Source organism: Salmo salar, chromosome 01 (genome assembly GCF_965601325.2).
Source record: "Salmo salar chromosome 01, fSalSal1, whole genome shotgun sequence".
Classification (NCBI taxonomy): Eukaryota; Metazoa; Chordata; class Actinopteri; order Salmoniformes; family Salmonidae; genus Salmo; species Salmo salar.
This window is the reverse complement of record NC_138291.1, coordinates 68,065,262-68,209,440: the sequence shown is the minus strand read 5'-3', so window position 1 is coordinate 68,209,440 and position 144,179 is coordinate 68,065,262. Positions and strand designations below refer to the sequence as shown.

At 42.1% G+C, this 144,179-nt stretch overlaps 3 protein-coding genes across 10 annotated transcripts; all 3 read right to left on the bottom strand.

Moving 5' to 3' along the window:
- Positions 1-6,696: 6,696 nt before the first annotated feature.
- LOC106607591 (wings apart-like protein homolog) lies at positions 6,697-38,562 on the bottom strand. Its single transcript, XM_014204678.3, has 20 exons — positions 38,263-38,562; positions 34,489-34,883; positions 28,594-29,329; positions 27,959-28,260; positions 27,628-27,749; positions 21,672-21,767; positions 17,103-17,267; positions 15,452-15,588; positions 15,135-15,246; positions 14,642-14,875; positions 14,422-14,533; positions 12,041-12,138; positions 11,799-11,875; positions 11,384-11,556; positions 11,024-11,139; positions 10,435-10,689; positions 10,099-10,312; positions 9,907-9,995; positions 8,818-8,913; positions 6,697-8,705 (listed from the first exon to the last, which is right to left on the bottom strand). The coding sequence occupies exons 2-20, from the start codon at positions 34,859-34,861 to the stop codon at positions 8,640-8,642; spliced, it is 3,573 nt and encodes a 1,190-aa protein (XP_014060153.1). The 5' UTR covers positions 34,862-34,883; positions 38,263-38,562; the 3' UTR covers positions 6,697-8,639.
- Positions 38,563-46,665: 8,103 nt separating this feature from the next.
- LOC106607527 (serine protease HTRA1A) lies at positions 46,666-85,245 on the bottom strand. Its single transcript, XM_014204562.3, has 9 exons — positions 84,617-85,245; positions 64,764-64,863; positions 64,067-64,271; positions 54,589-54,783; positions 54,476-54,508; positions 54,131-54,245; positions 48,810-48,867; positions 48,461-48,556; positions 46,666-47,304 (listed from the first exon to the last, which is right to left on the bottom strand). The coding sequence occupies exons 1-9, from the start codon at positions 85,074-85,076 to the stop codon at positions 47,136-47,138; spliced, it is 1,431 nt and encodes a 476-aa protein (XP_014060037.1). The 5' UTR covers positions 85,077-85,245; the 3' UTR covers positions 46,666-47,135.
- LOC106607536 (pleckstrin homology domain-containing family A member 1) lies at positions 64,774-142,055 on the bottom strand. 8 transcript variants are annotated; one of them, XM_014204651.3, is made up of 14 exons: positions 141,918-142,055; positions 124,850-125,061; positions 111,950-112,006; positions 111,644-111,689; positions 105,491-105,588; positions 104,942-105,073; positions 104,546-104,686; positions 104,362-104,430; positions 103,733-103,797; positions 103,560-103,623; positions 101,865-101,954; positions 98,824-98,894; positions 98,126-98,200; positions 96,957-97,495 (listed from the first exon to the last, which is right to left on the bottom strand). In XM_014204651.3, exons 2-14 carry the CDS (start codon positions 124,988-124,990, stop codon positions 97,489-97,491), a joined length of 1,056 nt encoding a protein of 351 aa, XP_014060126.2. In that variant the 5' UTR covers positions 124,991-125,061; positions 141,918-142,055; the 3' UTR covers positions 96,957-97,488. The 8 variants fall into 8 exon arrangements, with proteins under 8 accessions (XP_045577276.2, XP_014060085.2, XP_014060094.2 ...); XM_014204610.3 differs by lacking the exon at positions 98,126-98,200 and having other exon boundaries at positions 94,132-97,226; XM_014204619.3 differs by lacking the exon at positions 98,126-98,200 and having other exon boundaries at positions 94,132-97,223.
- Positions 142,056-144,179: the final 2,124 nt, after the last annotated feature.

The window sequence follows — 144,179 nt, the reverse complement described above, 5'->3', positions numbered from 1 at the left end:
GCCAATGAAATCATCACAAAAACAGCCCAGGACGACTAGCGCACAGCCACTATTGTGATGCCCTCACATCGCAGCAGGCCTAAAATTAGATGCCACATCCACCCAGGAGGGTTGTAGAGTCCCAGGACCATGTGGTCCAGGCTGGGCCGGCACTACTATGATGAAGGTAAGTAAACATGGAGAGAGAGAGCTTCATTAATAGTGTATGAGGAATAAAATCTGAATCTGAATGCCCAGTGTTAAGCACAGTTCCCTCTGTCGTCCCCAGCTGACTACACACTCAGGGGACCAGGCAGCTGTATACAAACACAACCACGCACGCACACAAGGCCAAATGAGTTGTTCTGCATAAACACACGCATGCAGACACAAACACATGTATGCACCCACACACGCACATCAGCTTTTAATATTACAGATAGATTGTTGCTTCTATCAATATAATTGTTTGCATCACACCTTGAGTAACATTCTCCACAACATTCCAATGAATAAAACAGATAAATAAGCAATTCTTTGTTCCCATTTCTATTTGCCCATCTACATTCCGTTTGTGTCTGAGATGGAGAGAATGAGAGGAATTGAATATGTGAGCAGGGGTGAAGGGGGAATAGATAGACATGACAGGAGAGAAGCAGAGATATCTGCTCCTCTTGATGGTTAATGTGTTCCATGTGAGAGACTTATTTGTGGTTCAGGTGTAGTTGTACCTGAAGGGGTTGTTAAATTGGACTAGACAGAATGAAGAAACTCTAAGTGAACTTTCCATACTCTACCGAGCATTCTTAATAGAACCAACAGCTTAGCAAAAAATGGAGAGGCACGCATTGTTTTTGGATTTCCGAGCAAAGGTTTAAGTCTCATATGACTCCAGGAGCACAATAGTTTATTGTTGACGTGTGCTACAAAGTCCCTTTTATGCCAAATAAATTCACATAATATTCCTTAAGGTACGCTGTAAAATATCAGTATATTCACTTCCATCTTTACTTTAATTCATTAAGGGCAGGGAGAATAGCTCCACAATGGGCAACATTAAGGATCTCAATCTGATGGATGTCTCAGTCCCCCTACGTGACCTCCATACCAAATACAGTACTAGCTACCACCCAGAGGGTGGCTTACCCTGCACTGGAAAGCCTCTGGGTATGAACGCTTTTGCTCCAGCACTGCACAGAATGTGTGTTAGAGCAGGGTTGGAGGAAAATCCTGCACGCCAGTAGCTCTCCAGGAGGAAGGTTGGAGGAAAGTTGTCCACCCCCTGCTAGTTAAGATGGAAAGAAACTTCCGTTGGCCTCCCCATGTGTGGTTGTCTCCTCTCCCCCAGGCAGCGCAGCTTCACAGGGCACCAGGCAGAGGGGAGGATTAATATGAATTTCCTTTTGAATAACTCAGATTCAATTATGCAAGATAATGCAAATACAAGGCCTTTCAGGTCTGTTTTTCTTCTCAGAAATACGCATCTTTAAATAGCCTCCCCTGGATAACTGACACAGCTGCTCATCCTTTAGTTCCACACTTCTCTCTTTGTACTTCCAGTGTGACATGGGAACGAATGGGCTTCTCTGTGAAGTGTCTCACTAAAGGGGGGCTAGCATCTTAGTGGTATTACCAGTGCTAATGCTACATAATACAACTCATATCTGGCACTGGCTTCTAACAGAACTCGATATCAAACATTCTGCTGCCATCAAGGCTCGTCCCACTGAATGTCCTGTTCAGATCAGTCCGCTTCCCTGTTTATTACTTCTGAGACTCGAGTGCCCCGAGATATTTCTGACTGTCAGACCCTCTGAAGTCAGTAGAACCTCAGCTATTTCATACAGTCAAGCTAGTAGCTGGGCCTTCAGATGTGGTGTACTGGCAGTCAATCAGAAACATCTCCAAAACATGCAGGGGAAATTAAACAGACAGTAGAACATGGAGGAGAGAGGACAGAGTTGAGAAGGGATCAAGAGACAGAAAGCTAACAGAGAGACAGACATTGATTTAGAAATGGAGACAGAGGGAAACAAATAGCATAAGCAAAGAGTAAAATAATACTGGGTAGAGAGAGAGAGAAAAATATATAGACTACTTAGACTACAGTCTGCACTCTCTGGTCCTTGTATGATATTGTTCAGTACATGAGGCTTTATGTCTAAGATTATTCCATGTTCCCACACATACTCTCAAGAATAATAAAGTCTCTCACCTCCCTTAAGATCCTATTCACACGCTTAACCTCTGTTCAGGGAGACGAGTGTCAGGGTCAACTAGGATTATATCACAGAGGAATGGAAAGTCTGTATTTAACATGTACAGTGCATTCGGAAAGTATTCAGACCCCTTGACTTTTTCCACATTTTGTTACATTACAGCCTTATTCTAAAATATATATATATTTTAAACGAATCTTATCAATATTCACACAATAACCCATAATGACAAAGCAAAAATAGGTTTAAGAAATGTTTGCTAATTTATTTTAAAAAGAATAATAATAATAATAACAACATTTATCTAAGTACTCAGTCCATTTACTCAGTACTTTGTTGAAGCACCTTTTGCAGCAATTACAGGCTCAAGTTTTCTTGGGTATTATGCTACAAGCTTGGCACATCTGCATTTGGGGAGTTTCTCCCATTCTTCTCTGCAGATCCTCTCAAGCTCTGTCAGGTTGGATGGGGAGCGTTGCTGCACAGCTATCTTGGCTGTGTCTTTGTCCTGTTGGAAGGTGAAACTTTGCCCCAGTCTGAGGTCCTGAGCACTCTGGAGCAGATTTTTATCAAGGATCTCTCTGTACTTTGCTCCGTTCATCTTTTCCTCGATCCTGACTAGTTTCCCAGTCCCTGCTGCTGAAAAACATCCCCACAGAATGATGCTGACACCACCATGCTTCACCTTAGGGATGGTGCCAGATTTCCTCCAGACGTGACGCTTGGCATTCAGGCCAAAGAGTTCAATCTTGGTTTCATCAGACCAGACAATGTTGTTTCTCATGGTCTGAGAGTCTGTAGGTGCCTTTTGGCAAACTCCAAGCGGGTTGTCATGTGCCTTTTACTGAGGAGTGACCTCCGTCTGCCCACTCTACCATAAAGGCCTGATTGGTGGAGTGCTACAGAGATGGTTGTCCTTCTGGAAGGTTCTCCCATCTCCACAAAGGAACTCTAGAGCACTGTCAGAGTGACCATCGGGTTCTTGATGACCTCCCTGACCAAGGCCATTCTTCCCCGATTGTTCAGTTTGGCCGGAGGCCACTGTGTTCTTGGAGACCTTCAATGCTGCTGACATTTTTTAATACCCTTCTCCAGATCTGTGCCTCGACACAATCCTGTCTCGGAGCTCTACGGACAATTCCCTTCGACCTTATGGTTTGGTTTTTGCTCTGACATGCACTGTCAACTGTGGGACCTTATATAGACATGTGTGTGCCTTTCTAAATCATGTCCAATCAATTGAGTTTAACTCAGGTGGACTCCAATCAAGTTATAGAAACATCTCAAGTATGATCAATGAAAATAGAATGCACCTGAGCTCTATTTCGAGTCTCATAGCAAACGGTCTGAACACTTATGTAATTATTTTTATTTTTAATACATTTACTAAAATTTAAAAAAATCTGTTTTCGCTTTGTCGTTATGGGGTATTGTATGTAGATTGATGAGAGAATTCTTTTTTAATCATTTTTAGAATAAGGCTGTAACGTCACAAAATGTGGGAAAAAATTGTGGTCTGAATACTTTCTGAAGGCTCTGAATGTACAGGTTTGTAAGTGTTCCTTTTTACTAGGCATTTAAATTACGTGTGTTCAATCCCACAGGTAATCTGCTGAGGCTGAACCAAGACACTCCATTGGGGTCAGTTAGAGCATGGGTTGTCCATCTCACATCAACACTCTTATACTGTACATGAACGCAAACACACATGCATGCACATCCCTCTTCTTCTCCTCCCCACTCAATTAAGACTGACTCACCTCTGGCGTGAGAAATGTGTTAACTAACCTCCAGACAAGCTTCAATTCCAACTGCTCTTAAATGTAAGTAAAACTAAATGCATGCTCTTCAACCGATCGCTGCCCGCCCGTCCAGCATCACTACTCTTGACGGTTCTGACTTAGAATATGTGGACAACTACAAATACCTAGGTGTCTGGTTAGACTGGAAACTCTCCTTCCAGACTCACATTAAGCAACTCCAATCCAAAATTAAATCTAGAATCGGCTTCCTATTCACATCAAAGCATCCTTCACTCATGCTGCCAAACATACCCTTGTAAAACTGACTATCTTACCGATCCTTGACTTCGGCGATATCATTTACAAAATAGCCTCCAACACTCTACTCAGACTGCATACAATTTGCTATCACAGTGCCATCCGTTTTGTCACCAAAGCCCCAAATACTACCCTCCACTAAGACCTGTATGCTCTCGTTGGCTGGCCCTCGCTTCATATTCGTCGCCAAACCCACTGGCTCCAGGTCATCTTTAAGTCTTTGCTAGGTAAAGTACCGCCTTATCTCAGCTCACTGGTCACCATAGCAGCACCCACCCGTAGCACATGCTCCAGCAGGTATATTTCACTGGTCACCCCCAAGCCAATTCCACCTTTGGCTGCCTTTCCCTCCAGTTCTCTGCTGCAAATGACTGGAACAAATTGCAAAAGTCACTGAAGCTGGAGACTCATCTCCCTCACTAACTTTAAGCATCAGCTGTCAGAGCAGCTTACAGATCATTGCACCTGTACATAGCCCATCTGTAAATAGCCCATCCAACTACCTCATTATTTTATTTTGCTCCTTTGCACCCCAGTATCTCTACTTGCACATTCATCTTCTGCACACCTATCACTCCAGTGTTTAATGGCTAAATTGTAATTATTTCACCACTACGGCCTATTTACTGCCTTACCTCCCTAATCTTACCTCATTTGCACACACTGTATGTAGACTTTTCTATTGTGTTATTGACTGAACGTTTGTTTGTGTAACTCTGTGTTGTTGTTTGTGTCGCACTGCTTTGCTTAGTCTTGTAAATGAGAACTTGTTCTCAACCGGCCTACCTGGTTAAATGAAGGTGAAATTAAAAAAAATTCAATAGAAAAGTAGAAACAACCCTAGCCTTCAAATAGTCATCTGGCTGGTCTGAAGACATGAAAGCCATCCATTACAGTGCAGGTCATACACACTCAGGAATACAGATGGGCTATTGACTCTTTCTGCTGTGCCAGTCAATAATTTAAGGTACAAGATTACAGAGCCCCCAAGTGTGTGTGTTTGTGCATTGATGATGGTCATGGGAAAGTATATACTTCTGCGTGGGTATATGTCTTCTTCATTTGGTGTTTTCGGCCTGTGAGAGAAAAGGCAGGTAGCACCACTGATGAGGCTCCTGCGTGCGTGAAGACACGAATGAGAAACTCAAGTCTTCCAGTGTGAGATCAATTCTAGAGGGTCTCTCTCTACCTGTTCACCATTATATTGAGCCACATATGGTCAGTGCTTTAGTGCTCTCGCCACCTGGTGGCCATTCTGCCCAATTGAAAAGCACTCGGAGAGAGATGAACGGAGAAAGACTGTCAGATCGGCTGACTGCCAGGAGAGAGGAGGATGATATTCCCTTCTCCCAGCAGGATCTCCATGCTCATTGAGGGAATTAACATCAATCCAATTAGCCTCTGGGTAAAACCAGAGACAGAAGAGGAAGCGAGACATCTTACTCGCTCCTTATTTTCTGGATCATATACAGTCACTGAACTAACCAGGCCAGACCCAGCTGCAATCACATGGGTATCTATGGTTAACAGCCTGAGTAAGACATCTTCATTTATCCATCTTTGGTAATACTACCTCTCCATTCATATTCATCCACATTTTCTACACTTAAGTATCCAGCATCCATGACTTCTGATATTAGTTACATTTGAATTGAGAATAGATCTCTTGCCTGCCTGGAATTCAAACACAATAATGAGCTATAAAAAAATAAAATAAAGACAACACTTGGAACTCCTGTCTATCCCTTCCATTGACATACTGTCGCCATCTTGACGTTGCACTGCAACCATGATCTCACATTGGCCTCGTACATTAAGTTAAGGTAGTTGTGCTACATGGCTACATTTTCACAGCTTATGTTGCCATGTCTTGTCAGGTTCAGACATAACCATGTGTATTTGTCTCCCAGATAGACACCCCTGTCAGGTTACCAGATATTCAAATCATTCCCAGAAGGCTTCCTTTAGCATTTTGTTGGTTTAAGAGAATGGGGTATTAACACAAAGCATATTTGTCTCTATTAAACAGCTGCCAGTCAAGCAGAAGGCCAACTGTCAATATGTGGTGCTTTGTTAAGTATAAAACGCTTGTTTCTATTGTGTAACTCACTCGGTCTGTGTACAGTCGAAATCAGCTCTGTGAGTCAGTCAGGGTGAATGAACACACACAGAGAGACACAAAGAGAGAGGGCGAGTGAGAAGATAAGCATCACACACGCACACTGCCAAAAAACACAGTCATGGCCTCATAGGGGTGAGAAAATAAGGATAAACAAGATTGTATGCATGACTGTATTCTGTCTCTTCACGCAAATACCAATATCGAGTTCTATTACATATAAAAAGTGTCTGCCTCCTGAGGCTAAGCACATCAGTATGATAACGGCAGAATGCATACACAAGTATTTCTCAAACAATACATGAGAAAGATACAGTAGTATACTGAAAGTAGCAACTTTTTATTTGAGTTACAATTCTTTACATGTAGCCAAAGAATGTCCTCAAAACCAGTACAAACATTTTTTTGCCCTGCAGTTGTCTTTTTTTATACATTTTTTGTTTTTACTTCAAATGACAACTCAGAAATGTATAAAATAAAAATATCAGCTTCAGAAAAGTAGTCTAGCATTCTAACATCCATTAACCACTATTTACAGATGTTTTTTATTTACATTCTGAAATTTCATCCACAACCAGATTTGCAAATCAACTCGCAAGAAACATGTCTGTTCAACTGCAGCTCTACAAATCAGAGGGAAATGACATGAAACAGCTATCAGTATAGCTGTCAGTCAAACACTATCTTCTTGGAGGACAGGACTAGTTATAGTGTAGCTGGAAGGATGTTAAGGGGATTCACCGCTCAGAGTAGGAAGGTCAGGTCCAACTTGACATAAGACACAAGGGCGGGTAAAGAAACACTACAGCCTGTCCAGAGCCAACCACTACCCCCACAAACACTTGTGTAGAGCCGAAAGGATAGGTATAAATAATATGGTAGCAACTTCACTTTTCCCTCTGTTAGGCTAGGTAGAATTTTACCATCCAGTCCTCTCAGACCTCCACAAGTACCTAGGGGGTTAGGGCTAGGACAGGGGTCACCAACACAGGGTAGTAGGTATGTAGGCTTGCCTTGCAGTAACAATTGATTAGATTTGATCTTTATTATATATTAAATCAGGTGTGTTATTGCAGGACTGGATGGACCCGGCAGCTCTCCAGGACCAGAGGTGAACCCTGGGCTAGGCGTTCGTTCTGGATAGGCACTACTTGAAGTGGTTAGACACAATGCCCACAGAACAAATGTTACAATATAATAGGCAAGGAACAATCCTTTTCAGTGAGGATCATGCCAGTTGGCTGAGGTTTGGTTATTATTAATGTCAGGCCGGTTAACCAAGGACTCTCTGAGTCTAATGAAAACCGTATATACAGCAGTTATTAGACCCAGCCACTTCAAGTGACATGTTCAGTGGAACATGTAAAAGGTAAGGAAGTGCACAGAAACATCTTAAGCAGCATCAGATCTGGATCATTAAATGGTAAAATAAATATATGAAAGCCACAATCATTAAAATCATCTGAACTGCTATTTTAAAACAAACAAAACTCAATTTCTTTACTGTAAAGTCAAATTGGGAAAGGCAGGAAGGAAAACAATGCCAAGTGGCATTATTTAAAAACAAAGATTTAAATAACATTAACAGTCATCCAGACCTGCTGATCTCTTAAATCAATTTAGATTGTTAAATGACATGACATTCTAAGAACTTAAACAAGCATGATGCACTGAAGAAAAATAATATTTCAACAGAGGTGAATTTCGACTTGACAGTAAGCTTATACAGATAATGGGCATATTCAGAGCTGAAACTTAGCTTAGAGAGAACTACAGGGGCCTTTCACATTGACCTTCCCTTTTCTACAACCATCAGAGGCAAACATGTAAATGGCTAAACTGATCTTTTGCATTGAACCATTCCACACAACTTAACAGACATTGTTGATACGTCCTTGAGTGCTATTTTCAAGCTAATCAATGATTACATCCTTGATTCAATATATTAAAAAAACTATAAAAAACCTCACTCCACATGCCAGCAGTCTCAAGCTGTCCTCTGCAACTAGGAATCTTACCAGTAGTTGGATGGTATGTGAAGATTTAAAACAGCATTGATTAAAATCAATGGTACATGTTAACGTGGCTTTGGTTCAGAAAGTGCTGAGTTTGTGTGTCTTGCTCTTCAGAATGAGGACGCAGGTTGAAGCGTTGCCGGGGAACACTGTTGACCTCTGGTGGATTCTCTGTACAGCCCCTCCTGCTGGGGTTGCCAGATCGAGCAGGACCGTTATGTGCAGTCAGAGTGCAAAGAAGGATTAGCTAACAGTGCTCCAGGTAGTCTATGACACGAGAGATGGATTTATGCCCTGTGGTTCCAAATGCACACTGTTGAAAAAGAAAACGTAAAAAGCAAGTTAGCTTGTATTGTGTGTCTGGTATATATTTGTTAAGTAATGTGAGATGCTAAGCCATTATCAAAAGACATTTCCCCACTTACAGTGAGGTTCATGAAATTCAAGAACTTCTTCAGCATTTCCGTCATGATGGAGAAATCTCCCTCGGGTAGGTTTTCCCGCACATTAACCACATTAACCTGAGGAGAGATGAGCAAATACACATCAAGTGGCAATCTGCAACATTTCCCTCTCGCGAAAATATATGTGCAACCAGCTACAAAACCTGAGCAATAACAAGTTTGGTTTTTGGAGTCTGCACAGCTCTTGGTCAAATCTGCACGGATGTAGGTGGAGAAGAAAATCAGTGTCACAATGAGATGTTTAGGGGAGTAGGATACTAGCTTTTCCCACAGATCCACATATTTCCATTTAGCAATAGGCTACAACGAGACACTTAAGCTTCAAACTAGGTTTTTTTTTTTTATACCAAAAATAGGTTGTTTTAATGCATTGTGAATGTATTGTTTCATTATGTTCTGTTTAATAGCTAACTATTAACACAAGTGAATTCTGATACAGCATTATGCATCAGTGATCAGGTTCACTTTAATTTTGTGATTATTTTTTAAGTCCCACTCCTCTTGTATTTATGTTTGTTCATTGGATAGGACAGAGGTAAAGAGGAAAGATAAGAGGAGAGAGTTGCTGAAATAAAAGTGGGCCGTATCCGAACACATGGTGCAGCGGTATATGGAGGCAGCGTCTTAGACCACAGCTAGACCTCGATCATGTCCTCTTTTACTCACCATGAACAAAGTACAGCACTGCAGCTGCCTTACCTTAGTTGTTAATATGTCAACTTTATTTATTTTGTATCTAATATTGTAATAGCCTTTCGCTACACCCGCAATAACGTCTGCTAAACACGTGTACGTACGTGACCAATACATTTGATTTGACAAGCTTCAACTTCACGTACAAGTGTGAAGGACCCTAAGAGATCATCTGCCATCAAGACAGAAGAATGGCACTGGTTTGCAGTAGCCTATACTTCAATCCTGCAAGCTCAGCAATCAAGCCCTTAATTGATTCATTGAATCAGGTGTGTGGGTACTGAGATGGAACAAAAGCCTGCACCCCCAATGGCAGGATCGAGGAACAGGGTTATAGCTAATTTGCTGGAAGCTTACCTGACTGCCCTGACACAGACAGCCCAGGAGCAGAGCTGTGTAGGAGGCCACGATGCTGTCCTCCATGTGCTTCCCAGCATGCTGTAGAGCTACAACACCACAGAGTGAGAAAAACACTCAACATGGAGCAATGATAGCATTGAAAACTGCTGTTGCAAAAATAGGATTTTACACACAGACACACATCTTTACCTTTGTTGAGGTCCAGCTCCTCCTCTTCCTCCTCTTTCTTTGTGTCCTTCTCCTTGTCATTTTCGCTGTCGTTGGTTTCTGTGGCGACCCACTGGATCTCGCCCGACGTCTCCTGCCACTCCCCGCTCTGGTCCTGGGGTTTGGGCGCCTCGCTGATGAGGTCATCAGTCTGCGCCTCGGCCAATATGGCCGCTCGCTCCCGCTCCAGGAAGAACTGTGGACGGAGGAAAAGACAGACAAAAATCACAAGAGTAACTCAATTTCCTGTGATATTTGGCCTCATTTTTCTATAAGTTATTCTGAAGTCGTGATGTAGTTATAACAAAAAACTCTTACCTGCACCAGAGCAGCCAGGGCACCTGAAGAAGAGTCCTTGGTCTTCTCCTCAGCACCCTCTGAAGGGGCTGCTGTAGGTGGCTCTGCCCCGTTCTCGATCTCTGTGGAGGCTGGGACTGGTTCAGGGGTCTGGGTCTCATCTCCACCTGCCTCTCCCTGGCTGCATTCAGGGCTGGTTGTGTTGAACTCCATGTCCACCAGACCGTGGCGGTTCCTTGCACTGTACTCCACCAGGTTAATCAGCAGCCCCAAGCCCTGTACCAGCACACACACCGGACGAGAGATGCTGTTAAAAAAGCTCTCAAGGACATACACTTCATTAAGATCCATAACAAAACATTGTGATACAAACAACCCTGAAATTACTACATTGAAGCTTCGGTTTTAATAACTATTTAGTCATTCATTAAGATTAGAGGACAGACAAAATATTTGGCATTCAAGCTATTGTCAGCGTTCAAGGTCTCCTCAACCTGTGGGCACTTCAAATAAAGTGGGTACAAAGGACCCACATTTTTCAGAGATCATACAGGTAATTGGATTTGTGTAATCATATACATAAAGGCCTCTCACACAAACACACGCTCACCAGGACTCGGATGTCAAAGCGTTGTTCCTGAGGTATGTAGCGTGGGACCCGTAAGACGCAGTTGAGTGCTGTGATGATTAGCTGGTCCTGCTCTCCAGTCTTAGTGCTTCCCCACTCTAAAAACCACAGTACAGTCCATAGTTACCACACTCACTCCACCCTGCAGTAGTCAGCTGTGGCCTGAGACCAGTCAGGCTTAAGTACTACAGCCCCAACATACCAAGAAGGTGCGTGTTATGGGGACTCTAGCTGTGATGAGGTCCGTGGGACAACGAAGAGCACAAGGCACTAGCTAGGGACCGCAATGCGCTAGCTACAATGTTGCCGAATGTAGAAGTCTTGCTGATGCAGTGATATTACCATTGTCGTGGGTGAGGTTGAGCAGCACCCCTATGACGGCCCTCATGCAGTCCTCCACGGCCTTGCCCACGTTGCTAAAGCTGGAGTGGGGCAGCACCGTGCCTGACGAACACAGTGAGCTGTTCACCTCCCGGCTGTAGCACTGGATCATGTCCACACAGTACCGCAAACCTCTGTGTGAGAGAGAGAAATGAGATCATACAAATTAGATGGGACTTCCTCGGCCAACTAACGGTGTCAAAGCCTCTGAGTCCCAGGAAAACTGAGGGCACAGAGATTTAACATGGAGTCCTTTACAGGGACTGGTCCCTATACTAGTATACTAGAGGCGGGGACTGGGCAGAGGGAGTAGAGGCGGAGTGAAAGATCAGGGCTCTGTCACCAAAAGATTAGCATGTGATCCAGTCGCTCTCACCTGGCAGAGGACATTATGAGCTGAGAGTCCTTGTAGGCAATCAGGTAGCCCTGGTTCTCTGGGTTCTGGACAGTCACCTGCAATGAAAGGACAGGAAGACATTGAAATGCCTTTTAAAATTGTCAAATAAAAAAGGTGGTTAGATGAGGCTGAGAGTGCAGTCTATTTACTTTCCCATTTTGTATTCAATGAATGGATTTAAAACATCTGCGCCTGCTAACACTCCTTGATGTTGTACTTACACTCTCTAGTACTCTTAGACACCTCTCTGCCCCCCATAGCGACGACACCAGCTTCTCCTTGTCATCCTCTTGGCTCAGGTTCTGGACACATTCTTTTACTGCAGGAGACACACAATGAATGAATGAATGAACATACATACAGTTGAAGTCAGAAGTTTACATACAGTGAAATAATCTGACTCCAACCTAAGTGTATCACAATTCCAGTGGGTCAGAAGTTGACTGTGCCTTTAAACAGCTTGAAAATTCCTCAGAAAAAAAAAAATTGTAGACCTCCACAAGTCTGGTTCATCCTTGGGAGCAATTTCCAAACGCCTGAAGGTACCACGTTCATCTGTACAAACAATAGTACGCAAGTATAAACACCATGGTACCACACAGTCGTCATATCGCTCAGGAAGGAGACGCGTTCTGTCTCCTAGAGATGAACGTACTTTGGTGTGAAAAGTGTTAATCAATCCCAGAACAACAGCAAAGGACCTTGTGAAGATGCTGGAGGAAATGGGTACAAAAGTATCGATATCCACAGTAAAACAAGTCCTATATTGACATAAGTTGAAAGGCCGCACAGCAAGGAAGAAGCCACTGCTCCAAAACCGCCATAAAAAAGCCAGACTACGGTTTCCAACTGCACATGGGGACAAAGATCGTACTTGTTGGAGAAATGTCCTCTGGTTTGTTGAAACAAAAATAGAATGTTTTGGCTATAATGACCATTGTTATGTTTGGAGGAAAAAGGGTGAGGCTTGCAAGCCGAAGAACACCATCCATCCAATCGTGAAGCACGGGGGTGGAGACATGTTGTGGGGGTGCTTTGCTGCAGGAGGGACTGGTGCACTTCACAAAATAGATGGCATCATGAGGGAGGAAAATGATGTGGATATATTGAAGCAACATCTCAAGACATCAGTCAGGAAGTTAAAGCTTGGTCGCAAATGGGTCTTCCAAATGGACAATGACCCCAAACATACTTCCAAAGTTGTGGCAAAATGGCTTAAGGACAGCAAAGTCAAGGTATTGGATTGGCCATCACAAAGCCCTGACCTCAATCCTATAGAGAGTTTGTGGGCAATACTGGAAAAGCGTGTGTGAGCAAGGAGGCCTACAAACCTGACTCAGTTACACCAGATCTGTCAGGAGGGATGGGCCAAAATTCACCCAACTTATTGTGGGAGGCTTGTGGGATTGATTTGCACTTTTCACACCAAAGTACGTTCATCTCTAGGAGAAAGAACGCGTCTCCTTCCTGAGCGGTATGACAGCTGCGGGTCCCATGGTGTTTATACTTGCGTACTACTGTTTGTACAGATGAACGTGGTACCTTCAGGTGTTTCGAAATTGCTCCCAAGGATGAACCAGATTTCTGGAGGTCTACAATTATTTTTCTGAGGTCTTGGCTGATTTCTTTTGATTTTCCCATGATGTCAAGCAAAGAGGAACTGAGTTTGAAGATCGGCCTTGAAATACATCCACAGGTACACCTCCAATTGACTCAAATTATGAAAATTAGCCTATCAGAAGCATCTAAAGCCATGACATAATTTTCTGGAATTTTCCAAGCTGTTTGAAGGCACAGTCAACTTAGTATATGTAAACTTCTGACCCACTGGAATTGTCTGTAAACAATTGTTGGAAAAATTACTTGTGTCATGCACAAAGTAGATGTCCTAACTGACTTGCCAATACTATAGTTTGTTAACAAGACATTTGTGGAGTGGTTGAAAAACAAGTTTTAATGACTCCAACCTAAGTGTATGTAAACTTCCGACTTCAACTGTACATATACACACCTATTCCTACAAGGATTTTTCTTTATTTTTACTATTTTCTACATTGTATAATAATAGTGAAGACATCAAAACTATGAAATAACACATATGGAATCATGAAGTAACCAACAACAACAAAAAAGTGTTAAATCAAAATATATTTGAGATTCTTCAACGAGCCACCCTTTGCCACTCTTGGCATTCTCTCAAACAGCTTCACCTGGAATGCTTTTCCAACAGTCTTGAAGGAGTTCCCACATATGCTGAGCACTTCTTGGCTGCTTTTTAAAATTATAAACTTGGATTAGCTAACACAACGTGCCATTGGAACACAGGAGTGATGGTTGCTGATAATGGGCCTCTGTAGATATTGCATACATAAAAATAAAAAACAATAAGTGATTTTCTTTCAAAAACAAGGGCATTTCCAAGTGACCCCAAACTTTTGAACGGTAGTGTATATGCCAATGAATATAGCCTAACAAAGTGAGTTGACCTTGATAAAATGCAACTGTCAAATATAGGAACAAGGACAACTAAAAAAAAGTATGCTTCTGGCGCAGAAAGGTGCTCCGATAGTTCAACAGAACATGCACCCACACAAACACCCACCTTTGTCTACAATGTGGTCCAAGCCTCCCAGTAAGCGCAGCTCCTCTTTGAACCAGTCGCCGGCTCTCTTTGAGGTCAGCGACAACAGGGTCTCCATGGCCAAATGACACGACTGCAAAACAAACAAAATAAAGTGCTGTAGAACTCCAACCCACAATCATCATCAATATAAATATTATAATTATTAAACATAATCATTATTCTGATTGTCCCTGCATACCGTGATGTTCTCCAGGTCCAGGTGCTTGTTGTGGACCGTCTCACACAGCTTGCGGATCTTCTCCTTGACCTTGGTCATCTCCTTGGCAGTCAGTTGGTCCTGGTGGTGGCCCGAGTGGTCGTGCTCCAGCTCCAACAGTCTGATCATCAGCTCCAGACTGGCCCGGTCCAGGTCCATGTTCAACCTGTCTCTGCTTAGGATGTACATCAGAGAGGCCGTACACAGGGCCAGGTTCTGGAGACGAGTAAAGGGAGAGCGGGGAGGGGCAACAATAAGTTCAGAAGCAACTGGTGGCAGGGAAAGTCCTTGAATCTTTTCCTTTTATATTCAAATAGCGAACTTTGAAGTATCTACAGGACAAATAGTAAGTCATGCTGCCACCACAAATAAGCAGAGGGAGGTTAATTGTAACCCTACTGAAGCCCTTTATTTTGGGTCCGTTACTGTTGTTAGTTTGGGTCAGTTGTTGTTGTAGATTAGAACAGATTCCTACCGGATGCTGCGGGGCATCATTCAACATCTTGAAGACCTGAGCCACCTTCCCTCTGGCCCGTAGGTGCATCCGGAAACTGGGCATTGCACACCTTGCAGCTAGACTGATTATACTAGACAGAGAGCAAGAGAGGGGGAGGTTGTTTAAAGAAGTTCCGAAGAGAAGAGTACATAGAAGATTGAGTGGACAAGTATAAATAATTCTAAATCTGCTCATGTCTTCTAGACTTGAGCATATAGCTGGAAATGTATTGAAGGGATGTTAAATCAGGTAAGATCCTTCACCGAGGTGGACAATTTTGAGTGGATTTGTCTTACCTAAGGCACCGTGTGTTGAGTGGCTGGCTGCTCTTCAGGCCAGTCTCCAGGTACTCAAAGTCATCAGTAAACTCCTGGTTCTCACCAAACTCTACCACATCGTTGAAGTGCTTCACATTATGCACAACCGTGTACAGCTGCAAGGGGGAGAGATAATGACATTATGAGTGACATTTACATAAGCAAATGGTATCGAGCAACAATAATCGCCTATTTATTTATTTATTTTCAGGCTGCCTATGTCCAAACAGTAAAATATTTTATTTTTTTACATTTCAGGGATGGAAAAATGTTTGGTGTAAACTTGAACTAAAACAAGATAAAGTATGAAGAAAAGATAATCAACCTATATATTTAGAAAAAAAAACATCCTATTTGAGAATTAAAAATCCCCAAAATAAAAGATTTTAGTCAGTAAGAATCTAAAATCCAAAAATGATGCATTCAGGAGTATTTTTGCCATGGCATGGGCTCCCATTGATTTAGTTATAATGTTTGAGTCACTTAGACAGCATAAGTTATGGCAAAATCCGTAGAATTGCAGGAAATTAGCTTAAAAACGGCTATATTTTGTCATTGGGCCAACAGGAGGGCCTCTAAAATGTTCGGTCGGCGATGCCCCCTCATGCATTCTGCCACGTCCAACCACCTAAGACTCGTTTTGATCCAGAAAAAACCCCGATATTTAAAATAGAAGGAATATTATCCAATGCAAGTTCCAAAATGTTGCTCTGTGTATTTGTGTGTGTCCAGAGAAGGGAAAAAAAGTCACCCAGCATGCAAAGCAGCCCCACTCCATCAGTTCTATTAGCTGACTGGGATAATACCCCCTCATCAAGAACACTGCTGGGAGTGGAAGTGTCTGATCAGCTGTGTGTGTTTGCTTGCTAGAGATTAGACCATGTCTGTGTTTGCTGGCTAGTGATTGGACCTAGGCACGCGATTGTGTGTGTGGCCAAGGCACTGCCCAACGAGATAGCTTCAGTCCCTATTGGCAAGTGGGATGTGCAGCTAACCGTCTGGTCAAGAACCAGAATGCAGATCTGCTAGCTATAGCTAGGCCTTAAAGGGGGGCTGAACTTCCGGATTCGGCTTGGTCATTAAGAAATGCAGCCGCTTGATTAATACTTAGGTGATGTGGTCCCCAATCCTGTGGTCAGGATTGAAATAAACCCAACCCAAGGAAAACTGTTACGGTACCCTTCATTTCGTAACATACATTTTTTTCCTATTATCTCGCAAATCTCTGTTCAGGACGAGATTGACTTCATGACCAAAGTTATCCTATTTACACTTTGTAGTCAATTTTGACACTAGAATAAATGTTTGACTCATAACGATGCCACATAGGATTTGTTAAAGGAGAAGTTGCTTTGTAGGGGCAGTGGCGCTTTAATAAAACAAGATGCTCCACAGGCCCTGACCAGCCCATGCTGTGTTTTAAATGAACAAAGACGAGCTTTACACTGCGCTCCAAATGGACATTAACAGGCTACACTGTGTCTGAAATAAATAAAGAGACTAATAAATCCCTAACAGCATGCAAACAAGTTGTGAAAATAGCAGATGAGCGTTTGGGGGATGTTTACAGTGAAAAGATAATGTTGACAGTCTTGAGGGCGTGAAATATCCCCCAGCATGGCCGGCTCACCTCCTTGTGTTCTTTTCTGCATTTGAGAGCCGTGACGATGTCCTGGTAAGGCTGAGTGGGGATGGTCACAGACTTGATGACTTTGGGCGGTGGGGGAGGAGCTTTGAACAGACCGTCATCCTTGTGGGAGTTGGTGTCCTTGCTGCTTCCGCTCGATACGCTGGCCTGGAGAGTCAAAAAGCAGAAAACATTTGAAAAAGTTAGAGACATACAACTTTCATTCCAGTTGCCCTTATCTGAATTGTTTCCTATAGGGACATTTTCAAGTCTTGACTAAACAGAATACGGTTAATATTTAGATTTCCTCCTCTGAAATGTAATTTAGGTGAGGCTGCTATTGGGTTAATGTAGAGCTGCACGATTATTCCAATTTTAATACAAATTGCAATATTGACATGTGCAATATCCATATCGCAAGAGGCTGTGATATTTTGAAGGGAGTGGCTCCTAATCAGTGACCAGATTTTATACACATGAGCACGCAAATTCTCACAGTATCTCGTGGGAATTTGGGACTTCAAAATGAGATGCAAGGTTCTAATAAGTGCCATCGTGTAGAAATAGCAAAGAAAATACTGTTTGATGAGCTAAGTTAGCTAGCAAGGTATACCAGTTATCAAAGAGGTTCTAGCTAGCTTTGCATGCATGGCAGGACCAGTGTTGTCAAAGAAGTTAGACCGTCTCTGGTGTCGTGTCAACATTACAACCAGGATGGACTGTCCAATGGGACGCTAAAACGCCGGCACAGACACAGCTCTCATGCAATGCAACGATCTTTTATTATCTGTAGTTAATAATAGTCAGTACACATAAATTCACATAGCCATGAGCGAGCATGTCGTAAACTGTAAAGTAGCTAGCTAGATGTGTCATCTCCATTAGCTATACATCTTGCCATCACATAAAAAAATGCATACAACAAAATGTCTCAATACACAACATATTTAGTCCACAATCTCTCAGACATTTGGCTCGTAGTTCTTGCACAAGAAAGAGGTGGACAGTTTGCCGGGGCCCAACAGAACACAACAAACAGTAAACAGCGTGGGGAGATAAAAATGGTTAGGGAGAAATCAACCATACGACCACTACAAAGTGTCATCGTATACCTACAGATCAAATTGATTTTAACAGTATTGATAGAGTCCACTAGCTTAATGCACTAGTGTAAAATGTCACTATTGCATATGACTTGTATATATTAACATATCTGAGAAATCTTTGGGGAACACCTATGAATCTGTTAGTTACACACACACACACACACACACACACACACACACACACACACACACACTCACACATACTTTACGTCATTTAGCAGACGCTCTTATCCAGAGCGACTTACAAATTGGTGCATTCACCATATGATACATACTCTGTAAACTGATTTGACAACCGATTTGCATTTATGCACTAGCATGCAATGAGATATAGTTGAAGCGGGTATTTACTTTGCAACATATATTGTCATTGACAAACAAAATATAATTGTATGAGCTATACATCTGTGTACCGCCGTTTTTGTACCCCGCTACTAGCTAGCTAGATGGGGAGGTCCAGTTCCAGAGGCTGTCCGTTCTGCATACCTTCTTGACTTCGATACAATGTGTCGTCGCGTTTGTGCAAGCACACTGGTAGCTAACTGTCATAGCCATCTTTCTAACCAACTTAGCTCATCAACCAGTATTTTTTGCACGATGGCACTTATTAAAGCCTTGAATCTCATATGGACCTCACTGTCACCACTGGCCATCTAGCTAGCCACGTAGCCAGCAGGGTTGCACCGGTTTCCATTGGAGTAGAGCTTGCTAGGCTGGCTAGCTAACCAAGCTGATGATTATGTAGAAGCCTATGATGATTAGCATCGCTAGCTAGCTAATGTCGATGCACCATAGTCATGGATCTGCAAAAATCAAGCAACTGGTACTGAACGCATGTCAAAAATCAAGGTTCTTGCTTAGTGACATTGTGAATATCATATTTTTGGCATTTAACTACCGGTATGTATCTAATCCGGTTTGGGCATGAGGAAATGAGTAAATTTCCAAATTCCCCACTTGGTACTGCGAGAATTTGCGCACTTGGATACGGAGCCTCAGAAATATAAGATCTGGACATGGACTATGAGTCCCTCCCTATTTTGAAATGCCACTTAGCTGTCTAACACCCGTTTGTTTTGTTTTACTTTTGATTTATTGCTCGAGTTCCCACTCATTGTTCCTCTTTTTTTCTGCTTCCCAGACCCACACACCAAGCCCCACCCACTGTCACTCAAGCAGGCAGTTCCTTGTGCTCAAGATTCACTCCGCATGCATTGAGCAAAATTACGCATGCAGTCAAGATTTTTTCAAACCAAATAAAGTTTGCTTATTCTGCAAAATGCTAGTTAGTTGATTTTAGCAAGCTGCAAATGTTGCCAAAAATTGTGATAGCTAACGATTAGTTTTAGGGGCTAACTAGCTGGCTCGCTAAATCCAATGAGAAACTTTTGCTCTAATACATGCCAGTATCTGTGGGAGTACATCAGCATTGTTTGTGCAACAACTTGTTCTTATCAGAGAGGAAAAGGCAAAGAATATTCAAAAATCTGTCTGAATGTACCTACTTAAATCTAATTAGGATCCCCTGGGAAACACTGACCAACACTTTGGTTCCTACTCTGTCACAACTATAGAATTAAAATACTAGAATGGACATGAACCTTCTTATGATAGTCTAAAGGTCATCCATTTGGTCAACCATAGTTTTCCAGTGCTGTGAGAAGTGTAAAGTAACATGTCGTTCTGGTAGTTTCGGGTACAATCATCAACACTACTCTTGTTATCAAGTGTCCATTTTTCAGGAGGTCAGCCAGATAGCTTGTTTGCTTCGTTCAGGGAGGAAATGCTAGCTAGCCACATTGCAGCTGACCTGTATGCTAGCCAGAGCCATGTGCAGAGCCAGAGCCAGAGCCATATGCATACATTTTTTTAAATAATAAATAAACAAACACATAGCCAGCTCTAATTACAATGTTGGATAGATAGCTAAAATCGGTTCCATCTATGAAAAAAATAACAATTATCTAACCATATTTTAACTTATCCAATCTTCAGCCCCCGGCACTTTGCAGCATCCATTACTCAAAAACAGTAGCTAGTTAATGTTAGCTAGCCCATCTGTCGCCCCCCCATCTGTAGCCCCCAACTACCTAGCTAGTTAGCAAGCTAGCCGAGTTCCAGTTATTGTCGTTATTTTTCAGCTATCTTGTTGGAACACCGAATGACCACAAGCTGCCTGCCAGTGGGTGCAGTAGCTAGCTAGTCCTGCCTTGCATTGGCTATCTTGCCAGCACGCATGGATGAACGCAGATGTTAGTCATGTAAAGTTAGCAAGCAAAGACAACCCTCGTTTTCAATTAATAAGATGGCTTGGTAGCCACATCAGCACATAAATATTTCCTTACCCGGTGCTGATGATGGTTCCATAGCCTGCCATTCACTGAGCTGGGGCTACGAGGTTATCAGGAAGTGTACTAGCTAGCTACTTGTCTGGCATAAGCCTACATGTTGACCTGTAATCATTGCAATTTGACTGTTTTCCTCTGCTAGCCATCTAGCTACCAGGTTTGGACTAGTTGCCTGCTTGCTTGCTAGTAACTGAATGTTATACACAGAAAATAACCTCTGTTTAAAATATTATATTATTTCTTGACTGTGATATCCATCTATGAATGAGTGAACAGGACGGGCCATCATTGTTCGTTGTTTATTGAAAACAAGCAGGTTTTGGACTTAGCCAACTAATGTGAGGCTATGTGTCCCGAGTGGCGCAGTGGTCTAAGGCACTGCATTTCAGTGCTTGAGGTGTCACTACAGACCCTGGTTCGATTCCAGGCTGTATCACAGCCGGATGTGATTGGGAGTCCCATAGGTCGGTGCACAATTGGCCCTGCGTCGTCTGGGTTAGGCCGAGGTAGGCAGTCATTGTAAAATAAGAATTTGTTCTTAACTGACTTGCCTAGATAAACAAAGGTTCAATAAATAAAAAAATAACTATCATCTGCTGGATAATTTCAAGATTACACCATGAAATAGCACTGCGACATTGACAATGGTTTATGTTATTGCAGAGTCGATTTTGCCGGCTCCTTACCTACGTGATTACTCATTTGTAAATACAGAGCACAACCATACAGAGAACCATGCACAGAATGCAACTTTCTCCACGCGGAACTACAGCCGTTGTGAGACATTGTGATCTTTCATATAGGATCTCTATGGTCAGAACCATCTCCTCCATGCGTTGTAATGCCAAACAAAAACGGCATTCCAAGCGCACACTTGTCCAACCACACAATTTGAATGACCATTCTATTTCTATTTCAGCTTACCCAAGCTTTTTTTTATCTAAAATTGCAAGTAAAAATGTAATTACCTTCCAATATCGTGCAGCCCTAGGTCAATGCATTATTCTAGGACAACACATTGTTATCTTCGTGCTAGAGATAGCAAATTCAATAGAGAGAGGATGTGTGTGCGACCAGTGTTAGGCAGAGCCTTGGTAGTGTCCTGGAGTAGTTCTCACCGGAGCAGTGTGTGCGCGGGCCAGGGGAGGCATGGGCATCTCTTCAGGCTCAGGCTGGTTCCAGTGGCGGGCATTGTACACAGCTTTAGCAGGGGACTGCACACAACAAAAACAACCACAGATCCAGGGTAAATACAGTAGCAGTAGGAATGATAACAGTAGAGGTTTCAGTAGCAGTGGATATGATTCAACATGAATGCCTAAAACCAAGACATACCTTGCCTTGTATCCTCAGTTTTGGGAACAGTGAGTAATAGATACATCTGACGTGTTATTATTAGCATCATAATCACCATACGAGCGAAATGGTGGAGACTGCTGAACGCAACTTCATAACGTCTACACTTATGACCCTGCATGGCTCGTTTCATCAACAAGTTGCTTTCAGAATCAGACTCCAGGACAAAAACAGTCAACTAGACCTAGGTCACTTCTTTTAACATTTACCAGAAACTAGACTACTTCCAACACAAATACATATATCCCCTACATTTCCATTCTGAGACATTTATGTTAAGCCTATCCAGGTCTGAGGAAGCTCAGTTCGTCATTATCAAACCATTTGATCTGATAGAGTGGTGAGTTGGTGATGGAAGGAATACAAAATCTGAGATAATTTAGACTTAAAAGTATATTAATTTCCTAGGTAGACCATTCATTATGTTCCAACATAGCATTTTAATGAAAAACCATAACTTGTTGAAGTAGTCCAGAGCATGTCTTTAATATGAATGGCCTATATTGAGAGGATGTTATGATTATATAACCCATAAACCATGCTTCCATCCAACAATGCGAGTTAAGTACACGTCAGAAACTCATGACAGGCCTGATGGAAACAGCAAATATCTGTAAACTTTCCAAATGTCGACAAAACAAAATACACTACACGGGGGTGGATAATATTTTGTCTGTTAAATAGATAATGTGATAAATGGCATTGGAAATGCTTTTTTGCACAATTGTTGATAGAATAACAGAGTCGGGACCATACCAGTATTGCAATACTCGTTAGTATCGTGGCAAGGAAACAAAACATAAAGTAGATTTACATTTTTGGGAAAACAGCCCTAATGTTTCAAACAAACATCTGTTGTCATTCAGAGTCACATTTATTTTCCAAGCTATAGCACAATATTTTACATACAGCAGGTTTTTAAAGAACCAAATAGTTTGGTGTGCTTCGTGTTTCCATGGAAAGAAATATTGCGATACTGGTTTCGACCCGGCCCTAGAACAACCCTAACGTCGAAGTAAACTGCAGTCACGCGATGCTATGTTGTGTGGTCCACTAGGACATGGAAAAGCATGAACAGTTAATTATTTAGGCTACATATGAAATAAATGGATGTTGAACTTCACAGGGTGGTAAAAATGCACAGCAATGAACTTTGTGCTCATTTCCCAGAAATATAATTATGTATAAAAGTCTTAATTTGTATGCTACTGACATGATTATCGGTGCTTGGCTGCCAAATAAAATTATTGCGCTCTGATCCATAGTCTCATCATGTACAGTTGAAGTCGGAAGTTTACATACACCTTAGCCAAATACATTTTAACTCAGTTTTTTACCAATCCTGACATTTACTCCTTGTAAAAATTCCCTGCCTTAGGTCAGTTAGGATCACCGCTTTATTTTAAGAATGTGAAGTGTCAGAATAATTACATTTACATTTAAGTCATTTAGCAGACGCTCTTATCCAGAGCGACTTACAAAATGGTGCATTCACCTTATGATATCCAGTGGAACAACCACTTTACAATAGTGCATCTAAATCTTTTAAGGGGGGGGGGGGGGTTAGAAGGATTACTTTATCCTATCCTAGGTATTCCTTAAAGAGGTGGGGTTTCAGGTGTCTCCGGAAGGTGGTGATTGACTCCGCTGTCCTGGCGTCGTGAGGGAGCTTGTTCCACCATTGGGGTGCCAGAGAAGCGAACAGTTTTGACTGGGCTGAGCGGGAACTGTGCTTCCTCAGAGGTAGGGGGGCCAGCAGGCCAGTGGTGGATGAACGCAGTGCCCTTGTTTGGGTGTAGGGCCTGATCAGAGCCTGAAGGTATGGAGGTGCCGTTCCCTTCACAGCTCCGTAGGCAATCACCATGGTCTTGTAGCGGATGCGAGCTTCAACTGGAAGCCAGTGGAGAGAGCGGAGGAGCGGGGTGACGTGAGATAATAGTAGAGAGAATGATTTATTTCATATTTTACTTCTTTCATCACATTCCCAGTGGGTCAGAAGTGTATATACACTCAATTAGTATTTGGTAGCCTTCCACGAGCTTCCCACAATAAGTTGGGTGAATTTGGCCCATTCCTCCTGACAGAGCTGGTGTAACTGAGTCAGGTTTGTAGGCCTCCTTGCTTGCACACGCTTTTTCAGTTCTGCCCACAAATGTTCTATAGGATTGAGGTCAGGGCTTTGTGATGGCCAATCCAATACCATGACTGTTGTCCTTAGGCCGTTTTGCCACAACTTTGGAAGTATGCTTGGGGTCATTGTCCATTTGGAAGACCCATTTGCTACTTCCTGACTGATGTCTTGAGATGTTCAATATATCCACATAATTTTCTTTCCTCATGATGCCATCTATTTTGTGAAGTGCACCAGTCCCTCCTACAGCAAAGCACCCCCACAACATGATGCTGCCACCCCCGTGCTTCATGGTTGGGATGTTCTTTGGCTTGCAAGCATCCCTCCTTTTTCCTGCAAACATAACGATGGTCAATATGGCCAAACAGTTCCATTTTTGTTTCATAAGACCAGAGGACATTTTTCCAAAAAGTACGATCTTTGTCCCCATATGCAGTTGCAAACCGTAGTCTGGTTTTTTTATGGCGGTTTGGGAGCAGTGGCTTCTACCTTGCCGAGTGGCCTTTCAGGTTATATCGATATAGGACTTGTTTTACTGTGGATATAAATACTTTTGTACCCGTTTCTTCTAGCATCTTCACAAGGTCCTTTGCTGTTGTTCTGGGATTGATTTGCACACCAAAGTACGTTCATCTCTAGGAGACAGAACGCGTCTCCTTCCTGAGCGGTATGACGGCTGCGTGGACCCATGGTGTTTATACTTGCGCACTATTGTTTGTACAGATGAACGTGGTACCTTCAGGCGTTTGGACATTTCTCCCAAGGATGAACCAGACTTCTGGAGGTCTACAATTTCTTTTTTCTGAGGTCTTGGCTGATTTCTTTAGATTTTCCAATGATGTCAAGCAAAGACGCACTGAGTTTGAAGGTAGTCCTTGAAATACATCCAATTGACTCAAATTAGGTTAATTAGCCTATCAGAAGCTTCTAAAGCCATGACATCATTTTCTGGAATTTTCCAAGCTGTTTAAAAAGGCACAGTCAACTTAGTGTACGTAAACTTCTGACCCACTGGAATTGTGATACAGTGAATTATAAGTGAAATAATCTGTCTGTAAACTATTGTTAGAAAAATGACTTGTGTCATACACAAAGTAAATGTCCTAACCGACTTGCCAAAACTATAGTTTATTAACAAGAAATGTGTGGAGTGGTTGAAAAACGAGTTTTAATGACTCCATCCTAAGTGTATGTAAACTCCCGACTTCAACTGTAGCCCATATCTGCACTGCATTTGCGAGCTGTTGGCTAGAGTGCACTGCCAAGACCAGAGTGGACACATTTACTGTGTTTGTGTGTGTGTGTGCCAAAACCATTGACAAAGTTGTAAGTGGAATGGAAAGATGTGGAACTTCTTTTTTTAGCTATACAGTCTTAAAGGCCAGGATTCAAACAAACGCAGATAAACGACCTTTGTGAAGTGCGATTTACTTTTAAAAGGAGATTGATGCTTAACCTGTTGGGGATAGGGGGCAGTATTTGCACGGCCGGATAAAAAAACGTACCCGATTTAATCTGGTTACTACTCCTGCCCAGTAACTAGAATATGCATATAATTATTAGCTTTGGATAGAAAACACCCTAAAGTTTCTAAAACTGTTTGAATGGTGTCTGTGAGTATAACAGAACTCATTTGGCAAGCCAAAACCTGAGAAGATTCCAAACAGGAAGCGCCCTCTCTGACCATTTCTTGATCTTCTTGATCATCTCTATCCAAAACAGGTGATCTCTGGCATAACATGACATTTTCTAATGCTCCCATAGGCTCTCAGAAGGCGCCAGAACGTTGAATGATGACTTTGCAGGCCAGTAGCGCGTTTGGTAAGTGGTCGATCTGAGAACAATGAGACTGGGGCGCGCGTGCACGAGACTCCACCATGTTTACATTTTCAGTCTTTGAACGAAAACAGGGTTTCCCGGTCGGAATATTATCGCTTTTTTACGAGAAAAATCGCATCAAAATTGATTTTAAACAGCGTTTGACATGCTTCGAAGTACGGTAATGGAATATTTTGAAATTTTTTGTCACGAAACGCGCCGGGCACGTCACCCTTCTTTACCCTTCGGATAGTGTCTTGAACGCACGAACAAAACGCAGCTATTTGGATATAACTATGGATTATTTGGAACCAAACCAACATTTGTTATTGAAGTAGAAGTCCTGGGAGTGCATTCTGACGAAGAACAGCAAAGGTAATCCAATTTTTCTTATAGTAAATCTGAGTTTGGTGAGGGCCAAACTTGGTGGGTGTCAAAATAGCTAGCCTGTGATGGCCGGGCTATTGCAAAATGTGCTTTCACCGAAAAGCTATTTTAAAATCGGACATAGCGATTGTATAAAGGAGTTCTGTATCTATAATTCTTAAAATAATTGTTATGTATTTTGTGAACGTTTATCGTGAGTAATTTAGTAAATTCACCGGAAGTGTTTGGTGGGAATGCTAGTCACATGCTAATGTAAAAAGCTGGTTTTTGATATAAATATGAACTTGATTGAACAAAACATGCATGTATTGTATAACATAATGTCCTAGGAGTGTCATCTGATGAAGATCAAAGGTTAGTGCTGCATTTAGCTGTGGTTTTGTTTTTTGTGACATTATATGCTAGCTTGAAAAATGGGTGTCTGATTATTTCTGGCTGGGTACTCTGCTGACATAATCTAATGTTTTGCTTTCGTTGTAAAGCCTTTTTGAAATCGGACAGTGTGGTTAGATTAACGAGAGTCTTGTCTTTAAAATGGTGTAAAATAGTCATATGTTTGAGAAATTGAAGTAATAGCATTTCTAAGGTATTTGAATATCGCGCCACGGGATTCCACTGGCTGTTGAGTAGGTGGGACGCAAGCGAGGTTAAGATGATGTCTGTAGCATTTACAGTGAATATCAGAGAAACAGCCTTTAAAAGTCTATAGCAGTGTGCAGGTCATTCATCTGAGTTGGTTTGAATCTCGGCCCAAGAGTAAAGGGTCTTCAAATCAAAGTTTATTCGTCACAGGCACAGAATACAGCAGGTGTAAACAGTAGTGAAAAGCTTACTTTAAGCTCTTCCTTAACAGTGCTGAATAAACGGTTCCTGAAAAGCTCAGCTACTATGGGGGGTGCAGTTAATACTTATTATTGGAATTAAAACAATCTAGTGGTCCTCTTTCAAGGCTTAAATCACTCATTTTGATGGTCAGTCTAGACATGTGTGCTATGACAATAGTGTGACTTTGCGCTTGATCTGGTCAAATGCTTGAGTTGAGGCGAGAGGTTCTTGTGATGTTTCTGAAGAGTCATGTAATTAGGCCTAACCCATTCATCTGCCTTGCAAAAAAAGCAGTGTTCGATATCCAGAGAGGCAAAGCAGACGGAATCAATAACAATATCACAGCACAAAAATCCCTTTACTGGGAACGTTCTCCCACTGCTCACCCGTGACTGCTTGAAACATTATTGAACATTTACTCCCCTTAGTGACAGCAATTCTATCTGGGTTACCTCATGAGCACCGCTACAAATACACTGTGAATCAAACAACTCTTTCCATACACACTCTCCATCTCACACACACACATTCAAAATCAGACTTCATCGGTCCCTCACCTTTTTGGGCCCACTGAAGATCTTCCTGCCAATCTCCATGGATTTGTCCCCCTGTTTTCCTGAGCGACCCTTCTGCCCTTCAGACCCACCAGGGATCGAGTCATCAGAAAACTCCAGAATATCTGAGAGGGGGGGGAAACAGCACAATAAGGTGGAATCAACATGATGGAAATACACGTACAATAGAAATCCTGTTACATGTTGTAGGAAAACTGACTAAGCAACGCATCCTATTTTGACTGTATATGATAAAGCTTATCAAATCACCTGTGTTTTTCCATACAGCTAACCTCTTTATTGCCTTTAGACAAACATCAACAGTATATGTCACCTGTACTGCTGCTGCCCTGGCTGTCCTGAGAGTCGCTGGGCTGGGGGCTGTCCACAATAGCTGCCATTGCAGCTGCTGCCACTGCTGCAGCCTTCTTGGCCTTCCTCTTCTCTTTGGCCTGGGAGCCCTCCTCGTCATCACTGTCGCTCTCGCTGAGGTCGTCAAAGCCAAAGTACTTGATCTTGTAGCTGCTGCTTCCGCCGGCCGCGTGGTCCGCTCCCTCCTCCTGGTCACCTTTGTCCTCGAAGCCAAAGAACTCCAGCTTGGTCTCCTTCTTGGTCTTACTCTGGGTGGTTCGGGACCTGACGGTTACAAGAGGAGAATGGATTCATTTCAAAATCAGCAGCTGACATTAAAAACACAAAAACAATAGTCAAAGGTTAAGTGTCTTCTTAAACAGAAGAGGTGCTTAAATCAAGAAAACAGATTCACCTAGGTTTAGGTGTAGTGGAAACATTTGGTAAACCACGAGGGTGAGCTGAGTGGGTATAAGAAGGGACGTTATGCGCTTACCTGTAAATATACAGTTGTACAATATTAAGCAGTATCAAGCATGTCATGAAGGACCAGTGGGAGGCAACTCAGGCAAGAGTCTTGTGTGTACTGTCTGGGCCACAGCCAGTGGAGTCGTTTACCTGGTGGGTTTGGCTGGAGGTATGTCTGCCTTCTTCCTCAGACGTCCCGCCTCCCCCAGGTCAGCAGGGGGTGCGCTGGTGATGAGTTCGTCCATGTTGCGCTCTATGGAGTCCTGGATGGTGACGTTACACACCGACAGGCAGGATGGGTGCAGCACCGTATAGTCCCGTACCCGACCCCTGCCAGCAGGTTTAGTCGCCGGTTTGGCCACTGTTGTGATAGCATTAGTGCCACCGCAACTGCTGGCAGTGGACACACTTTTGGGCATCAGTGCAGCCGGACTGCTGGCGGCTACGGGCAGTTTACTGTCGCTAGTAGCAGAAGCATCTGGAACATCGGAGGCCTTGTTTGGTTTGGGCCGGATGTATTTCCTAGTATTGGACGGCCTGAGGAGGAATGGGGAGGGAGGGATGTTGTCAACAACAGGCTCGGCCGGGGACTCGTGTTCAGCACTTTTCATCCCACCTGAGGAGAGCCCATCCTTTGAAGATGAGGACTGGGAGTCCCCACTAAACCCTGGTGCCTCAGCTGAGTCTTTTTCCTGGAGAGGATCCATGCTAGGGGAGGAGGTAGAAAACTCCTGGGTTCCTATTAGGCTCCATTCCACATAGGGGTCCTTGGGCACAGTCTTTGAAACAGAGGACTGAGCAATAGGCTTCTGGTTACTCTCTGATGTATTTCTGAACAAGGACTGGCTACTCTTTTCTGCACCCTCATTGGACAATGTTTGCTTGCCTGTGAGCACAAAGGAGACAAAAAGAGCATGTTAACAAAAAGGAAGCATTATATTATAAATTACGTTTCAGATTTTATTCAACACGGTTGTTTGGTTTGTGTCATTTCTAATCAGTAATCTAATTCTAAATGAAAGGGGTACAGGCCTATTGAGACAACGGCGTTGCAGTAAAGCCTGATTTATCTTTAGTGAGCCATCAGGGACAGATAGAGACGAGATAAGCTGACACAGAAGCTGGCAGCAGAGACTAAAAGCCCACAAGGGAGCCCATCACTTTATCTTCTCCGGAAACATCTACACACCACAGCTATCATCACCATTATCACAGACAGTTTCCCTTCCATAATAAAAAAAAAAAATGCTATAAATAAAGTGAAATACAAGAGACAGGCAGGTGTTCTTTAGCTACTGTATACACACAGACACACACAATTATTCTACAAGCACCTGTGGAAACAAAACCAGGTTTCCATCCAACCTTTTAATTCAAGTACAGTGAAGGAAAAAAGTATTTGATCCCCTGCTGATTTTGTACGTTTGCCCACTGACAAAGAATTGATCAGTCTATAATTTTAATGGTAGGTTTATTTGAACAGTGAGAGACAGAATAACAACAAAAAAATCCTGAAAAACACATGTCAAAAATGTTATAAATTGATTTGCATTTTAATGAGGGAAATAAGTATTTGACCCCCTCTCAATCAGAAAGATTTCTGGCTCCCAGGTGTCTTTTATACAGGTAACAAGCTGAGATTAGGAGAACACTCTTAAAAAGGGAGTGCTCCTTATCTCAGTTTGTTACCTGTATAAAAGACCTGTCCACAGAAGCAATCAATCAATCAGATTCCAAACTCTCCACCATGGCCAAGACCAAAGAGCTCTCCAAGGATGTCAGGGACAAGATTGTAGACCTACACAAGCCTGGAATGGGCTACAAGACCATCGCCAAGCAGCTTGGTGAGAAGGTGACAACAGTTGGTGCGATTATTCGCAAATGGAAGAAACACAAAAGAACTGTCAATCTCCCTCGGCCTGGAGCCCCATGCAAGATCTCACCTCGTGGAGTTGCAATGATCATGAGAACAGTGAGAAATCAGCCCAGAACTACACGGGAGGATCTTATCAATGATCTCAAGGCAGCTGGGACCATAGTCACCAATAAAACAATTGGTAACACACTACGCCGTGAAGGACTGAAATCCTGCAGCGCCCGCAAGGTCCCCTGCTCAAGAAAGCACAATATACATGCCCGTCTGAAGTTTGCCAATGAACATCTGAATGATTCAGAGGACAACTGGGTGAAAGTGTTGTGGTCAGATGGGACCAAAATGGAGCTCCTTGGCATCAACTCAACTCGCCGTGTTTGGAGGAGGAATGCTGACTATGATCCCAAGAAAACCACCCCCACCGTCAAACATGGAGGTGGAAACATTATGCTTTGGGGGTGTTTTTCTGCTAAGGGGACAGGACAATTTCACCGCATCAAAGGGACGATGGACGGGGCCATGTACCATAAAATCTTGGGTGAGAACCTCCTTCCCTCAGCCAGGGCATTGAAAATGGGTCGTGGATGGGTATTCCAGCATGACAATGACCCAAAACACACGGCCAAGGCAACAAAGAAGTGGCTCAAGAAGAATCACATTAAGGTCCTGGAGTGGCCTAGCCAGTCTCCAGACCTTAATCCTATAGAAAATCTGTGGAGGGAGCTGAAGGTTCGAGTTGCCAAACGTCAGCCTCAAAACCTTAATGACTTGGAGAAGATCTGCAAAGAGGAGCGGAACAAAATCCGTCCTGAGATGTGTGCAAACCTGGTGGCCAACTACAAGAAACGTCTGACCTCTGATTGCTAAGAAGGGTTTTGCCACCAAGTACTAAGTCATGTTTTGCAGAGGAGTCAAATACTTATTTCCCTCATTAAAATGCAAATCATTTTATAACATTTGACATGCGTTTTTCAGGATTTTTTTGTTGTGATTCTGTCTCTCACTGTTCAAATAAACCTACCATTAAAATTAGACTGATCATTTCTTTGTCAGTGGGCAAACGTACAAAATCAGCAGGGGTTCAAATACTTTTTTCCCCCTCACTGTATAGCACATGTCGGATAATTATTTTTTCTTCACAACAGGCCTGATGGAAACACCAAATGTGTCAGTAAACTGATCCTTGCTAGACATCCATGTTCAGGTCTTACCATACAAGTCAAAACTAACTCAGCCACTGGAACATTCACTGTCTTCTTGGTGAGCAACTCCAGTATAGATTTGGCCTTGTTTTAGAAGGTTATTGTCCTTCTGAAAGGTGAATTAATCTCCCAGTGTCTGGTGGAAAACAGACTAAACCCAAGATTTCCTCTAGGATTTTGCCTGTGCTTAGCTCCTTACGTTTCTTTTTTTATCCTGAAAAACTCCCCAGTCCTTAATGATTACAAGCATACCCATAACATGATGCAGCCACCACTACGCTTTGAAAATATTAAGAGTGGTACTCAGGGACAGAGTACCACTCAGTAATGTGTTGTATTTGCCCCAAACATAACACTTTGTATTCAGGACAAAAAGTGAACTGCTCTGACACATTTTTGGCAGTATTATTTAAATGCCTTGTTGCAAACAGGATGCATGTTGTGGAATATTTTTATTCTGTACAGGCTTCCTTCTTTTCACTCGTTCAATTAGGTTAGTATTGTGGAGCAACTACAATGTTGTTAATTCATCCTGTTTTCTATCAATGCAATTCAAATCTCTAACTGTTTAAGTCACCATCGGCCTCATGGTGAAATCCCGGAGTTACGAAATACTCCTGTATCTTTGTAGTGACCGCAGGTATTGATATACCATCCAAAGTGTAATTAATAACTTCATCATGCGCAAAGGGATATTCAATGTCTTCTTTTTTATTTTTTACCCATCTACCAATAGGTGCCCTTCTTTCCGAGGCATTGGAAACCCTCCCTGGTCTTTGTGGTTGAATCGGTTTGAAATTCACTATTCGACCGATAATTGTGTGTGGGGTACAGAGACGAGGTAGTCATTCAAAAATCATGTTAAACACCATTATTGCACACAGAGTGAGTCCATGCAACGTATGAGACTTATTAAGCAAATGTTTACTCTAACTTATTTAGTTTTGCCATAACAAAGGGGTTGAATACGTAGACTCAAAACATTTCAGTTTATATTTTATGAATTTGTAAACATTTCTAAAAACATAATTCCACCTTGACATTATGGGGTATTGTGTGTAGTCCAGTGACATAAAATGTAATTATTTAAATAAATGTTAAATTCAGGCTGTAACAACAAAAATATGGAAAAAGTCTGAAGGCACTGTATGTTGTGTGGTCCTCCCACTACGACTTGGGAAAAAGCATGCAGTTTATTAGGCTACAGATGAAGTAAGTTATGATGAACTTCACAGGGTGGTGAACGTGCACGGTGATGAGCTTGATTATCCTTTTCAATAAATATCAAGGGATTCATTCTGGTGACATGATTATCGATGCAGTTTGACAAATAATAATCTCATCATGTCGGCTATACCCGCACAGTATCGATGAGCGGTTGGCTAGAGGGCACATGCCAGGACCGGAGTGGGCACATTCGCTATATACCCAGGGCTCTAAATTAATCTCTTTGGTAGCACTGGTGCTCCCAAATTAAAAATGTTAGGAGCAGGAGAACATGAAATTCAGGCGATCCAGAAAATATGATTTTCTTTTATTGATTAAGATACAGCCTGCACCGAGTATACAAAACATGAAGGACACCTGCTCTTTGCATGACAGACTGACCAGGTGAAATCTATGGTCCCCTAAATCCACTTCAAATCAGTGTAGATGAAGGGGAGGAGACCGGTTCAAAGATTTTTAAGCCTTGAGACAATTGTGTGTGTGTGCCATTCAGAGGGTGAATGGGTAAAAACAAAATATTTAAGTGCCCTTGAACGGTGTATGGTAGTAGGTGACAGGCGCACTGGTTTGTGTCAAGAACTGCAACGCTGCATGGTTTTTCATGCTCAACAGTTTCCCCTGTGTTTCATGAATGGTCCACCATCCAAAGGACATCCAGACAATTTGACAACTGTGTGAAGCATTGGATTCAACATTGGCCAGCATCGCTGTGGAATGCTTTTGACACCTTGTAGAGTCCATGCCCCGACGAATTGAGGCTGTTCTGAGGTGAGGACAATTCAATATTAGGTAGGTGCTTCTAATGTTTGGTGTACTCAGAATATATTGGGACTATATGAATTCTAGCTACTTTTGAAGCCAATGTGCCCTAGAAACTAATATGCAACACTGTAAAAGACATTTGTTTATTATAAAAATCTAAAACGTTGATACAAATGCCTGTCATTGAAATTACAAAGTCATTTGTGGAATATTTGGTGTCCACATTGTGTAAAATTTTTGGGATATACTGGTAAAGTTACCAGGTTGCCAGCTAGCTAGCCAATGAGGTAACGTGATCAAAGTGTAAACAAATGGTTAATGACACACGAGTAGTTTTAGAACAGCCCACGACATGTTTAAGATTTTTTTAAAGCAAGCAATTTTTGCTCTAGTAATGGTGGAAACATGACGCTATTAAATATGCACTCACTTTTTTTCTAGAAACAACAGTACAGCAAAGCCTTATCAATACAACAATTATTACCTGGGAGATATTGTTCCTAGTCGCACAGTGCTCCCAAAATAAAACTCCTGATCGCACAGCAAAATATTTCGTTGCACTTGCAACCAAATTGGTCGCACTTTAGAGCCCTCTATATAAAGCAAAACATTTTTTGTAACAAAACCCCTCAGTAGAGTTGAAAAAGCGATGGAAACCCATTTAACTTGGATTTTTTTTTTTTTTATTCGGTACATGGGAATTTAACCGCAAAAGTTATTTTTATGTGCACTACAGCATCAAGCACAGCCTTTTATACACAACAACTCAATTTGATGGAAACATCCCTGGAAAAGCCAAATATTGTTTTTAATGCAGATTTTAGAATGTTTTCATGAAACTCTGTTGCTAATTGGATGGACATCTAGCTAGTGACAAAGTGCACACAACATCCCATTCTAAACTTCCGAGAGCATCCTCGCTAATGAAAACATATCCAACATGTTTATGGCCAACAGAGTTATCTGCCATCCAGTTCTTACCTGTAGATGTGCTGTTGGAGTTCCTACTGGTATCCACTGGTACTGTGGCTGTGACTGTAGCAGAAGGCAGTTTACTGGCCTCACCCTCAGCCGGTTTAGACTGGGGCACACTGAGGGAGGTGACAGGCTTGGACTCATCATCGCTGTCAAAACCAAAAGGATCTTCTGAGCTGTCATCATCCTCAAGCCGGGGCCTCTTGAGTAACTCGACAACTTCAGGCTTCAGAGTGGGCCGCTTAGAGCCCAGTTGGGCCTTGTAAGTGGTCTCTCCCCATTTGGTGCTCAGTGTGGCCTTGTTGGAGAAGACCTCTTCAAATTTGGAGTTTGCCTCCCCTCCCTTACGGCTGTAGGTTTTACCAAATCTGGATGTCATGGTGATGTATGTTACATATTCTCTGTAACACCAGAAAACAATATTAGTTTATCAATATTTATCTCACACAAAGCTGGTGGAGGGTGTGTAGGCCTACAGGCAAAATAGGTTGAATGTTTTTCGCTGACTATTTATGATCAGACAATTAGCATACCTACAGATAGCTAATAAACTGGAGGTGGTCACATACTGCATTTAGTTAGCCAACAGATCTGACCCGCTTGCATACAACTGCACTAGGGTCAGAACGCCTTCCAGTGTAGATTAAGGCACAGAGGAGCAGATGCGAGATAAGAAATGCTAAATAGTCTACCTACCTACAACTGGTAAAAAACTATCACGCGTGTGCTGCTCTGTCTCCTCTCACTCAGGTGACACAGCTGCTCACTGCACTGCGCTCTCAACACACACACCATCTGCCCCTTTTTTCCATAAAACATAAAGTCCTAGAACTGATGCACATCAAGAAAGAAAGGCGACAAAGCACTGGAAAATGACTTAGGCGCACTAGAGCGCATTAGATAAATTCGTTCAGAAGTGGTTTGAACTGCATTCTAATGTCAAATTTGCTTATGAAAAACTGTGTCAAGCGAAGGGTTTTATGGAAGTTATGGAACTCCCTAACATGCTTCTCTTATTGGGGGAAAAGTCCACAATGAAACTGATATAAAAATTTGGACAATGATAGATTTGCATCTGTTGGTGATCAAGTAGCATATTGATTTCTATGCCATCGTAGGCTACTGAAGCTTACCATTTGATACAATAAATATGTTGAAATGACGATATCACTGGAGTTATTGTAAATCAATGTGTGCCACTTGTGTAGCCTACCTGGGGCTGCCAAACCAATTTAATAAATAGCCTATAACTTCAGTTTATTGTTGTTGTAGCCTTGTGTTATCATGCAATTATGAATTGCCATGTTTAGTTAATTAAAATTGGAAGTTATCAATTGTGATCATGGTCAGAGCTCTATCGCAATTGCCAATCAGCTATGGTTGGAATGCATTTGATTGATGTTAACAGTCAGATTAGGCTACAGGTAAAAAAAAATAAACACGGGCTGTTGTTGACGAGCATATTCAGTTCATTTCCATATTATTAATAACTGATTCAGTCATTGAAATTACGAGCCCATTCTCAGTAGCTTATTCCAGCAGGCTATTAGGCAACACAAGCACTTCTTATCTCGAAATCGCCATTCATGTTAAATAAAAGTCTGTACATTTTAACTAAGCAAACTGCTAAATCGTTCAGCTTACCTACATCTTGCCTAGGCTACTGTATCTGAAATAAAATGTAGACCAATAAGGGGCTAGTCTAACTGAATCTAGCTAAGCAAACCATGAATTACAATCATAAACCCACTTTTGTCAGTAGCCTATGCCAATTGAAATGACAAGTCAATCCCGCAAACAGGACATTTACAACAATTTGTACTTTGTAGTCTCAACATCTGGCACATAATAACGGCACAATTACCAGAAAACAGCAGGCGGGAGCGACACTGTGCTAGCTAGGTAACTAGCATACGGTGTCCCTAACTAGCTAACATATGTGTCGCCCCAGCCTCCCGCCTGCTGTGCTAGCGGGAGTAGGGGGCAACCGGTAGACAGTGTTCTCCGGTACACAGAAGGCGGGAGGCAGTGGTGACACAGTGTGCTAGCTAACTAGCAAGCTAGCACACGGTGTCGCTAACTAGCTAGCTATAACATGGTGTAGTCCCAGCCTCCCCCTGCTGTGCTAGCGGGAGTGACCTGTAGACAGTGTCCTTCGCCCGCGCTTGTCGGGCAGCGTTTTTACATAGTTCTATTAACGACGGGCAGGTTTTCGGCAAGCGGGAGCGAAGGACACTGTCTGCCGAGGCGGGGGCAGAAAAAAACTCATAACTTTTATTTCCCTTTTGAACCACATTCAAAAAAGTGTCACAAGCATGAGGATGTCATGCTCGAGGCGAGGGGTGGTTCATGCAGGAACCAATGGTGTGCACCCCCAAATTGCACACTTTTGGGTCCTTGCGATAAACATTTGCGCTAGACCTGGCAACCCTGCTCTACAACGTCTTTAATCGGCACACTCACTTAAGCTTCATATCCACCAGACGCGTCAAATTCTTTGCGCTCTGGCGAAAGTCATTCCGTGTCAATGGAACAGTCCGCAAAGTTACGTTTGGGATGCCACATTAGGCTGCGGTGCGTTCTGTGTAGTGCATGTGTTCAATATTTTCAACTCGTGCGCTACATTTCCATGCGGTGGTACAAACAGAAGTTCATAAAAGTTCCATGGCCGGGATGGAACCATACAAAGGCCAAATGATGATGACGATTGTATAGTTAGAGAGGAGAAGATACATACACTGGCTGAATGAGTGGAAATTTGTCTCCGGTAACAATGACACAATTCAACATTACAACACTTGGGTAGTGTGCCCTGTTGGTTAGTTCACAAAACCAGCCAGCAGAATGGTTTAGCATGCCATCATGCAGGGAAAGCTAGTGATTTGAAAAATCAGTACTCTTTGGGAACAACCAGTTTAATTTATTGATGTTGCTAGAGATGAGTGACAGAAGAATAGAAACAAACTTGATTAATTGTTGTAAATGTGCTCTTATGCACGCCGTCTGCTTGTAGCTCTGCCAGCCTATGAAACCAGTAGGTCGATAGGAAAATAACGTAATCCATTCTAATTATTAGCTATGGTCGAAAGTGATATTTTACATGCTGCAAACCGTTCTCCATCAAGTACGGAAAACACGGTCTAGACATACAGCAAAAACAACATAAGGCAGAATGCATGTGCATCTTGTGGACATTATGGCATTAGTCTGTTCGACACTAATGCAGCTGTAAGAAAACGGGTCGGATCTGCTGGCTACATACTTAACGGTAACGGCGTTAGTTAGCCTACGTTAGCCTTTTAACACTACATCTTTAGCTTTATCACTAACAGTTATAGCTATTTAGCTAGTTCTAAATTTAACTGAGCAATAACGTTATTTTCCTCCTTGATGTAGCATAGCCAGCTAACTGGCTAGTTAGCTAACTACACAACTTTGACTGAGTTAGTAATTGCAAACTATGGCATGACTGACTGGTTGATTGGGCCAATGCAAGGATAAGACAGGCAGTTGGGAAGAAGAGCGACAGAACAGCCAATAGCAAGATGGTTTAGAAACGCTGTCATTAGTTAATTAACGTTAGTTAGCCATGTTTACATTTTAGCCTAGTTAGCTACATGGTCTAACGTTAGCTAGCCAGTAAATGCAGCCTTGAAGACGATGGGTTATTTTCTGTAACAAAACGTGTTGAAATGTATTTCTCAAAATTAGCAATGATACACCTTAAAACAAGACATGGTGCGATATCGCGAACTGCGCTAACACCGGAAAAACACTCACCTCTCAACTCAGACAGTGGGACCGCTTCTTCTGCACCCGGCTAGGCCTCTTCTTAGACTTCGGCGTAATCACACAAAACAAGCGTTAACTCCGTGCAAAGATAGCCACAGTTTACAAAAACGATACAGAATGTACCAATGGAAAAACTACGCTTATAGCGGTACATTGATGACCGGCATTGGTTTTAAATTCTTTCCAGATTCTGGACTTTATTTATTTTGTAGTGCCAATGACTCCTATTCTTCTGCTTCTTCTTCGTGTGGTTTTCCAGCAGACTAGACGCTTTCTTCTTCGATGAGGTTTAACTGCGGTTGGCATCCAATAAATGTTGCATTACAGCCACCTATTAGACTGGAGTACAACTCCCTTATACTTTGCTTGAATAAAGAAATACCCTACCATCAAACACTACACTCACAAAAAAAGTAATAATAATACAAAATAACACCACCCTACTCCAATTTTAAATCTATTTAGTACTACTTCAGGCCAACAGCCTGAAAGGATGGGAAAACACCACTTAACACACCCTGTAAGTCTTCTGACATCAAGTCTCACACACCCAAATACCACTCTGCAGCTGCCACCACAAACTCAATTTTCTGCGACTTATATTCCATCCCTGCAGTACAGATGATAATCATTGATAAAAATCCAATCTTACTGAAACATACAATACCAGTCAAAAGGGTTTTTCTTTATTTGTACTATTTTCTACATTGTAGAATAATAGTGAAGACATCAAAACTATGAAATAACACATCATGTAGTAACCAAAAAAGTTAAACAAATCAAAATATATTTTTATTTGAGATTCTTCACAGTAGCCACCCTTTGCCTTGATGACAGCTTTGCACACTCTTGGCATTCTTCCCTTCCCGGTCTTCCCTGTGGCTCAGCTGGTAGAGCATGGTGTTTGCAACGCCAGCATGGTGTGTGCAAAGCCAGGGTTGTGGGTTCGATTCCCACGGGGGGCCAGTACAAAGAAAAAAATGCATGAAATGTATGTGTTCACTACTGTAAGTTGCTCTGGATAAGAGTGTCTACTAAAATGTAAATGTAATTCTCTCAACCAGCTTCACGTGGAATGCTTTTCCAACAGTCTTGAAGGAGTTCCAACATATGCTGAGCGCTCTGGATAAGAGCGTCTGCTAAATGACTAAAATGTAAATGTAATTCTCTCAACCAGCTTCACGTGGAATGCTTTTCCAACAGTCTTGAAGGAGTTCCCACATATGCTGAGCACTTTTTGGCTGCTTTTCCTTCACTCTGCGGTCAAACTCATCCCAACCCATCTCAAATGGGTTGAGGTCAGGTGATTGTGGAGGCCAGGTCATCTGATGCAGCACTCCATCACTCTCCTTCTTGGTCAAATAGCCCTTATCCAGCCTGGAGGTGTGTTGGGTCATTGTCCTGTTGAAAAACAAATCATAGTCCCACTAAGCGCAAACCAGATAAGATGGCATATTGCTGCAGAATGCTGTGGTAGCCATGCCATGCTGGTTAAGTGTGCCTTAAATTCTAAATAAATCACCAACAGTGTCACCAGCAAAGCACCATCACACATCCTGCTCCATGCTTCACGTTGGTAACCACACATGCAGAGATCATCCGTTGACCTACTCTGCATCTCACAAAGACACGGCGGTTGGAACCAAAATTCTCAAATTTGGACTCATCAGACCAAAGGACAGATTTCCGCCAGTCTAATGTCCATTGCTCATGTTTCTCATGCCAATGACTGGAACGAACTGCAAAAATCACTAAAGCTGGAGACTCTTACCTCCCTCACTAGCTTTAAGCACCAGCTGTCAGAGCAGCTCACAGATCACTGCACCTGTACATAGCCCATCCAATCTACCTCATCCCCATACTGTATTTATTTATTTATCTTGCTCCTTTGCACCCCAGTATCTCTACTTGCACATTCATCTTCTGCACATTCTACCATTCCAGTGTTTAATTGCTATATTGTAATGACTTTGCCACCATGGCCTATTTATTGCCTTACCTCCCTTATCCTACCTCATTTGCACATACTGTATATAGACTTTTCTACTGTATTATTGATTGTATGGTTGTTTATTCCATGTGTAACTCTGTGTTGTTGTATGTGTCGAACTGATTTGCTTTATCTTGGCCAGGTCGCAGTTGCAAATGAGAACTCAACTAGCCTACCTGGTTAAATAAAGGTGAAATAAATAAATACAATTCTTGGCCCAAGCAAGTCTTCTTATTATTGGTGTCTTTTAGTAGTGGTTTCTTTGCAGCAATTTGATAATGAAGGCCTGATTCACGCAGTCTCCTCTGAACAGTTGTTTTTTGAGATGTGTCTGTTACTTGAACTCTGTGAAGCATATATTTGGGCTGCAATTTCTGAGGCTGGTATCTGTAACTCTAATGAACTTATTCTCTGCAGCAGAGGTAACTCTGGGTCTTCCTTTCTTGTGGCGGTCCTCATGAGAGCCAGTTTCATCATAGCGCTTGATAGTTTCTTCAAGTGCAGTCATTAAAACCTTCAAAGTTCTTGAAATGTTCCCGATTGACTGACCTTAATGTCTTAAGGTAATGATGGACTGTCATTTCTCTTTGCTTATTTGAGCTGTTCTTGCCATAATATGGACTTGGGCTTTTACCAAATAGGGCTATCTTCTGTATACCACCCCTACCTTGTCACAACACAACTGATTGGCTCAAACGCATTAAGAAGGAAAGAAATTCCACAAATTAACTTTTAACATGGCACACCTGTTAATTGAAATGCATTCTAGGTGACTACCTCATGAAGCTGGTTGAGAGAATGCCAAGAGTGTGCAAAGCTGTCATCAAGGCAAATGGTGGCTACTTTTGAAGAATCTCAAATGTAAAATATATTTTGATTTGTTTAACACTTTTTTGGTTACTACATGATTCAATTTCTGTTATTTCATAGTGTTGATGTCTTTACTGTTATTCTACAATGTAGAAAATAGTAGAAAATAAGGAAAAACCTTTGAATGTGTAGGTGTGTCCAAACCTTTGACTGGTACTGTATATCACTTGTTGGTTGATCTCTCTGTACTGGTACAGATCTACTACTCACACCACTCCTCTCAGCATCCCTCCGCCTTGACCCATTTTCCTCTTCACTGCCTCAGCGTATGACAACTTCCATACTACTCCAACCCTGGAAACCTCAACCTGCCTCTCTCGCACGGGACATTTCTGATCCCCCAGCCCCAGTACCCCTACAATTAACACATACCATTACTTTCCCCAATGTTACACATTCCTTTGTCTCATGCACTTCTGCACACATCTCACACCTAGGAACCTCCTTCCTACACACTGCTACCACATGCCCATAAGCTTGACACCTGTAACAACGTAATGTATTCGGCACAAAAGCTTGTACATGATAACTTATATATCCTAACGTCACTTGGTCGGGCAAACACTCAACATCAAAACTCAAAAGAACAGACAACGACTCTTCTGTTTCACCACTCACGCCACCCTGTCTGCATCGCACTAAACGACGAGCATCACAAACACCGGGAATCTTCCCCTTCAGTTGGTCAACTTTTACATTTACCGCTACCCCAGTAATCACTCCTTTCAATGGCGCCCTTTTCTTGAGAGCAAAACAATTCACATCTCAGGCACCCATTCGTTTAACGCGGAGCGCCTGCTCCCTCTGATCAGCAGAAACACAAACAATTATCACAAGACCACTTCTGGTTACCCTCACCAATTCCACAGCACCCAACTCTGTTTTCACCCACCCTGAAACCACAAATGGATCAGTCAAAAGGCAAGGATCCACTTTTTCCAAAAACTTCACTCCTAGGGCTCCCGAGTGGCGCAGCGATCTAAGGCACCGCAACTCAGTGCTAGAGGCGTCACTACAGACCCTGGTTCAATTCCAGGCTGAATCACAACCGGCTGTGAGTGGGAGTCCCATAGGGTGGCGCACAATTGGCCCAGTGTTGTCCGGGTTAGGTATTGGATGGGGTAGGCCGTCATTGTAAATAAGAATTTGTTCTTAACTGACTTGCCTAGTTAAATAAAAGTTACATTTTAAAAAAATGGTCAGACTCACCTTTATCCCGACCCTCGGGCGCCGGGAACTTCACCACACATACCACCTCCGATACTTTGCCCTCATTCACTTCCATTTCTCCTCCTGTCTTCAGCTCACTCTGCTTACACTTTTTACTATTCTTCTTTAACAAACCATCTCCTTTTTTACCACAATTTTTAACCGACTCAAGCTCGCCCTCTTCCTCCCTCCCTCCCTCCCTCTCTTAGACCTTCTCTGCCTCTCTTTTTCCCTCCATTCCTCCTCCGTATTCCAAGTATACGTCTCCTTATGATAATATTGCACTTCTCCTGAAATGCATCTTGTTCTTGTCTTCTCAAGGGACGCCATTTAATCGGCTGTCACAATCTCCGTACAATCAGCACGAATCCCTCGGGATGTAGCGCTCGCCAGTGCATCCCACTTATAAAGCAGCTGCCTTGTGTTGATGTTCTTTATCAATAGCTACCGCGACGCTTTAATATTTTAAACAACCGCGCTCTTCCAACCACCATCCACCGTCTCGCTTCCTTCACCTTTCCTTGACCCAACAAGTTCTTCTTCTTCTTTGTTGGTGTTTTACAGCGGACTACATCCCAAAATTGTATTGCTGCCTCCTACTGTGTGGGATGAAAATAAAAGATCCCAAAAGGCAACAATTGCAGCATGTGGATAAAAATACTCATACTGACAACCAGAAAGTCACTCAATATGCTATATCAGTTAGCTAATACAGGACTAGTAAAGGCCCAGTGCACTACTTTTGTGTGTGTGTGGGGGGGGGGGGGGGGGGGGTACTTGAAAAAATGTTTTTATTAATATATTTTTTTAATTCAGATTTTTCAGGGGGTGCTGTGATTCTGATTCCCATGGCTACCCCTGATTCCCATGGCTATGCTGATCCCAACACAGGCTCAGAGGCCGGGGAGGGGTACACATCTTCTGTCACTAATAACCCTTGCAACTCTTCCGCTGTGAATTCATGAAGCCCCAGATACTTTCCCGCCGCATCCACAATAATGTTCAATTTCTTTGACTTCCATGCTACTTGAGCCGTGCAGTTTATCACAGTTGCAATGAACGCCACAAAATCCACTTTCTTTACATATAGAATGTCTGGTTTTCTTAGTTGACAAACATTCACTATGTGCTGTGGTGCATCCACAACCATCTCTTCAACACTAGTGTCACTTTCTATCTCAGTACTTTTGATTGCCTCCACATAGGAGATCCAATTGACCACCCTAACTTTAGCCACCTCAACTTCCTTCACCCTTACAGGGCACTCCATGAACACTGGGTCATGATCCCCACCACAATTGCAACATGGCCGTTCTTCACTTCGATCTCTCCATATACTCCTTCCATCTGCACACATTTGAAACAATTTTGCATTGTAGTGGTTTTGACCCAAAAGATCTTACTCCTTACCTCTTATATTCTAGCTTTACATGTGTAGGGGGGTATTCACTATCAAAAAACAATAGCACCGACAAACTTTCTTCCTTTCCTCCATTCACCATGCGGGTCAGGCGACAGGCCCTAACCATGGATTCTCGTCACAAGGATTTCCTTCTTTATTTCCACCGACACCCCAGATATGACTCCCTTAACAGGAGCCCTACTCCAGAGTTCGAAGCGTGACACTTCAGATGGCCCAACTCTCGTGATGCCCACTGCCTTCTTCCTCTGGTCCTTAGACACACAATTAATCAGGACGACTTAAATCTGCATTGTTGGTTAAGGGCTTGTAAGTAAGCATTTCATTGTAAGGTCTACACCTGTTGTATTCTGCGCATGTGACAAATACAATTTGATTTGATTTGACAAGCCCATTCCTGGTCACTCTGATTGATCCCACTTTCACCAGCACAAGATTAATCTTCTTCAAGACCCCAAACGGATCTCCCACATACACATCCTTATCCAAAAATGATCCTCCTGCCACCTGCATTTGTAACTGAGCGTAGTTAGTCAAAGTTTGGTCAACAAGATTCTTTGTTGTGTATTGCTGCCTTTCACAGTTCAGAAAGTGCATTGCACATTTATTCACAGAAAAGGGCAAAAAAAGTAAATTGCACCACCATCTTTAAACCTATATATATTACACTATCCCCAACATACCCCACCACCCCTTCCCACTACTTTGGTCCTAACAGATCCTACAACAGGCAGTCAGCCTGGAACCCCTTCTCTCAAAACCCCCTGTAGTTCTTCTGCACTTTAATCTCTGAGACGCCAAAACTTATCTGCTGCTGCTACTACCATGTACACAGTACAGCTAATGACCATAGCAATAAACGGCAAGAAGCCAACCTTACAAAAGCTCAAACTGTTCGGGTCACTCTGTACTGGCCTACAACTCACAGTGATTCTCTTAGGCTCCCTCACACATCATCCTCTTTCTTTCCTCACAACATGGCCACACCCCCATTGAAATACATCACTTTTTTCACCGAAATGTCACACTCCTTTGTCCCATACCCTCCTGCACACTTCTCACACCCAGGAATCTCCCTCCTACATGCTGCTCCCTCCGACATACTGCTGCAAGGTCACCCCAGTTATCACTCCTTTTAGCTTTGCTTTGCTACCGAGAGCAAAGCAGGACACAAGGTGAAACACTTTTGGGTTCCATGTAGAACCCTCTGTGGAAAGGGTTATGCATGGACCCAAAAGGGTTCTACCTGGAACCAAATAGGGTTATTCAAAGGCATCTCCTATGGGGACAGCCTAAGAACCCTTTTAGGTTCTAGATAGTAGAGAAATGAGTTAATGCCGTCATGAATCATGACCCTTATGGTTGATGTTGATGGTTTGGGCACAAACCCTGGCACCCTGGCAGAGCATACGTAGACTTCATACATAGGCACACTCTGCCCTTCACAGCTGAATCCACGACTACACTCATGGAGTCACATATGCATGATGTTTTCACTGTCTCTGGGTCAGTTAGCAACCCCACTGGAACAATGTTTTTGCAGAGTGAAGGCTATCAATGCAACACCTTGAAAAATCTGTGTGATCGAGACAGAAAAAGTTAAGTGTTTTGATTCTGTGTACCAGGATGTAGTGTTTCATAGAACCGTGAGATGGCAGCAGTTGCTTAACATGTGTTTCCTTTTTACTGTACTTCAAAATGCACTACAACACAGTGCCTTGATACACATCTAATGTATCATGTTATGTAAGCTCTCCTCTTCATGTTACTCTGATGTGTAGCATGTGAATACTGCATTGGGAAGATTAAAATCCTGAGCCTCACCCTCTGCACTATCTCTAGGTTTGATCAAGTGGTCTTGATCATGTTATTCATCCACTGAAATCAGTTAGAATCTAGGCCTACACCAACTGAAATCCAGCATTTTGGGGATAATATAGGGCAATTTTTTCACCTTAATTTATTCGACATAAAAAATATGAATATTAATTTCTCAAAACTCTTATTTTTTTACATATTGTTTGGAACAATATACTCTTCAAACACATCAAATTTCCAGAGTGGGCTCTCTGGTACTTTTAATAACATACCAATAACATACCAATTTTACACATAGAAATGTACATTACAGGTCATTAACGAATCACAGTCCTCTTTTAGGATTGCACATTCTGAAAATCACCAGCAGAGGGAGTTCTCTTTGAATCCATTTTCCCATTCACTCTATTGGTGCTCATAAAATTGATCAGAGCTTCAGAATTAGCAGAGCCCACTCTGTGAATTTGATGTACTTGTAGAGTATGTTGTTCCAAACAGTAAGTCTTAAAATGAACAAAATCTAAATCTACTTTTGAGATATTAATATTTCTAATGTTGAATAAATCAATGGGAAATGTTTTAGTTCAGAATCTAGACATACTATAGGGAGTATAATCACACTAAGATGTTGTCTGTATCGTTTACGGTGTGTTCATGTGTCTCATCTGTAGGACCTTGTCTGGATCACGTATGGACCATTATCCCCTCTGTGAGGTCAGCCTACAGAGCCCCTCGCTCAACTGCCACAGCAGGCCAGTATCAAACCCTTATGGAGGCAGTAAAACTAAATAAAAAACAGCCCCACATCAATTTTATGTCCTCCTTGTGAGTGTGTGTGTGTGACTGTGTGTCATGGCTAAGCTCATACACATGCAAAGAAAATATTGTAAATCTAATCTGTCAGGGAGCAGTCCATCACAGTGTGTGTGTGTATGCTTGCGTGGGTGTATGTGTGCGTGTGAGTGAGAGAAAGAAAGCGATACAGAAAGAGAGGAGGTGGGGAGAGAAAGTGCTTGAAAAAGATTGTGATAGTTGAGATCTTCAGATTGATCCTTTCATCTCCAACATCAAAGTTACCATCATAAAACACTTAAGACTTTATTCTCTTCCCCGTAAATGTCATCGACAAATACACCATAAAACTACAGTACTTAGAATAGGAATTTAGAAAAAAATTATTGCACAACTCGCTCAGAGCTGCTCTCTACATTGTTTTACATTGCCATGGTGGGCCTCCATCTGAACAATCAGTCAGTATAAAAATACACAGAACAAACAGGTCAAAACAGGTCAACTAGCTAGTGTTTAACAGTAAACATTAGTAGAAGCGTACAATAATAAAAGTGTAATACACATGGATGAGGAAGTACAACTCTGCTGAGATGCTCTATACGATCGTTCCTTTTCAAGGCGGAGTCTTAACCTGATCAGGTGCATGGTGCCACAAAGCCCTAAAGGCCACAGATTCTCCATGGGGCGCGATTAAACACACATGTCCATATAAGGTCCATTGGTGATGCTAATGGGCATCAGCTCATGGGTGGGGCTGGGTGGTCAGGGGTCGATCTCCATGGGAACGATGGTGATGATGACGTCCTCGTTACTACGGCGCACCACCACCTGCAGCGTGGCGTCCTTCTTGATGATGGTGCTGACGTCGGTTGCAGAGGAAATCCGCTGGCCGTTGATGGAGATGATGACATCATGCTCCTTCAGACCGCCACTAAGAGAGGAGGAACACAACAGAATGAGAACTACAGCAGCACACATGCTGGATAGAACGGTTAGCTATAATAATAAGATTGTTATTTCAAGGTATAGATTCATGATTGCTGTTTATTGCACCTACATTCAGCTAGGAATGGATTCCATTGGCCGGGTTGCATTTATATTTCTTGTTAGAAGGTAAATATAGTTCGCACATTATTTGATGCCTTCATTTGTAGTGCAGGACAAATGTGTTAGAATGAACTGAAATTAACTGTAGCAGGTAGCCAAGCGGTTAAGAGCGTTTGGCCAGTAAAGGTCGCTGGTTCGAATCCCTGAGCCGGCTAGGTGAAAAATCGGCCGATGTGCCCTTGAGCAAGGCACTTAACCCTAATTGTTCCTGTAAGTGGCTCTGGATAAGAGTCTGCTAAATGACAACATATATGTATCCTTCATCCGGACCACAATAATTAGTCAGGGGAAAGTGCTTTGTGCAACACACTCCCACAGACCAAACACACCCAGAATAGAAATCTAGTAAAACCAAATTACACAAAGACTGGAGTGGTTCCCAGAAGTGATATCAAAGCCTCCACTTTCACACAGCTACTCTCCCACCATCTCTGACAATACTTCCACATTCCCCTCATTGTACTCAGGCAAACAGGACTAACACTTACACCACCAATGAGACACAGAAGGCCTATGATAAGAACTAGGGCAGGGTGAGAGGGACCAGGATAACCACAGCAAACCCCTTGCTACTTGAGGGATGAATGGAATAGCTGACCTCAGCGTCTCTCCAACCACAACCCTTCTCTGGTAGAACAGTGGTCACCAGAACTGATCACACTGGATGTGGGAGGGGAGGATTTTTGAGTGGGTGAACAAGCAATGTTTTACTAAGGGGGGTTGTGTGTGTCTGTGTGTATGCATTTTCACATGAAAACGGGTGAGAGAGTGTGTGTGAATGTAAGTGGGTTTTTGTGGGAAGAGTTGGGCGTTGATGGTCTATATACATTTGAAACGTGTACATACATTGGAAAGAGCCAAAGACAATACCCCTGAGCACATAAAAAGTCAGACAACTTGTCCTCACACTCATAAGAAACTCATATTATTGGTGAGATGGAGTGTGTTTGTACTTTCTTTCCCTGTTAGTTTGTACTTACGCTGCGGCCGGCGTTTTGGAGATCACCTCCATGACGTACGCTCCAGAGGTGATATCAGGGAAGTCTTTGTGTCGCACCTTTAGCTCCTTGGTCAACCTAGAGAGTGAAGGGGAAGAAATTAAGCAACCCATTAGGAAAAAGTGCTTAGTTGTCTGTATCCAACTGAAATGCCGTTCACCAGGCCCAGTTCAAATATGTTATTTTTGACAGCTTTGGATAACTACATTCTCCAGTTTAGTGCACACTTTCACAGTCTCAAGCCTTTCAATTGTATTTATCAGGAGTTGACAAAAGAAAACATCCCATCTTTTTCATTACAAATATGACCAGATAATGAGGATCTACTTACGCTGGAGTGAGTGTCATCATCCTCACACCAATGTATCTCTTCTTTGTCCCAGCTCTTCCTAAGGAAACACAATAATAATAAGAAAAAAAAATCAGGAAGAGGGCAGCTCTTTAATCATATGCAAAAGGGGTTTCCTTTTGACTTGAAGAATATCTGGGTTATTCTGAGGCTGGGTCAAATCAAATGTTATTTGTCACATGCTTCGTAAACAAGTGTGGACATACAGTGAAATGTTTACTTCTGGGCCCTTTCCAACAATGCAGAGAGAAAGAAAATAGAGAAATAATAGAAAAGAAAAACGTCATACTAAAGGTAACAATAGATACACAATCAGTAATGATAACTTGGCTATATACAAGGGGTACCAGTACTGAGTCGATTTGCAGGGGTACGAGGTAATTGAGGTAGATATGTACATATAACTAGGAATAAAGTGACAGATAATAAACAGTAGCAGCAGCGTATGTGATGAGTCAAAAACGTTAGTGCAAAAAGGGTCAATGCAGATAGTCCGTGTAGCTATTTGGCAAACTGTTTAACTATTTAGCAGTCTTGTGACTTGGGAGTAGAAGCTGTTCAAGGCCCTGTTCGTTCCAGACTTGGTGCATCGGTACCACTTGCCGTGCGGTAGCAGAGAGAACAGTCTATGACTTGGGTGGCTGGAGCCTGAAATGTTTTTGTCCCTTCCTCTGACACCGCCTGGTATATATAGGTCCTGGATGGCAGGGAGCTCGGCCCCAGTGATGTACAAGCAGTTGCCATACCTCCCTATAGGCTGTCTCATCGTTGTCGGTGATCAGGCCTACTGTACCACCGTCGTGTCGTCTGTAAACTTAATGATGGTGTTGGCGTGGCCTCCCACAACTGCGTGTGTGGCCACGCAGTCGTGGGTGAACAAGGAGTACAGGAGGGACTATGCATGCACCCCTGAGGGGCACCCGTGTTGAGGGTCAGCGTAGCAGATGTGTTGTTGCCTACCCTCACCACCTGGTGGCGTCCCATCAGGAAGTCCAGGATCCAGTTGCAGAGGGAGGTGTTCAGTCCCAGGGTCCTTAGTGATGAGCTAGGAGGGCACTATGATGTTGAAAACTAGAGCTGTAATCAATGAACAGCATTCTCACATCGGTGTTCCTTTTGTCCAAGTGAGAAAGGGCTGTGTGGAGCAGTGTCATCATTAGGCCTGGGCTGCTGGGGCTCCAGCCCGAGATGTTTTTGGTCCAGACCCAAACTTTTTTATTTTTCAGTCTGATATGAGTTATATACTGCACTAGGCAGTAGGAGGCACTGCAATAAGCCTTTTGTGTCACAGTGCCTGTTGTGATTGGTCAAGATTTCACAACACAGTGGACTGCTCATGTCCCTTGACCCCTTGCCCACCCTTATAGCACTGGTTAGATGTCAATGTCATCACTCAGCAAAACGCATGTCACTCAGTCAGAGTTTTCAGCATAGCACAGAGCGAATATGGATATTTTGAACTTCTTCCGAAAGAGAGGCAAAAAAAGTGAGCTGGTTGAAATCAGCAATGAATGAGGTGGAGCGGACAGAACAGCCAGACAGTCAAACTGCAGCAGATTTAGCCACATGTTTGTGCAGGGTTGGTGGTAGCTAACTAGCTAGTCTCCTTTAGCGTAAGGGCTGGCTAATGCTAACAAGCTAGCGTTAGCGCTCAGCATCCTAAAGCTATTGGGTGTCATTCAGAGTTATTTAACAGTATATTTAGTGAATGGGCAAGCAAAGGATGTCGATATAAGTCGTATTAGGACAAGTGTTTATTTACTGCGAGTGTATTTGATGGGTTTCGTATCTGTAGCTAGCTTGGCTGGCTAGCCACTTCGGTAGCTATTGGTTGGCTAGCTAGCTGAGACCGAAGAGATGAGAACATTTTTCTGACTGAAGCACATACAGTATCTGTGGACTGAAGCTCAACTTTACTACAACGTTATATTTAACCTTTTATTGCAGTGGGCTAAATCAGGGTCGCACAGAGTGTTTCTTGGTAGTCTAATCTAATCTACTTTGAAACAAAAGTATATACCTCACACACATGGTTATGGGCTTCAAAAAGAAGACACCTGTACCATGTCAGATATAGAATTGAAATGTATTCAATTTTGAGTTTGCATCCTAATATTACACGTTATACACATAGCAGAATAATGAAATATAACAAAACCATTTGACATAGAAACACTGGATTTTGGGCTGTTAAAAAAATATATGTTTATTAATTATGAAATTATGAAAAATATTAATAACATCCCACTCATGAGGCCACTAGAGGGCACTTTGGTTATTCGACTGCAGGAAAGGCTACCCCTGTTGAAAATGAGCAATGTTGAGCTGGTAGAACTGACTAAATTAAATGAATCACAGAGGTCTTATAACCTATTCCATTCTAAAGGTAAACATGCTTGCCTCATGTCTGTTATTTCCATATAGACTATGTAACTATTTGTAAGAAACTGCCCATTATTAAATTGGTGAAATTATTTAATTTAGCTTTTATTTGTATTACTTTTTTTATTCATTTAGCTACTTACTTTTACTATTGTTGCTGCATTGCCGAGAGGTTAACCTGCAAGAAAGCATTGTACTCCACATGTATGTGACAAGAAAACTAACTTGAACTTGAAAGGGAATGGGGAGGGCAGCCAGAAAGAGAGGGGGAAAGATGACCAGCTTTGTGGTTAGATTGTAGGTGAACAAAATATTGAAAATACATAGGCCCTTAAGTTGTGTCCTCAAATGTTACGCAATCTACTAAAAATCTTACATTAGCTAGTAGAACTGACAAGGTCTTATAACTTATTCCATTCTACAGGTATTTTTGGGGGCTCATGTCTCTTTATATTCATATACCCTAGGGCAGGGATGGGCAACTTTGATGGTTGTGGGGCCACAAAAAAATCATATGGGGCTGCAGTTGCTTGCAGTTCTGCATACCCACATTGGAGTTCTTTGTGCTATTGTGAAAACACTTGAATTTTTCGTTTACAGTTGAGTTGCCCTGGTCCTGTCAGTATACAGTAACTTTAAAGGCAACTGCCCCTATAAACCAACTTCTCATTTAGAAAACAGCTTATGTGGCATTTATATGAGTCAGAAACGTTTATTCTACTGTCAAAATTGACTAAAAACTGTAAATAGGATAATTTTGGTAATAAAGTCAGTCTCATCCAAAACAGAGTTTTGTGAGACTTGTGGTCGGTCGTGACTGCATAAATGATGGTTGGGTTTGTTTTAATCCCTCCTACATGCCCACAGCTGGCAGCACACAAGTAATCATCAATTCGGAGTGCAGCTGCACACGGCCTGATCTTAATGACTGTGGTAAATTTGGGTTGACTTTGGATATCCCTATGGGGCTAGTTAGGGACAATCGTTTAATTACAAAATGTAATGGGACAACATGTTAAAATTCCAATAGCTCCAAATATCAATTACTTAAAAACCTCAAACCAACTATACATTTCAGAAATTCATACATAAATATGGAAATGAGAAAAAATGAAAAGGTGTGCAACATGAAAATATTGTCTCATTTACATTGTCATTTATTGATGGTCCCTAACTTGCCCGAGAGATAGGCTATCCAAATTCAGTCATGTTGTACACCAGCCGGCTGAAGCTAATTGGCTAAATAATTTGGCTAACTCTTCCCACCAGCGAACACACACAGGAGACACCCACATCAAACCACACCCCGAAATCAACTCACATCTGAATTCAGTCATGGCCGCTAGCATTTCTTAATAAACAACATCTATAATACAGTTGCCCTTTAAAACTAACTAATGACATGCTGCACCTCTGCCTTGAGACCTTTCTGATGAGGCAGACAAGAAAAAAAAAGCGATGTAAAGAAAGCGATGTAGAGAGGCAGAGGAGGGGTGAGCACACAGTAGACAGTATCACTTAAAGCTGCTCTATGGATTCTAATTACGACACAGTTTGTGTGTGTGTGTGTGTGTGTGTGTGTGTGTGTGTGTGTGTGTGTGTGTGTGTGTGTGTGTGTGTGTGTCTCCCTCTCAGTTTATGTTTGAAGTTGTTGAGTGGTTTTTGGCAATACACTGTAGATGTATGTGTTCCAGAGTAGAGAGTGTTCCAGAGTAGAGACCCCCACAGTAGCAACTGTAATTGAGTACTGGCAGTGTCTGCTATGGCAGGTAGGAAGGTAAAATTTACCTGAACATTTCCTAAGCTCTCAATGTTCTAATCTCTCAGTGTTCGTGTCAAAATGTGCCAAATTCATGCATTTAGCTGTTGAAATTCCATTCTTTGAGGGCCAGGGAAGAATGCTCCTGGACGCCCCTATTGGCTTTGGGCTAAGCCCCGAATGTCTTCAAATCCAAGAAATGCCCCTGGTGTAGAGTGCAATAGAGATTGGTGATCTGTGGATCTTTTTTTGCGAATTGGATTGGGTCCAGTGTGTCTGGGATGATGGTGTTGATGTGAGCCATGGGATATGCTTAGTTATAATGGGGTCTGTTGTCTGTAAGTGTTTATGGTTATCCTCAAAACATGGCTAACATGCTGACCAGACCGGACACGTCGCGTGCGCGATCGTCGCAAAATAAATTTAGAAATCCATGTTATTCAATTATTGCACCCACACTGCTTGCGCGCGCCAACGAGTGTCTGCGATGCCAAGTGCTAAAATAGAACTCCTTTCTATTTCTGACGCAGATCGCGCTGCAAGTCCTGCCTCTCCCATCTCCTCATTGGTTTATAGAAGCAGGTACCCACGTGCCATCTCCTCATTGGTTATACCCACGTGGGTGATTGAAAGACAAAATGTTTTGCCGGTTGTCGTGGAAATACTATGAAAGTGTAGATGTCAATCACCATATAAATTCAAAGATGAAAAAGCCTGGAAGGAGCAGAGATGACTAGAAACGATTCGGTTGGCCGTTTTATGTGTGGATTAATTGTCGGAGTAGAGAACCTTCTGCATTTCAGGTAAAATAACAACTCAATGTTTATATCCCAGGACAAATTAACTAGCAACAGCAAGCTAGCTAAATAGGACAAATTTGCTAGCTAAATAGGACAAATTAGCTAGCAAATGCAAGCTAACTAGCTAAATTGCCATACATGTTTAATGCTTTTCGACCTGTCCCCAAATTAATGTAATTGGTTCAGAGTTTGTTTTGATATTTTAACCTCGTGTCGTGATCGCGTTTGGTGTAGGGGGACAAAATAAATGTATGCACAATGGCGCTCGCAGCTGGTTTAGGTTCCGCGTAAACAGGACCATACACTAGGGGGACATATTTAGATGTTACACCCAGGATGATTATAAGGATACAACGTCCTACCTCGGGACTGTCTGTCGTAGGATTCAGTCAGGAACTCTCTGATCTTATCGGAGGGAATGGCGAAAGAAATACCAGCTGTCACTTTCAGAGTGTTGATCCCGATCACCTCACCATCCTACAATAACACCGTCAATAATGAAGTCAATAATACAATCATCCAACAACAATATAGTCAATTTAGTGTCTGAAAACCACACATAGTGACACACTAATAACACTGTAACACAATCACACATTTGCATACAGTTTCAAACTACAATGTGTCATCATGCAGACACAGTGTCTGCCTTCTATTAGACATGTAGAACTACTGTTTAACTGTCAATAAACAAAGAGTATTCTCACCAGATTCACCAGAGGGCCTCCTGAATTACCATACTGTCAACAAAAAAAGGACATCACTTCAGTTCTCAGTTCACAATCCTTTGGGATGTGTGTGCATGTGTTCACAGACTCACATTGATAATAGCGTCTGTCTGAATGTATTCCATTTCAGAGTTGCGTAGGCCCAACTCCTTGCCCCCTCGTTGGGTTGTGCTGACTATTCCTGTGGTAACTGTGTTCTGGAGTGAGAAGGGGCTTCCGATGGCCACCACAAACTCCCCAGGCCTCAGGTCTGACGAAAGCCCCAACATCAGCACAGGAAGCTTGATCTGTAGGGTGGACAAGTTAGGGAGGGCATATTTATTTACAGCATTAATATTTACAGTGAACCTAAAGTCCTTCAAGCACAATTCCATAGACCCTTCCAATTCTTCTCACTGTATGGTCAGTCCACCCCCTCAACAGTGCATCTATTTTATAAGTGACTACTGGCCAGTACCTCATGAAACAGTACAAATCCATTTATGTTAAACTCTGGAACCACAGACTCCATGGCTAGGCAACCATGACAAGCCAGAGACAGTGCCTAGACAGACAGAGGGTATATTTATCCAGCCACAGTTTCTCTCTGCATGAAATAATTTCCATTCCGTCCAGTCATAGCCAATGAGTGTATGGTCCTAGCCGAAGCGTGCCCACCATGAATTCCCTGACAACAACACCATCTTGAGACCTTTCCCATTTGTTCCCTGTATCCATTTTGTTTACCCTGGGTTATAAATAGAGTCACAGTGTGGGAAGCTAAGGTAACTGAGACTGACTGGCCAACAAGCCAAAGATCTGTATGCAAACACCAAAACACGCCCTGTAGTCAACTACCCAGGCGTATTCATATTGCCATCATGAAATGTGATAACACTACACTTCCCTTTCCAATATAGTGTATACACTAGGTTATTACATGTTGATTGGCATCCCTACACAACATTAGAGCCACTTTTTACTGCTGACCGTTGCCTACAATAGCTGAATAGGTCTACAAATAGTATTAATCCATAAAAATGGATATCAATTATAAGACGCCATTTTAGCTTGCGGGAACTCAATGCGAACTTGGACCCTGAGTTGTAGCGTAAGTATTAATAGAAGATGACAGTGAGAAGATGAGAGTGCGTAACTGAGGAGGGGAACTTTTCACATCCCCCAATCCCACCTTCTCTTCCTCCCCCCTCTCATTCCCTTCATCCAGACATGACACCAGAATAGCAGTATGTGACTCCCCACCCTCACACTCACACATACACACGAACAAACACACACACATGTTTGTTTTACTATTCTTGTGGGGACCAAACAACTGATTCCCATTCAAAATCCTATTTTGCCTAAACCCTAAACCTAACCTTAACCTAACCTTAACCTCAAACCCTAAACCGAACCATTATTCGAACCCTTACCCTAATTGTAACCCTAAACCTAACCCCTAAGCCTAAAATAGCATTTTTCCTTGTGGGGACCGGCGAAATGTCCCCACTTGTCTGAATTTTCCTTGTTTTGTTGTCCTTGTGAGGAAATACACACACACACACACACACACACACACACACACACACACACACACACACACACACACACACACACACACACACACACACACACACACACACACACACACACACACACCGCCCTTACCCCGATCAGGGTGAGGGGATAACCAGATGGAGGTAGAAAAGGCACATGGTGGCAAGAGAAAGTCAGGTGAGTCTTAGTCACTGAGACAGCCAGGACTGGTTGTCTGCCAGCCGCTTGCTGTGGTGATAGTGGTAATAACAGCGTGAATGACGAAAACACATCTTGACACACACCTGTACATATCCATCTGCTTACACACAATGCTGACACTGTCTTGAGGGCGGTACAGTCATGCTTACACACATCCACTCAAACTGTGAATGCCTAGACTAGCTGATATGAGCCCTTTGAGGGTGTGAGTGTCTATGTGTGAATAGGCATAAAGGAAACGTTAAATGCAGTGACTCTTCATGTGTGAGGAGTGTTAGTCTAGCTATCACCTACTAACCACTTGCAGCTACTTTTTGTCCTTGTGGATTCCGTGTCGTATACTGTATATGTAATTTCGGTGGTCCTGACTTTCTCTTGACCATACGTGACTCACCAGGTTATTTTGAACCATGGGCTGGTCTTAATGCCTTAACACTCATCCCCCAACATTTACCACACTACAGTGTGTGGTGATGAAGATAATAAAAGTCCTGGACTGAGAAGCTTCCGTACTGTTCTTGCCGGACAGCCTGTAGTGAGTCAGAACCAAGTATATCAGCATTCAGTCACTAGCGGGTGAGGGCGCAGAAGCCAACTGCGCAGAGAGTTTTTTCATGGTCCTAGTTCTTGCCGGATTTAGCTACCAACAGTTTTTACACACAAAGAGGTGGTTAAAGGTAGAAGACGAGGAGCAGGAAACCCTCTCCTGCATTGGCCGTCCCTAACATCACGCGAGATGCTTTCAGTTAAATGCACTAATACCTGGTCCTCAATCTCAAGTTAAAACTTTGAATTTAAATTTCAACCACTCTATTCTTAAAAAATTAATGTTTTCCAAGCTCTCAATTGCTTCATAAATAACTGAGAATGGCACAATTTCAGATTTGAATAGAGGCTGAGACAGTGACAGAGACAGTATACTTCAACAGGAAAGCCAGTATTTACTAACAGCCATCCAGAAAAAGTATGGCATGACAGGGGCACTTAGAAGTCGTGGTATCATTCCAGATATTCATATATTCATCATCTCAACCATCTCTAGAAAATTGTACTGTACATCTAGAGTGTCTGCTATGGCAGGGGGTGGAAGGACCGACAGGGAAAATGCCTCCTTTGTTGCCATAGACAAGCCTTTGTTTCATATTACAGCTTCGACAGTTTGGAATCGCTTTTAAAACCTACTACCGTAATTTCCGGACTATTAAGCGCACCTGAATATAAGCCGCACCCACTGAATTAAAAAACATATATTATTTTGAACATAAATAAGCCGCACATGTCTATAAGCCGCAGGTGCCTACCGGTACATTGAAACAAATGAACTTTACACAGGCTTTAACGAAACACGGCTTGTAACAAAAAATAAAAAATGAGCAGTAAGCTTTAGTTGTCTTTTTGCACTGAGTCAATTCCACACGCTGCTGTTTCCAACGTCTTATCATCGACTCATTAAGACCAAGCTCCCGTGCAGCAGCTCTATTTCCTTTTCCAACAGCCAGATCAATCGCCTTCAACTTGAAAGCTGCATCATATGAATTTCTCCGTGTCTTTGCCATGATGAGGGTGACAAAATGATTACCGTAATCAGAATGATGGGAAGTTTGAGAGCGCTCGATTTAATCTAAATAGTAAACAAAAAAGTTGTTTGACCTTAACCCGTTCGGCAATTTCATTGGTCTAATGAAAGCTTCATGCCGCAAAAAACTGAGCACGTCACAGAATGTTTTTTTGGAGAGAAAAAAATCGAAAGCGGGAAAAATCCATATATTAGCCGTGTCATTGTTTAAGCCGCGAGGTTCAAAGCCTGGGAAAAAAGTTGCGGCTTATAGTCCGGAATTTACGGTACATTAACTCCTATTTTATGACTTGAGCCTAGGTGCAAACTTATTTTGTCAAGCTTCATGCTGTGATGGACTGTCGCTAATAGTTTAAAAGGCACACGTAAATATGTAAAAACGGGTTAATTTTACTTAACACAGGAAATTCACAACTGACACCAACACAGCTGGCACCCGTTAGTTCAAAGAGACATGCCAGTGAAATACACACACCCTTTGTTTGGTGATTAAACCTATTACAACGTCTACGGTTTTTACTGTGGTCACTACTGTGTTCTTCCTATAGGGGAATTCAAGGCAGTAGGTATTATGTTATCTTTGTAGCACTGTGCTACCATGCAGAGATAACTGTAGATATCATGGGGAGGACTAGCAAGTGGTGTGACTGTTCGTGTGTGTACAGTACTTTGGCTACACATTAACTTTTAGCCCAAGGGTTGTGCCACAGTGAATAAAGAGGAGCGTGATCCGACATGCTCACACCTGTAGAACCATCAGCTCTGGGGATCAGCATTGGCTGAGGGGTGGCAGAAACGTACGTGTGAGCTCAACATAACAGCTAGTTTCAGGGAAAGAGTTACGCACACACCCAAATATATCACAGGAGCTGGGAAAAGTCTATGTCATAAGAAAAATAAATGTCCCTTCCCTCACTGATTGCTAGCCATCTTAACAATATTTAATAGCATAGGCTAGTTAATATAAACAACTTTCAACCATACTGGCTAAGCTAACCTTCACTGATATCGGACAGAAAAACAATATGGTGCACACATTGTTGTAAATATCACAGCCAACATAACAGCAAACACATGGCCAAAAGCTCCATTCCTTCAGCATAGTTTACAGACACCCTGGATGACTGGATGGCATCTCACTGACGGGCGGCTAGACGCCACACACTTTTGATCTCTAGGCCATGCAGACCTGACGAGATGCGGTTGGGATGTTTGGGTCTCTCTTCCCTGCATCACTGGCTTGGAAAACAACCACCTACAAACTAGGCCAAGTCTGCAGCATGGAACATAAGAGCAAGGCCGGTCGGCTTTCCTTGGCCCTCGTCTGCACATGCTGCATTCAAATGGTTGAGAACGATTCTGGGAGAGCGAGTGAAATGGAGGATGAGACGAGGATGTGATTCATTTCCCCTCTGCTTCTTTCCAGAAGGACACCACTTTTTCCACAAGATGAGGAGCAGAGCATGTCCTGGATGTCTCCTAAACCAATAAGAGCCCTGGTCTGGTCTAGCCAGCGCCAGTCATCCTAGCAGACGTCTGGGAGGTGGACTACATGGGGAGCTTACAGACTAACATTGTGGTAGGGGACTGAGAAACAATGCATTTAGTGATGATGATGTGGCGTCCTGTTGACATGACTTCCTCAGTTTTCATTGGCACTGCCCAAATTGAGGACATCGTCAGTGAACTATTGTGTATGAGAGACAAGTTATGCAGTGAGTTGATAGGGTTAACAAGCTGCTCCTTCCCCTACATGATGACCTCTCTCAATATCGTCCCAGCGCTACATCACAGAGAACTCATTAGCCTCACCTAGCTTTCCAGACATATGGAACTGTTTCCCTCTCTTCCTCTCTCTCTTCATCCCACTCTCTTTCTGTCAGAAAGGAGTATAGCACTTTTTCCTTTTCTCCTTTCCATCCTCTGAAGTCCCAGCTGCTGCAGACAGACTAATGTCTTCCCCAGAGACGGGGTACACCACACCACAACCCAGGAACGGACCAACCCAGCCACCAATAAACTCTGCTTCTCATGGAGCACCGAGGGGAAAGAGAGGGTATTCTACATCCAAAAAGTACATTTTCAAAGCTCACGTGTGATTGATTCTTTCTCAGTGGGCTTATATGCACTACAAAGTTTGACAATAGTAACCCCTACTCATAATGACTCCCACTTGAAGCAAGAGAGATAGGGAGAGTGAGGAAAAGAGGGAAAGAGATGAATACTTAAGAGTACAGACCTGAAGCACTGAGGACAAAACTGTGACGACTGACTATATTTTCCCTTACATTTCAAATTAAGAAATTCTAACTTTCCCTTTATTTTCCCGTCTAATTATCTCCCTCCCTCTCTCATCCTCTAATTTCTCTTTCACTGACTCTCTCCATCTCTATTCGACTCTTTCCCTCACAAACACCCTCCCCTACCCCATGTATCATTAGCTGGGATGTGCTGTCTCCCATGGAACTGGGTAGACACTGTCTCACATAGAAGGGACAACTGGGGCAAAGATTTCAACAGCTGGCTCAACAAATTGAGCCATTTTGTGACTAAACGTAAAAAAAATACGAAATTATATTCCCAAACAAAGATAAATGACATAAAACACAATGGAAAAAGACTTTGGAGTACCTTAAACGATGTCATAGGCAGAATACCTTCAATGGAGATTAATTGGGTTATGGGTTATCGATAACAAACCTTTTGATATTGCCAATCATTTTAATGATTATTTCACTAGTAAAGTGGAAAAACTCAAAAGTGAAATGACAACATTGAACAGTGAACAAACATATTTTTGTATAAAATATCTAATAATGAAAGAGAAGGATGGCTATTTTGAATTTGGTCAAGTTAGTGTGGGAGAGGTGGAAAAACTACTATTATCCATAAATAATGATAAGCCACCAGGTATAGACAACCTTGATGGGAAACTATTGAGAATGGTAGCACACTGTACGTGCCACTCCTATTTGCTATATCTTTAACCAAAGCCTAAAGGAGTGTGGGTGCCCACAGGCGTGGAAGGAAGCAAGAGTAATTCACTGCCTAAAAATAGTAAAGCACACTTTGCTGGCTCTAACAGTCGACCAATCAGTTTTCTGCCTGTTCTTAGTAAATTGATGGAGAGGATTGTTTGACCAAATATAATTATATTTTTCAGAGAACAAGTTAACTACTGACTTTCAGCATGCATACAGAGAAGGGTATTCAACGTGTACTGCACTGACTCAGATGACAGATGATTGGTTAAAATAAATGGATATTAAGATGATAGTTGGAGCTGTATTGTTAGATTTCAGTGCAGCCTTTGTTATTGATCCTAAATTGTTATTGAAAAAAACTTCACATCACCTGCCATCACATGTTTGGAGAGTTATTTATTCAATATAACCCACAGAGTGTTCCTCAACGGAAGCTTCTCTAACATCAGATATCTACAGTGCCATATCCTCCAGGGCAGTTGCCTTGGGCCGTTACTTTTCTCTATTTTTACAAATGATTTGCGACTGATCTTACATTAAGCTAGAATGACTATGTATGCTGATGATTCCACACTCTACACGTCAGCAACAAAGCCAGTGAGCTCACTGAGATTCTAATACAGAGCTACAGTCAGTATCAGAATAGGTGAACTGGTCCTAAATTCATCTAAAACTAAAAGCATCGTATTCGGTTCAAAACATTCTAACACCTAAACCTCAACTGGAGTTGTACATAAAGGGTGTGATCATTGAGCAAGCTAAACTCCTAGGTATAACATTGGATTGTCAATTTTATTTGACCTTTATTTAAGAGTTGGAAGTCAATTGTGTGCCGCCCTATGGGACTCCCAATCACGGCTGGTTGTGATACAGCCTGGATTCGAACCAGGGTGTCTGTAGTGACGCCTCTAGCACTGAAATGCAGTGCCTTAGACCGCTGCGCCACTCGGGAGCCCAAATGATCATATTCAAGTTATATTGACAAAGTTGATCTGAAGAAGGGGAGGGATATGTCTATTATAAAAATAAGTCCTGTGTTTTTGACACAAAAATCAACTGTACTAGTTATTAAGGCTCTGGTCCCATCTTGATTACTGGCTGGTAATATGGTCCAATGCAGCAAAGAAAGACATCGCAAAGCTGCAGCTGGCTCAAAACAGCAGCAGGCCTTTCCATTAACTGCACATACAGAACTAACATCAACAACATGCATGCAAGTCTTTTCTGGTTGAGGGTTGACGAGAGATTAACGGCTTCTCTTCTAGTTTTTATGATAAATATTACTGTGACTTAAATTCCAGATTGTCTGCATAATCAAACAACATTCAGCTCAAACACCCATACATACCCCACAATACATACCACCAGGGGTCTCTTCACAGTCCCCATGTTCAAAACGCGTTCATGGCACGATGCAGAGCTATCATCGCATGGAACTCCCTTTCACCTCCAATTACTCAAGCAAACAGCAAAATTACCTTTAAAAACGGATTAAATAATAACTCCTGGAACCTCTGGGGCTGTGAGGACACACACACAAACAGACACACTCTAACACACAAATATATATATATATATATATATATATATATATATATATATATATATATATATATATATATATATATATATATATATATATATATATTTGTATTGTTTATTCTTTTTGTTGTTGTATTGTTTGTATATCATTGGTGTGACTGTCCTTGACTATCAGTGTATCAGTGTTTTGTTACTTGTCATGTTTTGTGTTTTTTGTGGACACCAGGAAGAGTAGCTGCTACTTATGCAAAAGCTAATGGGGATCCAAATAAACTAAATATAAAGAAGTCTTAGCTATGGAGCCACAATGGGGCCCCGGGTGTATGGTCAATCCACAATCAGCGCTGGGCTGTCATGGTCAACCAGTAGTTGGGTGGTAGTCTTTACCACCATGGCACAAAGCATTCAACTTTTCAGTGTCTTGAAACTGGTCCTGTTTTGAGAACTATAAGATTTATGCTGGTTTTCATTACAACAACTATTTCCATCCATAATCTTTTCTTCAGACATTGATGGATCACTGCTTTGGGTCTGATATCACCTTACTGTTGTCTAGTATAGGTCTTGAATGTAGACCAGAGACTATAGCACAGTGGTCTTCCAGGGCCAGTATGGGGAACCAATGTAGGCCGCATAAAAGAAAACATAACCTTGTCTTGACGTTTTGGGCCAATGCAGTGTGTAGCCCTGTCCTTGTCGTGAGTGTCTTTTCAGCTGTGCATTGAAGCGAGGGAAAGCTCGGTGAGGCATTCTGCTGTGCAGTTACTCATAGCCCGTGGCGTTGACAAGGTGCCAGGCATTCCTTCATATGGTTGTCGACTATGATTCATGTGGGATGTGTTTCCCGCTGGTCCACAAAGCAACAGCCTCTCAACGTTACTGTACTTTCCCGTGGCAAAAACCTTACATGGCCTGCCTCCATGCCATTTATGAGCAAAACTTTTGCAATCAAAACTATTTTCTCATTGGAGCATAACATGGGTTTTCATCTGCTGTTAATGAGTCTTTGCAGAATATCTTCCAAGTTTATTTCTGAGAATCGTTGCGTAATGACTGTTGTTTTATGAAGTGTTTTTTTTCTGAATGCCATTGCCAACATGAACTATGTGTTGAATACCAGCATTTACAAGGACCATTTGATTGCACTTGTTGCACCACTCAAACAATCACCTCTCTATGTTATCAAGCTGAACAACACTTTTCTATCAATAACATCTTGCAATTCCGACTCCCCTGCTGTTTTATAGGGAATAATATTGAGTAATTGTTGTTCACTTTGCCAATGGTGTCTAGATATGCAGTTGTAAAATATAGGAAAGTACTGCACCAAAATGGCTGCTGTTGGCCTGGAAGGCTGTACTTAAAATCCAATCCGCTTCACGGGTGTTGAAACTGTCAATGTCATTCCCACACACTCTCACAGGCAGGAATTAAAAAGGACTGAAGCGTGGGAGCTACTGTGTAAAGCCACACTCCTCAAACCCACTATTTATGCCACTTATAATATTCCATAAAGTTTCCATTTGAAGGAATAATGTGACGATCTTAGTGAAGGAGTGGGTGGCACACACAAGCAAACTAACATGTTGCAAATGTTTCTAACTGCAAACCCGTTCCTTATGCCTCCGTTTGGCTCCTATGTTAATTATTGATGTGGTAAGTTGTTTGAATAAAGTTATTTCAATTTGATTTGGAACTATGACCGTGACCTCTAGTGACCACTCTTACTGGTGAGTCGATCTTGAGGAGTGCGATGTCGGACTTCTCATCCACGTCTTTGATCTTGGCGTCGTAGGTGGCACCGCTCTTCAGCTCCACCTTTACTCTATGCTTATTGGCCACAACGTGGGCGTTGGTCACGATCTGTCCATCCTCCGACACCACGAACCCTGAGCCACTGGCCACCGCCACCTCCCTCTTAGAATATGCCATCCTGAGCAAGAGGGAGGGGAAGATAGAGAGGTAGAAAGGGAAAGAAAGACAGATGCGGAGAGAAGAGAGAGATACATTTATAGAGAAAGGGAGGGAGGAATAGAAAGAGGGAGAAGGAGAGACAGGGATATGGAGAAAGATCATTTTTGGGAATTTTTACCTTCATTTAACTAGGCAAGTCATTTAAGAACAAATTCCTATTTTCAATGACGGCCTAGGAACAGTGGGTTAACTGCCTTGTTCAGGGGCAGAACGACAGATTTGTACCTTGTCAGCTCGGGGAATTGAATTTGCAGCCTTTCGATTATTAGTCTAACGCTCTAACCACTAGGCTACGCTGCCGCCCCTGAACAAGGAGCGGCAGAGATAATGAAAAAGGATAAGTACTTAAGTGTCGTCCCAACTAGTGTATTCTTACATCCAGGTGGGTCGTAAAGAAAACTCTGGTATTTGTCTACAGATATTCAAGGACCTACACACACACAGCTCTTACTTGCGGTAGAGTTCAATGTGAACCACGGCCGGGGCGATCCTCTCCACCACGTCAGCGATGAAGTTGTATTTGTGTCTCAGACTGTTAGGGTTGTCCTGGGCTAGAAATACAACAGAGACAGGATGTTGCAATAAGAATTTACTCACCAGAAACACAAATTCAATGACAAAATGTAACAGCAGTGCAAGAAGTCCATTATATGAAACTGGTAATTATCTGAAGAGAAAGGGAACGATGACAGTTTGTGGCAGAGACACTATCCTGTGTTTGTAAGTGCCTTTTGAGGTCTTCTGTAAGAAGACAAGTCAGGAAATGTTGATGATATACCATGTAATTATATCATGCTGTCTTTTTCCAGGTTGTGAATTAAGCCTTTTCTGAAGATTATCATAGACATTTTGCTTTTTAAATCAGCAATCTGTGATTGTAACATATACTGCTCCAAAAAATAAAGGGAACACTTAAACAACACATCCTAGATCTGAATGAAAGAAATAATCTTATTAAATACTTTTTTCTTTACATAGTTGAATGTGCTGACAACAAAAATCACACAAAAATAATCAATGGAAATCCAATTTATCAACCCATGGAGGTCTGGATTTGGAGTCACACTCAAAATGAAAGTGGAAAACCACACTACAGGCTGATCCAACTTTGATGTAATGTCCTTAAAACAAGTCAAAATGAGGCTCAGTAGTGTGTGTGGCCTCCACGTGCCTGTATGACCTCCCTACAACGCCTGGGCATGCTCCTGATGAGGTGGCGGATGGTCTCCTGAGGGATCTCTTCCCAGACCTGGACTAAAGCATCTGCCAACTCCTGGACAGTCTGTGGTGCAACGTGGCGTTGGTGGATGGAGCGAGACATGATGTCCCAGATGTGCTCAATTGGATTCAGGTCTGGGGAACGGGCGGGCCAGTCCATAGCATCAATGCCTTCCTCTTGCAGGAACTGCTGACACACTCCAGCCACATGAGGTCTAGCATTGTCTTGCATTAGGAGGAACCCAGGGCCAACCGCACCAGCATATGGTCTCACAAGGGGTCTGAGGATCTCATCTCGGTACCTAATGGCAGTCAGGCTACCTCTGGCGAGCACATGGAGGGCTGTGCGACCCCCACACCATGACTGACCCACCGCCAAACCGGTCATGCTGGAAGATGTTGCAGGCAGCAGAACGTTCTCCACAGCGTCTCCAGACTCTGTCACGTCTGTCATGTGCTCAGTGTGAACTTGCTTTCATCTGTGAAGAGCACAGGGCGCCAGTGGCGAATTTGCCAATGTTGGTGTTCTCTGGCAAATGCCAAACGACCTGCACGGTGTTGGGCTGTAAGCACAACCCCCACCTGTGGACGTCGGGCCCTCATACCACCCTCATAGAGTCTGTTTCTGACCATTTGAGCAGACACATGCACATTTGTGGCCTGCTGGAGGTCATTTTGCAGGGCTCTGGCAGTGCTTCTCCTGCTCCTCCTTGCACAAAGGCAGAGGTAGCGGTCCTGCTGCTGGGTTGTTGCCTTCCTACGGCCTCCTCCACGTCTCCTGATGTACTGGCCTGTCTCCTGGTAGCGCCTCCATGCTCTGGACACTACGCTGACAGACACAGCAAACCTTCTTGCCACAGCTCGCATTGATGTGCCATCCTGGATGAGCTGCACTACCTGAGCCACTTGTGTGGGTTGTAGACTCCGTCTCATGCTACCACTAGAGTGAAAGCACCGCCAGCATTCAAAAGTGACCAAAACATCAGCCAGGAAGCATAGGAACTGAGAAGTGGTCTGTGGTCCCCACCTGCAGAACCACTCCTTTATTGGGGGTGTCTTGCTAATTGCCTATAATTTCCACCTGTTGTCTATTCCATTTGCACAACAGCATGTGACATTTATTGTCAATCAGTGTTGCTTCCTAAGTGGACAGTTTGATTTCACAGAAGTGTGATTGACTTGGAGTTACATTGTGTTGTTTAAGTGTTCCCTTTATTTTTTTGAGCAGTGTACATTATTTTTACTTTTGAATTAATATACACTGTGGCCAGTTTATTAGGTAAACCCATCTAGTACCAGGTTGGACACCCCTTTACCTCCAGAACAGACAGAATTCTTTGTGGCATGGAAACATTGCTCAATAGGTATCAAGAGATGTAAGGTGTGACAGGAAAACATTTCTCACACCCTTACACCACCAGCCTGTAGCGTTGACACCAGGCAGGATGGAGCCATGGACTCATGCTGCTTACGCCAAATCCTGACTCTGCCATCAGCATGACGTAACAGGAAACAGGATTCATCAGAACAGGCAATGTTTTTTCACTCCTCAATTGTCCAGTGTTGGTGATCGTGTGCCCACTGGAGCTGCTTCTTCTTGTTTTTAGCTGATAGGAGTGGAACCCGGTGTGGTCGTCTGCTGCAATAGCCCATCCATGACAAGGACTGACTTGTTGTGCGTTCTGAGATGCCGCTCTGCACATTACTGTTGTACTGCGCCGTTATTTGCTTCTTTGTGGATCGCCTTTTAGCTTGCATGATTCTTTCCATTCTCCTTCGACCTCTCATTAATGAGCTGTTTTCGCCCACAGGACTGCCGCTGACTGGATGTTTTTGTTTGTCGCACCATTCTCTGTAAACCCTAGACACTGTTGTGCGCGAAAAGCCCAGGAGGCCGGCCGCTTCTGAGATACTGGAACCGGTGCGCCTGGCACCAATGATCATACCATGTTCAAAGCTGCTTAGGTCACTCGTTTTCCCCATTCTAACGTTCAATCGAACAGTAACTGAATGCCTCTATGTCTGTCTGCCTGCTTTACCTAGAAAGCCACGACCACGCAAACCTTTTTCGTGAATGGGGTGGTCACTGATTTTATATATTAATTGATTCTTGAAGAATATAACTTAAAAATGCCTCATGAGCTTAGTTCAACTGTTGTACCCGATCAGAAACCCCAAATATAAGATTGTTTTACTCCACAGTTTGTAAACAATGTAACTGTAAACAAACATTGACTATATAACCTCAAAACATGGTTAAAACTATAATTTTGATATTGTGGATGGTCATTCCTTGCATCCATAGCTCTGTCTATGGATGTGAGAGTGGTTACATTTCTCCATCCCAATTCCTGAGCTGTTCACCAAAACCGAGGTGGGGTGTCCGCTTTGTTATTATTTGAACTGCAGATTGCCTATTGAAGTAAATACAACAATCATGCTTTTAACAACTCTGTTTTATCTTTCCACATCCTCCTCAAATAATTATGTTAAAAACATAGAAAGAGAGCACAAAATATGTTTTGTCGTACAATCCTACACCTTGCTGTAGTGGACTTATAAAGGTTGTTAAGTTCAATTGTATTACTCGCCATCCAATGCAAAGTGGCGTCCAAAAACCTAGAAGAATAGGTCTACCAATGATTAGAAGTTATTCCCAAATCTCTTTAGTCTAACTTTAATGTTACTGTGATGTGTTGAGAAAGAAAAGAAGAAAAACGTTCTGCTTGAGGCCCAACACAGGTGTAGAATGAGCACTAGCCTGACATACTGCACTTAATTACACGTTCAGAATACCCCATTTCTTTCCTGTTCAAGAGGGGAAATTCCTAAATGGAATTCATATTTCATATCGTCAGCATAGCTGTAATTTCCCCCCAAAATAAGGGGGTCATATAGCATGATGGCTTTAGGCAACTTGTTTCATTTTAGTCTAACAAAAGCCAATGTTAAAACGTCATCCATGAATGACTGGGTTTGTTACACCCAATAGCATCTCAAATCAAATCAAATTGTATTAGCCACATACACCGAATACAACAGGTGTCGACCTTACAGTGAAATGCTTACATACAAGCCCCCAACTAACAATGCAGTTTCAAAAAATACAAGAAAATACAAGATTAAGAGATAAAAGTAACAAGTAATTAAAGAGCAGCAGTAAAACAACAATAGCGAGACTACATACAGGGGGGTATGTGCGGGGGCACCGGTTAGTTGAGGTAGTATGTACATGTAGGTAGAGTTATTGAAGTGACCATGCATAGACGACAAACAGAGAGTAGCATCGGTGTTAAGATGGGGGGGCAATGCAAATAGTCTGGGTAGCCATTTGATTAGATGTTCAGGAGTCTTATGGCTTGGGGGTAGAAGCTGTTTAGAAGCCTCTTGGACCTAGACTTGGCGCTCCGGTACCGCTTGCTGTGCGGTAGCAGAGAGAACAGTCTATGACTAGGGTGGCTGGAGTCTTTGATAATTTTTAGGGCCTTCCTCTGACACCGCCTGGTATAGAGGTCCCGGATGGCAGCAAGCTTGGCCCCAGTGATGTACTGGGCCATTCTCACTACCCTCTGTAGTGCCTTGCGGTCGGCGGCTGAGAAGTTGCCATACCAGGCAGTGATGCAACCAGTCAGGATGCTCTTGATGGTGCAGCTGTAGAACCTTTTGAGGATCTGAGGACCCATGCCAAATCTTTTCAGTCTCCTGAGGGGGAATAGGTTTTGTCATGCCCTCTTCACGACTGTCTTGGTGTGCTTGGACCATGTTAGTTTGTTGGTGATGTGGACACCAAGGAACTTGAAGCTCTCAACCTGCTCCACTGCAGCCCTGTCGATGAGAATGGGGGTGTGCTCGGTCCTCTTTTTCCTGTAGTCCACAATCATCTCCTTTGTCTTGATCACGTTGAGGGAGAGGTTGTTGTCCGAGCACCACATGGCCAGGTCTCTGACCTCGTCCCTGTCTCGTCGTTGATCAGGTCCACCACTGTTGTGTCATCGGCAAATGTAATGATGGTGTTGGAGTCGTGCCTGGCCATGCAGTCATGGGTGAACAGGGAGTAGAGGGGACATAGCACGCACCCCTGAGGGGCCCCTGTGTTGAGGATCAGTGTGGCAGATGTGTTGTTACCTACCCTTACCACCTGGGGTCGGCCATTAGGAAGTCCAGGATCCAGTTGCAGAGGGAGGTGTTTAGCCCCAGGGTCCTTAGCTTAGTGATGAGTTTTGAGGGTACTATGGTGTTGAACGCTGAGCTGTAGTCAATGAATAACATTTGTCCATAGGTGTTCCTTTTGACCAGGTGGGAAAGGGCAGTGTGGAGTACAATAGAGATTGTATTATCTGTGGATCTGTTGGGGCGGTATGCAAATTGGAGTGGGTCTAGGGTTTCTGGGATAATGGTGCTGATGTGAGCTATGACCAGCCTTTCAAAGCACTTCATGGCTACAGACATGAGTGCTACGGATCGGTAGTCATTTAGGCAGGTTACCTTAATGTTCTTGGTCACAGGCACTATGGTTGTCTGCTTGAAACATGTTGGTATTACAGACTCGGACAGGGAGAGGTGAAAATGTCAGTGAAGACACTTGCCAGTTGGTCAGCGCATGCTTGCGGAACACGTTCTATGTACCGCAAGAACGTGCGGTACACGTTCTGGTAATCCATCTGGCCCTGAGGCCTTGTGAATGTTGACCTGTTTAAAGGTCTTTCTCACATCGGCTGCGGAGAGCGTGATCACACAGTCTTCCGGAACAGCTGGTGCTCTCATGCATGTTTCAGTGTTATTTGCCTCGAAACGAGCATAGAAGTAGTTTAGCTCATCTGGTAGGCTTGTGTCACTGGGCAGCTCTCGGCTGTGCTTCCCTTTGTAGTCTGTAATGGTTTGCAAGCCCTGCCACATCTGACGAGCGTCAGAGCTGGTGTAGTTCGATTCGAGTAGATCTGCAATGAAGGTCAGGGTCTGAAGTATTCTCCTTAAAGTTTAAGACACGAAAATCACGGAATGGAAAAGAACAGAGCTCAAACACAATGGGATTGGACAGTAGGGATAAGTCTCTCATCTAGACCTAAGATCAGTCTGAAGTCTCTAGAGAGGTCATAATTTACAACCTGTCTTCTTCACTTCTCAACATTATGATGATACCTGGCTCTCCCTCTTGACACAGACATACCTGATTTGTTTCCACAGACACATCACTGCAGTGGAAATGAAGGAGAGTGGGTTTGTGCCAGTTGATGACGAAACCTTTCTTGCGGACTTGGGAAAATCACAAACCAGATGTAGTCAGTGTGCGCTCCTTCCATAGCAGTGTAAGGTACTGTTGCCTTGTACGTAGACCATGACAGGTTATTTATTAATGAGACACTGTCAGAGCTGGGGTTCAGATCAGGTCAACGCCGGATGGAATGAAGTCGACCACGAGACAAATCAAAAAGCATATGGACCAAGGATGGAGAGCATCTACTTAAACCTGGGCGGCAGGTAGCCAAGTGGTTAGAGCATTGGGCCAGTAACCGAAAGGTTGGTGAATCGAATCCCCGAGCTGCCAAGGCCAAAATCTGTCGTTCTACCCCTGAACAAGGCAGCTAACCCACTGTTCCTAGGCTGTCTTTGTAAATAAGAATTTAGTTAAATAAAGGTAAAATATTTAGTTAAATAAAGGTAAAATAGAATTTAGTTAAATAAAGGTAAAATAAAAATAAATAAACTCCCTCTAAAATTGTGAATATCATATTAACTATCAGTTTTTACTGTTCTGAAATGGAGGACATATGCATAAGCTTCCTTACAGAATTATATACTGTATATGTTTAGTCGACCCACATTCACTGGCAATATTTATTTCAATGTTGAATTGTGTCAAATAAAATATACTTAAAAAGGTCCTACAAACAAACTTAAACTGAGACAGATGGCTTTTTGATTTGAGTGCTCAGTCCCCAGGCAGGCATGCTTTACTACAGACTGAGACAGAGGAAGAGAGAGGGGTGCCATCAGAAGCAAAGCAAAGCCTATCGTCATCTAAGGGTGAAAGAGGGGATACCTAGTCAGTTGTACAACTGAATGCATTCAACTGAAATGTGTCTTCCGCATTGAACCAAACCCCTCTGAATCAGAGAGGTGTGGAGAGATGCCTTAATCAGCATCCATGGCACCCGGGAAACATTGTGTTAAATGCCTTGCTCGGGGACAGAATGACAGATTTTTACCTTTCAGTTACTGGCCCAACACTCCTACCCTGCAGGCTACATGGTAGACGTGTCTATTCTGGCTCCCTGAAAGGTAGTCCATGTTGTCTTATCAGTTACCTTCGTCTGGCCTGGCTGTCTGGCAGAGTGGCCGTGCCCTCAACTTTACCTCCTCAGAAGTGGGGGAACTGGGGGAAGGAGTAGAGGAGGACGGAGCCACATTTTCTCTCTTCGTGTCTCGTTATGTCTATGCAACATGTAGCAACACACAAAACCACTCAAAAGCTCATGAAACAATGAGCTTCTTCAGATAGTCATGATCTCCAAGGACCAGCTCAGTAACCTGCGGTCAAAGAGACATTCCACCCAGGTATGTATCTCTCCCTCTAATTAGACACACTCCAACTCACTGACCTCATCAAGACACCAAACTTCATTCTTGTATCAAGCACTCCCCAACACACACCAGTCTGCCTGCCTGTACACACTGTTAGTACTTTATGAGCTTTTCCCTAAGGAAGCTGCTCTTCCTTATCCCCATCCTACACGCAGAGGGATTGGGTTGAAGTGTCAGTGGGGTTGCATTCCTTCTGCAGTATTAGTGTAATTCACGTCCCTTGCTGCGAGGCTGTGATGCAGCAAATGCATTGGCTGCACTGAATACACACTCACTAAGCCTTTGAGAGAGTCCCTAAGTCAAAGGAAACATAGCCACTGAGCTCTGTGAACATACACAGAAAAGCACAATCCCAATTCAATCCCTGGTCACTGTCCCTAAGGCCTAGACCCTTGCTGATGAACTGAAAGTGCGAAGCTAGAAAGGGTATAGTCTAGAGGACTGGGTAGTGAACTACGGTCTGGGAATGTGCCTTATATTTCGGATCAGAGACTGGGAAAGGAATGGGGAAAGAAATATGGAGAATGATAAAGCAGAGGAAGGAATAAACTAGGTTCTCTTCAAATTGACGACATATTTTCATGAGAATATTCTAGACTCCGCATAAAGAAAATATGCACATTTTTCCACCAGTGGTTCAGTATGTTTCCACCAAATGGACTTGTTGAAGATAAAAATCATTGCGTGATGACGTAGTGAACACAAAATATATTTTTTCGCTTAAGTTCTCATGTACCGAATACAAATCTAAAGTTCAATGTGTTTCCATAGCATTTTCAACTCTACCGATAGTTTTGTCACAAAAACTGTTGCGTTAAATACCAAATGGCCTACTCCGGTCTTGGTACCTGCGCTCTAGCCAACAGCTCGCAGACAGTACAGGTAGGCTGTGCAGGTTGGCTAGACTACATGATAAGATTCGCCTATTATGGATAACAGCAAGAACATTCGTATTTGTCAAACGGCAGCCAAACAGCGATCATCATGTCACCAGAATAAGACCCTCAACATTTATTGGAAAGGAGCATCATGCTCATACTGTACACTTTCACCACCCTGTGAAGTTCATCATCATTTATTTAATGTATAGCCTAAAAAACTGCATGGTTTCCCAAATTATAGTGGGAGAACCAAACACCATATCATCGCATGACTCCAAATGTACTTCGATATGATAGTTATTGTATCAATATTTGCGCATAAAGGGGTTTCCAATGCCATTTCCTGCATAATTAATTTTACCAACACAAAAAGATCCCACCATATCGAACGAACACGTTATCTGTCGGCATTTATAAAATTACACCGAAACTTCCTGTTTCCATCACAGGTGTCGTGATTTTGTTTTTATACAATATGACTTGACTCCCTGAAAAACTGTCGATGGAAACATGGTTATAGAGAAAGAAAGAAAGAAAGAAAGAAAGAAAGAAAGAAAGAAAGAAAGAAAGAAAGAAAGAAAGAAAGAAAGAAAGAAAGAAAGAAAGAAAGAAAGAAAGAAAGAAAGAAACAGAGGAAGAGTGGCAAAAGGGAGGCAGAGACGAGAAGGCTAGGAGGAAATATGTGCACGATCAGCATACTGTACATGAGCCACCAAGCATAATCAAAGACAATTCACATTCTCCATTGTACGCGACCAATTAACTTTGATTTGAAAGCACATCAACACAGCTTGCCATTGTAAAAGCAGCAAGCCCCAATCACTCAACAGAAATATGCATAATGTTGCTGTTCCTTTGGGTGTGAATTTAAATTAATGAAAAGGTTGTTCTCAACATCCTAAAGTCAACATTTGTATTATCTTACCTCTTGTAAAATACCAATAAATCTAAAACTAGTTTTTGCAGGTCATATATGCCATTCTGTGACTAAATGAGTTGAGAAAACACAAGAGGGGCCCATGGGACAGCAACATTTTACCTAAATCCTGTGCCACTTCAAACAACTTGCATAATCGACAACTTCAGAAACTAGATGCAAATGACATCATGTACCAAGTGTAATTTCATGTGTTTGCTTTAAGTGAGGCCAGTGGTCTGGAGCCTCTCTTTACTTGGCCAGGGGCCTTCATGTAGCTTGGCACAGAGCTGCACTTTGCTTTCTTAGGCTGACTGGAGCTGGAGAAGAGCTGGATCAAGTATTTGCATCCCAAATGTTTGCTCAATCACTGAGGAGACACTCTCAGACATAACTTTGGCCTGCCTTGTGTGTCCTCATGTTGGAAAAGGTATACACATGGAGACCTTCAAAAACACTTCAGATAGCCTTCTGTCATGCACATATTGTACAGTATGTGCATGCACACTTACATTAACTGTCTGACAACGAAGCAGCGTTTTAGAAACAAATACTGTGATACGCACTGAGCATGTGCACACACACAACATCTGGCGCAGTGAACGTTTCCTCGCCTAGAGGTGGATTCTGCTTCAGGTGTTGGGGCATGGTCCAACTATAAGAACTAAACACATGGAGCACATCAGACATACAAACACAGTTAAAGAACACAGTTAAAGAACTGTTGATCTCTCTACCACCTGTGGGTGAGGTGTAAGCGTAAAGGTCGTCTCTGCATCATCCTCCTCAGCGTCGTTTACATTTAGAAAATGTTAGGAACAGATGCAGTGCCAATATTTGTATATGAATTTCTACAATTTATAGTTGGTATGACGTTAAAGTCATTCATATTTTGTGCCTTTGACATTTACAAATATTGTCCCATTTACATTATGTAATGTAAATGGGACCTAACTAGCCCCATAGAGACACAAACTGACCACCACATTATGATTGGGTCGCGTGCAGCTGTGCTCCGAATTGATGATTACTTGGGTGCTGCCAGCTGTGGGCAGGATTAAAATAAACCCAACCCACAGAAAACTGATATGGTAACCTTCATTCCTTGACATATCATTTTTTCCTATCAGCTCGCAAATCTCAGTTTTGGACGAGGCTGACTTTATGACCAAAATTATCCCATTTACACTTAGTAGTCAATTTTGACACTAGAATATTCTGACTTATATCGATGCCACATAGACCATTTTCAAAATGAGAAGTTGCTTTTTAGGGGCTGTTGCTCTTTAATGATATCTGAGTGAGAGTGACTTGCTGCACTGTTGGAGAGAGAAACACAAGCATTTCGCGACACATCGGCTAAACATGTGTATATGACAAATAAAATTTGAAAATCAATGGGGGGCCCCCTGTATTACTACAAGTTTAGATCGCTAAAAATTGTTAGCTGACACGGCTAATTGAGTGACTGTCAGTGATTGACATTACAAGAGAAAAACTGCTGATGCACAACCAAATTTCGAAATTGCACCTTGTGTATTCTACTATTCTAATGTTGCTTATGCCCAGACAAACCTTGTAAAAATATGTTGAAATTCTACTTTTGAAACGACGTCAGATGCTCAACGTTATAGCCAGTATCAGAAGAAAAAACTGTCTGGGCAGCACCTCCCACTGGAGAGTTGATCTATCAATAGCTATTAGGCTATATGACACAAGCCCAACCCTGATAATCCACTAGGCTATATGACACAAGCCCAACCCTGATAATCCACTAGGCTATATGACACAAGCCCAACCCTGATAATCCACTAGGCTATATGACACAAGCCCAACCCTGATAATCCACTAGGCTATATGACACAAGCCCAACCCTGATAATCCACTAGGCTATATGACACAAGCCCAACCCTGATAATCCACTAGGCTATATGACACAAGCCCAACCCTGATAATCCACTAGGCTATATGACACAAGCCCAACCCTGATAATCCACTAGGCTATATGACACAAGCCCAACCCTGATAATCCACTAGGCTATATGACACAAGCCCAACCCTGATAATCCACTAGGCTATATGACACAAGCCCAACCCTGATAATCCACTAGGCTATATGACACAAGCCCAACCCTGATAATCCACTAGGCTATATGACACAAGCCCAACCCTGATAATCCACTAGGCTATATGACACAAGCCCAACCCTGATAATCCACTAGGCTATATGACACAAGCCCAACCCTGATAATCCACTAGGCTATATGACACAAGCCCAACCCTGATAATCCACTAGGCTATATGACACAAGCCCAACCCTGATAATCCACTAGGCTATATGACACAAGCCCAACCCTGATAATCCACTAGGCTATATGACACAAGCCCAACCCTGATAATCCACTAGGCTATATGACACAAGCCCAACCCTGATAATCCACTAGGCTATATGACACAAGCCCAACCCTGATAATCCACTAGGCTATATGACACAAGCCCAACCCTGATAATCCACTAGGCTATATGACACAAGCCCAACCCTGATAATCCACTAGGCTATATGACACAAGCCCAACCCTGATAATCCACTAGGCTATATGACACAAGCCCAACCCTGATAATCCACTAGGCTATATGACACAAGCCCAACCCTGATAATCCACTAGGCTATATGACACAAGCCCAACCCTGATAATCCACTAGGCTATATGACACAAGCCCAACCCTGATAATCCACTAGGCTATATGACACAAGCCCAACCCTGATAATCCACTAGGCTATATGACACAAGCCCAACCCTGATAATCCACTAGGCTATATGACACAAGCCCAACCCTGATAATCCACTAGGCTATATGACACAAGCCCAACCCTGATAATCCACTAGGCTATATGACACAAGCCCAACCCTGATAATCCACTAGGCTATATGACACAAGCCCAACCCTGATAATCCACTAGGCTATATGACACAAGCCCAACCCTGATAATCCACTAGGCTATATGACACAAGCCCAACCCTGATAATCCACTAGGCTATATGACACAAGCCCAACCCTGATAATCCACTAGGCTATATGACACAAGCCCAACCCTGATAATCCACTAGGCTATATGACACAAGCCCAACCCTGATAATCCACTAGGCTATATGACACAAGCCCAACCCTGATAATCCACTAGGCTATATGACACAAGCCCAACCCTGATAATCCACTAGGCTATATGACACAAGCCCAACCCTGATAATCCACTAGGCTATATGACACAAGCCCAACCCTGATAATCCACTAGGCTATATGACACAAGCCCAACCCTGATAATCCACTAGGCTATATGACACAAGCCCAACCCTGATAATCCACTAGGCTATATGACACAAGCCCAACCCTGATAATCCACTAGGCTATATGACACAAGCCCAACCCTGATAATCCACTAGGCTATATGACACAAGCCCAACCCTGATAATCCACTAGGCTATATGACACAAGCCCAACCCTGATAATCCACTAGGCTATATGACACAAGCCCAACCCTGATAATCCACTAGGCTATATGACACAAGCCCAACCCTGATAATCCACTAGGCTATATGACACAAGCCCAACCCTGATAATCCACTAGGCTATATGACACAAGCCCAACCCTGATAATCCACTAGGCTATATGACACAAGCCCAACCCTGATAATCCACTAGGCTATATGACACAAGCCCAACCCTGATAATCCACTAGGCTATATGACACAAGCCCAACCCTGATAATCCACTAGGCTATATGACACAAGCCCAACCCTGATAATCCACTAGGCTATATGACACAAGCCCAACCCTGATAATCCACTAGGCTATATGACACAAGCCCAACCCTGATAATCCACTAGGCTATATGACACAAGCCCAACCCTGATAATCCACTAGGCTATATGACACAAGCCCAACCCTGATAATCCACTAGGCTATATGACACAAGCCCAACCCTGATAATCCACTAGGCTATATGACACAAGACCAAGCCCTTGATAATCCACTAGAGCTATATGACACAAGCCCAGCCCTTATAATCCACTAGGCTATATGACACAAGCCGCATACCCTGATAGATCCACAAGGCTATATGACACAAGCCCAGCCCTTATAATCCACTAGGCTATATGACACAAGCCCAGCCATAATAATCCACTAGGCTATATGACACAAGGCTATATGACACAAGTCCAGCCCTTATAATCCACTAGACTATATGACACAAGGCTATATGACACAAGTCCAGCCATAATAATTCACTAGACTATATGACACAAGTCCAGCCATAATAATTCACTAGACTATATGACACAAGGCTATATGACACAAGTCCAGCCATAATAATTCATTAGACTATATGACACAAGTCCAGCCATAATAATTCACTAGACTATATGACACAAGGCTATATGACACAAGTCCAGCCATAATAATTCACTAGACTATATGACACAAGTCCAGCCATAATAATTCACTAGACTATATGACACAAGCCTATATGACACAAGTCCAGCCATAATAATTCACTAGGCTATATGACACAAGCCTATATGACACAAGTCCAGCCATAATAATTCACTAGGCTATATGACACAGTGCTATATGACACAAGTCCAGCCATGATAATTCACTAGGCTATATGACACAAGGCTACATGACACAATGCTACATGACACAAGTCCAGCCATGATAATTCACTAGGCTATATGACACAATGCTCTAGCAATAACAAAGTTGAGGAGGGAAATAGCAACCCCTTAAAAGGTTGCCACAAATTGTTAATGTTATGATATTTCATATCAAAAACATGTCTGGGATGGATAGACAGTCTGGTTTATGTTGAGTCCCACTGATTCTGATTACAAGCGTCTCAGATTGCAGCTCAGCTGCACTGGCTGAAACTGAGGACTCACAGAGTAGAGTCCATACAAAAGGTAGTGTTTTTATACTAAAGGAAGCTAAGAAGTTTTAATGCAAGCAAACACACACTGACCATGGTGTACAGATCACTTACAGAGTGTTTTTACCTTCAACATCTCCTTCTGGTATGAGAATGTTTCAGTAAGGAACAGGAGTAAACTGGCACCAGTTGTCAATCAGGCCAGCAAAATAGTACACACAGAACTTTACAAGGAAAGCACTTCAGGTCACCCACAAGCTGCATGCATCCATCCAAATGATGCCGTCCGTTTGAAGAACAAGGTGCCACTTGCACGGAAAAATGGCATTAAAGGCCCATATATATTTCCACACCATGAGGTTGGAATAATACTATGAAATTGTGAAAATTATGATAATGCCATTTTAGTGTAAAAGCTGCTTGAAAAGGCCTGACATTTTAGACTATTTTGGTGGGATGGAGTTGTGGCCAATGGTGACATCACCAATAAGAAAGAGTTCCAAACCTCTGCAAATAATAGCTACATTCTTGCTTGAGAAATTGCCCTTTCCTGAGAAGATATTTTTGTTTCTCATTGACCATTTAATTGAAAACAATCACAGTAAGATACTCCATTGTTACCAGAAATGATTTGCATTGGACCTTTAGGAAATTATTTATCCCCTCCGCAGAGACAATCCTAAATAAGATTCTGATGAACTGACGTGAGGTAAATGCTCAATGTGTGTAATGTGTATGTTTTATGTCTGTTTTATATTTTTTATGTAAGCGAGAGCGCCAAAGACAATTTTCCATTCTGTGTAACTTAATGGACAATTTTTCTAATCTAATCCTGGAAATTAATATAGGCTACTCCATGGTAAAGTCAGCAACAATGACCTATTGCAATAAATACAATGTTGTTCATCCCTCCTCAGTTTTCTTATATCACAACAATTAAACTCTGGAACTGTTTTAAAATCATCATTGGCCTCATGGTGAAATCCCTTAACAGTTTCCTTCCTCTCCGGCAACTGAGTTAGGAAAGACGCCTGTGTCTTTGTAGCGACTGGGTATATTGATACACCATCTTAAGCCTAATTAATAATTTTACCATGCTCAAAAGGTATATCCAGCTTCTGCTTTTTTTGTTTGCATACTGTATCTACAACCAGTGTCCAGCTTTGCGAGGTATTGAAAAACCTCCCTGGTCTTTGTGGTTGAATCTGTGCTTGATATTCAGTAGTCAATTGAGGTACCCTAATAGGGTAGGGTGCCATTATCAAATCATGTTAACCACTGTTATTGAATATGGAATGAGTCCATGCAACTTAATATGCAATTTGTTAAACACATTTTTACTTCTACAAACCAAATTTCCCTCTGACATTATTGGGTATTGTGTGTAGATCAGTGACATAAAATCTTGACTTAATCAATTTCAAATTCAGACTGTAACACAATCAATTGTTGTTTTGAGGGTGACATTTCAACTACAGGATAATGTAATCATTGTAACCAATTTTCAACATGGACAAATCTTGTAAAAATATGTTGAAATTCCACTTTTGAAACAACGTCAGATGCTCAACGTTATAGCGAGTATGAGAAAAAAAACAACAGTCTGGGCAGCACCTCCTACTGGAGAGTTGATCTATCAATAGCTATTCATTTGATCTCCCATCCAGGGTTTTAACCAAGCCCAGCGCTGCTTAGCTTTGCTGTTTGTCATTGACTACAACCAATGTGGTATCATGAGAACGATTATTGACAGTTCTTTTAATAGCTAAATTTATTCACTAATGCTATAAGTCATTCCATAGGGTAGGTTTAACAGAGAAAATGAAATGTAACCATACTTTATAAATCATACAGTATAACAACAACGATACTATTTAGGCCTATATAGCATTTGCAACGTCATCAACAGCTAGTGTCTCAATTCAACCCAGGGTTCAATTTAAAATAGACAATACATTATAGGCGGCCTAGGTTTTCAAGCTTAGGTTGATTTCAAAAGTAATCTGCAAGTTAATCATTGTGTTGGATTCACGTCTCCATCTCAACCAAAAATCAAAGTTAAAGAATGGGAATAAATCAAACTTTATTTAAAGTGCATTTCAAGTTTGATTAGATTTAGTCCTATTCTTTAACATACAGTTGAAGTCGGAAGTTTACATACACCTTAGCCAAACACATTTAAACTCAGTTTTTCACAATTCCTGACATTTAATCCGAGTCAAAAATTCCCTGTCTTAGGTCAGTTAGGATCAACACTGTATTTTAAGAATATGAAATGTCAGAATAATAGTAGAGAGAATGATTTATTTCAGCTTTCATTTCATTCATCACATCCCAGTGGATCAGAAGTTTACATACACTCAATTAGTATTTGGTAGCATTGCCTTTAAATTGTTTAACTTGGATCAAATGTTTTGGGTAGCCTTCCACAAGCTTCCCACAATAAATTGGGTGAATTCTGGCCCATTCCTCCTGACAGAGCTGGTGTAGGCCTCCTTGCTCGCCCACACTTTTTCAGTTCTGCCCACAAATATTCTATAGGATTGAGGTCAGGGCTTTGTGATGGCCAATCCAATACCTTGACTTTGTTGTCCTTAAGCCATTTTGCCACAACTTTGGAAGTATGCTTGGGGTCATTGTCCATTTGGAAGACCCATTTGCGACCAAGCTTTACCTTCCTGACTGATGTCTTCAGATGTTGCTTCAATATATCCACATAATTCTCCTCCTCATAATGCCATCTATTTTGTGAAGTGCACCAGTCCCTCCTGCAGCAAAGCACCGCCACAACATGATGCTGCCACCCCTGTGCTTCACGGTTGGGATGGTGTTCTTCGGCTTGCAAACCTACAATTTTTCCCTCCTAACATAACGATGGTCATTATGGCCAAACAGTTCCATTTTTGTTTCATCAGACCAGAGGCCATTTCTCCAAAAAGTATGATCTTTGTCCCCATGTGCAGTTGCAAACCATAGTCTGCCTTTATTATGCCGGTTTTGGAGAAGTGGCTTCTTCCTTGCTGAGCGGCCTTTCAGGTTATGTCGATATTGGACTCATTTTACTGTGGATATAGATACTTTTGTACCTGTTTCCTCCAGCATCTTCACAAGGTCCTTTGCTTTTGTTCTGGGATTGATTTGCACTTTTCGCACCAAAGTACATTCATCTCTAGGAGACAGAATGCGTCTTCTTCCTGAGCGGTATGATGGCTGCGTGGTCCCATGGTGTTTATACTTGCGTACTATTGTTTGTACAGATGAACGTGGTAACCTTCAGGCATTTGGAAATTGCTCCCAAGGATGAAACAGACTTCTGGAGGTCTACAATTGTTTTTCTGAGGACTTGGCTGATTTATTTGGATTTTCCCATGATGTCAAGCAAAGAGGCACTGATTTTGAAGGTAGTCCTTGAAATACATCCACAGGTACACCTCCAATTGACTCAAATGATGTCAATTAGCCTATCAGAAGCTTCTAAAGCCATGACATCATTTTATGTAATTTCCCAAGCTGTTTAAAGGCACAGTCAACTTAGTGTATGTAAACTTTTGACCCACTGGAATTGTGATACAGTGAATTATAAGTTAAATAATCCATCTGTAAACATTATTTGGAAAAATTACTTATGTCACACACAAAGTAGATGTCCTAACCGACTTGTCAAAACTATAGTTTGTTAACAAGAAATTTGTGGAGTGGTTGAAAAAACAAGTTTTAATGACTCCAACCTAAGTGTATGTAAACTTCCGACTTCAACTGTAGATGTTTGGTTGAGATGGAGACGTGAATCCAACATACAGTAGGTATCAATCATTAATTTGTAGACAAACTGGAATCAAAGCCAGACTAAGACAATGACATAAAACATACATCTTCAAATGTTGATATTTGGTTGCGTTGAGAACCAAACACAATTCAATATCACTTTTGCAATACAGTAAATAGCCTATTAACTTGTCAACAAGTTAACAAATTATATGTTGGATTCATGTCTTCAACTAAATAAAAAATAAAAGTAAAAAAATAAGATTAAGCCAATTGCTTAATCTTAAATGTTGATATTTGTTTCAACCAAACAGTATTTATCCAACCTTCAAATGAGTATCATCCATAGCCACATTGAGGCTAGCCTACTGTAGTCTAACTATAAGTCTTTTATGTAATAATAGAAAGTGTGCATGTTCAAGATAGCATGCAAAGGTCGCAGGTCCGTGGAGATCTTCTCAATTGCTTTAATAATCTGTGAAGAATCTTGAACAGCATTGATCACTTGCACTATATACTTTCAATGTAAGTACTCAACCCCTTTGTTATGGCAAGCCTAAATAAGTTCAGGAGTAAAAATGTGCTTAACAAATTGCATGGACTCATTTGGTGTTCAATAATAGGGTGTCATTAATAAATCATGTTAACCACTATCTTTGTACCCCACACATACAGTACAATTATATGTATGGTCCTTCAATCGAGTAGTTAATTTCAAGCACATATTACACCAAAGACCAGGGAGGTTTTTCAATGCATCAGAGACACCGGATGCTAGATACAGTAAGTAAAAATAAAAAAAGCAGAAGCTGAATATCCCTTTGAGCATGGTGAAGTTATTAATTAGGCTTTAGATGGTGTATCAATACACCAAGTTACTACAAAGATACAGGCATCCTTCCCAACTCAGTTGCCGGAGAGGAAGGACACTGCTCATGGATTTCACCGTAAAGACAATGGTGATATTAAAACAGTTACAGAGTTCAATGGTTGTGATATAAGAAAACAGAGGATGGTCAACAACATCGTAGTTACTCCACAACACTAACCTACATGGCAGAGTGAATATAAGGAAGCCTGTACAGAATAAAATATTGCAAAAGATGCATTCTGTTGGCAACAAGGCACTTAAGTAATACTGCAAAAAATTTAGCAAAAAAAATAACTTTTTGTCCTGAATATAAAATGTTATGTTTGGGATAAATCCAACACAACACATCACTGAGTATGACTTCATATTTTCAAGCATGGTGGTGGCTGAATCATGTTATGGGAATGCTTGTCATCTGCAAGGACTAGGGAGTTTTTTGGGGGGATAAAAATAAACCAAATACAGCTATAAGCACAGACAAAATTCTAGAGGAAAACCTGATTCAGTCTACACTGGGATGACAAATTCACCTTTCAGCAGGACAATAACCTATAACACAAGTCAAATCTACACTGGAGTTTCTTACCAAGATGACATTGAATGTTCCTGAGTGGCTGAGTTACAGTTGACTTAAATTGTCTTGAAAATATATGGCAAGACTTGAAAATGGCTGTCTAGCAATGATCAACTTGACAGAGCGTAAAGAATTTAGAAAAGAATAGGCAAATATTGTACTATCCTGGTGTGCAAAGCTCTTAGAAACGTACCCAAAAAAACTCACAGCTGTAATCGCCGCCAAAAGTGCTTCTACAAAGTATTAACTCAGGGGTGTGAATATTAATTTCTGTATTTTAATTTCAATACATTTGCAAACATTTCTAAAAACGTGTTTTCACTTTGTCATTGTGGGGTATTGTGGGTAGATGGATGAAAAAATATATACATTTTCAATTCAGGCTGTAACACAACAAAATGTGGAATAAGTCAAGGGGTATGAATACTTTCTTAAGGCACTGTATTTGCGCCTAAAGTTGAGTAACACTAGCACTGATTTAAAGTTAGGAACCCACCAGAAAGAATGATAAAACAATTAGCACATTCAAGTGGTGGAATGAAATAATATGCCTAATAAATAAGTTACCTTTTCCACAAGCTCCCCGTTGAATGAACAAAACAGGTGGCTGCTGAAGTTTCAGCGCCCGGTTGCTGACCCTCTTGAGCTCGCAGATGTTACGATATGATACACCGTCGCTGCCACATACAGGGTCCGTAGTTTTGCAGGCGCAAACGCCGCTCTTCCCTCTTCTTCTGACCGTGGCAGAGTAGCTCACTCCGCCCGATACCGAACACTCCAACCCCTCTGCACACACCGGGTCTCCAAGCTTCCCATTGCCGCCGCACGCTTCGCCCTCTCCAGAGGCGCACACCGGGCAGCAGTTGCAGTGGTCGAGGATTTTTCCTGCTAAGCACTCAGCTGGCATACGTGGACACATCGCCTTGTCACAACGACTGGGACAGCCGATAACGTACCTATTAGAGATCTGTGCTTCGGCAGGTAGGGATGCCAAGCAAACGGTTACGCACAATAGTGACCAAAACATGGTGGTTTACTGTGAAACGGACTGTTGCCCAAAAATTGTGAAGTAAACAAAAAGAGTCAGGGCTACTCTAAAACGTGCATTACGTTTGAATATGTTAGCTGAAAAGTGTAGAGCAGAGCAGTCACTGTAGATACTGCGGGATTTGGAAAAGCTCCACTTCCACTGCGCACCAATAGGCGACTAAGCGGTTTTTTGCTGGCACTGCATTTATAAAAGCCTATTCAATTCCACATGACCTGGCACACTTTCCAGACAATAACACGCATTGCAATTATTGTATGAGTGTGACGCCCTAAGGCTTCGGTATTTATTTAGCATTTAGGCCTATTTGAATTCATTCCATTTTGGAATATAGGCTTAACTTGGAATATGCTACACTTTTGGAATATACATTTTTTTACATTTTACATTTTAGTCATTTAGCAGACGCTCTTATCCAGAGCGACTTACAGTAGTGAATGCATACATTTCATTTCATGCATTTAAAAAAAAAAAAATGTACTGTACTTTTTGTACTATATACAGTGGATCGAAGTGCAGGACTGGCCTGAATGACTAGACCCTTTCAACAGGCTGGACGAACCCACGATGGTAGTTAGATACAGTGCATTCGGAAAGTATTCAAACCCCTTGACTTTTTCCACATTTTGTTATGCTACAGCCTTACTCAAAATTGATTAAATCGTTTTTCCCCCCTCATCAATCTACACACGAAACTCCATAATGACAAAGCAAAAACAGGTTTAGATATTTTTGCAAATCTATAATAAAAAAAAAAACTCAAATCTCACATTTACATAAGTATTTCTCAGTACTTTGTTGAAGCACCTTTGGCAGCGATTACAGCCTTGAGTCTTCTTGGGTATGATGCTACAAGCTTGTACACCTGTATTTGGGGAGTTTCTCCCATTATTCTATGCAGATCCTCTCAAGCTCTGTCAGGTTGGATGGGGAGCGTCACTGCACAGCTATTTTCAGGTCTCTCCAGAGATGTTCGATCGGGTTCATGTCCGGGCCACTCAAGGACATTCAGAGACTTGTCCCAAAGCCACTCCTGCATTGTCTTGGCTGTGTGCTTAGGGTCATTGTCCTGTTGGAAGGTGAATCTTCACCCCAGTCTGAGGTCCTGAGCACTCTGGAGCAGGTTTTCATTAAGGATCTCTCTGTACTTTGCTCTGTTCATCTCGATCCTGACTAGTGTCCTTGTCCCTACCGCTAAAAAACGTCTCCACAGCATGATGCTGCCACCACCATGCTTCACCGTAGGGATGGTGACAGATTTCCTCCAGACGTGACACTTGGCATTTAGGACAGTGTTAAATCTTGGTTTCATCAGACTAGAGAATCTTGTTTCGCATGGTCTGAGGATCCTTTAGGTGCCTTTTGGCAAACTCCAAGCGAGCTGTCATGTGCCTTTCACTGAGGAATGGCTTCAGTCTAGCCACTCTACCATAAAGCCCTGATTGGTGGAGTACTGCAGAGAAGGTTGTCCTTCTGGAAGGTTCTCCCATCCATAGAGGAACTCTGGACCTTCTCCCCTGATTGATCAGTTTGGCCGGGCGGCCAGAGTCTTTGTGGTTTCAAACTTCTTCCATTTAAGAATGATGGAGGCCACTGTGTTTTGGGGGACCTTCAATGCTGCAGAATTGTTTTGGTACCCTTCCCCAGATCTATGCCTCGACAAAATCCTGTCTTGGCGCTCTACAGACAATTCCTTTGACCTCATGGCTAGGTTTTTGCTCTGACATGCACTGTCAACCGAGTGACCTTATATAGACAGTTGTGTGCCTTTCCAAATCACATCCAATCAATTGAATTTACTACAGGTGGACTCCAATCAAGTTGTAGAAACGTCTCAAGGATGATCAATGGAACCAGGATGCACCTGAGTTCAATTTCGAGTCTCATAGCAGGGTCTGTAGTATGTAAATAAGGAATGTTTTCTATTTTGAATACATTTGCAAAAAAATCTTAAAACCTGTTTTCACTTTGTCATTGTGGGGTATTGTGTGTACATTGTTTATTTCATCCATTTTAAAATAAGGCTGTAACGTAACAGAATGTGGAAAAAAGGAAGGGGTCGGAATACTTTCCTTATGCACTGTACCTATAATGAATGGAGTAATCAAAATATGTTCCTTTAGATAACCATTTTAATTTAGCTGTTTAGAAAATTAAATAGTGAATAATAAATTCCCATTCATGTGTGTGGGCCATCATAACATTGATTAACTTGATATGATAATTCTCCAATCAATAGGAAGCTATACACACTGACTGCCTTACAACAGCAGAGATTATGAACAGTGGTGGAAAAAGTACTCAATTGTAACACTTAAGTAAAAGCAAAGATACCTTAATAGAAAATCAATCAAATGTATTTATAAAGCTCTTTTTACATCAGCCGATGTCACAAAGTGCTGTACAGAAACCCAGCCTAAAACCCCAAACAGCAAGCAAAGCAGATATAGAAGCACGGTGGCTAGGAAAAACTCCCTAGAAAGGCCAGAACCTAGGAAGAAACCTAAAGAGGAACCAAGCTCTGAGGGGTGGCCAGTCCTCTTCTGACTTTGCATGGTGGAGATTATAACAGAACATGGCCAAGATGTTCATCGATGACCAGGAGGGTCAGATAATAATAATCACAGTGGTTGTAGAGGGTGCAACAGGTCAGAACCTCAGGAGTAAATGTCAGTTGGCTTTTCATAGCCGATCATTCAGAGTCCTCAGGACCTCAGAGAGAAGAGAGAAAGAAAGAAAAAGAGAGAGAATTAGAGGGAGCATACATAAATTCACACAGGACACCGGATAAGACATGAGAAATACTCCAGATATAACAGACTGACCCTAGCCCCCCAACACAAACTATTGCAGGACAAACACTGGAGGCTGAGACAGGAGGGGTCGGGAGACACTGTGGCCCTGTCCGACGATACCCCCGGACAGGGCCAAACAGGCAGGATATAACCCCCCCCACTTTGCCAAGGCACAGCCCCCACATCACTAGAAGGATATCTTCAACCACCAACCTACTACCCTGAGACAAGGTTGAGTATAGCCCACAAAGATCTCCCCCATGGCACGAACCCGAGGGGGGCGCCAACCTGGACAGGAAGATCACGTCAGTGACTCAACCCACTCAAGTGACGCACCCCTCCTAGGGACGGCATGGAAGAGCACCAGTAAGCCAGTGACTCAGCCCCTGTAATAGGGTTAGAGGCAGAGAATCCCAGTAGAGAGAGGGGAACCGGCCAGGCAGAGACAGCAAGGGTGGTTCGTCGCTCCAGTGCCTTTTTGTTCACCTTCACACCCCTGGGGCAGACTACACTCAATCATAGGACCTACTGAAGAGATGAGTCTTCAATAAAGACTTAAAGGTCGAGACCAAGTCTGTGTCTCTCACATGGATAGGCAGACCATTCCATAAAAATTGAGCTCTATAGGAGAAAGCCCTGCCTCCAGCTGTTTGTTTAGAAATTCTAGGGACAGTAAGGAGGCCTGAGTCTTGTGACCGTAGCGTACTTGTAGGTATGTACAGCAGAACCAAATCGGAAAGATAGGTAGGAGCAAGCTCATGTAATGCTTTGTAGGTTAGCAGTAAAACCTTGAAATCAGCCCTAGCCTTAACAGGAAGCCAGTGTAGAGAGGCTAGTACTGGAGTAATATGATCACATTTTTTGGTTCTGGTCAAGATTCTAGCAGCCGCGTTTAGCACTAACTGAAGTTTATTTAGTGCTTTATCCGGGTAGCTGGAAAGTAGAGCATTGCAGTAGTCTAATCTAGAAGTGACAAAACCATGGATGAATTTTTCTGCATCATTTTTGGACAAAAAGTTTCAGATTTTTGCTAAGTTATGAAGATAGAAAAAAGCTGTCCTTGAAATATTCTTGATACATTCGTCAAAAGAGAGATCAGGGTCCTGCTAATGCCGAGGTCCTTCACAGTTTTATTTGAGATGACTGCACAACCATCAAGATTAATTGTCAGATCCAATAAGATATCTTTGTTTCTTTTGATCTAGAACTAGCATCTCTGTTTTGAATGTAAAAGTAAAACATTTGACGCCATCTACTTCCTTATATCTGAAACACAGGCTTCCAGGGAGGGAAATTTTGGGGCTTCACCATGTTTCATCGAAATGTACAGCTGTGTATCGTCCGCATAGCAGTGAAAGTGAACATTATGTTTCCGAATCACCAAGCGGTAAAATATATACTGAAAACAAGTGGTCCTAAAACGGAACCTTGAGAAACACTGAAATGTACAGTTGATTTCTCAGAAGACAAACCATCCCCAGAGACAAACTGATATCTTTCTGACAGATAAGATCTAAACCAGGCCAGAATTTGTCCGTGTAGACCAATTTGGGTTGAAGGTCTAGGAGCACGAGAACAGAAGCAGAGCCTTGGTCTGACGCCATTAAAAGGTAATTTACCACCTTCACGAGTGCAGTCTCAGTGCTATGATGGGGTCTAAAACCAGACTGAAGTGTTTTGTATACATTGTTTGTCTTCAGGAAGGCAGTGAGTTGCTGCGCAACAGCTTTTTCTAACATTTTTGAGAGGAATGGGAGATTCGATATAGGCTGATAGTTTTTTATATTTTCTAGGTCAAGGTTTGGCTTTTTCAAGAGTGGCTTTATTACTGACACTTTTAGTGAGTTTGGTACACATCCGGTGGATAGGGAGCCATTTATTATATTCAACATAGGAGGGCCAAGCACAGGAAGTAGCTCTTTCAGTAGTTTAGTTGGAATAGGGTCTAGTGTGCAGCTTGAAGGTATAGAGGCCAAGACTACTTTCATCAATGTGTCAAAAGATATAGTATTAAAAAACCTGAGTGTCTCCCTTGATCCTAGGTCCTGGCAGTGTTATGCAGACTCAGAAAAACTGAGCTTTGGAGAAATACGCAGATTTAAAGAGGAGTCCATAATTTGCTTTCTAATGATCATTATCTTTTCGTCAAAGTTGTTCATGAATTTATCACTGCTGAAGTGAAAGCCATCCTTTCTTGGGGAATTTTTAGTTAACTTTGCGACAGTATCAAAAATACATTTTGCATTGTTCTTATTCTCCTCAATTAAGTTGGAAAAATAGGAATGCTCGAGCAGCAGTGAGGGCTCTTCGATACTGTCTTTCCAAGCTAGTCGGAAGACTTCCAGTTCGGTGTAGCGCCATTTCCATTCCAATTTTCTGGAAGCTTGCTTCAGGGCTCGGGTATTTTCTGTATACCAGGTAGCTAGTTTCTTATGACAAGTGTTTTTTGTTTTTAGGGTTGCGACTGCATCTAGGGTATTAAGCAAGGTTAAATTTAGTTCCTCAGTTAGGTAGTTAACCGATTTTTGTACTCTGACATCCTTGGATAGGTGGAGGGAGTCTGGAAGGGCATCTAGGAATCTTTGGGTTGTCTGAGAATTTATAGCACGGCTTTTGATGATCCTTGGTTGGGGTCTGAGCAGATTATTTGTTGCGATTGCAAACGTAAAAAAATGGTGGTCCAATAGTCCAGGATTATGAGGAAAAATATTGTGGATTTTATTTATTCCACGGGACAAAACTAGGTCCAGAGTATGACTGTGGAAGTGAGTAGGTCCAGCGACATGTTGGACAAAACCCACTGAGTCGATGATGGCTCCGAAAGCCGTTTGAGTGGGTCTGTGGACTTTTCCACGTGAATATTAAAGTCACCAAAAATTAGAATATTATCTGCCATGACTACAAGGTCCAATAGGAATTCAGGGAACTCGGTGAGGAACGCTGTATACGGGCCAGGAGGCGTATAAACAGTAGCTATAAAAAGTGATTGAGTAGGCTGCATAGATTTCATGACTAGAAGCTCAAAAGACGAAAACGCAGTCATTGGTTGTTTTTTTTAATTGAAATTTGCTATCGTAAAATGTGCTATTGTTAGCAACACCTCTGCCTTTGCAGGATGCACAGGGGATATGGTCACTAGTGTAACCAGGAGGAGAGGCCTCATTTAACACAGTAAATTCATCAGGCTTAAGTCATGTTTCAGTCAGGCCAATCACATCAAGATTATGATCAGTGATTACTTAATTGACTATAACTGCCTTGGAAGTGAGGGATCTAACATTAAGTAGCCCTATTTTGAGATGTGAGGTATCACAATCTCTTTCAATAATGACAGGAATGGAGGTCTTTATTCCAGTGAGATTGCTAAGGCGAACACCGCCATGTTTAGTTTTGACCAACCTAGATCAAGGCACAGACACAGTCTCAATGGGGATAGCTGAGCTGACTACGCTAGTGGCAGACTCCACTAAGCTGGCAGGGTGGCTAACAGCCTGCTGCCTGGCCTGCACCCTATTTCATTGCTGAGCTAGAGGAGTTAGCGCCATGTCTATGTTCATAGATAAAATGAGAGCACCCCTCCAGCTAGGATGGAGTCCGTCACTCCTCAGCAGGCCAGGCTTGGTCCCAGAAAGAAGGCCAATTATCTACAATTTCTATCTTTTAAGAGGGGCACAAAACAGTTTTCAACCAGCGATTGAGTTGTGAGACTCTGCTGTAGAGCTCATCACTCCCCCTAACTGGGAGGGGGCCAGAGACAATTACTCGATGCTGACATCTTTCTAGTTGATTTACACGCTGAAGCTATGTTGCGCTTGGTGACCTCTGACTGTTTCATCCTAACGTCGTTGGTGCCGACGTGGATAACAATATCCCTACACTCTCTACACTCTGCAGTTTTAGGCTTCGCCAGCACCATCTTCAGATTAGCCTTAACGTCGGTAGCCCTGCCCCCTGGTAAACAGTGTATGATCGCTGGATGATTCTTTTTAAGTCTAATACTACGGCTAATGGAGTCGCCAATGAATAGGGTGTTCAATTTGTCAGAGCTAATGGTGGGACGCTTCGGCTTCCACCAGACCCCGTAACGGGTGGAGGAGAGACCAGAGTAGACTCGGGCTCGTTGCTTAATGTGGAGAACCGGTTGAAAGTTTCTGTCGGCTGAATGAGCGACACCGGTTGAGCATTCCTACAGCATTTCCTTCCAGAAGCCATGAGAAAATTGTACGGCTGCGATGACTGTGCGAGGGGATTTATACTACTATCTGTACTAATTGGTGGCACAGATACTGTTTCAGCATCTGAAGCTGGGCTTGCAGCACGGCTATCCTCGCCATAAGGCGACCGTTCTCTTGTATATGATGAGTACAGCGACTGCAATTAGAAGGTATAATGCTAATGTTACTACTTAGCTTCGGCTGGTGGAGGTCGTGTAGAACCATGTACAGATAAAGCATACAGGATGAAAAACTTGAATGAAAAAAGTCAAGCGAAGGAAAAATTTAAAATATAAAACGGTAATTGAAAAGTAAAAACCGTAAAGTTGGCAGGTAGCAAAGAAACGTTAGCAACAAACTGCACAGCAACACGTAAACAAGTCTATAAGCTGTGACCGGGTAAAATGACTCAAGTAAAAGTGAAAGTCACCCAGTAAAATACTACGAGTGAAAGTCTAAAAGTATTTGGTTTTAAATATACTTAAGTATCAAAAGTAAATGTAATTGCTAAAATATACTTAAGTATCAAAAGTAAAAGTATAAATCATTTCAAATTCCTTATTTAAAAGCCAGACAGCAAAATGTTCTTGTTTTAAAAAAAAAGTTTTTTACGGATAGCCAGGGGCACACTCAGACATTACTAATAAACAAAGAATGTGAGTCCGCTTTTTATTTCAACAAACATTGATCCTATGATAATTAGCAAACTGCTCTTTGTGGTATTCTAACAGAAATCCAAACAGTTTTCTGAAGTTGCACATATTGAAGATTAAACAAATTGTTATTGGAGGAAATATAGGCCAATTGCATGTGTGAGAAGCGGAAATTCCTATGTTATAGCTAGTGGCTTATATAGTGTAGCGAACAACACATCTCTGTTACGTTAGATGCCTGTGGTGGGCTGTAAAAGATCCAGCAAACAATGGACCAATGAATCACGGTCATAAACCGCTCTCACATACTATGATTGCTTATGGGCCAGGGATATTTTAATGACTATGGTTTAATGAGGTGGTTGGACCAATACTCATGGCCCAGGCATTGGGATGGAGGTTGCCTAGGGCCCCCTGTGGTGCTATGGGGCTTGTCTAACATCCTCCTCCATCCCAATGGAGAGGGTCCTGTTTTCATAATGGTTCACCTTGTCTTGCATTGCTAAGAAGAGGGGAGTGAACTGACATTGGAGTTCATGACGTTTGGTGTTGTAAACACTTGCCATTTGAATGTATTTTGTGAAAATGACATGGCAACCTATAGGGTCAATATCAACCCAATAAAAAACATTTGGATGAAAACGACTTTAGGTTACACCCTAATAAGTAAAATAAAGCAAGGCAAATCTCAACTTGGACACATTGTTGGTGTGATATGTATCATTCTGCATGAGAACATGCAAAGGTCTCTTAGGGCCCAACTGCAGCTTTATGTCTCTCAGAAGCCCCACAAAAGCCCGTTGTAGGCCAATAAAGGCAGAGAGACTGGGCTTCCCCAGACGCTGAGAGCCGTACCGGCCCACAGTCTATCCAGATGTTTTTGTTGTCCACAAAGCAACTGTATGACATCATTGGTCACCGCGGGCCTCCATTCGATCACACACTGCTCACACAGAACACCCAAACAATGTTGACTGCTAAGTGACTATTACAAAAGGTCAGTCTGTATAGGAGTGAGTCAAATGTAGTGTGACATTTCTACTCTGGGAAGAAAGCAAAATGTTACAATTTCACCACCAGGGGGCAGAGTAGTCATACAATTAACTATTAGGCTGAGTAACAGAGGTTGAACCATTTCTTAGTATTTAGCATAGTTTATTTCACGGTTTATGATTTCATAGAATTGTAATTGTCTGGGTCATCTGGATTTAGTCCTTGATTTTATTTCAAAATGTGTAAATGGCCAGTGGGAAAGTTGGATGAGCAGATCATGAGCCACTGCTCATCTAGGTCGAACGGAATTGCAATAATTCAATACCACATAATAATTCAATAATAATTCAATAAAAGCAATAATTCATCAACACATGAGCATTTTCTAAGTGTTTATTTCTTTTAAGTCATCCACGTAATAAATAGCGACAATTAAAATCTAGTACACAAGACAAAATGGATTAGAATAGCTTTGTTTAATAGAATTTCTGCAGGCACTTGAGCAGCTGCATGGTTTTGCAGAACCACTAATGAGATCTATTGAAATAAGACCATTGAGTAGCATGGTTGGGTTAACCTTCAGTACCTTGCAATACAGGCACAGGGAAGTTCAAACGGAAATATACATCTAAACACATTATATTACAACATAACAATAAAACAATCCCAACAAACTGTCACCAAAGAAAACCATGTTTTCACACACGCAAAGCTGTCAGTGTCAATTTGATCATAACTTAACAAATCGGGCAGCAGTCACACAAAAAAAATGGTTAAAGCCACTGTACAGTATACAGGTATGAAGAGGTCAGGGGTCAAGCATGTTGCTGGCCATTAGGAGTATTATTTAAACATCTCTACAAGACAATGACCATCCCTACCCTAGAAGTAACTGCTTTTCACTTTGGTCCCTTAATGAAGCCACCTCACTCTGTCGCACAACTCACTCTCTCACCGAAGTCCTATTGGTACAAATCCAAACCCCATTACAGTACCCTGCAGGATTAGGTTTAGGCAAATGTACATGGCTTGGTTTAGAACTGCACAGTCCTCTCGTACCAGTCCACAGTGTGTACCAACAACTTTCTAACTGTAATACTATGGTTTGGGTAGAGTGGGATTGTAGCCTAGTCGTTAGAGCGTTGGACTAGTAACCGAAAGGTTGCAAGTTCAAATCCCCGAGCTGACAAGGTACAAATCTGTCGTTCTGCCCCTGAACAAGGCAGTTAACCCACTGTTCCTAGGCCGTCATTGAAAATAAGACTTTGTTCTTAACTGACTTGCCTAGTTAAATAAAGGTAAAATAAAAAAATACAATTGTTGTAGGTTTTAAAGTCAGATAAAGAAAATGTATGTTAGAATCATTTGGTCATACACCATAAATTAAAGTAAATAACTAAAGACAACATTAGTTCAATAAAAACAACAGTGAATGCATGAAATGAACAAGTATGATTAGTTCTATGTTACTTGACAACTATTCAGTCATTAGAGAATATAGCTTGCTGCCTTAAAGGCGCAGTGAAGGCAAAAACATGATGTTTTATATATATTTCCACACTATGAGGTTGGAATAATACTTTGAAATTGCGAAGATTAAGATAATGCCATTTTAGTGTAAGAGCTGTTTGAAAATACTGCCTGAAATGTGTTTGTTTTGGTGGGATGGAGTTTGGCCTGCCTGGTGATGGTATAAATGAATAAACCAATAACAAAAAGGAGTTTCAAACCTCTGCCAGTAAACAGATGGTTTTCAGGTTACATATCCCTCCCATTAGGGTCTTCCAATTATGCCCCTCACTCAGACCACTCCCAGAATGACCAAGCAAAATTCTTGATTGAGAAATTGCTCTTTGCTAAGAAGATATTTTCATAAATTTTTAACAGTAATGTACTTAATTGTTACCCAGAAATTCTTTGATATTGAGATAAATGTTGCATTGGACCTTTAAAATATCCACTAACTAGCTTGCTTGGCACAGAGTGGTATAAAATATTAGCCTCACAAATTGCCGAATTAATCTGTGTGAGTCCACATAGTCATGAGCTGCAGGTATACACTGAGTGAACAAAACATTAAGAACACCTGCTCTTTCCATGACAGACTGACCAGGTGAATCCAGGTAAAAAGCTATGATCCCTTATTGATGTCACATGTTAAATCCACTTCAGTCAGTGTAGATGAAGGGATTTTTAAGCCTTGAGACAATTGAGACATGAATTGTGTGTGTGTGCCATTCAGAGGGTGAATGGGCAAGACAAAAGATTGAAGTGCCTTTGAATGGGGGTATGGTCGGCACCAGTTTGAGTGTGTAAGAACTACAACGCTGTTGGGTTTCCCGTGTGTATCAAGAATGGCCCATCACCCAAAGGACATCCAGCCAACTGGACAACTGTGGGAGGCATTGGAGTCAACATGGGCTAGAATCCCTGTGGAACACTTTCGACACCGTCGACTCCATGCCCTGACAAATTTAGGCTGTTTTGAGGGCAAAAGGGGATGAAACTCAACATCAGGAAGGTGTTCATCATGTTTCGTACACTCATTGTGTATATTTTAAAACATAAAAGTTTTCTAAACTGAATTAACCCTATTAAATAAATAAGAACAGAGCAAGCAGGTGGGAGAAAATGGCAAATAGCGCAGAATCTTTGGTGTAGAGTTCAGTGTGAACCTTAGCCTCCCAGTCCACACACTGAGACAGCTGATTCCAGGACTTCATGAGAGTGTCCACAGGCCTTGACCACTGAGTAGATGCCTAACAATGAAAACACGGAGAGAACGTAACCCCCCTGTCTATTTGTCTGAGTGGCCTCCGACTCTAATGTGACTAGGGTTGACTAGCTGGGGTAGATTAACAGCTTCACGAACAGGGGGGTTGAGATGGTTGGAAGTCAGACACATTATACAGACTAACTTTGGCTTGGAATCCAGTGCCTGCTTTCTGTCATTTCCATCCAGATGACTTCTGTTCAGTTTGGTGGAGATGAGACAAGCGGCCCACTGTTCAGCTGCTCTGGGATATTCAAAAGCATTCTTCTAATTTCCTCCATTATCACTGTTGTCATACAGCCTCTCCTCTGTAGCCCACCCCCTCTGCCAGGTTACAGGGTAGTGTGGGGGTAGTTCATGGGTCAGACTTCGCTGACCGGCAGGTCGTCAGCGTCCAGGTCAAGGGGGGGTTCAGGTGGGTAGGGCTCGAAGCTGCTGCGCCGTCTCCATGGCGACTCGAGGGCAGTGTCGGCGGTCACTTGGACAGGCGTGTCTCCTGCAGGGACAGTCGGGCGTGGTTGGGTCGCGGCAGGAGGCTCATGAAGTGCTCGCTGTCCCACGCAAGGCTCCGAGCGTGCACCGCCCGCGACAGAAGGGCAACCTGGGTAGGGTGGCACTGCAGATATGGGCGAGCGATGGACGGGGGGCCCCGGTTGGCTGCGGTAGAATGTGGAAGGGGAGGAACGGCCACAGTGCTCCTGCTGAGAGAGGAGGGTGGGGTGTGTCCCACAGAATCACAGTCAGACGGGAAACATGGTGAGTTGTGAATAGAGTCAGTGCCAGACTTTTGGTGTAGCGGCTGATGCAGCAGCAGTGGTAGTAGTAGAAGTAGTGGTAGCCACAGTTGCAGACCGTAGAAGTGCTAGCAGAGAAGTGACGGGTGCTGGGAGGAGTGCAGTGGTAGTGAAAAGCAGAAGAAGTGGTAGTGCTCATTTTTTAAAGTTAGTATTTCACTGTCAGATTTCAATCTCTGTAAAAAAAAACAAGAGGGAGTGGGGAATAAAGTAAGTAAAAAAGAAAAACAAGTCAGTGACCAGTTGGTGTTGTTATTGGGAGGGAACATACGCAGTAGCACCTACTTACCCAATCCATTTACCCAGCAAAAAGAGGTAGTGACAGATACTTAAATAACTCCCAATTGCCTTTGCTGGCTATTCAAAAATATATTTTCTCCCAAATCTATGTTGTGTTAAGCATCACCAAAGTCATCATAATTCTGTATCATGCATTCAAACATGCAGCCGGGCACAGAACATTTGCCAAAACATATGTGCACGACTTGAAGCAGACCATGCAACGGAAACACCTACACCGCAACGGCTTATGTGTGAGTAAACAAAGGGCTGAGTGATTCTTGAAGTATGCCAGGGCGGTTAGTTTAAGAGCTTCAGAGTGTACATGTGCTTATACAGAAGTCGTCATCATATAAACATGCAGAACACAAAACACACAAACAGCTAAACTGTTTCTTGATGTTAAGAAGACTAGGGTTTAGTTCCCAAAGACAACATTCATTCAGACTTCAAGTTGTCTTGGCTTAGAAAATGAGAAGTTAACTGGGTTATGCAAGTCAACAGTGTGAGAGAGTAAACACACATACAGGCAGCGGACAGGAGGTAGAACTAGAGACAGGCAGGATGTGAGACATCTAAGACAGGTACACAGCTGCAGGAGACTGCAGAGAGAGAAAGAAAGACAAGGAGAGTCAGAGACATATGACAGGACATAGACAGAGACAGGAAACAGGTCTGTTCAACAGCTTTCATCACTGTACCAGAGAGGTGTTAGTTTGTGTGTGTGTGTGTGTGTGTGTGTGTGTGTGTGTGTGTGTGTGTGTGTGTGTGTGTGTGTGTGTGTGGTGTGCAGTAAGGGTTTCAAAGTTACAGAGGGGTGTTTAAAAAGTTGTGTCATCTTCAACAATGGTGACAACAGGGCCTATCAATAGCAAGAAGTGGGAGTGAGTGGGGTGTGGAAGTGAATGGGAGGTAGTGACCAGCTGCAGAGGTCCAGGGAGGATAAGCTACATTAAGTCAAGGGAATGAGTTTATGGGACTAACCCCAGGGCTGAGGTAGAGCATGAAGAGGAAGACAGGAAAAGCAAAGAAGCAGAGGTAGAGGAGAGGAGGACTTTGAGTTATGGAATGGGCAGCGGGGTGGAGGGGTTAAAGCCCGCACAGGGAGGGACATGTACAGTTTGGGGACATCTCCAGTCCACACCATGACATAAAAAAAATAAAAAAAAGTGAGTGAAAACCAACAGTATATAGAAGGCACTTTGGGGTACAGGAGCTGACATACGTGCTGCACTCCCCGATTCGGGCCGTATACCTCTGTATACAGGGGTTTGACAGCCGTCTGGCCTGCCGCATCTGCAACAACACAGTGGACAGCTGGATTAGAGCAGGCTGGGGAGGGCCAGCCTAGCCCACAGTACAGGGGGAAGAGAGGGAGTGGTAGAAAGAGAAGTATACATGTGGAGCAGGGTTTCCGTTAGTCGGTAATAGCCTGCTTTTGGCCGATAAAAAAAAAAAAAAAGCTGATAAATAAAATTGGCGCCAGCCAACTGTCTGGGAGAATAAAAAAATCCCACTGCAAAATGCTTTCTAGCCTATTCATTAATGGAAATACCGGTCGATGTCATGCTTATCGGTCGATGGGTTCATTTGCATAATTTTGTGGAATTAAATTGACACAGCATAAAGATACAGAGCCTAGTTTAAGTGTAAAATCTCTCAGACCGTGCGAGAGCTGCTGCTACAACTCCTGGAGTGAAATTAGTTTATATAAGCCCAATCACTGTGAAACAATTCTTAATAAAATTGTGTGTTAACTGCTTTGATTGCCGCCATTAAAAAGAGCTACTATTTTTATTTCTCAAATGCTAATTGAAGCGCACTTCCCATTCGCCATTCAAGTGCATATAACAGTAGACAAGCTTCAGCGCGTCACACACCACTTTGCAATGATCTGGAAACAGTATGCATTAAAAAAAAAAAATACATACTTAATTGTTAGAAACCTGAATGTTGTACTACATATTATGAGGCTTGTTTACCTAGCTTCAAAGTAGCCTAGCCAAAATATGACCAAACGTGGATGCAAATATTTTAAAGTCTTCCATATGCCATTGAAACCAGTAGCCTATTTCTCTCATGTTCTACTGGCTTTCAAATCAATTCTCTTTCATTGTCCAGCAGCCAAAAGAACTTCCCTCTTTCTTTTTTGTACGATTTAATTGTATTTGTCAAACAATAAACCTAAAACAGACAAAAGACGACAGACGCACACAAACTTGGACATCGCATCTGCCCAGACCCACGTTTCCACCACCTCAATCTCCAGCGCCTGCTATAGTCTATTCCACATGACCTCAAACTGCACCACTCCGCCCTTCTCTGTCGGCCACACCCTTTCAATATTCAAATAATAATGCATTTGATTCTTCCACCATCCCAACAATGCAGGATCACTTGATTTCCAGTTAAGAAAAAGTTTTCTACATGATTGATGAGAAAAGTACAGTACAACTCATTGGGTCTCACCCAACCCTCATATGCCATGTCTTGAAATATGCAGACAGACAGAATTAAAGTAAATGTATATTGTAAAACTTCTGACAGACAACTTTCTAACTCCGCCCATAACGTTCAGACTTTATAGCACTCCCAGAAGGCATGAATCCTCGAGTCAGTGTTGGTTTTACGCTTAAGACCATTGTGCTGTAGAATTCCTGAATTTTGTCTCTTGTATAATACATTCGGTACATTAGTGAATACTGGATTAAGCATACATTTGAATTAACTATTATTTTGTTAGTTTTGTTCCAATACTCCATCTTGTGCCGATATCAGATCTTTTTAGGTCTTGGTTCCAGTAGTTAGTCATTTTTTCTAAGAGATTGTCAGTTGGATAGGATCTCTGCAAGGTTTAGTATATCTTACCTATCATATGAGTATCATATTCTGACTCAAATAGAATTCCCCCAACATTGCTCTGAAATCCGAAAGATTTTAGATCGAAATGTAGTGACATGAAACTTAAGTTGCATGTATTTGAAAATATCTACATTGGTCAGTCCAAAATTGCTTTTTAATTCTGTCATGGAAATAATTGTATTTCCTGTTACCAAGTATGCCTTTAGTTTTCCATGTGGGCCAATTTATCTGTGAATTCTGTAAAGCTATCCACGGATTGTTCCATAGGGGTGTGTTTTTAGGGAGAGATATTGATTCTTGTAGAATCCGTTACATTTTCTTCCATATTTGTATCATGTTCTTAACTATGAAGTTGTTAATGTTCTTTGCTCCATCATTTGAAAACAGACCTCCCCTTTTTCTGACAGATATTTTCATCTCAGTCTCATGAAAACGCTCACATGTGCAGTGCGCTTTTGACTACAGTATTTTACTGCTAACTGCATTATGCAATGAATATTAGCAAGTAGTTAACTGCCTTGTGCGCATTGCTGTGCCTATAATGTGAACAAATAATATTTGATCAACATTTTAAGCTAAACGTTCTGCTCTGTTGCATCAGCCTCATTGCTTTTTAAAATGTTTTTGATGTAGTCTAGGCTACTGGCTGTATGAATTTGTGACGTATCCTCCCACAACTGTCCCAGAGTTTGTTTGGAATACGCCATTTCTTTCTCGCACAGAACGACAAGCTGAACAATAGAATAGGTACACTTTTCTACTACAGGGGATAGTAGATTGACATACTAGTGATGTTGCTGTTCATTACTCGTCTTGTTGGCTGAGGAAAAGTACAGGGACAGTTACATCTTCAAATGCACATCAGAATTCGTCGTTGCATCCTTGACTTGCATGTTCTGTTAAGATGAATTACCATGATCTAAATGTGATCTGTCATTTTGAGCACCGTGGGTGGACGCCCTTATCAGGTTACACACCCAATGGATATGGGTCTGGTAAATTTTGCAAATGTCCAGTAAATTAAAATGCTGCCGGTCAAATGTCCGGTGCCACATTTTTCTAACGGAAACCCTGATGTGACGATTGCCTATGCAATGCCACTGTCACAAAGAGGGAAAACACCTACAGTAGGAGGGGGACCTGGGTGAGGATGCCAACCTCTACCCTCTGCAGTCAGTACAGAATGTGACATACTTTTCACTCCTCCCTGCATCCTCACTGTTTGTGTGTGTGGTGTGTGTCTAAGCCATCTCTCTTGGCTTGGGCTGCCATGAACACGTGAAACAAATGGAGATCAGATCAGTTTGTGTTGCTACTAAGGACCAGACAGACAGGAGACTGGCCAGAAGTGACAGCGCATGCAGTAGCCCTATAACCCCAGTGGCCTGCTGGGTGGTTACATACTGTGGCTGCAGATCTCCCAGGTCCCCGCTGGGCTACGATGGCCCCAGACACAGCCTTGATCCAGCTGTGCATCTCCTCTGGACTGTCAGCCTGCAAAGAAAGAGGAGACACGGGAGAATGAGGCAGGGGGATGGAGGAAGTGAGTGGGGATAAGGGGCAAATAGTAAAGTGGGGAGAGTCAAGGGTGAGGGAAAGAAATATACCGAAGAGGGAAAATTCTTGACATTAATCTACACCAGGGATGGGCAACTGGCTGCCAGCCCGTGGATCAATTTCCCCAAAATATATTTCAAAACATTCTTGGGGTTCTCAATTTACGGTTGAGTTACAATAGTAGAATACACAAGGTGCGATTTTGAAATGTGGTTGTGCAGCAGCAGTTTTTTTTGTGTTATGTCAGTCACAGGTTTACATTTATTGTCACAAGTCCTGTCCTGGAGGCAGAACTGAGCAATATCCCCTTAGATAGGCCTTCTGCTAAATCAAAATTACTTATATTGTAAAAATTCATGAAAACAAAAATGAGCTTTTTGGTCTTAATTTAAAGTTACGCATTAGGGTAAGCAGTGTGGTTAAGGGTAGGTTTAAAATCGATTGTATGACTTTGTGGCTGTGCCAGCTAGTGACCACTGCAGAGTTGCTTTCAGAACATGATTCATTATCACTCAATTAGCCCATGTCAGCAAGTTTTTTTGGGGGGATTGGAAAATGAGTCTAGCTAGCTATCTAAACTTGTAGTAATCATGGTCAAATTACTGACCGGTGGGGCCCCAATGATTTTAAAAGTCACTCTCACTCAGATATTATATTAACATGGCAGAGGTCAGGGCAAAATGTGTAGAATTGAAGGAAATTTGCTTAAAAATGCTAACATTTCTCTGCACCCTATGTCAAAATGTGTAGAATTGCAGGAAATTAGCTGTAAAACTGCTAATTGTCCACCAAGGTGAAATCGGGGAGGGGACTGTGGACCTGTCGCTGTACATGATATCTCAGACAGCACTGGACCGATTCTGATGAAACTTGGGTAAATTATGCATCTTACCATAGAGAGCCAGCATTTACAAAAATACACTGATTGGCCCAAGGCAGGAGCTATCGTAATTAACTGAAATGTATTAGGTCACACATGATATCTCAATTGGCCCAAAAGGGGGCGCCCATAGAGATTCTATTAAATTACCAGAGGGGCTATGTCATAAACCCTCAAAGTTCCAGGATGGGGTGAAAATGGCAGACATATTAGTCAGGGAGAATATCAAACCAGTCTAATTGGAATGAAAACTAGAGGCATAATCCTGATTTTATTTATGCAGGATATATCAGAAATTGCGTAATATAATTATTGTCAACCTAAAACATTGTCATATAATCATAAATACAGTTTATACGGGTTTTATACACATTTTCCATATAAATAGCCTTTCAAATATATGTAAACAGACCACACGTCTCAATTTTTGTATGATAAAATATCAGTACTTGTTGTATTCACAACTTGTCAATGTCCTATCATCTACTGATTTCAGCCAGTGTATGGCTGTGGGTCCCCCCGGGTGGTACGCCAGCGGCCACTCCAGGCCCTCATCATTAGTTCAGATTTTTTGTGGCCCCCAGCCCCACCAAAGTTGCCCATCCCTGATTTAGACATTATGTAATAGTGTGTTGATAAAAAGATGTTTGGTCTCTTCTCACCTGGATGTAAAAAGTCCTAGAAGTGGTGACAACCTCAAAGAGATTATCCCTCATCATGATGTCACTGGAAATACAAAGCCAACAGTGATCAAAATCAAAGTTGGCTACATGCTAAATGTAGGTGGATGTAGAGGCTACGTTCTACCATGACAATGTTGAGAGTTGTGCAGTACCTCTGTTTGCACTCCTGAACTTTGTGGACCTCCTTCAATGGAATCATTCTCAGAGGCTCCTTCTCCTGAAGAGAGAGCGGTTCAAGAAAATGAAAAACAACATTTTAAGAGCCCAAAATGTATAACATACATAATGTGTGCTCCGTACGGGGGACCAGTACGGAGAAAAAAAATGTATGAAATGTATGCATTCACTACTGTAAGTCGCTCTGGATAAGAGCGTCTGCTAAATGACTAAAATGTAAAATGTAAATATCCTTATGACACTTGCTCCACAGTCTTTAGGAATCCTCTTTGTTGAGTAAAACCAACTTTCAAGACCTTATTGATACAGTATATTTGGAAGACAAGGGAGAAAGACTGTCCACTGTTGATGCCAAATAGACACATGCTGGTGCAAAATATGGGCAAGCATGGAAGTGCTTTGTGGAGTGTGTGTGTGGTAGAGTAGGGCACAGAGACAGGGGCATGCTAGGACATGTGTCGCAATGGCACAAGATTCCAGGGACTTGAGGTGGACCGTGTCAGGACAAGCGTGTCAGGACAAGAGGGCAAACCCACTGTAAGTGTGTGAGTGCGTGTAATAAGTCATTCTGGTATTCTTTCCAGCGTTAATGAAAATTGCTTACCAGATCTGATTTGAAGTAACTCATGGTGTTATCCTCCAGTAAGAAATATCTCCTTTTCCAATTTCTCATCTGGGGAAAAGAAAACCACAAATTACTTCCTCATACTCATGGCCTCATAATTTAACCTAAAATATCCCAAACTCAGAGCCCCTCACTGTGCCCCACCATAGTCCACTACACTCACCACAGCTCCCTGCTTCACACAGTAGCCAGACTTGATGACCGCCCGGTCCTGGGTCGGCTTGCCCAGAAAGTATGGCAGCTGGCTGTACGACCTCCGCAGCAACTCACGCTCCGAACCCTCCTGGCCCTCGCCCCCTTCCTGCTGTCGGAGGGAAATACACCATAGGTGATTTACATCCACAACATCTCAGTTCATTTACAACTTAATAAGAGGCTGACTAGGTAAGGCAATATCTAGTGAGGCCGAGTTATGGGGGTAGACATAAGTCATTATGGCACATTCAGTCCCACTTTATTTGGATAGTCCCCTAAAGGACTGTAGATGCTCAAACTATCAACTGCAACTCTATTGACATGCAACTAGTTAGGGATAGGTAGGGCAGCTAGCCTTGGCTACCTGCGTCTGGGTGATGATGGGAACTCCCCCAATGATGTCAGTCCTGTAGGAGACCTGCTTCTTGGGTCCCAGGATGTCCAGAAGAGCTTTCTGGTTCTCCACATTCTGTTGGGCATTACATGACTTTGGCACCTGCAAGAGAAAACAGTGTGACAAACATTCATAACATGTAGAGTAGACCTTGATTCTGTGACTGTTTCAGGGGGATAACACCTTAGGACAACCATATTTCTGTGTATGTTGGTTAGTCACTTCCGCAGACATCCGCTCCTGTTTCTAGCTCTTTTTTGAGGTTGGAGGGATTCCAAGCGTAGAGTGGGAGTAGTGCACAGCTCCCCCAAATCAAGGGCAGAAAGGTCTCTACCAACAATACACCATCCTGAGTCACTCTCTGACTCACACACACACACACGTGAAATCTTGAGATTTTACTCACTTTAACAGGAAATATTCAGTCATGAACAGGAAATCATCGTTTTCTAAAGAGGACTAGGCTGGGTCTTCAGGTCCTTAGTTATAGAAGACAGTGCAGAACTGAGTGAGACTCACAGTGATTTTGGTGGCCTTATTGAGAGCATTCACCCATTCCACCAGGTCCTGCTGATCATTGGCCTGGAGGAAGAATTTCCTCATGCCAGCGTTGATGACTGAGAAAGAGGAAGGGAAAGGCCAAGAAAGAGAAGGAAGACAATAGTGAGTAACCCAATTCAAAAGTTGACAACATGAAAATGTTTGTTTGACAAGATAAAACACTGTAGCTTAATTAGAGCTTGGTTGAGAGGGAATAGAGTGGATTGTCTGCTGTTACTAATATGACGAGGCATAGCAGGAGCATTGGGTCCATTACATGAGAGTGGAAAATGGCATCAAAGCCATCAGCAGCCCTACCCATCCCCGCTGTAATGACCATTCATCCCCAATGTTAACAAAAAAAGGGCTCGAGGCCATCACAAATCACACTTGTCAATCACAAAGGTCAATTCCTGATTCTGGCACAGAGAGCACTCCTGTCTCCATATATCGTTATCTCTTAATTATTTAATCCCTAACTTCCTCTACTTTTTGCCTTCTCCCCTTCTGATCATTATAGCCGAGCCTACCAGACGGGCTAAATGCCTTTTAGAGCACTAGCTGTTCCGGACGACTCTGTGATCACGCTCTCTGTAGCCGATGTGAGCAAGACCTTTAAACATTCACAAGGCCGCGGGGCCAGACGGATTACCAGGACATGTACTCAGAGCATGCGCGGACCAACTGGCAAGAGTCTTCACCAACATTTTTAACCTCTCCCTGACCGAGTCTGTAATACCTACAAGTTTCAAGCAGACCACCATAGTCCATGTGCCCAAGAAAGTGAAGGTAACCTGCCTAAATGACTACTGCCCATAGCACTCATGTCAGTAGCCATGAAATGCTTTAAAAATCTGGTCATCAACATCACCATCCCGGAAACCCTAGACCCACTCCAATTCGCATACCGCCCCAACAGATCACACAATCTCAATCGTACTCCACACTGCCCTTTTGCACCTGGACAAAAGGAACAGCTATGTGAGAATGTTGTTCATTGACTACAGCTCAGCGTTCAACATCAGTGCCAACAAAGTGCATCACTAAGCTAAGGACCTCAGTACTAAAGACCTCCCTCCACCTCCAGTTTTTAAGAGTAGGCAACAACACCTCTGCCATGCTGATCATCAACACAGGGGCCCCTCAGGGGTGCGTGCTTAGTTCCCTCCTGTACTCCCTGTTCACCCATGACTGTGTGGCCAAGCACAACTCAAACACCATCATTAAGGCTCTCTCGCTCAGCGTGATTCATCACTCCAGAGAACACGTTTCTACTGCTCCAGATTCCAATGGCGGAGAGCTTTACACCACTCCAGCCGACGCTTGGCATTGCACATGATGATTTTAGGCTTGTGTGCAGCTGCTTGGCCATGGAAACCCATTTTATGTTTGTCTACGGAGAATGCATGGCTGCGTGCTCAATTTTATACACGTCAGCAACAGGTGTAGCTGAAATAGCCGAATCCACTAACTTGAAGAGCTGTTCACATACTTCTGAATATATAGTGTATGACAATCTGGATACCGCCCAAGCCTAGTAGATACAATTACAAATTCATTTAAATATTGTTTGGAATGATTTAACCCACAGATTACACATTATGTTGACCAGATACTCTAGTGGCCGCTCTAACAATGAAAATACATTTCTTCAAAAATGGAAAACAGTCGGGCGGAGGCAAGATCAGGTGGGCCAATGAGAGGGCTACACGCGTGTGAACAAAAAGGCACAATTCCAATAGTGTTTTTTTCTCAAAGTTAAATCAGTACACTCATAACAACCTAAGCATTACGAAACTTTTATTCAATCAAATAAGCCACACGTAGCAAATAAGCCATAAATGTTTTAGCCAAATATGACACTCATTGACCGCCATACAAAAACTCCTTGCTTTGTGTGCAAAGAAATATGAAGAAAAAAAAACGGCACCTGCTGGAGCAGATATTTTGGGCTATTATTATCACTCTGACTTCGCCTCTTTCTCTCTGTTTTACCCAATTATTTTCCAACAGGAAATCCAGTTGACTGACAGGCTTCCCAGACTGCCTCCAATCTTTAAAATGTTCCTTAAGGTATCTTGTATTAGTGTACCAAGCTTGATACCTGCATCATAAAACGGAACAATTATTTTATCTGCTGGACTAGAGATAACATGACTGAACAAGGTGTTAATGGCCCGCAAGTGGTTTTGGAACAGCCTGCGACAGTTTAATGATGTAAAATGCGACCCACCAACAGAGATGCATCCAGACCAGCGCCAACGCACAATAGAAGGAAAAAAACTTTATGCCAGTCAAATGGGTGACAACTTTTGAGACAAGTGGTTCTCGGTAGTAATGGTGCAACCACCATGGTCACGAATCTGTGCTCTAGGGCACTCAGAAACATCGGTACAGCGAAGCCTAATCATTACAAAAATTCTGGCACAGCAAAATATTTGACAATGAAATGGTTGCACTTTAGAGTCCTGCTCACTAGTCACATCCCCACTTGTTATGTCCACACAAATCCCACAGTGATAGAAACTGAAAGCAGAGAGATCATCACCATGACTGAACATTAATGCTGTGGAATAAACGAGTGATTCAATGAGTGGGAGAGAATCAGTAACAGGCAGACATGGCATGGGCATTTTGTTAAACATACTGAGACAAGTAGACCATGGGAAAAAAATAAGATTAGGCAATTCATCTAAATGTGCCATAATTGAAACAAGAAGAAGCTGAAATGGTATCATATGCCATGTTACCGCATATATTTACCCCACATTAAGCTGTACCAACACAGTCTGGCTGAAGAGGTGTGTACCAAAGGTGGTGGGGGTTATCAATAGAAGTGAATAACAAGCTGGGAGAGGTCATCTAAGATCTGACTCACAGCTGCAATCATACACACAAAACGTGTGTGGTTGAGTCACACAGCAGCATCAGAGCCACAAACACACAGACATGAATCAGAATTTGCCACTCTGACTCTCATTTTACTGTAAGCCCATCTGGAAGTATGACTGCCTTTCTCAAACCTTCCCAAACAGCTTTCAATGAAAACGCCCATTAAGACATGTGCGGAAGGGAGGCGCGATGGTAATTATTGTCGAAATCAACAACAAAAATACACGCAAACAGCTGTTTTAAAAATGCCCCAGACTATCCAGAATGGGTTCAATTAGGATGCCAGCATCCTATCAAAACCCAAACACACACACACAGAGACAGGGACAGTCAATGTAGTGTTTCATCCAACTGAGGACGATGGGGGGTGCTGACTAGGCTTGGGCGGTATCCAGATTGTCATACCAACCTTGTGCCATCTCAGGATATTCGGAAATACTAGAACTCAACACAAGGTGCACTATTTTCAAACCCCACTGATCCCCTGGCCTATTTTAAGGACATATATGCCAGCTTATAAAAGCTATACAAATAATAAAACAAGTTGTTATACTCACAGTCTGTTGCATGCACAAAACAAACATTATGATCCAGGAGGGGATTCCCTGCTGTTACCAAGTGAAGCTTGATTTTGGAAGAAGCTAACCCCTTCGTTAGACAGTCAACTAGCTACTAAATTATCAAACCAAACACACAATTGCAAAGCATTTAGCACATTTCAGACTTAACGTTAATAGTTATAAAATATTTAGCTGGCAAACATTTAGTTGGGAATTCCATACTGTAACTAAATCACCTGGCGTGCGCTGCAGAACAGGGATTGACTCATAAAAGGATCTCACGTCGTTGTGTGATTTTAAACACACACCTAACTGGGGACTACCGGTAAGCTTAAAATTGAAAAAAAATGTATCTCCTAACGTATTGCACAAGAGGACAGCAGGTATTTACATAAAACCAGTTAAATGTAATCTACGCAACTCCCAAAAGTTATTGTTTATTATGAGAGGGCCATAAACAATAACTAGTAATGCTGCATACTCAAATAAAAAAGGTTAAAATCTCACCTTTCTGGTTAAAAAAAATGGTTAAACTGCTGAGGTGTAGTCACTTGAGGACACAAGTTCAAGTATAATATGAAATATTTTATGATGCATTTCCTATTCAACAAAACTGTATGACCAAGGCTTGAACGGACTTGTACGCTTTCTAAATATAGTGTCATCAAATTATAAAATGACTAAGAGTTCACCTTCCTTATAACTGTCAAATACATATTTGTATGTTTAGTGTTAGAGAAACATTGCATATCTTCTCTTGATCAAAACGTCTGCCCCCATCGCTGTGAACGGCTCACAGAGCTCTAGCTTGGCTTCCTAAACTTGCTAGGAACTCGCCTTTCATCTCATTAATATTGTCCTTCTAAAAGTGTTTTTTTTCTCCATTAAAATCTGAATTATTTGAGATGAATGTCTATAAAAATCAATCTCTGAATGTGCTACAGTGATGAAACCACTCTCTCCTACTGCACTACAATGTAAGGATTGCAACCATGTGCTTTGTCAGTGGCGAGTTCAGCCAGGAGTTGATGGAAAGTCGGAAGAGCGAATTAAATGGTAGGAGGGACATCCCAGATACAAGTGGTTTCAGATCTCACATCCTACGTCACACAGGCTAAAAAAAAAAAATACACTACTGTGTCCGTGGGAACTAGGGCTATCGCTCATTTCGATCTATGGTGTCCACAGACCAATTTATAAGCAAAGATGTCTGTCGGAACCGGTACCAGAACCACGCAGGTCCCCTAAACGTGGGACTTCACATTTAAGAGGTTAAAAAGTAGTTACAAATATTAAAATGTATTAAAAAAAAAAATCAAAATAAATAGTTAGCGGTATTGACATAAAACATACAGTGGCTATTTCCAAATATGCCGCTATAAGGTATACCACCCAAGCCTAAAAGCCAATTTATGCTTGATGTGGCAATAAGGTCCTGAGGCTCCGTACAGAGGGTGCGACGCAACTGCGGAACCGCCGGAGGCTTGTGAAGGCCAAATCAAGCTCCGTACTGCATCGCTGTGCGCCTCCCAAATGTTTTAGCAATGCAGAGGGCTCTGTATAGCTGCCCACTGACATGATTGGTTGACGGTAGGTGGGGCTGTACGTCCTGTATAAACACAAACTCACATCCGTGACAACAGCTCTGCACCGCAAAGTACAAGTAGTATGAATGCCCTGACTTCTACAGAGGCCGCATCTCAGTAAATGCTGTACGGCCAATGCAGATGCCGGAATGACCATAAAATTGGCTTTAAATGCTGACGCTGACACACACACACACACTTCTGAACCAGATCAACCAAGAGGGCAAGAAGGGACCATATACAGTAAGTACCCTGGTCAGCTGCTACCCTGCATGCCTCTGTTGAAGCTAAGCAGGGATGTCCTTAGCATGCCAAGGGGAAAGCAAGCAGAGGTGAAAGAGGTGAGAGAAGGGCAAGTATGCATTCCTCCCTCAGGTTCAAGTTAATCTAAACACTCTAGCCTTGTGTACATGGTGGCATCTGTCAGGGCAGGCAGATGGTCATTGTCAATCCTGAAAAGATATGAATGTATTGCTGGACAGAAACATGGACTCAGCTACCCCCATATGATTTCATCATTTGGCCTATTCAGCTCACACAACTGGGGGAAAAAAGAGCCCATGGCCATATACACTTTATTTTATTTCACCTTTATTTAACCAGGTAGGCTAGGTAGGCTGTAACTGCGACCTGGCCAAGATAATGCAAAGCAGTTCGACACATACAACAGAGTTACACATGGAATAAACAAACAAACAGTCAATAATACAGTAGAAAAAGTCTATATACAGTATGTGCAAATGTAGGATAAGGGAGGTAAGGCAATAAATAGGCTATGGTGGCGAAGTAATTACAATATAGCAATTAAACACTGGAGTGAATAGATGTGCAGAAGATGAATGTGCAAGTAGAGATACTGGGGTGCAAAGGAGCAAGATAAATAAATCAATAAATAGAGTATGGGGATGTCCACTACAGTTTAGATGTCCACTAACCTTCTAAATCAAGAACTAAGTTTACAGAACTCTATATACAGTATCTGTGGCTATGGTTTATAAATACGGAAGAGGTCATAAAAAGCCCAGCCAAGTTGCAAACATTTCCATATGAATTGAGCCGAGAAAAGAGAATAGTTATTCTCAAAACAATCTTACCAAAGCAAAACTCCGCCTTTGGTCTTTGCTTAGTGGCATCGCTGACCTACGAGGCAAGAGAAGTACAAAAACCACAATTAACAATTGTGCACAGTGAACGTACACAGAGTATTTAAAACATTTAGAACACCTGCTCTTTCCATGACAGAGTGACCAGGTGAATGCTATGATCCCTTACTGAATTTAAATCCACTTCAAATCAGTGTAGATGAAGGGAAGAAGCCAGGTTAAAGAAATATCAGATGCCAGGCACATTGGTTTGTGTATAAAATCAAGGATGTGCAAATTCATTAGCAAATCTCTTACCTTGGAGATGTATGTGAGTTTGAGTGAGCCAACACAGTCCGCACCAATGGGCAGGTTCTATATGGGAAATAGTTAGGTGAGGAACTATTATATAGCATTGAATACTGGATATTGTTATAAACCCTGACGCAAACCATGACCTTTTATGTGGGGTGCTCTCATATTACGCATTTGGGGTATTCTAAAGAAGAGACAGTGGGGTACGGGGAACTTCAACAAAAAATGAGAACAAAAGTGGATTTAGGATACATTGTTCGGTTATTAAGATTCTGATTGAACTTACAGCTTTTCTATATAAAAAGAACATGGGGGAATAATTCACTCTCCGCAAAAGGCATGAATAACTTATGTTTTAGCACACTCGCTAAGTCTGTAAAGATTGTAGGGCTGGCACAGGGAGGACAAGCTTCATTTCCAAAAGTTCCAAATACACAGGGGGTGTCACCAAAGCCGTATTTCATTCATTAGGTATGTCATAGTTATTTTTCAAAGATGCATTATGATGCATTACAAGCGCAAAACATTTTAACAAAAATGACAATTTTGACATTAAGCGGGGTCATTTCGCATAACAATTACTCGTAAAAATATCATGGCTATATACAGGGAGTAACAGTACCGAGTCAATGTGCTGGGGTATGAGGTAATTGAGGTAGATACACAATATATACAAAGGTATGTGGACACCCCTTCAAATTAGTGGATTTGGCTATTTGTGTATAAAAATCAACTACAGTCTTTCAACCCCCATCAACAAACAAGGGCTCAGTGACTTTCAACGCAGCACCATCATAGGATGACACCAACTAGTCAGTTTGTCAAATTTCTGCCCTGCTAGAGCTGCACCGGTCAACTGTAAGTGCTGTTATTGTGAAGTGGAAAGTCTAGGAGCAACAACGGCTCAGCCGCGAAGAGGTAGGCCACACAAGCTCACAAAACAGGACCGCCAAGTGCTGAAGCGCGTAAAATTCATGTCCTCGGACGCAACACTCACTACCGAGTTCCAAACTGCCTCTGGAAGCAATGTCAGCACATGAACTGTTTGCCGGGTGCTTCATGAAAAAGATTTCCATGGCTGAGCAGCCGCACACAAGCCTAAAATCACCATGTGCAATGCCAAGCGTCTGCTGGAGTGGTGTAAAGCTTGCCGCCATTGGACTCTGGAGCAGTGGAAACGCATTCCCTGGAGTGATGCATTACGCTTCACAATCTGAAGTATCTGGGTTTGGCGGATGCCAGGAGACCGCTACCTGCCCGAATTCATAGTGCCAGCTGTAAAGTTTAGTGGAGGAAGAATAATGGTCTGGGGCTGTTTTTCATGGTTCGGGCTAGGCCCCTTAGTTCCAGTGAAGGGAAATCTTGATGCTACAGCATAAAATGACATTCTAGACAACTCCATGCTTCCAACATTGTGGCAACAGTTTGGGGAAGGCCCTTTCCTGTTTCAGCATGACAACGCCCCATGAGGTCCACACAGAAAAGGTTTATCGAGATGAACTGGCCTGCACAGAACCCTGACCTTGCTTCCAGAAAAACTAAGGACAGTGGGCTCGCCTTCTCCGTGGCCGACGCGAGTAAAACCCTCGCAAGGCTGCCAGCCTCGACGGCATCCCTAGGAACGTCCTCAGAGAATGCGCAGACCAGCTGGCTAGTGTGTTTACGGACATATTCAATCTCTCCCTATCCCAGTCTGCTGTCCCCACATGCTTCAAGATGGCCTCCATTGTTCCTGTACCCAAGAATGCAAAGGTAACTGAACTAATCCCCCCGTAGCACTCACTTCTGTCATCATGAAGTGCTTTGAGAGACTAGTCAAGGATCATATCACCTCCACCTTACCTGTCACCATAGACCCTCTTCAATTTGCTTACTGCCCCAATAGGTCCACAGACGATGCAATTGCCATCACACTACACAATCCCATCAGGACAAGAGAAATACCTATGAAAGAATGCTGTTCATTGACTATAGCTCAGCATTCAACACCATAGTACCCTCCAAGCTCATCATTAAGCTTGAGGCCCTGGGTCTCAACCCCAACCTGTGCAATTGGGTCATGGACTTCCTGACGGGCCACCTCCAGGTGGTGAAGGTAGGAAACATAATCTCCACCCCGCTGATCCTCAACACTGGGGCCCCACAAGGGTGCGTGCTTAGCCCTCTCCTGTACTCTCATGACTGCATGGCCATGCACGCCTCCAACTCAATCATCAAGTTTGCAGAAGACACAACAGTAGTAGGCTTGATTACCAACAACGACGAGACAGCCTACAGGGGGGTGGTGAGGGTTCTCGGAGTATGGTGTCAGGAAAATAACATCTCACTCAATATCAACAAAACAAAGGAGATGATCATGGACTTCAGGAAACAGCAGATGTTAGAATTGTTCTTCGACTGTGACAGAGTATTTTGTGTAGATCGTTGACAAATAATTACAATTAAATCCATTTCAATCCCACTTTGTAACACAACAAAATGTGGAAAAGGCAAGGGGTGTGAATGCTTTCTGAAGGCACTGTACGTATTGTATGGTCACTGTGGGGACAATCTCGTTGATGCACTTATTAATTCTTAAAAGTCTAAGCTGACATTTGAAATTGTTTTAAGGTCATAACATGGATAATTTCGATATTTGATTATGAATTTAAGGATCAATTTAAATATTGAATTTGGCTTTTACTACTATAGTAAACTCAGCAAAAAAAAGCTACGTCCTCACTGTCAACTGCGTTTATTTTCAGCAAACTTAACCTGTTAGGGCTAGGGGGCAGTATTTACACGGCCGGATAAAAAACGTACCCGATTTAATCTGGTTATTACTACTGCCCAGAAACTAGAATATGCATATAATTGGCTTTGGATAGAAAACACCCTAAAGTTTCTAAAACTGTTTGAATGGTGTCTGTGAGTATAACAGAACTCATATGGCAGGCAAAAACCTGAGAAGATTCTGTACAGGAAGTGCCCTCTCTGACCATTCCTTGAGCTTCTTGGCTCTGTTTATTGAAAATGTAGGATCTTTGCTGTAACGTGACACTTCCTACGGTTCCAATAGGCTCTCAGAACCCGGGAAAAAGCTGAATGATGTAATTCCAGCCACTGGCTGAAACACATTAGCGCCTTTGGTAAGTTGCCGATCAGAGGACCATCAGACTGAGGCTCGTGCACAAAGGGATCCCATGTTTTTATTTTCTCTCTCTTTGAACGTAAACACGCTTTCCCGGTCGGAATATTATCGCTTTTTTTATGGAGAAAAATGGCATAAAAATTGATTTTAAACAGCGGTTGACATGCTTCGAAGTACGGTAATGGAATATTTAGAAATGTTTTGTCACGAAACGCGTCGTGCGCGTCACCCTTCTTTACCCTTTCGGATAGTGTCTTGAACGCACGAACAAAACGCCGCTATTTGGATATAACTATGGATTATTTTGAACCAAACCAACATTTGTTATTGAAGTAGAAGTCCTGGGAGTGCATTCTGACGAAGAACAGCAAAGGTAATAACATTTTTCTTATAGTAAATCTGACTTTGGTGAGGGCTAAACTTGTTGGGTGTCTAAATAGCTAGCCCTGTGATGCCGGGCTATCTACTCAGAATATTGCAAAATGTGCTTTCACCGAAAAGCTATTTTAAAATCGGACATAGCGAGTGCATAGAGGAGTTCTGTATCTATAATTCTTAAAATAATTATGTTTTTTTGTGAACGTTTATCGTGAGTAATTTAGTAAATTCACCGGAAGTTTGCTAGTATGCTAGTTCTGAACGTCACATGCTAATGTAAAAAGCTGGTTTTTGATATAAATATGAACTTGATTGAACAAAACATGCATGTATTGTATAACATAATGTCCTAAGATTGTCATCTGATGAAGATCAAAGGTTAGTGCTGCATTTAGCTGTGGTTTGGGTTTATGTGACATTATATGCTAGCTTGAAAAATGGGTGTCTGATTATTTCTGGCTGGGTACTCTGCTGACATAATCTAATGTTTTGCTTTCGTTGTAAAGCCTTTTTGAAATCGGACAGTGTGGTTAGATTAACGAGAGTCTTGTCTTTAAAATGGTGTAAAATAGTAATATGTTTGAGAAATTGAAGTAATAACATTTCTAAGGTATTTGAATAACGCGCCACAGGATTCCACTGGCTGTTACGTAGGTGGGACGAAATCATCCACTGGCCCTAGAGAAGTTAACATGTGTAAATATTTATATGAACATAAGATTCAACAACTGAGACAAACTGAACAAGTTCCACAGACATGTGACTAACAGAAATGGAATAGTGTCCCCCTGAACAAAGGGGGGGTCAAAATCAAAAGTAACAGTCAGTATCTGGTGTGGCCACCAGCTGCATTAAGTACTACAGTGAATCTCCTCCTCATGGACTACACCAGATTTGCCAGTTCTTGCTGTGAGATGTTACCCCACTCTTCCACCAAGGCACCTACAAGTTCCCGGACATTTCCGAGGGGAATGGCCCTAGCCCTCACTCTCTGATCCAACAGGTCCCAAACGTGCTCAATGGGATTGAGATCCGGGCTCTTCTCATGGCAGAACACTGACATTCTTGTCTTGCAGGAAATCACGCAAAGAACAAGCAGTATGGCTGGTGGCATTGTCATGCTGGAGGGTCATGTCAGGATGAGCCTGCAGGAAGGGTACCACATGAGGAAGGAGGATGTCTTCCCAACAACGCACAGTGTTGAGATTGTCTGCAATGACAACAAGCTCAGTCCGATGATGCTGTGACACACCACCCCAGACCATGACGGACCCTCAACCTCCAAATCAATCCCGTTTCAGTGTACAGGCCTCAGTGTAATGCTCACTCCTTCGACGATAAATGCGAATCCGACCATCACCCCTGGTGAGACAAAACCTCAACTCGTCAGTGAAGAGCACTTTTTGCCAGTCCTGTCTGGTCCAGCGACGGTGTCTATGTGCCCATAGGCGACGTTGTTGCCTACAAGCCCTCAGTCAAGCCTCTCTCAGCCTATTGCGGACAGTCTGAGCACTGATGGAGGGATTGTGCGTTCCTGGTATAACTCGGGCAGTTGTTGTTGCCATCCTGTACCTGTCCCGGAGGTGTGATGTTCGGATGTACCAATCCTGTGCCGATGTTGTTACACGTGGTGTGCCACTGCGAGAACGATCAGCTGTCCGTCCTGTCTCCCTGTAGCGCTGTCTTAGTACGCTCACAGTACGGACATTGCAATTTATTGCCCTAGCCACGTCTGCAGTCCTCATGCCTCCGTGCAGCATGCCTAAGCCTAGTTCACGCAGATGAGCAGGGACCCTGGACATCTTTCTTTTAGTGTTTTTCCAGAGTCAGTAGAAAGGCCTCTTTAGTGTCCCAAGTTTTCATAACCGTGACCTTAATTGCCTACCGTCTGTAAGCTGTTAATGTCTTAACGACCGTTCCACAGGTGCATGTTCATTAATTGTTTATGGTTCATTGAACAAGCATGGGAAACAGTGTTTAAACCCTTACAATGAAGATCTGTGAAGTCATTTGGATTTTTACTAATTATCTTTGAAAGACAGGGTCGTGAAAAAGGGACGTTTCTTTTTTTGCTGAGTTATATATCTCCTTGATATATGACAGACACTTCAAAACCGTATTTATTTATTCAATGTGTTTCTATATAAACTCCCAAAAAAAGGAACGTCCCTTTTTGTTCATACAAATATATACACATGTTAAGTTTGCTGAAAATAAACGCAGTTGACAGCGAGAGGACGTCTCTTTTTTTACTGAGTTTATATATACTGCAAAAAAAAATAAAAGGGAACACTTAAACAACACATCCTAGATCTGAATGAAAGAAATAATCTTATTAAATACTTTTTTCTTTACATAGTTGAATGTGCTGAGAACAAAATCACACAAAAATAATCAATGGAAATCCAATTTATCAACCCATGGAGGTCTGGATTTGGAGTCACACTCAAAATGAACGTGGAAAACCACACTACAGGCTGATCCAACTTTGATGTAATGTCCTTAAAACAAGTCAAAATGAGGCTCAGTCGTGTGTGTGGCCTCCACGTGCCTGTATGACCTCCCTACAACGCCTGGACATGCTCCTGATGAGGTGGCGGATGGTCTCCTGAGGGATCTCCTCCCAGACCTGGACTAAAGCATCCGCCAACTCCTGGACAGTCTGTGGTGCAACGTGGCGTTGGTGGATGGAGCGAGACATGATATCCCAGATGTGCTCAATTGGATTCAGGTCTGGGGAACGGGCGGCCCAGTCCATAGCATCAATGCCTTCCTCTTGCAGGAACTGCTGACACACTCCGCCGCATGAGGTCTAGCATTGTCTTGCATTAGGAGGAACCCAGGGCCAACCGCACCAGCATATGGTCTCATAAGGGGTCTGAGGATCTCATCTCGGTACCTAATGGCAGTCAGGCTACCTCTGGCGAGCACATGGAGGGCTGTGCGGCCCCCCAAAGAAATGCCACCCCACACCATGACTGACCCACCGCCAAACCGGTCATGCTGGAGGATGTTGCAGGCAGCAGAATGTTCTCCACGGCATCTCCGGACTCTGTCACGTCTGTCACGTGCTCAGTGTGAACCTGCTTTCATCTGTGAAGAGCAAAGGGCGCCAGTGGCGAATTTGCCAATCTTGGTGTTCTCTGGCAAATGCCAAATGTCCTGCACGGTGTTGGGCTGTAAGCACAACCCCCACCTGTGGACGTCGTGCCCTCATACCACCCTCACGGAGTCTGTTTCTGACCGTTTGAGCAGACACATGCACATTTGTGGCCTGCTGGAGGTCATTTTGCAGGGCTCTGGGAGTGCTTCTCCTGCTCCTCCTTGCACAAAGGCGGAGGTAGCGGTCCTGCTGCTGGTTTGTTGCCCTCCTACGGCCTCCTCCACGTCTCCTGATGTACTGGCCTGTCTCCTGGTAGCGCCTCCATGCTCTGGACACTACGCTGACAGACACAGCAAACCTTCTTGCCACAGCTCGCATTGATGTGCCATCCTGGATGAGCTGCACTACCTGAGCCACTTGTGTGGGTTGTAGACTCCGTCTCATGCTACCACTAGAGTGAAAGCACCGCTAGCATTCAAAAGTGACCAAAACATCAGCCAGGAAGCATAGGAACTGAGAAGTGGTCTGTGGTCCCCGCCTGCAGAACCACTCCTTTATTGGGGGTGTCTTGCTAATTGCCTATAATTTCCACCTGTTGTCTATTCCATTTGCACAACAGCATGTGAAATTTATTGTCAATCGGTGTTGCTTCCTAAGTGGACAGTTTGATTTCACAGAAGTGTGATTGACTTGGAGTTACATTGTGTTGTTTAAGTGTTCCCTTTATTTTTTTGAGCAGTGTATATTACATACACGTCAAACGTTTGGACACTACCACCTATTCAAAGATGTATTTTTTACAAATGTTCTACATTGTAGAATAATAGTGAACACAGCAAAATGATGAAATAACACATATGGATTTGTTAAACAAATCAAAATATATTTTATATTTGAGATTCTTCAAAGTATCCCCCTTTGCCTTGACACATTTGCACACTCTTGGCATTCTCTCAACCAGCTTCATGAGGTAGTCACCAGGAATGCGTTTCAAGTAACAGGTCTGCCTCGAGCAAACACCATGATGTTCGTGAGAGTCTCCCCTTTCTATAGAATGGTCATATGTGGTCAAACCATTCTGATGCTACAGACGTTTTTGTGAAAAGACTAATACTTAGAAAAAAGCTACTGCAGAATTTATGTATTTTTGTTTCATAGCTGGTAGCTAATCACACCAAGACCTACGAATCCTATGTATCCCACCTCACGCACGGCGCATCAAGACTGCCTGGTGGGGAGCTGTGCAAACTGTGGTTGAAGTGAAGATACATATTTTGAAGTGCTGTGCACAGTCATAAAAGTTGGTCTAGTTTACTCAAAAGTCTACCCAAGTGAGCCTTTGTGATTTACACTTTTGTTCACAAGCTAGGTTGTTTTTCAATATTTGAGTGTACGCTTCAGCAGCTGAACATTAGTCTCATCTGTGATATTTTGGTTAAAAGACACGGGTCACAAAATGTTATAACATTTAGCAATATACGACATCACTTCTTACTAGCAGTGGTGATTTTAGCATGTAACTCTTGGTGGGGAAAACAAACATATTTGTTGATGAATGCCAGCAAAGCCACTACACAACACATTATAATTGCACTATAATGGTGACAAACGGTGCCCGACAACTGTTATGACCTACATAAAGCTGTCCCAACAGCAGAGCTTTCTTTTCAGCACCATGGCGTGAATCCTTACCACTGCTACACCTGGCTATCAGCGGAACCTTGTCTGGCAGCGCAACAGTTCATTCAGCCTCATTTACTGCCTTTTTTAAAAACATAGCTGATCAGAATTCAGAATATGGGCCATTCTTACAGAATTCTCCTGTACACAAAGTCAGTACCATAGGATAAATAAAGGGGGCATATAAGCAGACAATTAAAGTTCTTACAATATTCAAGGCTATAGGCTACATGTGCGCCACCAAGTCAAAACAGTAGGCCAAGTTATGAGGGGGAAAAGGACCAAATTATTAGGTTGAGGCACATGGGCTATTAACAGCTTAATACACAGCATACACTTAGTATTACTGTCTTTGCTACAGTATACATATCTCCTTGGCATATTACATAATTCATGCAGCAGAATACAATACATTTTTGGACTCACCTTGTTGTGCTGTGCTCACTTGAACAAGGTGGCGCGTCAGTCCTTCTTGTGGTCATATTTTGTCATCAAACTTTGTCATCAAAGTCTGGCATTCTCTGGATTTATGGTGCTTTCAAGACAACTTGGAACTCAGAAAAAAACAAGTTCGAATCATGATGTCAATGATCTTCAGGTCGGAGCTCTAGAAAGAGGCCCGAGTTCCCGACTTGGAATTCCAAGTAGGTTGACCATTCAAAACGTATTTCCCCAGTCGGAGCTAGTTTTTTCCCCCCCAGAGTTCTCAGTTGTCTTGAACTCACTGAAATCTGAGATTTCCCAGTTCTAAGTTTCCATTTGTTTTGAGCGCGGCAGAAGTCATGCTTGATTGGCCATACTGTCAATGTATTCAACCTTTTCTGGCCCATGGTGTTGCATGTTTATCCTTTTAAGCTTGGAAAAAAGACCCTTAAACCCAGACTTGGACCACATACCCTCTCCACCGAATAGCAAGCTAGTGATTGCTTTGCAACACTTGCAGTTAGCCACTGATTCCTTCCAAACCCCTCATTTTTGAACTTGCGATTTCCAAGTTGTCTAATGTTTATGTCCAATGAGCATACGTTATATCTTCAATTTCTCTTCATATGACAAAGACTGAAAAAGATTTGACAGTAGATTGTCAACTTGATTCATGATTACTGCTTGTCTAGCTTGCTAGCTAAGCTTTTGAAAGTATGATGTTGACATGATCAGTCCAATCAAAGCTACAGTAGATATAACATGATTTGACGTCATTTCATCTGTGGCCAATTACCTTGAGACTTTTTGGATGGGCACTTCTAACGTAACTCTATGGCAGCACCCAAGGGGCTTGAACTTTCTATCTCTCCCTGTAGATTTTGCGCTGAGTGTCACCATGAGTGACAGAACACTGAGCCAATTCCAGCACAACTGGAGAACATTAGAAAACCCCTACGCTGTGTATTTTCTGCTGACTGCCCCACCACCACAGAAAGCACTGAGCGAGGCTGAAACACCTGCATTTTGGAGCTGCCTTAAGAAAGCAAATAAGAGACCATAGTTGTGTGTGGCCTTAACTTGTATGTGGCGTTATTCACTTTTACATTGTTTGCAAACTGATATGTGACATGTATTAATACAAAAATAACATGCAAAAACAGGAAACAAAAAATATACTTTGTTTTAGCTAAACAGGTGGGGCTCAAAACAGGTGGCTCTGCCCCACCTGCCCTGAAGGACGGGTCGCAACTGCTTACTAGTAATACATTTGTTTTTGAAACATTACAAGCATGCTCACCCGTTTGTTGTTTTTGGTGTAATAATGACACAAACGTGTTGGCTGGTAAAAAAAATCTCAGTAGCTGGTAGATTTTTAAACAAAAAAGTTAGTTTTAGGCCCTAAAGTGATCTATTATGTTATCAAAGCTCTAGTTTTGAAAGATAATATGGTCTGAGAAGAACAATATTGGCAGGTGAGCCATACAGCCAATATACTGTGATAATGTATTAGGCCTGCCTACTGCACAAACCACATTCCTACAGAACTGTCTTTATTTGGTAAATGCAAAAAAAATGCTTTTTGACTGAAAGTGATCTTTACTCAGAAAAGGTTGGTGACCACTGCTCTAGGGGTTAAACACCTCAATGTTATCAGATGAATCGAGGAACATATTCCAGTCTGTGCTAGGGAAACAGTCCTGTAGCTTAGCATCTGCTTCATCAGACCACTTCCTTCTTAACCTGTCTGGGCCAGTGGGACGCTTGCGTCCCACCCTAATCAACAGCCAGTGGAATCGCGTCGCGCTAAATGCAAAACCTCATCAATGCTATAACTTCAATTTCTCAAACATATGACTATTTTACACCATTTTATAGATACACCTCTCCTGAATCGAACCACATTGTCCGATTTCAAAAAGGCTTTACAGCAAAAGCAAAACATTAGATTATGTCAGCAGAGTACCCAGCCAGAAATAATCACACAGCCATTTTCAAAGCAACTAGCATGCATCACAAATACCCAAAACACAGCTAAATGCAGCACTAACCTTTGACAACCTTCATCAGATGACACTCCTAGGACATCATGTTACACAACACATGCATTTTTTGTTCGATAAAGTTCATATTTATATATAAAAACAGCATTTTACATCGGCGCATGACGTTCAGAAAATCTTTTCCCTCAAATGCTTCCGATGATCAGCGCTACAATTTACAAAATTACTATTCGAAAACATTGTTAAAATGTAATATTGTCATTCAAAGACTTATAGATTAACATGTCTTGAATGCCATCTCTTTGCCAGATTTAAAAATAACTTTACTGGGAAATCACACTTTGCAATAAACGACGTGGTATGCCCAGAAAAAAAGTCTAGGCTATAAATGTTGGAGCCATCTTGGAACGATCAACCATCAAAAATACTATTGTAAATAATCCCTTACCTTTGATTATCTTTATCAGAAGGCACTTCTAGGAATCCCAGGTCCATAACAAATGTAGTTTTGTTCAAAAAAGTTAATAATTTATGTCCCAATAGTGTTAGCGCGCTCCGAAGGCTAGTGAAAATGTACCGTGTGCGTCTGACTTGTCGTCAGGAATGAGCAAAAAATATATATTTAAGTTCGTTCAAACATGTCAAACGTTGTATAACATAAATCTTTAGGGGCTTTTTCAACCAGGGCTTCAATAATATTCCATTGGGACGGTTGCATTGTCTTTCAAAACGTTTCGAAAAGGGAGAGTACCCATGGGGCCGACGTCACAATGGTAATGGCCCATCCCCTGTGACCAAGGTAAACATCCTCTCTTTTAGTCAATTTTGATAGTAGGAGGCTCAAACCACTTTGTAAAGACTGGGGACATCTAGTGGAAGCCATAGGAAGTGCTAAATGAATCACAAGCCCCTGTGTGTTTCAATGGCAAATGTTTGAAGTGATATCCACACATCAGATTTCAGTTTCCTGTCAGGATTTGTCTCAGGGTTTTGACTGCCATATGAGTTCTGTTATACTCACAGACACCATTCAAACAGTTTTAGAAACTTTAGGGTGTTTTCTATCCAAATCAAACAATTATATTCATATTCTAGTTACTGGGCAGGAGTAGTAACCAGATTAAATCGGGTACGTTTTTTTATCCGGCCGTGCAAATACTGCCCCCTAGCCCTAACAGGTTTTAAAAGGAGTATGGGGGGGGGGGGTTTAAAGGGTGTGTGTGTGTCAAGCACCAGATCGCAACCCAATTGAACACTTATGTGGGGCCATATAAAATCTGCGAAACGGAAAACACGGACGGAATCACGGAATCCAGAGAATAAAACGTAATTCAACTAAATTAAAACATTTATTTAACTTAACAAATAAAAAAACAAAGTTTATAATAAGACATGAACAGAATGCATCAGTGAGTTGGATTTCCTGCAACTTTTTGAAGAGGCAACGAGAGTCCCCCTCTGTATGTACGGTGTGCACAGCTACCACTTTGTGTAGCCGTTAGCGATGATGCTAATGAAAAATCTTCTGGTAGATGGAAAGGCATTCCCAAAATCAGTTAATTGTTAACTACAAAGTAGCCTATGCTTACCTGGCAAAATAATATCATGATTATTTGCATCAACTCTACCATCACGTGCGCTACAAAAACACCATTAACCAACAGCCTCTTGCTATGTGCGTACTGGAATTAATGAGTACATTCAACAACAAAAAATCCCAAACCTAAAAGGTGGTCTCCTGATGTGGTTTACGAATTGTAGTCAACATAGAAAAACAACTCAATTGGATGTTCTACAAAAAAAAAGTGATTTTGCAAGAAAAAAGCTGGGGGGGAAACCTGGAAAAATAAAAAGGATTTTGGGAAAACATTTAAACTTTTATATGGCCCTACTTGTGGGAGATTCTTCAGCGACACATGAGACAGCGTTTTCCACCACCATCAACAAAACAACAAATGATAGAATGTAATGTGGAAGAATAGTTTTGCATCCCTCCAGTAGAGTTCCAGACACTTTTAGAATCCATGCCAAGGTGCATTGAACCTGTTCCGGCGGCTTGTGGTGGCCCAACACCATATTATTTTGGCAGTTACCTGTAATTTATCATATTTCAAAATGCCCATCCCTAACAGTAACAGCCACAATGCTAACAGCTAATGCTCGCCAGCTGTCCTACTGTATGTTACCTGAGGGTTATCCATGTACCACACTAGGCTGCCCGGCTGGGTGTCCAGGATGAAGTAGCGGCGCAGGAACTTCCCACTGCTCTCGTTTTCCTCGATGTCCAGGAAGCCACAGATCCGGTTCTGCCGATCCACGTAAGGCATCTCCAGGGCTGGCACATTCCCTGACCCAGGGGCCGGGAGAGAGGAGGGGAAGGGGTTAGATGGAGGAGAGCCTGGAGGGAGGGGAGAGAGAGAAGTGAGTTGATAAGGTGTAATGAAGAGTTGTAGTCCAGTGTTCTCTGGCAAGCCTTGGCAGCCTCTCTGCCACCTGGTACTAGGATCGTGTGACAAACTTCAACTCCATCTCATTTATCCCTTTCCATGTAATCAGTTTCCTTCTGTCACCTACTCTACCATCCCCCTCTCTCCTTTTTTCCCCTCCCTCCCTTCACATCTGGTAAGCCTCTGCCGTCTACCCAAGCCTTCTTTTCGCCTCTACAAACTCAAAGCTGAGAAATAATTTCATAGACGGTAACTTGACTGAGAACAGTTTCATTTACAGTACAGACCTGGAGCTCAGTCAACATCTCAACAACCAGATACTCTGAGGAGCTGGGGTGAGCAATATTTATTAACTCAAAGACTGAGCAGGCAGCCAACCAACTGACATCTCCTGGTGGATCAAATTACTAATATTGATTTCAACTCTCCAACTCAAAAGACTAGTGAAAGATTACAACATGTAGGTAAACGTAATACTTGTGTGGATATAATTCTGCACAGATTGCTGTAGCATGGTTTAACTGTCATCTAGGGATGCAAATGTCTGTCAATTTTGCTGCTGACTAACTGACCCTCATTAACTGGTCAACAAAACAGTTACATTTTTTCCAAACAGTAAAATGAATTGACCAACAGAAAATACTATCAGAGATCTGTATATAATGACGAGATGCTTATGTTTTCGCCCTAACGAACGGGAGTCGTACCAAGGCGGGAAGGCAGGCGACAAGCTTAGGCCCAAAATAAGCCATAGAAATGCATTGGACTTATTTTGGACAGAGTGAAACCTCTCGCTTCGCTTCTTCCTCTCTGAAACTATGCATGCATACAAGGACCGGACATTTTTTTATTAAGAGCTCAATGGAAACACTGAAAAGGCTATTGCCTATTATTGAACATGGAACTCCTGTAATGAAGCAGCTCATATAAAACATTTTCAAACACTTGCCCAAATGCAATTTGCGGAAATCACAGTTCTAAACTGCACACCTAAATGTGAGTACTTCCACGTGACAGATGAACATTTCCATTAGAAACTTAGAAAGATGGGGAATCTAATAGCAACTACTATGATGGGTTGCTAATATGACTAGGATTGTGCTTTCGGCTTCTGGACAACAAAAGAAAGTTGATATGAAAACCAATAAAACAGGAGAAAAATGCTGGTTAACGGCATGAGCAATTCTTTATAAAATAATTGCCTCTACATTTCTATGGATGGATTTTCGCAAGGCTACTTTGAAGCAAGGTAAGACTTACCTCGTTATTTGAAGTAAAGTAAAACGTTCAGGTTTCAAACAATTATACTGCCTCAAGCTCACATAGCAAAGAGGTGGGAGGCACGCTGATAGTCAAAGGTAGGCAGGCTATAGCCTATGCATCTGAATGAAGAACGGGAGGTGCGCAAATTAACCTACAGACCGATATGCATGACAGGTCAAATGTATTTCCGCTGGCTAACCGATTAACATCCCTACTGTCATCATTTCTGATTGAAGGAATTGGCATGAAACAGACCTTTTGGTGTCCACGATTAAAGACCCTCTTTCTCTCCCTCCCTCTGATTCAGATAAAGAGTCTGGGACATTATGAGCAGTATGTGGGAGGATAATTGGGACAAAAGGCCTGCTTGTTGTGCATTGTGTAAAGGGGTGACGTCAGGGCTAGCCTCCACATCCACTGGAGTCATTCCATAGACACACACACGCTTGACAAACACCCTGCCAGGGCTGATCCTAAACATTGGCTTTAAAGAGTGTATGAAGGTGAGGTTCAGACTAGCCTGAGATGTTTCTTGGTCAACAGTGACACAAACACACACAAAATATCCTCTTGGGGAGATTTCAATAGTGCTGCAACATGTAGGCCTATAACTCCAATTGACACTGACTGTGTCAGGCATCAGAGGGTTGGTGGAAATACAATTCATATTCTGACCATCTCTGAAACACAGACAATACCTTTACAGTGGTAGCAACACAAGTGGTAGCAACACAAGGTTATAACATTTACAGAAAATACAAATACCAGTGGTGGTGTTAAGGTTTACATTCAGAACCACATGCCTGTAAAGATTAGAGAGGATCTCATGTTAAATACTGTTGAAGTAATATGGCTACAGGTTCATGTTCCCCACCTAAAGCCCATTCTTGTGGGAAGCTGCTTTCATCAAGCTGCGCACTCAAGGAAAAACATCATACTGTAACCAGTGCCTGCAACCTGGTTCAGGTTCAGTCAACCTACCTGGGTAGTTACAAACAACTAGGGTTGGAAACTTTCCGGTAAATTTCCAGAATTATTCAGGAAATTTTCCATGGGAAGTTAAGTGCGGGAATTTAGCTTAAATTAATCAAAAAAGTTAGCTTATAACCATTAACCTTTGTGGGATACACAAGGGAATTGTAGGTCTTATGCCATATTTTGGTTAAACTATCCCCAATTCAATGGAATTGCAACCCTCTGCATGCACAGTGCATTCTTCAATCACATGTGCAGTGCACTCGTCCATCACATGTACAGCTGATTCTCAAGCTCTTGCACACTAATGAGATGCTATTGAGCCCATACAACTACACTGTCTGAGCCAAGGACTACATGCTTTCTGGTACATTTTGATTACAATACTGGGTGGGGTAAATATATTTTTTATGACATACATGATTTTTTGTTAACTAGTAGCCTACAGAAAAGTGTGTTTAAATCATTTCTAACTTAATTTCTGCTAGTTTGTTTTTGCTACCATGTGGGTTTCAGCTTGCTTGAGCCTACTAACTGAGGAGTGTTAATTCACCCGTTTCCATACATTTAATTTAAAAACATTTATCTTACAAAGTAGTTGTTTAATCAAACTTTTCTAATCTTTACAGGAAAACGCCACGGGCACTTCCTGATGTGTGGAGACATTTCACTGCAGCTAGCTAACTATAGCTACAGATTGTTGTTTTGCTTTGTTTTTGGGGAAGAACATTGTTTGCATCCATAAGCTAGCTAGCTTTTTTTTAATGACCAGCACTATAGGTGCGTGAGACAACTTTACCAGCATCGTAGCATACGTATCGATAAATCGTTGTGACATATGAAATATGAGTGATAGCGTAATCAATGTGTAATTAGCAAGTAAAAAAAATGTATGAACGCGTTAAATTATTATGTGACATGCAGTCATATTCAGATCCTGATTAGTCAACAGGCTTATTTGACACGTCAAATAGTGCTAAATTGTATCTTTTTTGACACGCAAAGACCCAAACCGAGTTCCATAGAAACGGTGTTCCACAAATAGCCGACCAATTAGCCTGTAACCAACCCTTTGTAAAGTTTGAAAAAATAGTGTTTGACCAGATACAATGCTATTTTACAGTAAACAAATTGACAAGACTTTAAGCACGCTTATAGGAAAGGACATTCAACAAGCATAGCACTTACACAAGTGACTGATTGGCTGAGAGAAATTGATGATAAAAAAACTGGGGGCTATTTTGTTAACTTTTTTAAGATAGGGGGCAGCATTCGGAATTTTGGATGAGAAGCGTGCCCAAAGTAAACTGCCTGCTACTCAGGCCCAGAAGCTAGGATATACATGTAATTGGTAGATGTGGATAGAAAACACTCTAAAGTCTCTAAAACTGTTAAAATAATGTCTGTGAGTATAACAGAACTTATTTGGCTGGCGAAACCCCGAGGACAAGCCATCCAGGATTTTCTTTTTTTTGGAGGTGACAGTGTTTTCAATGGGTTTTCTATGTGGATCTAGATTTCTTAGGCACTTGCTTGCAGTTCCTATTGCTTCCACTGGATGTCAACAGTCTTTAGAAATTGGTTGATGTTTTTCTTTTAAGTAATGAAGAAGTATTGCTGTTCAGAACGAGGGTCGAGTCTACTGTACTGTTGTGATTGGGGCGCGCGACAACAAAGCTCGCTCCACTTTGTTTTCATCCAGTATTGAACACAGTTTATCCCGTCTTAAATTTGATCGATTATTTACGTAAAAAAATACCTAAAGTTGTATTAGGAAAGTTTTTGAAATGTTTGGATCAAGATTACAGGTAACTTATTAGATATTTTGAAGTCATGTTGCGCGAGTTGGAACCGGTGTTTTTCTGAATAAAACACACCAAATAAATTTACATTTTGGAGATATAATGACGGAATTTATCGAACAAAAGGACCATTTATGATGTTTATGGGACATATTGGAGTGCCAACAGAAGAAGATCTTCAAAGGTAAGCCATGAATTATATCGTTATTTCTGGGTTTTGTGTCGCGACTGGCAGGTTGAATTATGATTGTCATGTGTTTGTTTGATGGGGTGCTGTCCTCATAATAGTATGGTTTGCTTTCGCCGTAAAGCCTTTTTGAAATCTGACACGGTGGCTAGATTAACAAGAAGTTAAGCTTTAATTTGGTGTATTGCACTTGTGAATGTATGAAAGTTAAATATTTCTAATAATTTTGGGGGAATTTCGCACTCTGCCATTTCACCGGATGTTGTCGAAACGTTCCGCTAGCGGAACCCCTAGCCATAAAAGGTTTTAAGACTTCAGTGCGGCTTTTGACATTATCGATCATAGTCTGCAACTGGAAAACAAATATGTGTGATGGCTTTACATCCAGAGGGTGTTCTTTTTTGGTATTTTATTATGATCCCCATTAGCTGTTACAAAAGAAGCAGCTACTCTTCCTGGGGTCCACACAAAACATGACGCAATACATAACATTAATAGACAAGAACAGTACAAGGACAGAACTACATTAAAAAATAAATAAATTAAAAGGCACACGTAGACTACATATCAACACATACAAACTATCGAGGTCAAACAGGGAGAGGTGTTGCTTTATCGTTTTTTTTTAAACCATGTTTGCTGTTTATTAGAGCAATACGAGATGGAATGGAGTGCCATGCAAAAATGGCTTTATGTAATACTGTATGCTTTCTTGAATTTGTTCTGGATTTGGGGACTGTGAAAAGATCCCTGGTGGCATGTCTGGTAGAGTAAGTGTGTGTGTCAGAGCTGTGTGTAAGTTGGCTATGCAAACAACGGGATTTTCACCACATTAATGTTTCTTATAAAAATAATAAGTGATGCAGTCAGTCTCTCCTCAACTCTTAGCCAAGAGAGACTGGCTTGCATAGTATTTATATCAGCCCTCTGATTACAACGAAGAGCAAGACTTGCCACTCTGTTCTGGGCTAGCTGCAGCTTAACTAGGTCTTTCCTTGCAGCACTCAAACACACAATAATCAAGGTAAGACAAAACTAGAGCCTGCAGAAGTTGATTAGAGTTATTAAAGTAGAAACTCTAAACATTTGAGGATCTGAGGACCCATGCCAAATCTTTTCAGTCTCCTGAGGGGGGAATAGGTTTTGTTGTGCGCTCTTCACGACTGTCTTGGTGTGCTTGGACCATGTTAGTTGGTTGGTGATGTGGACACCAAGGAACTTCAAGCTCTCAACCTGATCCACTACAGCCCTGTCGATGAGAAAGGGGGCGTGCTCGGTCCTCCTTTCCCTGTAGTCCACAATCTTCTCCTTTGTCTTGATCACGTTGAGGTCTCTGACCTCCTCATAGTCTCATCATTCCAGGGTTTCTTTATTTTTACTATTTTCAACATTATAGAATAATAGTGAAGACATCAAAAATATGAAATACACAGACGGAATCATGTAATAACCAAAAAAGTGTTAAACAAATCAAAATATATTTTATATTTGAGATTCTTCAAAGTAGCCACCTTTTGCCTTGACAGCTTCGCACACTCTTGGCATTCTCTAAACCAGATTCATGAGGTAGTCCCCTAGAATGCATTTCAATTAACAGGTGTGCCTTGTTAAAAGTTAATTTATGCAATTTATTTCCTTCTTAATGCGTTTGAGCCAATCAGTTGTGTTGTGACAAGGTAGGAGTGGTATACAGAAGATTGTTGTATTTGGTAAAAGACCAAATCCATATGATGGTAAGAACAGCTCAAAAAAGCAGAGAGAAACAACAGTCCATCATTACTTCAAGACATGAAGGTCAATAAATCAGAACTTTGCAGTCGTAAAAACCATCAAGCACTATGATGAAACTGTCTCTCATGAAGACAGCCACAGGAAAGGAAGACCCAGAGCTACCGCTACTGAAGAGGATACGTTCATTAGAGTTAACTGCACCTCAGATTGCTGCCGAAATAAATTCTTAACAGAATTCAAGTTAACAGACATCTCAACATCAAATGTTCAGAGTAGAGGTCGACCGATTATGATTTTTCAACGCCGATACCGATTATTGGAGGGCCAAAAAAAAGCCGATACCGATTAATCTGCCAATTTTTACATATATATTTGTAATAATGACAATTACAACAATACTGAATGAACACAAATTTAACATAATATAATACATCAATATAATCAATTTAGTCTCAAATAAATAATGAAACATGTTCAATTTGGTTTCAATAATGCAAAAACAAAGTGTTGAGGAAGAAAGTAAAAGTGCAATATGTGCCATGTAAAAAAAGCTAACGTTTAAATTCCTGGCTCAGAACATATGAAAGCTGGTGGTTCCTTTTAACATGAGTCTTCAATATTCCCAGGTAAGAAGTTTTAGGTTGTAGTTATTATAGGACTATTTCGCTTTGACTATTGGATGTTCTAATAGGTACTTTAGTATTGCCAGCCTAATCTCGGGAGTTGATAGGCTTGAAGTCATAAACAGTGCAATGCTTGAAGCATTGTGAAGAGCTGCTGGCAAATGCAGGAAAGTGCTGTTTGAATGAATGCTTACGAGCCTGCTGCTGCCTACCACCGTTCAGTCAGACTGGTCTATCAAATCATAGACTTAATTATAATAACACAGAAATACGAGCCTTAGGTCATTAATATGGTCAAATCCGGAAACTATCATTTCGGGAAAAAAAAACATGAATCTTTCAGTGAAATACGGAACCATTCCGTATTTTATCTAACGGGTGGCATCCATAAGTCTAAATATTGCTGTTACATTGCACAACCTTTAATGTTATGTCATAATTATGTACAATTCTGGCAAATTAATTACGGTCTTTGTTAGGAAGAAATGGTCTTCACACAGTTCGCAAAGAGCCAGGCGGCCCAAACTGCTGCATACACCCTGACTCTGCTTGCACAGAACGCAAGAGTGACACAATTTCCCTGGTTAAAAGAAACTCATGTTAGCAGGCAATATTAACTAAATATACAGGTTTAAAAATATATACTTGTGTATTGATTTTAAGAAAGGCATTGATGTTTATGGTTAGGTACACATTGGTGCAACGACAGTGCTTTTTTCGTGAAAGCGCTTGTTAAATCACCCGTTTGGGGAAGTAGGCTGTGATTTAATGATAAATTAACAGGTACCACATCGATTATATGCAACGCAGGACAAGCTAGAAAAACTAGTAATATCATCAACCATGTGTAGTTAACTAGTGATTATGTTAAGATTGATTGTTTTTTATAAGATAAGTTTAATGCTAGCTAGCACCTTACCTTGGCTCCTTGCTGCACTCGCATAACAGGTAGTCAGCCTGCCACACAGTCTCCTCGTGGAGTGCAATGTAATCGGCGTCCAAAAATGCCGATTACTGATTGTTATGAAAACTTGAAATCGCCCCTAATTAAATCGGCCATTAGGATTAATCGGTCGACCTCTAGTTACTACCCTGCATGAATCTGCTGGGAGCTAACCAACCAGTTTCAATGTAAGCTAGCTAACATTAGGCTCTAACTAGCAAAGCAAATGGTTCTGGGATACACGTAATGTTAGCTAGCGAGCTAACAGTACACTTGAAGATGTAATCTGGAGACAGGTGTTTTCTCCATCTCTTTAGCCATCATATTCTAATTCCACTGATTTCAAAACTCGATTCTCCAGAGTGGAGAGTAACACTTATTCAGCTCCACTACATGATACATCAACAAAAAAAAGATGCGTTCGACAGGATTACCGACACAGACTGACCAGCTCAAATAGACGGAAGCCTTCTATATGGCAGAACAATCTGAACTCCTCTCTCGACATGTTCAGCCGACTCATTATCTCAGCCAATCATGACTAGTGGGAAGGCTACTGACTTTCTGTGGCTTAACCAACAAGGCTCGTAATTTAACAATTTTATTCAGATGGCATACAAGTTTGTTATTAAGGCACATGAAAGTTCACATGTTCCAGAAGGCATTTCTACCAAAAAAACACATTTTCCTTTTTTTTTTTAATATATAAAAATCAAAAAGAAAAATTCAAATGGCTCTCTTGTGAAGTCGTTACTTGCAACATATGTCTAGTTTCCTGAAACGGGTCACATGTGGGAACTCCAAGACTGTTGGAAAAGCATTCCTGGTGAAGCTGGTTGAGGCTGCCAAGAGTATGCGAAGCTGTCATCAAGGCAAATTTTGGCTACTTTGAAGAATCTCAAATATAAAATATATTTTGATTTGTTTAACCTGTTATGGCTAGGGGGCAGTATTTTCACGGCTGGATAAAAAAACGTACCCGATTTAATCTGGTTACTACTCCTGCCCAGTAACTAGAATATGCATATAATTATTGGCTTTGGATAGAAAACACTCCAAAGTTTCTAAAACTGTTTGAATGGTGTCTGTGAGTATAACAGAACTCAAATGGCAGGTCAAAACCTGAGAGATTCCTTTACAGGAAGTGGCCTGTCTGACCATTTCTTGAACTTCTTTGCCATCTCTATCTTTTACAAAGGATCTCTGCTCTAACGTGACACTTCCTACGTCTTCCATAGGCGCTCAGAGCCCGGGAAAAACCTGAATGTCGTCATCCCAGCCCCAGGCTGAAACACATTATCGCCTTTCTCAAGTGGCCGATCAAGGGACTGTGGGCTTAGGCGCGTGCCCTGGCCGCCCCCGTCTTTGTGATTTTTCCTCTGTTTGCCGAAAAGGAGATTCCCGGTCGGAATATTATCGCTTTTTTACGAGATAAATTGCATAAAAATTGATTTTAAACAGCGGTTGAAATGCTTCGAAGTACGGTAATGGAATATTTCGAATTTTTTTGTCACGAATTGCGCCATGCGCACGACCCTGATTTACCATTTCGGATAGTGTCTGGGACGCACAAACAAAACGCCGCTATTCGGACATAACGATGGATTATTTTGGACCAAACCAAGATTTGTTATTGAAGTAGCAGTCCTGTGAGTGCATTCTGACGAAGACAACAAAAGGTAATCAAACTTTTATAATAGTAAATCTGATTTTGGTGAAGGCTAAACTTGCCGGGTGTCTAAATAGCTAGCCCGTGATGGCTGGGCTATGTACTTAGAATATTGCAAAATGTGCTTTCAACAAAAAGCTATTTTAAAATCGGACATATCGAGTGCATAGAGGAGTATTGTATCTATAATTCTTAAAATAATTGTTATACTTTTTGTGAACGTTTATCGTGAGTAATTTAGTAAATTGTTAGTAAATTCCCCGGAAGTTTGCTAGTTCTGAACGTCACATGCTAATGTAAAAAGCTGTTTTTTTATATAAATATGAACTTGATTGAACAAAACATGCATGTATTGTATAACATAATGTCCCAGGTGTGTCATCTGATGAAGATCATCAAAGGTTAGTGCTGCATTTAGCTGTCTTCTGGGTTTTTGTGACATTATATGCTAGCTTGCAAAATGGGTGTCTGATTATTTCTGGCTGGGTAGTCTGCTGACATAATCTAATGTTTTGCTTTCGCTGTAAAGCCTTTTTGAAATCGGACAGTGTGGTTAGATAAAGGAGAGTCTTGTCTTTAAAATGCTGTGAAATAGTCATATGTTTGAAAAATTGAAGTTTGAGGAATTTGTAATTCGCGCCACGCCTATCATTGGATATTGGAGCAGGTGTTCCGCTAGCGGAACGTCTAGATGTAAGAGGTTAACACTTTTTTGGTTACTAAATGATTCCATGTGTTATTTCATAGTTTTGATGTCTCCACTATTATTCTACAATATAGAAAATAGTAAAAATAAACAAAAACCCTTGAATGAGTATGAGGGTCCTAACCTTTCACTGGTACTGTATATGTACAAGTGACAGTTTAAGATCTAAGGTAACGCCAAGTAATTTAGTCTCCTCAATTTGTTCAACAGCCACACCATTCATTACCAGATACAGCTGAGGTCTAGAACTTTGGGAATCGTTTGTACCAAATACAATGCTCTTAGTTTTAGAGATGTTCAGGACCAGTGTATTACTGGCCACCCATTCCAAAACAGACTGCAACTCTTTGTTAAGGGTTTCAGTGACTTCATTAGCGGTGGTTGCTGGAGCCTATATGGTTGAATTAGCATACATGGACACACGTTTTTTTTTATGCCAGGGGCAGGTCATTGGTAAAAATAGAAAAGAGTAGAGGTCCTAGAGAGCTGCCCTGCAGTACACCACACTTCACATGTTTGACATTAGAGAAGCTTCCAATAAAGAAAAACCTCTGTGTTCTATTAGATAGATTGCCATATTGTGGATTCAGAGCTGAGATTGAAAAGCCATTACACAAGTTATCAACAACAGGTTATGGTCATCAAATATAAAAAGGCTGCACTGAAATCTAACAGTACAGCTCCCACAACCTTCTTATTATCAATTTCTTTCAACCAATCATCAGTCATTTGTGTCAGTGGAGTACATGTTGAGTACCCTTCTCTATATGCATGTTGGCAGTCTGTTTACAAAGAAATAGCATTGTATTGGGTCAAAGACCATGTTTTCAAACAGTTTGCTAAGAGCTGGCAGCAAGTTTATAGGTCTGTTAGAACCAGTAAAGGCTGCTTTACCACTCTTGGGCAGCAGAACTACTTTGGCTTCCCTCCAGGCCTGATGACACACACTTTCATCTTGGCCAGGCCTGTGCAATTCCAGTCCTTGGGGGCCTGATTGGTGTCACGTTTTCCCCCATCCCTAGAAAGCACAGCTGATTTAAACTAATTGCATTCTAAACTGAAGATCATGATTAGTTGATTGTTGGAGTCAGGTGTGTTAGCTGGGACTGGGGCAAAAGTGTGACACCAATCAGGCCCCTGAGGACTGGAGTAGCCCAGGACTGCTCTCGGCTCAGATTAATGATATGGCAGATAAGAGTGGCTATAGAATACGTTACCATACTCCGTAGCTTTCAATCTAAATTGTCAATGCCAGGAGGTTTGTCATTATTAATCAATAACTTTAATGTAAGCCACTCCAACATAATTTAGGTAGAATCAGGAATTCCTCAGGGGAGCTGTCTAGGCCCATTACATTTTTCAAACATTACTAACGACATGCCACTAGCTTTGAGTAAAGCCAGAGTGTCTATGGATGACTCAACACTATACACATCAGCTACTACAGCGACTGAAATGACTGCAACACTTAACATAGAGCTACAGTTCGTTTCAGAATGGGTGGCAAGAAATAAGTTAGTCATAAATATTTCAAAAGCAAAAGCATTGTATTTGGGACAAATACTTCACTAAACCCTAAACCTCAACTAAATCTTGTAATGAATAATGTGGAAAATGAGCAGGTTGAGGTGACTAAACTGCTTGCAGTAACCCTGGATTGTAAACTGTCATGGTCAACCGTATTGAACATGACAGGCTCCCGAGTGGCGCAGTGGTCTAAGACATGGCATCTCAGTGCAAGAGGCTTCACTGCAGTACCTGGTTCGAATCCAGGCTGCATCACATCCGGCCGTGATTGAGAGTCCCATAGGGTGGTGCACAATTGGCCCAGCGTCGTCCGGGTTTGGCCGTCATTGTAAATAAGAATTTGTTCTAAACTGACTTGCCTAGTTAAATAAAAAAATTGATACAACAGTAGCTAAGATGGGGAGAAGTGTATCCATAATAATGCACTGCTATACCTTCTTAACAGCACTATCAACAAGGCAGCTCCTACAGACTCTAGTTTAGTCGCACGTGGTCAGGTGCCACAAAGAAGAAATTAGGAAAATTGCAATTTGCTCAGAACAAGTCAGCACGACTGGCAGCAGAGAGCAAACATTAATATGTCCTGGCTCAAAGTGAAGGAGAGATTGACTTCACCACTACTTGTATTTGTGAGAGGTATTGACATGTTGAAAGCACCGAGGTGTCTGTTTAAGGGACTAGCACACAGCTCAGACACCCATGTATAACCCACAAGACATGACACCAGAGGGCTCTTCACAGTCTCCAAGTCCAGCACAGACTAGGGGAGGCACACAGTACTACAGAGCCATGACTACATCAAACTGTATTCCACATCAGGTAACTGATGCAAGCAGTAGAATCAGATTAGAAAAAACATAAAAATACACCTTATGGAACAGCGGGGACTGTGAAGCAACACCAACATAGGCACAGAGACATGCATAGACACATGATAACATACCCACTATACACACACACGTACACACAGATTTTGTATTGTAGATATGTGGTAGTGAAGTAGGGGCCTGAGGGCACACACACAGTGTGTTGTAAAATCTGTTATGAATGTATTGTAATGTTTAAAAACTGTATAACTGCCTTAATTTTGCCAGACCCCAGAAAGAGTAGCTGCTGTCTTGGCAGCAGCTAATGTGGATCCATAAATACAAATGACAAGCAACAGCCTCTGTTTTGTGCAGAAAAGCTGGGGTTTTCGATGTGTGAGGGGAGAGAGCGCTCAAAAACAAAGACAGAAGAGGGAAAGCTATAGACTGCAGAGCCACCATGTTAGAAAGGTCAAACAAGAGAAGGTCAGAGGGGGGAGTGAACCGAACCATAGACTCTGGGCTTGGTCCTAACTCCAACATCAGCGTCCACATTCATTCTTCTTATGTGAGAGAACGCTTTGTCCACCACTGGAAACCAAGTGGCCGGGCAATAAAATAGCACAAAAGTAGAGGGGAAGGAAAGGAGGGAGAAAGTAACAAAGATCATTGGGGAAGTGAGAGACATGAGAATTATGGAAACAGTAAGAAAGTGAGGTTGGGGGAGGGCTTGTGGAAACAATGGCTACCTACTGCATCATTGTGAGTAATATCCAAACTATATATATTTGCCTCCCCCCTTCACCATACGTTTTCACCTAACTGCATTAATTTCTGGTATGCTTCATTCAGATTAAAGCGAAGTCAATCACAAATTAAATGAGCCATGGGCTTGGCTCCTGCTGCAGATCAAATGTATTTTATAAAGCCCTTTTTACATTTTCAGTTGTCACAAAGTGCTTTACAGACACCCAGCCTAGAATTTCAAAGAGCAAGCAATGCAAAGGCAGAAGCAGAAGAAAAGGTAGGTCACAGAGATGCCAAGGGGGAGGCATCACGACTAGAGGTCGACCGATTATGATTTTTCAACGCCGATACCGATTATTGGAGGACAAAAAAAGACGATAGCGATTAATTGGCCAATTTTTATATACATATTTGCAATAATGACAATTACAACAATACTGAATGAACAATGAACACTTATTTTAACTTAATAATACATCAATAAAATATATTTAGTCTCAAATAAATAATGAAACATGTTCAATTTGGTTTCAATAACACAAAAATAAAGTGTTGGAGAAGAAAGTAAAAGTGCAATATGTGCCATGTAAAAAAGCTAACATTTAAGTTCCTTGCTCAGAACATGAGAACATATGAAAGATGGTGGTTCCTTTTAACACGAGTCTTCAATATTCCCAGATAAGAAGTTTTAGGCTGTAGTTACTATAGGACTATTTCTCTCTATACAATTTGTATTTCATATACCTTTGACTAATGATGTTCTAATAGGTACTTTAGTATTGCCAGCCTAATTTAGGGAGTTGATAGGCTTGAAGTCTTAAACCGCGCAATGCTTGAAGCATTGAGAAGAGCTGCTGGCAAAGGCAGTAAAGTGCTGTTTGAATGAATGCTTACGAGCCTGCTGCTGCCTACCACCGCTCAGTCAGACTGCTCTATCAAATCATAGACTTAATTATAATATAATAACAAACAGAAATACGAGCCTTAGGTCATCAATATGGTCAAATCCGGAAACTATCATTACGAAAACAACACGTTTATTCTTTCAGTGAAATACATAACCGTTCTGTATTTTATCTAACGTGTGGCATCCATAAGTCTAAATATTGCTGTTACATTGCACAACCTTCAATGTTATGTCATAATTACGTGAAATTCTGGCTAATTAGTTCGCAACGAGCCAGGCGGCCCAAACTGTTGCATATACCCTGACTCTGCGTGCAATGAACACAAGAGAATTGACACAATTTCCTTAGGTTAATATTGCCTGCTAACATGAATTTCTTTTAACTAAATATGCAGGTTTAAAAACATATGCTTCTGTGTATTGATTTTAAGAAAGGCATTGATGTTTATGGTTAGGTACATTCGTGCAACAATTGTGCCTTTTTTCACAAATGCGCTTTTGTTAAATCATCCCCCGTTTGGCAAAGTTGGCTGTCTTCCTTAGGAAGAAATAGTCTTCACACAGTTCGCAACGAGCCAGGTGGCCCAAACTGCTGCATATACCCTAACTCTGTTGCACAGAACGCAAGAGAAGTGACAATTTCCCTAGTTAAAAGAAATTCATGTTAGGAGGCAATATTAACTCAATATGCAGGTTTAAAAATATATACTTGTGTATTGATTTTAAGAAAGGCGGTAATGTTTATGGTTAGGTACACATTGGTGCAACGACAGGTGCTTTTTTTGGCAAATGCGCTCGTTAAATCACCCGTTTGGGGAAGTAGGCTGTGATTCAATGATAAATTAACAGGTACCACATCGATTATGTGCAACACAGGACAAGCTAGATAAACTAGTAATATCAACCATGTGTAGTTAGCCTGTGATTACGTTAAGATTGATTGTTTTTTATAAGATACATTTAATGCTAGCTAGCACCTTACCTTGGCTCCTTGCTGCACTCGCATAACAGGTAGTCAGCCTGCCACGCAGTCTCCTCATGGAGTGCAATGTAATCGGCCATGATCGGTGTCCAAACATGCCGATTACCGATTGTTATGAAAACTTGAAATCGGCCCTAATTAATCGGCTACTCCGATTAATCGGTCGACCTCTAATCACGACCAAGTCAATCGCCGCAGTTCACCCACCAAATATTGTTAAAATGGATGGTCTCAAAATACACTATAACAGCAATGCACTGCGATAACGCATATGAATATGAATTGCTGAGAGCTAATGTGACAAGACAGAGGTGCGTGTGTTGTGTGGTGTTTTGGCAATTAGCATCTGTAAAATCTGTGGCTTGCTCACTCCACTGTGTTAATTCAATTTACAGGTGAATTCAATTCTGTTTGCAGGATAGCTTTTGTCCATATTACATTTTTGAGAGGAACCTTGTAATGTCTCACAAAAGGCCTGGGCTTGAACAATGCACTAAAACACACTTGAGGCAAGAGTGACACAGAACCCCCTTCTCTCTAGGTCCTAAAAGAGTGAACGGACACACTTGTCCTGTAAATTGGATGATGTGGTCCATCATATAGGCAGTATTTGATGCAAGAAAATACTGTATGATGCAATAGTAGGTTACATCACATGCCTAACAGGTTGGTTAGTATTAATGAAAATATTGCTTTTATTATTTTATAGTGAAAACAACTAAAGTTCTCTATACAATTCTGCTTTCATGCAAGGCAACACAAAATAAGTGTAATAGGATATCTGAAAGCCCTCCTAGCAAAGCTTGAGATTAAACCCAGTGTAGAGTGTCTATTCAACACTGATTAACCACAATAATATTCTGACCTAGCAGCAACCAGAAGCATACCGAATGAATGACAGAACTTGTGAAAAACCTCAAGAGGTTGCATAAAACCACATCATAACGCAACAGTGACAGGTTGTGTATTCACCACTATTTTTGACCCTGGTATTATGACCATGGTTTACTACACTTCCTGACCAAATCGCTGCTCACCATGAACTGGAGATGCAGCTGTCGAGTAGCGAGATCAAACAGATTTGAGTAAAGAAGCACATTTCATCGTTGGCAGTAGACCCTATGGAATATAATGTTTGTAACCGAGGTATTTTTCTGACTGTAAAACAGAGGGAGGTTGCGTCCCAAATGGCACCCAATGCCCTATAGGCTAGTAGTGCAAAGTAGTGAATGAATCTGGTCGAGCACGTGAGGCAAACTTTGGACCTGAGTGCAGGACCTGAATGTTATATAAATAAAAGTGTCAACGTCATCAAGAGAGCTAATTTAGTACAACCGTCTTGGCTAGTTAGGTAGATAGCTAATTAACCCCATCATAACTTAAAATATAGCAACTGTGTAAAGTAACTAGCTAACGTTAGCTAGGAGGCCCATAATAAATAGAAATGACGGGGCTGCAGTAACGTTAGTTTGGCTGAACACACGTTAGTTATAACGAATTGCAGATTGTGGCTTTTAATTACGTTATGAAATAGCTAACGTTAGAAAGCTGGCGCTAACTTGACAGCTAAAAACAACACTTCACATGTAGTTAGTAGCTATCAGTTCTAGCTAGCGAACGCGTTATCTAGTTAACCACAACCAGCCAAGTTAGTCGGGATATAGCTAGCTAACGTTAACTTGTTAAGCAAATAATACAGCGGATTGACGTTTTTCTCAGTAGTTAGTTATTATTAACCTGGCTCAGAATGAGCTCTGACATCTAGATGACGTTAGCTGGTAAGCATAACATTAGCCAACAACGCATGGCACGTTCAAAACGCACTTCAAATGCTAGCCAGTTCACGTCGAAGCTTTTACTATAGCTTGGTAACTAGCTAGCTACCAATACGTCAATCTCAAATAAACTCTACATTGGTATTTGGCGGCTTGCAACTTACACAAGTTGTCTTCACGCAGGAGTGCTTGATTCAGCCCAGCCCATTCCCTCGTCCTGTGCTGGGGCAAACAGACCGCCGTTAGTTAGCCTACGCTATGTCAAATAATGCGTGTATGCCCCATCTAGCGTCCAAAAGAAGAACTGCGTTTTTTAATGCAAAGCCAAAGACTTGATATATTGGTCAAAGAAAGCTCTAGCACCGTTCCCGCTATTACGCTCATGGCTCCTTTGACAAACTTGCCAGATCTTATTGCTATCACATCAACTAGAGACACTAGCAGCCTACTCTCATATCATGTCATATACAACACAGGCATAGCACACATTGGCCTATTATAAGCAGCAGCGAGGCCCAGTACACTCAAATTGATGATCAAACATACCTCCAACAATCTAACAAATATTATTTCAACATTTCATCTAATTGGCATATCTAATGTAAATAGCAGTAAGCAAATACAAGGAGAAATGTATCCCACTGCTGTGCTTTTCAGTTGACCCTAGGCCAATGTATAGGGTAATACTACAATTTACCAGGATAATGCAGTTTAGTCGGACTCAATGTACTCTACAGTGCCTTCAGAAAGTATTCAAACCACTTTTTCCACATTTTGTTGTGTTACAAAGTGGGATTAAAATGGATGTAATTGTCATTATTTGTAAATGATCTACAGAAAATATTCTGTAATGTCAAAGTGTAAGAAATTCAAACATTTGTAAAAACAAATATATACACTGCTCAAAAAAATAAAGGGAACACTTAAACAACACAATGTAACTCCAAGTCAATCACACTTCTGTGAAATCAAACTGTCCACTTAGGAAGCAACACTGATTGACAATAAATGTCACATGCTGTTGTGCAAATGGAATAGACAACAGGTGGAAATTATAGGCAATTAGCAAGACACCCCAATAAAGGAGTGGTTCTGCAGGTGGGGATCACAGACCACTTCTCAGTTCCTATGCTTCCTGGCTGATGTTTTGGTCACTTTTGAATGCTAGCGGTGCTTCACTCTAGTGGTGGCATGAGACGGAGTCTACAACCCACACAAGTGGCTCAGGTAGTGCAGCTCATCCAGGATGGCACATCAATGCGAGCTGTGGCAAGAAGGTTTGCTGTGTCTGTCAGCGTAGTGTCCAGAGCATGGAGGCGCTACCAGGAGACAGGCCAGTACATTAGGAGACGTGGAGGAGGCCGTAGGAGGGCAACAACCCAGCAGCAGGACCGCTACCTCCACCTTTGTGCAAGGAGGAGCAGGAGAAGCACTGCCAGAGCCCTGCAAAATGACCTCCAGCAGGCCACAAATGTGCATGTGTCTGCTCAAACGGTCAGAAACAGACTCCGTGAGGGTGGTATGAGGGCCCGACGTCCACAGGTGGGGGTTGTGCTTACAGCCCAACACCGTGCAGGACGTTTGGCATTTGCCAGAGAACACCAAGATTGGCAAATTCGTCACTGGCGCTCTGTGCTCTTCACAGATGAAAGCAGGTTCACACTGACCACGTGACAGACGTGACAGAGTCTGGAGACGCTGTGGAGAACGTTCTGCTGCCTGCAACATCCTCCAGCATGACCGGTTTGGTGGTGGGTCAGTCATGGTGTGGGGTGGCATTTCTTTGGGGGGCTGCACAGCCCTCCATGTGCTCGCCAGAGGTAGCCTGACTGCCATTAGGTACCGAGATGAGATCCTCAGACCCCTTGTGAGACCATATGCTGGTGCGGTTGGCCCTGGGTTCCTCCTAATGCAAGACAATGCTAGACCTCATGCGGCTGGAGTGTGTCAGCAGTTCCTGCAAGAGGAAGGCATTGATGCTATGGACTGGCCCGCCCGTTCCCCAGACCTGAATCCAATTGAGCGCATCTGGGACATCATGTCTCTCTCCATCCACCAACGCCACGTTGCACCACAGACTGTCCAGGAGTTGGCGGATGCTTTAGTCCAGGTCTGGGAGGCGATCCCTCAGGAGACCATCCGCCACCTCATCAGGAGCATTCCCAGGCGTTGTAGGGAGGTCAAACAGGCATGTGGAGGCCACACACACTACTGAGCCTCATTTTCACTCGTTTTAAGGACATTACTACAAAGTTGGATCAGCCTGTAGTGTGGTTTTCCACTTTAATTTTGAGTGTGACTCCAAATCCAGACCTCCATGGGTTGATAAATTTGATTTCCATTGATTATTTTTTGTGTGATTTTGTTGTCAGCACATTCAACTATGTAAAGAAAAAAGTATTTAATAAGATTATTTCTTTCATTCA

Coding starts and splice junctions, on each gene's coding strand:
- LOC106607527 (XM_014204562.3), bottom strand. CDS start 85,076: ATGTTTTGGTCACTATTGTGCGTAACCGTTTGCTTGGCATCCCTACCT. Junction 64,864..84,616: donor ACGGGGAGCTTGTGGAAAAG/GTAACTTATTTA, acceptor TTGTATTTCTAG/CCCAGGACAACCCTAACAGT. Junction 64,272..64,763: donor CACATTGAACTCTACCGCAA/GTAAGAGCTGTG, acceptor CCTCTTGCTCAG/GATGGCATATTCTAAGAGGG.
- LOC106607536 (XM_014204592.3), bottom strand. CDS start 124,990: ATGCCTTACGTGGATCGGCAGAACCGGATCTGTGGCTTCCTGGACATC. Junction 105,074..105,490: donor ATAAGGCCACCAAAATCACT/GTGAGTCTCACT, acceptor TTTCTCTTGCAG/GTGCCAAAGTCATGTAATGC. Junction 103,798..104,361: donor GTTACTTCAAATCAGATCTG/GTAAGCAATTTT, acceptor CTCTCTCTTCAG/GAGAAGGAGCCTCTGAGAAT.
- LOC106607591 (XM_014204678.3), bottom strand. CDS start 34,861: ATGACATCCAGATTTGGTAAAACCTACAGCCGTAAGGGAGGGGAGGCA. Junction 11,557..11,798: donor CTCATAATGTCCTCTGCCAG/GTGAGAGCGACT, acceptor TCTCTCACACAG/AGGTTTGCGGTACTGTGTGG. Junction 9,996..10,098: donor GGAGCTGGACCTCAACAAAG/GTAAAGATGTGT, acceptor GTGGTGTTGTAG/CTCTACAGCATGCTGGGAAG.